This window comes from Ipomoea nil, unplaced genomic scaffold (genome assembly GCF_001879475.1).
Source record: "Ipomoea nil cultivar Tokyo-kokei standard unplaced genomic scaffold, Asagao_1.1 scaffold2926, whole genome shotgun sequence".
Classification (NCBI taxonomy): Eukaryota; Viridiplantae; Streptophyta; class Magnoliopsida; order Solanales; family Convolvulaceae; genus Ipomoea; species Ipomoea nil.
This window is the reverse complement of record NW_017619354.1, coordinates 3,928,237-4,072,025: the sequence shown is the minus strand read 5'-3', so window position 1 is coordinate 4,072,025 and position 143,789 is coordinate 3,928,237. Positions and strand designations below refer to the sequence as shown.

General features: G+C 32.7%; 17 protein-coding genes and 1 long non-coding RNA gene across 25 annotated transcripts in view; 10 read left to right on the top strand and 8 right to left on the bottom strand.

Moving 5' to 3' along the window:
- The first annotated feature begins 2,763 nt into the window (after positions 1-2,763).
- LOC109162078 (putative pentatricopeptide repeat-containing protein At1g26500) lies at positions 2,764-6,051 on the top strand. Its single transcript, XM_019310747.1, has 2 exons — positions 2,764-2,915; positions 4,357-6,051. Exon 2 carries the CDS (start codon positions 4,370-4,372, stop codon positions 5,921-5,923), a length of 1,554 nt encoding a protein of 517 aa, XP_019166292.1. The 5' UTR covers positions 2,764-2,915; positions 4,357-4,369; the 3' UTR covers positions 5,924-6,051.
- Positions 6,011-12,114, bottom strand: LOC109162077 (probable methyltransferase PMT5). The gene is made up of 9 exons (XM_019310745.1): positions 11,887-12,114; positions 10,680-11,643; positions 10,341-10,476; positions 9,926-10,166; positions 8,886-9,105; positions 8,450-8,601; positions 8,062-8,365; positions 7,229-7,361; positions 6,011-7,090 (listed from the first exon to the last, which is right to left on the bottom strand). The coding sequence occupies exons 2-9, from the start codon at positions 11,186-11,188 to the stop codon at positions 6,941-6,943; spliced, it is 1,845 nt and encodes a 614-aa protein (XP_019166290.1). The 5' UTR covers positions 11,189-11,643; positions 11,887-12,114; the 3' UTR covers positions 6,011-6,940.
- A 7,990-nt stretch (positions 12,115-20,104) lies between these two features.
- Positions 20,105-24,972, top strand: LOC109161702 (beta-glucosidase 6-like). Its single transcript, XM_019310190.1, has 15 exons — positions 20,105-20,260; positions 20,498-20,564; positions 20,756-20,814; positions 21,034-21,109; positions 21,275-21,346; positions 21,545-21,632; positions 21,719-21,962; positions 22,148-22,263; positions 22,707-22,918; positions 23,291-23,322; positions 23,430-23,532; positions 23,660-23,750; positions 24,395-24,577; positions 24,609-24,655; positions 24,692-24,972. Exons 1-13 carry the CDS (start codon positions 20,105-20,107, stop codon positions 24,564-24,566), a joined length of 1,488 nt encoding a protein of 495 aa, XP_019165735.1. The 3' UTR covers positions 24,567-24,577; positions 24,609-24,655; positions 24,692-24,972.
- A 4,308-nt stretch (positions 24,973-29,280) lies between these two features.
- LOC109162115 (beta-glucosidase 40-like) lies at positions 29,281-34,112 on the top strand. Its single transcript, XM_019310810.1, has 13 exons — positions 29,281-29,858; positions 31,388-31,454; positions 31,548-31,606; positions 31,795-31,870; positions 32,101-32,172; positions 32,250-32,337; positions 32,432-32,687; positions 32,760-32,875; positions 32,967-33,190; positions 33,283-33,314; positions 33,417-33,519; positions 33,647-33,737; positions 33,870-34,112. Exons 1-13 carry the CDS (start codon positions 29,700-29,702, stop codon positions 34,051-34,053), a joined length of 1,527 nt encoding a protein of 508 aa, XP_019166355.1. The 5' UTR covers positions 29,281-29,699; the 3' UTR covers positions 34,054-34,112.
- Positions 34,113-35,218: 1,106 nt separating this feature from the next.
- On the top strand, positions 35,219-39,172 carry LOC109162116 (beta-glucosidase 40-like). The gene is made up of 12 exons (XM_019310811.1): positions 35,219-35,538; positions 36,400-36,466; positions 36,548-36,606; positions 36,751-36,826; positions 37,081-37,152; positions 37,274-37,361; positions 37,449-37,820; positions 37,897-38,120; positions 38,209-38,240; positions 38,371-38,473; positions 38,729-38,819; positions 38,906-39,172. The coding sequence occupies exons 1-12, from the start codon at positions 35,374-35,376 to the stop codon at positions 39,075-39,077; spliced, it is 1,521 nt and encodes a 506-aa protein (XP_019166356.1). The 5' UTR covers positions 35,219-35,373; the 3' UTR covers positions 39,078-39,172.
- A 2,900-nt stretch (positions 39,173-42,072) lies between these two features.
- On the top strand, positions 42,073-45,891 carry LOC109162117 (beta-glucosidase 40-like). The gene is made up of 13 exons (XM_019310812.1): positions 42,073-42,251; positions 42,929-42,995; positions 43,184-43,242; positions 43,353-43,428; positions 43,513-43,584; positions 43,678-43,765; positions 43,978-44,233; positions 44,359-44,474; positions 44,586-44,803; positions 44,992-45,023; positions 45,174-45,276; positions 45,460-45,550; positions 45,634-45,891. The coding sequence occupies exons 1-13, from the start codon at positions 42,096-42,098 to the stop codon at positions 45,803-45,805; spliced, it is 1,506 nt and encodes a 501-aa protein (XP_019166357.1). The 5' UTR covers positions 42,073-42,095; the 3' UTR covers positions 45,806-45,891.
- Positions 45,892-49,803: 3,912 nt separating this feature from the next.
- On the top strand, positions 49,804-52,109 carry LOC109162114. Its single transcript, XM_019310809.1, has 2 exons — positions 49,804-51,776; positions 51,807-52,109. The coding sequence occupies exon 1, from the start codon at positions 50,208-50,210 to the stop codon at positions 51,762-51,764; it is 1,557 nt and encodes a 518-aa protein (XP_019166354.1). The 5' UTR covers positions 49,804-50,207; the 3' UTR covers positions 51,765-51,776; positions 51,807-52,109.
- Positions 52,110-54,775: 2,666 nt separating this feature from the next.
- On the bottom strand, positions 54,776-61,444 carry LOC109162128 (probable WRKY transcription factor 57). 5 transcript variants are annotated; one of them, XM_019310833.1, is made up of 4 exons: positions 60,610-61,444; positions 58,173-58,316; positions 57,557-57,917; positions 54,776-55,261 (listed from the first exon to the last, which is right to left on the bottom strand). In XM_019310833.1, exons 1-3 carry the CDS (start codon positions 61,017-61,019, stop codon positions 57,557-57,559), a joined length of 915 nt encoding a protein of 304 aa, XP_019166378.1. In that variant the 5' UTR covers positions 61,020-61,444; the 3' UTR covers positions 54,776-55,261. The 5 variants fall into 5 exon arrangements, with proteins under 5 accessions (XP_019166378.1, XP_019166376.1, XP_019166375.1 ...); XM_019310831.1 differs by having other exon boundaries at positions 54,776-55,259; positions 57,546-57,917; positions 60,635-61,443; XM_019310830.1 differs by having other exon boundaries at positions 54,776-55,251; positions 57,546-57,917; positions 60,635-61,443.
- A 15,795-nt stretch (positions 61,445-77,239) lies between these two features.
- LOC109162142 (probable inactive purple acid phosphatase 2) lies at positions 77,240-80,391 on the bottom strand. Its single transcript, XM_019310852.1, has 2 exons — positions 79,587-80,391; positions 77,240-78,756 (listed from the first exon to the last, which is right to left on the bottom strand). Exons 1-2 carry the CDS (start codon positions 80,283-80,285, stop codon positions 77,449-77,451), a joined length of 2,007 nt encoding a protein of 668 aa, XP_019166397.1. The 5' UTR covers positions 80,286-80,391; the 3' UTR covers positions 77,240-77,448.
- An 8,574-nt stretch (positions 80,392-88,965) lies between these two features.
- On the top strand, positions 88,966-93,035 carry LOC109162153 (probable leucine-rich repeat receptor-like protein kinase At1g35710). The gene is made up of 11 exons (XM_019310871.1): positions 88,966-89,234; positions 89,949-90,096; positions 90,186-90,257; positions 90,444-90,515; positions 91,112-91,183; positions 91,558-91,701; positions 91,812-91,892; positions 91,999-92,070; positions 92,158-92,229; positions 92,491-92,562; positions 92,676-93,035. Exons 1-11 carry the CDS (start codon positions 89,141-89,143, stop codon positions 92,767-92,769), a joined length of 993 nt encoding a protein of 330 aa, XP_019166416.1. The 5' UTR covers positions 88,966-89,140; the 3' UTR covers positions 92,770-93,035.
- Positions 91,867-101,449, bottom strand: LOC109162156. The gene is made up of 4 exons (XR_002051035.1): positions 101,431-101,449; positions 97,567-97,570; positions 93,527-93,530; positions 91,867-91,942 (listed from the first exon to the last, which is right to left on the bottom strand). It is a non-coding gene; the product is annotated as an uncharacterized LOC109162156 (long non-coding RNA).
- LOC109162154 lies at positions 94,443-96,179 on the top strand. 2 transcript variants are annotated; one of them, XM_019310872.1, is made up of 5 exons: positions 94,443-94,706; positions 94,788-94,867; positions 94,982-95,525; positions 95,656-95,737; positions 95,826-96,179. In XM_019310872.1, exons 1-5 carry the CDS (start codon positions 94,681-94,683, stop codon positions 96,015-96,017), a joined length of 924 nt encoding a protein of 307 aa, XP_019166417.1. In that variant the 5' UTR covers positions 94,443-94,680; the 3' UTR covers positions 96,018-96,179. The 2 variants fall into 2 exon arrangements, with proteins under 2 accessions (XP_019166417.1, XP_019166418.1); XM_019310873.1 differs by having other exon boundaries at positions 94,696-94,711.
- LOC109162155 lies at positions 96,408-97,377 on the bottom strand. Its single transcript, XM_019310875.1, has one exon. It carries the CDS (start codon positions 97,355-97,357, stop codon positions 96,560-96,562), a length of 798 nt encoding a protein of 265 aa, XP_019166420.1. The 5' UTR covers positions 97,358-97,377; the 3' UTR covers positions 96,408-96,559.
- Positions 101,450-106,394: 4,945 nt separating the features above from the next.
- Positions 106,395-107,132, bottom strand: LOC109161700. Its single transcript, XM_019310189.1, has 2 exons — positions 106,596-107,132; positions 106,395-106,526 (listed from the first exon to the last, which is right to left on the bottom strand). Exons 1-2 carry the CDS (start codon positions 107,130-107,132, stop codon positions 106,395-106,397), a joined length of 669 nt encoding a protein of 222 aa, XP_019165734.1.
- A 698-nt stretch (positions 107,133-107,830) lies between these two features.
- LOC109161568 (nodulin-related protein 1-like) lies at positions 107,831-108,585 on the bottom strand. The gene has a single exon (XM_019310018.1). The coding sequence runs from the start codon at positions 108,498-108,500 to the stop codon at positions 107,958-107,960; it is 543 nt and encodes a 180-aa protein (XP_019165563.1). The 5' UTR covers positions 108,501-108,585; the 3' UTR covers positions 107,831-107,957.
- Positions 108,586-111,776: 3,191 nt separating this feature from the next.
- On the bottom strand, positions 111,777-112,460 carry LOC109162201 (nodulin-related protein 1-like). Its single transcript, XM_019310947.1, has one exon. The coding sequence runs from the start codon at positions 112,386-112,388 to the stop codon at positions 111,960-111,962; it is 429 nt and encodes a 142-aa protein (XP_019166492.1). The 5' UTR covers positions 112,389-112,460; the 3' UTR covers positions 111,777-111,959.
- Positions 112,461-136,831: 24,371 nt separating this feature from the next.
- On the top strand, positions 136,832-139,376 carry LOC109161604 (26S proteasome non-ATPase regulatory subunit 10). The gene is made up of 5 exons (XM_019310077.1): positions 136,832-137,104; positions 137,647-137,779; positions 138,334-138,458; positions 138,548-138,694; positions 139,003-139,376. Exons 1-5 carry the CDS (start codon positions 136,916-136,918, stop codon positions 139,135-139,137), a joined length of 729 nt encoding a protein of 242 aa, XP_019165622.1. The 5' UTR covers positions 136,832-136,915; the 3' UTR covers positions 139,138-139,376.
- A 2,767-nt stretch (positions 139,377-142,143) lies between these two features.
- LOC109161616 (protein GDAP2 homolog) overlaps positions 142,144-143,789 on the top strand; it is a 6,196-nt gene continuing 4,550 nt past the window's right edge. The window contains exons 1-2 of one of the 3 annotated variants that reach the window (XM_019310096.1): positions 142,144-142,294; positions 142,755-143,284. In XM_019310096.1, coding sequence (XP_019165641.1) covers positions 142,970-143,284 — 315 coding nt within the window. In that variant the 5' untranslated portion in view covers positions 142,144-142,294; positions 142,755-142,969. Of the gene's footprint in view, positions 142,295-142,754; positions 143,285-143,789 lie in introns of those variants that run through there. The other 2 variants (XM_019310095.1, XM_019310097.1) reach the window with 2 other exon arrangements.

The following is a 143,789-nucleotide window of genomic DNA, read 5'->3' as shown; positions in this document are numbered from 1 at the left end:
ACTGGAACATTGAACATACAAACAGAGTAATAGAACAATGTATATATTCACCCCTAATAGAACAAGTGGAAACAGTCAATACTCAATACTCAATAGAGCTTAGAACACATACACTGGAAAAGTGGAAAGTATTAAACTATTAACCGTCAAAAGAGCTTAGAACACATACACTGGAACACATACAGTGAAAAAATAAAATTTTATTATTAGCAACAAAAAAAAAATTCACACAACAAAACTTGTTAACATTTTTAACAATCAAGTATTAAACTATTAATAGTCTAGAAAATATTTATTTAAAAAAAAGAAAAGCATACCTTGTATAGTACTCTGGAGGACTCTGCCGTGAAGTGGTGGGCGGTGGACGAGCAGACGGAGCAGACGGAGGACTCTGCCGGTGGACGAGCAGACGGAGCAGGCGATTGGCGAAGACGGACGGAGAAGAACGCTGCCCTGACTCGCTGACGCCGGAGTGACGCCTGGTGGTGGTTGGCCGCCGGACGCTGGTGGAGCGCTGAGCCGCTGATCGATCAGACGATGGGGGTCGGGGGAAGGAGATGTGGTCTGTGGTCTGTGGGAGTCGGAGTCTCGGAGATGATTTAGGGCTTAGGGTTAGTGGGTTACTGACTTACTGCGTAGTATACTAGTATTCAATATTAACTAAGAGTTTAGTTAGGGTATTAGTCTAAGTTAGTTTAGTTAGGGTATTAGTATAATAGTATTAGTTTATTATAAAATTAGTATTTAAGTGTTTATATTTATTTATTTATATATATTTTAAAAACTTCGGTTAACCGTTCGGTTAATTCGGTTAACCGACACTTTCGAACCGAATTAACCGTTAACCGAAGTTTTGACATTCCTTTAACCATTAACCGAACCGAAAAAGTTCGGTTCGAAAACGGTTAACCGAACTTCATCGGTTCGGTCGGTTAACCGAACTTTCACCGAAGTTTGCCCACCCCTAGCGTGGAGGATTCTGTGGTCATTGCCAGTTCCACCCAGAGTGAGAAACCTGCTGTGGCGCTGTGCCCGTGGTATTTTACCGGTTCGTGAAAATCTGAAGCTTAAACAAGTATGGATTGTGGGTGGATGTCCGTTCCGTGAGGGTATGTCGGAAACCATTGAACATATTTTCTGTGATTGTGTCTGGGCTAGAAGATTATGGGGCGAAGACGACGTACTTCAAGGAGGTTGTACGCAGAGTTTGATGGAGTCTGTGTTGAACAGCTCAAACAGGGAGAGGGCTGTCAAATTGGCTGCCATAATCTGGACCATATGGACCGCACGAAACGAGATTATTTGGAGGCAAGCATTGCTGTCAGTAGAGAGTCTTCGTGGCCAAGTTGAGAGGCTGCAAATAATGTGGAAGGATGCATTCATCACCGTTAGGCAGCGAGAGGTCGATCAGGCATGCGTGACTCGTTGGATACCACCACCGCACAATACATTGAAGTGCAATGTGGATGCAGCTCTTTTTGAAGATGGGGCAGGTTTCGGAGCGGTAGTACGGGATCACGCCGACCGCTTTGTCGCAGCAAGAAACGGTAGAATTGTATGCGACCAGGATCCTTTCATGGCGGAAGTTTTAGCAGCTAAAGAAACGTTAGTCTGGCTGACAAGGTTACAAAGGTGTCGTATTATCCTAGAACCAGATTGTTTAAATTTTTGTAATGCTTTCAATTATAGTTTGGTAGATTATTCGTACATAGGATTGATCATTAAGCAATGTGTGTCGATTGCTAGAGACATAGGGAACGTCCAAGTCCAACATGTCAAGAGAACAGCGAATCGAGTGGCTCATGAACTTACTCGGACAACTGGTTCTACGTCTGTCTCAAAGTCGTGAACTGTTATCCCACCTGCGTGTATCTCTGGTTTATTGTGTTCTTAATGGAAATGTCGTTTGTTTTGTTAAAAAAAATATATGTTACTAATCGACCCGCTATACAAACATGTTTAGAATGTTTTAGCCCGCATGAGTAGCTCAACTGGTCATAGAGGTGAAACTTTGGAATAATGACCAGGGATCAAGTCTCACCAGCGGCAGTGTGGAACAACCTCTCAAAGTGAGGGGGGCTCCTTGTGCGCAGTGAGCACCGGTCTAGCCTCTATGGTTCATGTTCAGTTGAGTCACCATGATTTATATCCTTCCAAAATGTTCTGTTGGGCCGGGCCGGGGTATAGGGGACCCTTAAGGTTGGGGTTCAGCTTTTTGGAATAATGTTTTAATATAAGAAATTTATTATGACATTTTATACCGTCAATTTGTTCAACATAATATATTTGTAGTTACGGAGTAATATATTATTTATATGCACATACATAAACTGTTTTTTTTTTTTTTACAAAGGAAGGGGGATACTCATACAAATTACGCCTACAACGAGGCTCAAAACCTAGACCTCCCACATAGGGGAGCAATCCAATACCAATGGACCACAAGCCACTTGGTATAAACTATTGTTCATCATATCATATATCTGCAGATAACATATTATGTGTCTGTAGTTATCATATTATAGTTAACATGTACGTGTCTTCAATTTATTTACAGATACATAAACTATTAACTGAGTACCTACAAAATATGTGACACATAACTTTTTAACAAAAATCTATAATGTAAATTAGACCATGATCCATGGTATAAGAAGTGCACACTTTCTTTTCGAGTAAAAGACATTTTTGGTCCTAGACTTATAATGACTTGGACAATTTTAATCTAGGACCAAAAATGTCTTTTACTCCTTTCTTTCCCCTCTAACAAAAATCCGAACTTGACAAACAAATTCAACCATTCTCTCTTTCCTCCAACATGACCATGCTTTCTTTCTTCCAAGTAAACCAAAAGCTTCCCCAAAATCACCAACTTCCTCTTAATACAAAAACAAATATGGAACATAATTATTCACCATACACACTACTCAGTTATCAAACTCGAGTCTTCTGGACGTGGTAGTATCATTTGAAAGGCATTGGCCCTGTTTGGTAAAATGGCTGTTAGCTGATAGCTGTTAGCTGTTAGCTGATTCTGTTAATTAGAGTGTATAAATAGTTAATAATATTAGCTAATTGTAGAAAAGTGTTTGGTAAATTAGCTGTTAGCTGATAGCTGTTTGGTGTAATTTCTTTTTTTCAAAAAGCTAATTGAAAAGTTGCTTGGAGTAGCCTTTTGAATTTTAGCCTTTTGAAGTTGCAAAAAATTAATTAACCAAACATTTATATTGATATGTTAACTAAATCAAACAATTAATAGTGGTCAAATAAGTCAAAATTGGCCTATAAGCCAATTTTTTACCAAACAGGGCCATTGTAAATCTAGTCTTCTGAATTGAAGCGTCATAGGCTCATAGCTAACTTTAGTGCGAGACAAAGTCCATGGACATAAACCCATCTCCATAGACTGTCATAAGTTGGTTGACCTCATAATTAAAATTAGTTATTTATATCTTTTAACCATAAAATTAAAATAGTTTTTTTTTTTTTTTTCAGATCACGAGATGCCTGAGCAGACCCTAAGTGTAGGAGACACTTTTAAATCAGTAAGAACAACATTATTAGCCCATAATGGAGAGTTATTTCATGCCTTTTGAAGTCACAATGTCATGTTGGCGGAGAGAGATGCCAGAGAGAGAGAGAGAGAGGGTGGGAAGCTTTGCAAAGGGTGGGTTATTAATTTCTTCCCAAGGGAAGATAAATAAATGAGGAGAGAGGAGTTGTGCGAGTTTCGGCAATTGTCACGTGCCCGGTGGCGCGTCAGGCACGCTTGACAAGTTTGTTAAATATTATTATTATTTTTTTAAAAATTAATTTTGATTTTTTTTCTTTTTTCTCTCCCCTCTCATCTTCTCTTTCCTAATCACAGTTACAAAAACTCTTCAAAAACCGTAAAATAACTCCACCATTGTGGATGCTCTAACATACTTAGACTAATTCCCGTTTACATTGGGCCGACCAGTGTTACCCCCTAACAGTATGAGACACCTTTAAGTCCGTACCATACTCAGACTAATTTCCGTTCACACCGAGCCGGCCCAATTAAAAGACAAAGTGCTAGCCTGATTGATTTTTTTTTTTCATACGAGAGGAGGTTTGAATTCCCGACCTCTCTTAAGGAATAAGAGTGCACGGCCACTCACGCCAACCAACTTGGTTAATTAATTAAAATAGTTTGATTGATCACCACAATTTTTATTATTTTATCAAAACAATGATTATATATACATATAATCTAATTAGATGTTGAAAGATGATCATTTGTTTGAAGCATTGGACTAACCATTCCTGGGTCAGTTTAACGTTTACGTTTTTTTATTTTTATTTTTAAGTTAAATAAGTTTCATATCCATCCACCATTCCCACCAAAATGACGAGACAAACCGTAAATATAACTTTCAAATCTCTGTTCGTCCTCCACCACCGCCAACTCCTCTGCCGAACATTAACCGCCGCCTCCATAGCCCAATCACAGCCTCCCAGCCCCACCGCACCGGTCAACGAAGCGCACCTCCTCCGTATCTGCACCATTCTCTACCAGCAACAGCATTCCTCCGTGGAGAAGCTGCACAACAGCCTCCACAAAACGCCCTTCCACCTCTCCCACGAGTTCTTCCTCCGCGTTTGCAATAACTTCCCCTACTCATGGAGACCCGTTTACAAGTTCCACGAGTTCGCCGTGACCCGACCCGGGTTCGCCCACACGCCCACCACCCTCAACAAGATGCTCGATGTCATCGGGAAGTCGAGAAACATCGACCTCTTCTGGGAATTCCTTCAGGAGATCGGCAGACGTCGTTCGATCACCCCGAAGACCTACGTAATCGCCTTGAAAACACTAGCTTCGGCTAGAGAGCTGAAGAAATGCGTTGAAACTTTTCACGTAATGAACGGATTTGGTTATGAGTACAGCGTGGAGACTTTGAACAAGGTGGTGGAGGCTCTGTGCAGAGACAAGCTAGTTGAAGAAGCTAAGCATGTGGTTATGAAGTTGAAAGATTCAATAAACCCTAGTGTGGTTACTTACAGGTACCTGATATATGGTTTCTGTGACGTGGGCGATACAATTGAGGCCTGCAAGATCTGGAATTTAATGATTGATGCAGGTTTTGAGGCCGATATCGAGTCGATTGAGACTATGATGGAGAGGCTATTCAAGAACAATGACTACGGCCAGGCGTTGAAGCTTTTACAGTCCATGAGAGTGAGTAGAATGGATGATTTGGGGCTGTCAACATACCGGCTGGCGATCAATTGGCTGTGCAAGAAAGGGAAGATTGGGGAGAGCTATGCAGTGTTCGACGAAATGTCCAAGAGAGGGATTAACCCCGATAATTCAACATCAGCATCAATAATCTACGGGCTTCTTTGCAGAAGAAGGGTGAGGGAGGCATACGGGGTGTTGGATGGGATTGAGAACCCAGATATAACTGTGTATCATGGGATGATCAAAGGGCTCCTGAGGTTGAAAAGGCCAAGGGAAGCAACACAAGTTTTCAGGGAGATGATTGCCAGAGGTTGCGAGCCGATAATGCATACATATATAATGGTTTTGCAGGGGCATTTGGGGAGGAGAGGAAGGAAAGGGTGGGATCCGCTGGTGAACTTTGACACCATTTTTGTGGGAGGTTTGGTTAAGGCAGGGAAGACATTGGAAGCAACGAAATACGCAGAGAGATTGAGGTTCAGAAACGTTAAGGTGCCAAGATTTGATTATAACAAGTTCTTGCATTACTATTCGAACGAGGAAGGTGTGGTTATGTTTGAGGTGATGGCCAAGAAGCTGAGAGAAGTTGGTTCCTTTGATTTGGCAGATATATTTCAGAGGTACGGTGAGAAAATGGCAACCAGGGCCAGGAGAAGAAACAGATCTGTAATAGAGCCAGAAGATGAACAGAATGAAGAAATCAAATTGAGCCATTGAAAACAGAAGAAACAGAACTGTTGAAGCATATAACACAATATGGAGACGTTAAAATATTCTCACTATATGTACATACTGGAACAGAACTAGAGAGTTCAGGCATTATATTTATAACTTGTTTTTTCCTATATTAATGATTGATTCTAGCTTTTTGTACTAAATATTTGTTTTTAAAATGTTGTGTAAATTCCAACTACAAAATCAATGAAGATATATGAAAACCAAAAACAAAGACAAAAATGGGATGAATGAAGCACTACAGAATTTTTGTAACCACTATCCAAGACTCTGTGCGGGGGTCGTTTCTGCAGCAAAGGTTCTTATCATCAACACTTTTTGGAAAGAAATGTCTCCATCTTGTTCCTCAACCTACAGAAACACTGCACCAAAATTTGAAGCCTTTATTGTGCATTTGTGCAGTTCTCTCCCTGTAGGACATTATTATAATCAATTCACATCCATCATCATGTGCCATGGAAGGTGATGATGAGATAATGGATGGAAAAGAAAGAAATGAACCAACCCCCAGCTCCCACCAATGCATAAGTGTACAGACTGAAGTACAGAAAAATCTTGATAAAGTTGTGGTCCACTCATCCACCAGTCCACCACAGATATAACTGAAATGACAATCATTGTGATCTACCAACTGTTTCAGTAGGGAACAGATGAAACTAGGGTTCGTGGCTCTTGTGGTTTTGCCTTGTTCACATCTGTAATACCTTCATAGTTTTGGAAGCAGCTTTGAAGAGAATGTTAAAAAGTGGAACATTTCATATCAGACCAGACCTCCGACAAATAGAGTTGTTTCTTTTATTATATTGGTCTGAGGCAGGGGGAGGAGGTTGGTCTGGAAATATCGTGTTAGTAAAGAATGGTTTTTTTGGGTCTACATTTTTGGATGGGCAGAAGCATTGTGGGTGTCATGAGATACAAGACAGTTAATCATGTGGAATATTACCAGCTTCAGAAAACACTGGAGAACCATCAGCTTGGTAGATTTTCATCTCTTGATAATTATTTTTTCACAAATGGTTTTTGACATACAAGTAGACGCTGATCACTTCCATTCTGGAGGTCAATCACCCTGGCTTCCCAGCGGATCTGTGTGGCAAACATACGAGCCTTTTCTATATGGCCCAATTTATCCGATAGAATAACCCATCCCTGTAAGAGAACAATTGTTTAACACAAAATGTTAGTGTGCTAACATATTAAGCACTGAAGCTAGCTCAAATGTGTAAAGTATATACATTAAAAAAAAATGTTTAATTACACAGCAAGTCTGGGAAAGAAAAGACAAACCTCGGGCCTTAAAATACGATCCATCTCGAAAAGTAGATCAATCATACTGCATCTTTGTGAACTAAGGTGTGAAAGGAGCCCATTGGCATGAAGCATGTCAAATGTTCTAGGGTATGTAGGAAATGATTCACACCTGCCACAATTTTAACATTGAAGTAAATACCAGAGAATTATTGAAAAACTCTGGGGTTAGGCTATCCCTAAAACCTACATTACTTGATGAAACATTTTAAAGTGACATCAAATTCAAGAATATGAATGCATTGTGACAAATCTTTTATTCAGTAGAATACTTCAATATCTAGGCTGTTTCCATGAAATATAGTAGAAATCACACCCAAAAATGAGGTCTGTGTTATGACTCATCTACTTCTAAATTCTTTCTTTTTCAAATCTCATTATATTCTCTCCTAAAAACTAAACTAACTGCAGAAAGAAAATGCACCTTAGTTCTCACTCTATGTCAATCTACAAACTAAATAATAGATAGAAATATACATATCTTGAGAGAGAATCACAACAAACCAAAAGCATCGTTTCTCTGCCGTCTAGCATAGATCTTTGTGTTATTTCAAGTGATAGCTTGACCACTCAAAATAATTACACAATGCAGCAAGCCAAGGTGGTGGGCCTGTTAGCAAGAATGCATACATGGGTGTATCAAGTAAATGAATTCGCATTGTTTGGTGCCAATGATGTCAGATGCCCCAAAGGTCCCCAAGTGTATAGCACAGCAAAGGTGTTTTTATCATCTCACATAGAATTTCTTCAGTTAACTCTATAAACAAATTGGTATGTGTATGCTTTTTTATAAGGCTAAACTAACATATTACCAGTTATGCAGAATGCCTGCAAATCCTCGATCAAGTATGAGAGGAAGTGTATTGTGCACCCCAAGAGGCACAACATTCATCACCCACACTGATTTTCCTGCCTCAGATAATGCAGCATTTAATCCCCCATAATATGCATTCATATCCATAACATTCCGAACCATATTATATGGAGGCAATGGATCCTCGTCCCCAGGCCTCTTTGGATGGTCAGAGAAAATTAAGGGTGACAGCAAAGACCAATAGTTTCTCAATGAAGATCTCCAGAACTCTAAGTCCTCATAGAAATCTTCAGGATGAATACCTGCTTAACAAGAAATTATTAGTTCTTTGAAGATGGACATATATAGAGTATCACATATCAGTCTTATAGAACTAGTATCCTTTCCATGAATTTCGAGTTCAGTTGAGTTCAGAGAGCCAGTTCTGGCATGAATGGGAATCCATCTATTGTTGGCTGTCCCTGAAATACAATGTGCAAGTGGTTGGTAATAAGTTTGAATATCCTCTCCATTACAAATAGGTACAGCTCCCTGCTTCCTACAACACAGAACCAACAGTATATTACAAGTAAAATGGCAAAATTAGGGTAAAGAATAGAATCTAGAGAGTGTCAGGAAGAAAGAGGTGGCAATACAGGCAGAAAGTGTAAACAAATGTGATCAGGTCCAATGTTACCCATATCTATATATATAAAGCATCTAATAGATATCAGAAGTGGTGAACAAAAATGTTTTCCCATATGTGAAGCAACAAGAATCAGAAACCATTTTTTATAGTGTAGCTTCTATACAAAAGCTATCCCATTAGTCTCACACTCTCACCTAGCACACTGAGAATCGACTGTCTTCTGCCAGATGAAAGTTTCTTCTTGTTGGGCCAAAAGGTTCCAACAAATTTCCCTGGAGAACTTTTCAAATGGAGTTGATAGTCTTCCCTTCTTTGAACTTATAAAATCTCTATTTTGCTGGCTTGTAGGTGAGGTTAACACAAAGTAGCCTCCAGGCTTCAATATACGGTCAGCTTCAATAAGAAATAGTCCATCTGGAATGCAAAATCACTATTAGGTTTCATGGTAATAAAATTCACCATCTATAATTGGAATAGAAGAAATTTTATACACAAATTGTTCACAGGCATGCTTTACGTTACTAGTACAGCACTATGTAACAACTACTCCACTATCTCTGATTAGTAAGAATCTATTCTTTTAATTGAATTTTAGAGTACTACTATTGTTATTTTGCTTGTCCCCATTCCAAAATAAAATTACCCTTTCTTTTCTGGTAAGCCACATGGGGCATCCTAACTTCATAAAAGAAGCACTTAAAATAGATTAAGAGCATGATATACGAGAATATAATGTAATAATATAAGGTTTGTCACAGAGAAAACCTAATAGCTACAAAGACCTATAATATACAAGCAGCTAATGGTTAATCTCCTTTAATGAGATAGAGTAAAATGTAGAAATATCTCAATGTTATAATTGAGCCATTGATAACACTAACAGCTATGAAGAGAAAGTACAAAATATCTGACAAAATGGAAAGAACCTATAACCAACAAATATCATATGTTCTTTATTTTTTTAGATGGTGCCTTTAAATGGCTGGGGTAGGCTGTAGAGAATATAGGCAGTTCTCGAAAAGCAGCATATAATTGTGTTACATGAAGTAAATACATTATACATTTGCAGAAAAAGCACAGTTCAAGTTACAAAAGAAAAAAAAAAAAAAAGAATTTAAAAAAGCAAACAAATTTATTATGGTAATCAAACTCACTGAGGCATAGATCAACAAATAAGGATAACGACTAAGAAGTTTCATAAGAAATGTCATCTTCGATGCAATGAAGGCAATACCTTTCTTATCCCATATGATCCCACACTGTGCACAATGAACCATGTCATATGACAGTGATGGGAATGGAAGCTGATTAGCAATGAAGTTGCCAATCACTGCTGGAAGTCCTCTCTCAAGTGCTAACTGGACTTGGCTACTTGAAGATTCATATGATGCCACACAAAGAGGCATCAGCTTTAGAGAGAGTAAGTGAGCCCCAAAGCTACCAAATCCACAGCCAATATCTAGTACATTGTGCACCTGTTATTACCAGAAGATAAATTATCTTAGCCTCAGTAAAAACTGGTTTGAAATCATGGTTTCAGTATCAAAAGTGGAGCACAGTATAGCAACTAAACAAGAAATGCTGGTCCTCAAAACAGCAAGTGGGAGATAGAGTAAGTGTTAAATGAGTATAAAGTAACCAAGGCTTACACCAGCTTGAAGAAGTTCAGTGTCACTTCCTAACCCAATCAACTCTGCAATTAGGTGAGAGTAGTCTTTGACGTCATCAACACCTGCTCCATCATCTGAACGGAAAGCAATTTGATTCTCTTCTAGTAACATTAGCCTGGTACATTTGATCACTAATTAGAAGAAAACAGTTGTCACTCACAAAGAAACTTTACTATTCTGCAATCTGCATAATAATAAATCATAGATAGTAAAAAACTCAATCCACTGCTTTTATGATCTTTGCAGACTATATATTGAATTCAATATTTTTAGCATCTCTAATTTAATCATAGAAGGTGAATAATTGAATATAATTACCTTTTCGTCATGCTTCCAGATGAAAGGAAATGGCCTTTGGTTAACTTCACATTTCCGCTCCAGATGACATCCCTTCCTGCAGGCCAAGTCAAAGGAATCTTATAGTCCTTAGGTGGACGCACTAAACAATCCTGCAGATCTTGTGATACTTCACAATGCCGATCAAACTCCTCCCCATCCTTAAACCCAGAAAGCAAATTTGCAGACACATTGTAGCAAGGGACATAGTTCTCTCTACCCTTGCTACAAATACCAACATGCTTTATCCGGTTAGATCCATGGGAAATGCTCCTTAGTTCCAGGTAATCTCCTGCTGCTTGCTCCTTCAACCTTCTATAATTTGTATAAATGTTAGGTTTTGAAGAAGTAACAGAGTCAAAAGCACTCGAGGAAGATGATCCCAACAATGATATTAGCCCAAATATGCTGACAAGAAGCAAGAGCAGCCAATTGAGTGGTGGTCTAGGGCCGAATATTATGGATAGCTTGTTGAACAAAGGGCTTCTCATGACCAGATTTTGCAGACCCCTTTAATTTGAGCTGATGCACTCCACACGTACTAGCTATTGTTTTGACTTGAACCTCCAAAGTCCACATAAGCTACAACCTATTGTAAGGCACAATCCCTCGTAAATATCATTCAAGTCCCAAGCAACTTCAACTGGCATTGGTAGAATCTAATAGCCAAGCTTTCATCAATTGCAATAAATTCAGCAGCTACACCCTATGAATTAAATAGTTGAACTATAAACCAGCTTAATTGATCCTTTCAACCACCCATTCTAACCACAACAACAGAATTCAGAAAAGAAAATCACTCCTCAGAAAACTAACGCACCAACTACCACACCTTCCAATTCAAATACTTCAGGCCTTTTCAAAAACTCCGCGAGTACTGCCAAATTCACTCTTTTCCAAAATAAGTCTTACTCCTAAGAAATCCAACAAGTAATCTTGCATCAACCTGCAAAAACATCACCAATTTTTTCAAACAAATAACCAAGTGGATATAAACAAATCCTAACTAACTTTGAGACAAAGTTAGATAGCATTACACCGATGAAGATCTCAAACTCAGATCGGCTCCACACAATTCCCCAAGCGTAAAGTTAAAAATAGAAATGACACCAATAATCAATAATCATAACGATCATCATTACAAAGCAAACGACTATTAATTACAGGACATTAGGGTTTTTGAGCGTACCAGCTAGCTTCAGAACAATGCATCTGTATGTATAGCTTTTCCTGTGTATGCATACACTGAACCGACTATGCAGAGCACAGATTCACCATTAACGTCTGACGAAAGAGAAAGAAGCAAACAGCTTTTTGGTTGGATGCAGAATCCTACTCCGAGTTCTAGTTCTCTAAAATGGAGAAATTATATATTATTGAATCTTAATTTATACAGTAATATTTTATGATAGATCTGCCGTATATACACAACACTCACTGTTATAGTGGAATAATAATTGTGCTTGCATTATTCTCCCTTTTGCCGGTATTAATACGGAGTAACATCGAAACTTGAGATTTTTGGTCCTTAAATTATTTTACTTTTAAAATTTTAGTGCTTATAATGACATAATAACACATAACACTCATGTTATGTTATGTTATGTTATGAGTACTCAAAAAAAAAAAAAAATTAAATAAATTTAGTTCCTATCGACTTTGTGATCTAATGCCATATAGTGACTTTTTCAAATGAGAGGTCATGAGTTTAAGCTCCAGTAGTGGTGGTATTAACTCTTTGTGTTTAAGATAGAGTCAATACTACCCAATGACATTCACGGTTAAAAATTGTATTAAACAAAAATTGCTAATAAAGTTTGATAATCATAGATTAAAAGTTCAAAATAATGAAGAATTAAGGAACTAAATTTGTTTAAATTAATTAGCATGAATCAAAATTTTAAAAGTGAAACAATTTATGAATAAACGTGTTGAATTTCATAATAACATTAATAAGAAAAATTCCTTTAAAATTAAAAGGACTTTTTTTCCCAAAAGAAATGTGTCTCATATATTACTAGAAGGGTGTAGGGCCAATGCCCCTAGTATATGAATATTTTTATAAATGTAGAGTTAGAATTATTTATAAATATGATGTTTGTAGCATTAAATGTATTATCATTATAATTAATAAAATAACTCTTTCCTTCTCATGTAAGCAAACAGTCCAACCATGTAAGTATTGTTCTTCTTGACTTTTATGTCTTTGTTCTTAATCTCTCTCTCTCTTTTTTTTTTTTTTTTTGTAAGCATAAACTACAAAAGTCACTATAAAATTATATCAATAGTCATTCGAAATGGACACAAACACATGCAAGCCAATTGGAGGATCACCAATAATGTGTGTAGACGGTATAGTCAACTAATTTATACAATTATTAATTTTTTTATAATATGTTTTAACCTGCAATTTCAATCTCTAAATAAAGTTGAGTGTGCTTTTCTCTCTTTTTTAAAAAAATGAATATTCGTTAATATTATAATGTAAATATCAAAAATAAAAAATAAAAAATTGATTGTAAGGGCATCCTCAATAGTGGTAGAATTTTGAGGAGATTTTGCAAGTGTTAGGAAAGAGAAATGGGTAAAAAACGAAAAAATAAAAATAAAAATCAAAAATAAAATCAAAAACTGAAAAAAATTCTCAAAAACCCCCCAAAATCCCAAAAATCTCCAAAATTCCTTAAATAACTTAACAACCCCAACCATCTCTCTCCTCCAACACATCAATTTTTTCTTAAAATATGTGCAAACTCCTCCTAATAGGGATGTCCTAGTTTGGTTGGGAGGGAGGAATTAGGTAGGAAAAGAATTGCAATTCGGTGGGAAAAGAATAAGGTGAGAATAATGTAGGAATTCAAATTACATTGTTTAGTACGGAAGAATAGAATTACAGGGAATGATAATGCATAAAAGAAGTGGTAAAAAGACTAAAATGTCATTGTGTAATAATAAAAAATAATAATAATAACTAAGAGTAATATTGTCATTTGCTTACTTTTTTCCTTCCTTAAAAGCATTGAATTGCAATTCATGAGGTACCCCCATGAATTGCAATTCAACAAAAGGAGGGAATTACAATTGGCCAACCAAACATTTGTAATTTTCATTGCCATTGAATAAGGTAGGAAAGGAATTACAATTACATCCAACCAAACACCCCAAAGTGTTGTAAAAGTTTTATTTACTTGTGAATGTAATAGTATAACAAGTTAGAAAGTGAACAAACAGAAACAAACGTAAGGTAAGGTTAGTTGATGATTGTTGTGAGTAATGATAATTGTGGCTTATATGAAGAGCAATGTAGTTAAGACTTGGCCTAAACAAAATTAGAAAAGTGCAATGATGCCAAATGGAGCCGGGTAGGTAATTTCCTCCGTGCTTCCGGCAAGAATATATATACTCCGTATGTGTTTCTATCTGCAATAATTAAAAGATCATAAAATAAGATTTATAGATGTGACACATTATGCTTCTAGTTAACTAATGACTTAGCAATAATATAACCATTAAAAAAAGAAAAAGGAGAAGGTGATTGCATGTCCACATGGAATAGAATTGGGTTACTTGACTTGCTAAGCTAGACTTTATACTAACACGGTAACATGATAGAAGACTTCAGGTAGGTGTTTAGACATGACATTCCTCTCTTCCTTCCAAACATTTTTATACAAGATTATTTTGGCTTGCCTTGAATATTTTCTAAAAGCATTAGTGAAGTTTTTCTCTTCCTTCCAAACATTTTTATACGAGATTATTTTGGCTTGGCTTGAATATTTTCTAAAAGCATTAGTGAAGTTTCATCTCAAACGAAGTTTCTAGGAAGTTCTCCACCTCTTAGATTTGGGAGACGTGTACTTCGTTTCCGACCGTCATTTTTTTTTTTTTTTTAACATTATTTGGAGTCGAATGTTGCTTTCGTCACCCAACAATCTATAATTAAAGACGGGTGATCGATCTTTGAGTGAGACCATTGATCTTTGATGGGACCTTTGATTTTTTTAAAAAAATGATATCAATTTTTTGTCCATATAATATGTATGTAACATGCATGAAGCTAGAAACTTGTCATTTGGATATATTTGTACGATTTTAATTCGGATGCGTGACGATTTATCGACCTAAATATATATTATGTGTATAATTCAGTGATATATATATTTGGCCTTTATTCTATTTAATTTAAATGTGGTTTAAAATAATTAATTCCAACTAAATTGAGCTTTATTTTGTAAAAAGAAGTTTGTACTTTCATTTACTATTATTATTATTATTTTTTTTTTTTTTTTTTTTTTTTGAAGAGAGTACTTTTGTTTATTTAGAATTAACTTTTAATATTTGAGCCGAATTATTTGAATTTGCATGTTTAAAAGTTTAGTGAAGGAACTGAATTTGAGATGGATTGAAGTAATAAGCATTAGGAATAAGGTTCAAGTTGGCCACTGAACGTAACATGAAAATGCAATTAGGCCACTGAACGAAAAAAAAGTGCAATTAGGCCACCGGACACTTCAAATGTATGCAATTTCACCTGATAGCAGGTTACCATCAATTTTAGCAGGTTACCTACTTACGTGGCAGCTGAGTTAGGCATTTTAAATAATTTTTAATAAAGTTTAATAATAATATTTAAAAAAAAAACTTATTTAAAACAATTTTAATTTTTTTAAAATTTATTTATTTATTTTCAATTTTTTTTTTAAAAAAAAATTGTTATTAAAAATTATTTTAAATTATTAAAAAATGCCAACTCAACCGCCACGTAAGCAGGTAACCTGCTAAAATTGATGGTAATCTGCTATCCGGTGAAATTGCATACATTTGGAGTGTTCAGTGACCTAATTGCACATTTTTGGGTGTTCAGTGGTCTAATTGCATCTTTTTTTCGTTCAGTGGCCTAATTACATTTTCAGGTTACGTTCAGTGGCCAATTTGAACCTTATTCCTAAGCATTATAAATGACCTTGCACTCAAAACCATTACATTTGCATAGTGTTGAAACTCGCAAAAAACTTGACGCTGTAGACACCAATACCACAAAATGATTAACCTAGCTTTCTGAAAAACGAATTTCCGTTAGCATCCTAAATAGAAATAAGTGTTTTTTTTTTATGTGTCAATTATGAAAGAGAGGAGGAAAAGATAAGAAGGAAATCGAGAAAAAAAAAATTAAAAAGTTTGATGCGAAAAAAAAAAAAAAAAGCGGGCGCGTGCAGCGCTAGGCATTCAAAAAGTGTGAAAAACCACATATGGAAATGCTCTTACTCCTAGAACTCCCACATTCCAAAGTAAATCACATAATTTAGTAGTCTATTAGAGCGTCCCAAGTATAACTAGTTTTTTTTATGGTTTTTATCCGTCCATGTAAGGAGAGTGAGGAGAAGAGAGGAAGCAAAGAAAAAAAATTCACAAAAAAAAAAAAAAAAAAAAACGCTGACAAGTGCTCAGAATTTTTTTTTTTTTTTAAACATATGTACGCAATACACGCGCGCAGCATGCAGCAGGTGCACGAAACCTACAATGTTGTAAAAACCTACAATGTTGTACGTAATCTCCTCATTTCTCTGTCTTTTAGCATCAACAAGAAGGCCACAAAAATGCATTATATTGTAAAAGTGAAAAATCAAAAAAAAAAAAAAAAAAATCCCTTCCCAGGCTAGTTAAAACCCCAGCCTTGATTTTTTGGTCGGCAAAAACCAAATAAAATCCACAAATGTGAATACTCTTACAGGGCGTTTGGTTGAAGGGAATTTAAATTCCCTTCCCACTTAATTCTCACATAATTTCACAGACCACAAAATTCCCTTATTTGGTTGAAAGGAGTTGTAATTCCATTGAATTACAATTTCCCCATTTTCATGGAATTAAAATTCAAGGTCCCCCCTGCGATTTTAATTCCTGAGATATTAGGAAGAAAAAAAGATAGTGATGAGTCAAAATTATCCATTCTTTTTTTAACCTAAAATTAATCTCTAACAACAACAATGGATATTTTTGACTTTATACTACTTATTCCCTTTCAATTTCTATGTATACCAAACATTGGAATTGAAATTCTCAGTAATTCTATTCCTGTAAACCAAACACTAGATTTAAATTCCCACTTTATTTCAGTAATTCATCTCCCATGAAATTGCAATTCTTTTCCTATATAATTCCCCCTCTCCAACCAAACGCCCTGTTAGATGAGAAGATCAGTGCCTAACATTAACGAGTAGCCCACAAAATGATTAACCTCTTTATTACTTAATTATGGTATCTCTAAAGTTAACATTATTTATTATTTTTTTTTTCAGTTTTTCATCTTTCCAATTTTTCATTTCTCTTTAAAAAAAAAAAAAAAAGAAAAAAGAAAAAAAAAAAGAAAAAAGAAAAAAAAAAACTAGAAATGTTGTTGCAAGGAACCAAAGGGTGGATGTACTATAGTGTTCATTCGTGTATGTCTATTTTTTCAAATTTGGAGAATTAGTTCAATATATTCTCCAAATTCTTTTACTAAACAAGTTTTTAGATTTTTCATTTCTCCAATTCTCTAGTTTTCTCTAGTTACTAAAAGCACTTCAGAATTATCTAGTTTAAACTGGTTAACTATGATCTATAAATAATCTAAATTGATTTACCTTCTTTAAGTCCTTTATCAATTAGGGTTTCAAACGAATTTGACTTGGGCAATGATTATAGGTATTTCTATTTAATCAAAGTTAAATTTATGTAAACAAATTATCAATACTATAAATAAATAATTAATTAACTATTTAAAAATAAGTAGTTAAGTGAATAAAACATGAATCTCGTACCCATTAAACGTTGGAATTTGACAAATAAAAGTTTGGTGCCCTCTTGCATACGGATGCAAAAATGACGTCGTTTTGCATCGAAACGCGCGTCTTACTTTAAAAAAAAATCAGTTTCGATTCCCAGCAACAATATTATGTTATTCATTTTTTAGTTCATTCATTCTGGATTTTTAGTTATGAAATTCTGGATGTATAGTTATGCAATTCTGAATGTATAGTTATGCAATTCTGGATGTGTAATTATGAAGTTATGGATGTGTAGTTATGCAATTTTGGATTTATAGTTATGAAGTTATGGATGTGTAATTATGCAATTCTGGATGTATAGTTTTGAAGTTATGGATGTGTAATTATGCAATTCTAGATTTATAGTTATGAAATTATGGGTGTGTAGTTATGTAACTGGATGTATAATTATGAAATTATAGATATGTAGTTATGCAATTCTGATTTTTTTTTAAAGTTAAACGTCAAAACAACATCGTTTTTACATCTGAATGCACCATTCATGGTGCATACGGATGCATAGCATAACGATCCACTTGCAGCCGCATTCCATAACTCTCTTTCTCCAGCTAGCCATGCTGCGTGCTTCTTTTCTCCTGCCGATAATGGCGCACTGCACGTCTGCACGCGCAGCACCTCCATCGCCACTGAATGCGGAAAAAACATTTATTTCAAATACAATCCAAATGCCCAAATTATGAGGTAATTAACTACTCGCACTTAGACAATGATGGGTGCAGCATGCATGGTGGTGTAAGTTTGTAACTTGTCACGATTTGATTAATTTAAATTATTTTTTATTTTTTCGTACTAAATTTATATGTGAGAGTCTACTTTTATTTTTTCAAATTATTCTCTTTGGTGTTAGTATTATTGTAACATGATCATTTTTTGTCATCCGTTAACAAAATCATTTAAATGGAGTTAAATACGTGAACATTTAAAATGTGTTGGGCTAACTCAACTAAATTATGTGTCGAGTTGGGTTGGGTCAAACAATAAAATATTGACCCGACTCGTCTCATACATGCACTAAAATATTTATAAAAAACAATGTTTGTTTGTTTTTTTTATTTTTTTATTTATTTATTTAGAGTTATTACATTTATCAATACATGATTGTATATCAGTCGTTATATCGTGTACCGCGGTGCATAATCAAAATGGCGCCGTTTCTGCAGTTATAATGGAGTGACACTACAGTGCGTCTAAATCGATATTGTCTCACATATTATTTTTATATTATCAAATGAAACTGTAGTTATAGCAAAATGATACTGTAGTTATGGTGAAATGAAACTACAGTATATATAAAATGAAACTGAATAACATTTCACATATTTGAGTGTATATTGTACAATGAAGCTGTAATTATATTGAAATGATCATGTAGTTGTGTTTTAATGAAACTATAATGTATATAAAATAAAATTAAATAACATTTTCACATATTTGAGTGTATAAATATTGAATGAAACTGTAGTTATATCGAAATGAAACTGTAGTTGTGTTGAACTGAAACTACGTACAGTGTATACAAAATGAAACTGAAGAACAGAGTTATTTTTTGCGAAAATTATGTTTCTTTTCATTAAACAAAACGACGTTGTTTTGATGCATGGTGCATGATCAATCATGCACCGCGATGCACGATATAATTTGTGATTGTATATGAGTTTGGTTGGGCTAAACCAAAAAAAAAAAAAAAAAAAAGAATTAACTCGACCCACGCAACCCAAAATGTTTTTAAACAATCAAGTTTGTTTTTCTTCAATTATTTTGAAAAATGAATCAATTTCACAATCAATCACTTTTGAGCTATTATAATGTCATCGTCAACAAGAATGCAAATATCCCTTTCGAGATTTGCATACATAGAAACCTACGAAATATTGTTTTTTTTTTTAAAAAAAAATATCGGACAATACAATGTAGCTAACCTGTCCAACAAACAACTTACCTATATGTTAAACACATTGTACATAGTTTTTTCCATATAAATATTTTTTTTACAAGTGAAATTTAAAGTTGAAATCAAATCTTTCATATAAGATTTGATTTAACCAATAAATAATAAATTGAGACAAGAAAAAAAAAAAAAAATTAACATACAAGTAGGTAGGGGTGTCAATGCGGCCCGCCCCGCCTCACCGCGGACTTTTTTTTATTTCGCGGGTCTTTGTGGCCCAGTCCGCGAATCCCGCGGGCTAGGATTATCTAACCCTAACCCGCCTCATGCAGGCTCACGGGTCTAACTTCAAAAAAAATTATTACATTATTATTTTATATTCAAATAATTTAACCTAAATAATATTAAAAAATTTTGTGTTTAAAATTTATAAAAGTTTACATTTTTAAAAATTATTAAATAATATATATTTCTTTTATTTATTTATTTATGAAAAAGCCTGGGGACTAGCCCGCCAAATCTGCAAAGCCCGCATTTTCACGGGCCAAGAATTCTAGGCACATATATACATATGCACAGTACACTCAAACATCCTAAGTTCAATGAAGTGATATATGCTTTAAACATAACCACGTACCTTAGCATCACCTCCTCTGTTCAATTGGCCTCAAAAACTTGTTCCAAAAATTTAAGGTATGTCGGTGAGGAAGGGCGGCGGAGCAGCAGTTGCAACCTTAACCGCCGCCGCCGTCTTTGTTCTGGTTACCAGCAGGTTAAGTGTAGCTGAGAACATTAGTAGAGGAAGCTTTCCAAATGGTTTTGTGTTTGGGACTGCCACTTCTGCATATCAGGTTTATTTCATTGTGTTTATCAATCTTATCTTATACATACTTTATATACTTTTAATTAGAAACTACTGAACACCATCCACCAAAAAGCATTCATATATAAGGACATGAAAGATTTTTATGTTAGAGTTGGGGTTCAACCTTTTAGAAGAATGAAAGATTTTTATGTAAAAATTTGTAAATATCTAAAAAAAAATCGAATTTTTAATTTTCAAAATAACTGCCAATCTGTTTCTTTAGTGTGAAGGAGCTGTGCAGGAAGATGGAAGAGGCCAAACAATTTGGGACACCTATGCACATAATTCTGGTAAATTATATTTTGTGTGTAATACTTAAAACCACATATATTGTTTAATATATATATATATAAATTTTGTATTTTCTAAACAAAATTAATGTGAATTGTTTTTCCCTTACTTAATTGGAATCATGGTGATGTAATAAAATATGTAATATTGATATTTAAGACTAATTAAAATGGAGTTTACGTTGTCGCAGGTAAAGTGATTGATAATAGCACTGCTGATGTAGCTGTGGATCATTATCACCGTTATCCAGTAAGGTTTCTCCAAATAATTTCGACAATTAATTAGCATGATTTAAGAAAAAAATTATTAAATGGTTATTATTATTATTATTATTATTATTATTATTAATTTATTATTATTATTATTATTATTATTATTATTATTATTATTATTATTATTATTATTATTATTATTATCATTATTATGTCTTTTATTTTATTTTTCATTGGTTGTCACATCTTATAACAGGAAGATATACAGTTGATGAAGGCTATGGGGATGGATGCCTACAGATTCTCCATTGCTTGGTCAAGAATATTACCAAGTATATATGATCCTCAGCATTTACAAATATATGAAAAATACAATTGTTTAAAAATAAGGCTAGATATATTATTATTATTATTATTATTATTATTATTATTATTATTATTATTATTATTATTATTATTATTATTATTGTTATTATTATGTGCTTTTGTAATCTCAGATGGAACTGGGGACATCAACCAGGTTGGAATTGATCATTACAATAAGGTCATCAACATGTTATTATCCCATGGTAATGTTATTTTAATTTTCAATTGTTTGTCAAAAATTATAAAATTTCTCAAAATAATTTAATTAGCTCTGATTGAAAACATCTGTGCAAGTTTTTTCTTTAGAAAAAACATTACTTTTTGTCATATATATTCATATATAAAATAATTAACAATTTCATACTCTAATTTCATTGACATAAACGTTATTAATTATCTAGGAATTGAACCATATGTTACCCTCTACCATTGGGACCTTCCTCAAGCTCTTGAGAACAAATACAGTGGATGGCTGGATCGACAGATCATGTCAAATATAATAACTAAATTTTTATTATTTTGTACGTACTTTGGTTGTCGTACTATAATTATTGACAGCACCCATTGATTTACAGAAACGATTTTGCGATATATGCGGAGACGTGTTTCCAAGAATTTGGCGACAGAGTGAAGCATTGGATAACTATCAATGAGCCCCACACCATCGCCGTCCATGGCTACGGTTCCGGACTCTTGGCTCCGGGGAGATGCACCGGCGGCTGCCCCGCCGGAAACTCTTCCACCGAGCCCTACATCGTCGCCCACAACCTGCTCCTAGCTCACGCCGCTGCTGTCAACATTTACAGAAATAAGTACAAGGTAATTATAATTAAATACAATTCAATTAACTAGGCATAATATCTTTTCAAAAAAAATAATAAATTAGGCATAATATAATATAATATTGATAATAATTTCTTTATAATTAAAAATTAAGAGGCAATATGATGCTACGTAGCATATTAATTTTTTCATATTTTGTGACGGCTATATTATTATTATAGGCTAAGCAAGGAGGTACAATTGGGATATCTTTAGATAGTTTTTGGTATGAACCTTTGTCCAACTCCACAGCTGACCTTGAAGCCAGACAACGAGCACTAGACTTCAACTTGGGATGGTGCGTAATTTTTAAAAAGAATTTATAGTGCCCATAAATATCATATCTACTACCATAAATAAAATAGTAATTCTATTTTTTTAAAATAAATTAAAATAGTAATTAATTTTGAAAATATCATCACTTCTTTCTATTTATAATAGTAGACATGATATATATATATTTTTAACCTAGTTAAATTTTAAACTTTTTTTATAATACAGATAATATCGATTACAATCACATATATTCAATTGTATGAGGCACTATTTTGCATCAATATCGAGGGTTAGTACAGCAAAAACAAAAGTAGCATACATGATTGTACCTAATATTATTGAGACAATATTAAAAATTTCTAATTAATTTTTTGACATGTACAAGATGGTGTGTGAAAATTCAGAATCTTAGATAATAATTTTTTATTTTTTTTTGTTGGTTGAATATGATTGAATTTAATCTAGGTTTCTTGAACCCGTGACAAGAGGGAATTATCCGGGGTCAATGAGAAGTAGAGTTGGAGAGCGATTGCCAAGATTTTCCAGAGTGGAGTATAATCTTCTCAGAGGTTCCTACGATTTCATCGGCATAAATCACTATACTACTTGGTATACAAGCAACGGCACTTCTAATTCTGCCTTCATTGATACTCCAGATGCTGGCACCATTTCTCAACGTATATCCTAATCTCCCTTCTTACAAAAATGTAAAAAAACACAAAGTATATATCTTTAAAAAAAAACAACAAATTCAATCTTGTTAACCCAGTACTTTAGTGCATATAGTAACTATATAGGTTGTTAATATAATGCAAGATCGGGTATCGAATCATAGTTTGTAGGTGTGACTTGAACAAAATTTAAATTAGCCTCACCATGATGAAAATATTGAATAGCATCCGCATGCTTTTAATAAGAAAAAAAAAAAAAAGACAATCAATCTTCTAAAACTAGAAATAATTAATCAGAAATGAATTGACTCTATTTTGAAAGATTGTATTATAGTCAAAACCTTATTAAATACAGAGTAATATAATCTTTATTTGCAGCAATAAACGGTACCACGCCAATAGGAGACAAGGTATGTAACAGTTTGATCTTACAAACAACACCTTTATGTAATACTATGATTCTTACATAGATTACTATGACTACCTACCTTGTTTATTTGATAAAATGATCATGTAGGCTAATTCAATATGGTTGTACATAGTACCTGGAGGGATGAAAAATTTGATGAATTATATCAAGCAGAAGTATGAAAGTCCCCTTGTTATAATCACCGAAAATGGTAATTGACATTCATTTTTTCTTCAACATCAGTGCTCATTGAAGTGGATAACGATTCTTAAAAAAAAAAAAAAAAAAAAAAAAAAAAAAAAAAAAAAAAAACCCTAAGGTAGTGTAACTATTGACAGGAATGGATGATGCCAAAGACGATGGTCCAAGAGATGCGAAGAGAATCAGATATCTGAATGACTATCTAACAAACTTGTTGGCTGCAATCAAGTATATGTCTTCACCTTATCTAAATATAATTCTTTTGTATTACTACTGACTCTTTTAATCACTTTCCATTTGAAAGAGTCATTTCGTGACACTACAAGATCATTAGAAACACACACACACACACACACACACACACACACACCACACACACACACACACACACACACATATATATATATATATATATATATATATATATATATATATATATATATATATATATAAAATGTTGTTAATGTATGTTTACCTGGCATATAGAATATACATATATCATACATCCTACTTTAAATTGTAAGTTATAATATACACTATTAGAAATCCCTTGATTTTTATCCATCTAAAGTGTACAAAAATCAACCAAGTTAAAAAAAAAATAATTAGTTAATAATTTCTAACCATCTATGGTGATTTTGAAAAATAAATTGAAATTTTTAATCACTTTAAAGTGAAAGGAATAGAGAGTAATTAGTGTTTCGCAATTTTAATAAAAAAATTAAAATTAGTTAAGTAAAATCAATAATCACAGTCATATATAACTGTATTTATAATCATAAGTTTTAGGGGATGAAACCATATATGAATTAACAGATTTTTCCCAAAAAAAAAAAATAACAGATTTATATTGGATATTGTTGAATATGCAGAGATGGGTGCAATGTGAAAGGGTATTTTGTTTGGTCACTTTTGGATAACTGGGAATGGACAGCTGGATACACTTCAAGGTTTGGTTTATACTATGTGGACTATGATGACAACCTTAACAGAATTCCCAAGAATTCTGTCAAATGGTTCAGGGACTTTTTGGCATCTACTTAATTAATTACTACTTTTTTTTTTTTTTTAGAAATAAATTACTACTTCAATTCAGATCAAAATGGGAAATGTATGTAGGTGCTCTAAAGAATTGCCCTTAATAATTTTTTTTTTATTTTGGTGAGGAGAATGGCCCTTAATTAGCTTGTGTAAAAATCACAATCATATATAAATGGAGAAAAGATAACAGAAATTAAATACTCAAAATATAATTAAATTAACAAGTTTGCCCATATCCACATGCTTCCTACCCCATTAAAAGATAACAGAAAGAAAATGTCATCATATCCATATCCACATAAGGAAAAAATTAAAGCAGTTAGGAAGCATGTCTGATCTGCGTATGCTGACTCATGTAAATTTGTATTTTTATAATTTCAAACATTTCAATATATATTTTAAGTTCTTTTAAAAATGGTTATATTCTTTTCATTCTAGCTTGTCCATACCGGCACGTAATAGTATAATACAAACAAGAAAATGTTGTTACATTACATTCCCTTTGTGACTTAACTCAATGGTTTAAGTATCACTCAGAAAATATTGCTCCAGCGGTAAGGTTGTAGGATTTGAGGTGATTAAGTCTCCTTGTGCGCATAATGTATAGACATCAAGACACGGATGAAAACTAATGATGGATTGAAGATTAGTCTAGCGTAATTTGAAAAACCTAATATATTAAAGAAATATCGAGATGCTACAGTCAAACAGGAAAAAGAATTATTATTATTTTTTTAAAAGTAAAAACAAATGTGGATTTTTCTGAGAATCCTAGGTTAATGCAGAGAATGAGGTCATCCAAGAGTCTAAAATATTTAAGAAAAAAGTGAGCTAGAAGAGTATCTCAATTACAAATGATTTTCATTCTCTAATAAGAATATCAATATATATATATATATATATATATATATATATATATATATATTATAAGTATCGTTGAAATATCGTTAAATGCTAACATGAGATTAATAGAATATTTCTTAATTAATTTTAACATGAGATTAATAGAGTTATAACAAAATGAAGACATTTTGTAAAGTTAAAATATAATATACAACATTTTCAACTTGATGTATAAATTTATTGGGTATCTCCCTCTTTTTGGAAGAAAAAAAAAATGGATTATATAATATATATATAGACAAACGTACGAAGTGCAGGCTTTAGAGACACGCTAGTGAGTTATTACGTTGCTTCCAAGCTTTGCATATCAGTGGTTTGTGAAGCAATGAACTTACATAAACTTACTTAGTAAAATACTCCGTACTATTCTATTCATTTAATAATGTTATTCTTTTAATTTTAATTTGCTACTGGTCGTGTCTTATATATATATATATATATATATATATATATATATATATATATATATATATATATATATATATATATATTGGAAGTATGAATAGCTAAGATTTATATATTATCTCGAGAAAATTTGTTATATGATTAAAAATTACAAGTTATGCCATGACTTTCATAAAAGAATAGAACAATTTAATATAATAATGCATGCTTGTCAAATTTCTTTTTAGTTTATTTTGTTTAGTAATTTTTTTTTTTGATTTAATAGTACTTTTAATGTAGTTCGCTCTTAAATATATAAATTTTATGTTCTAATACTAAACTTAATATTATGAAAAGTTAAATTAAAAATAACTTCAGTCAAGTCTTTTTAACTTGATCAACACATATAATAATGGAACAGAGGAAGTATTGCCCTTTTTCTTTTATTCTTTTATTATTATTATTATTATTATTATTATTATTATTATTTGCATACAACATAAACTCATTTGTTTTTATCTTGGTCATTTCAGAAAACTCATAAATTCTAAAATAAAAATACTAAGGCAAATGAATAATTGCGAAAACAAATTAAGTCTTCTTATATATATATATATATATATATATATATATATATATATATATATATATATATATATATATATATATATATGAGTTCAGGTGCGACAGTGTCTTACGGTGCGGCGGTGCAGCAACACCAATAGTTCAACAAATATGCGCCATCAACGTTAGGAAAATACACCACAAAAAACAGAGTAAACAGAGCCCCGCATCACCAAACACACACCATTAAGTGTGAGTAAAAACACCATATAGTGTTCGAAAATACACCATTGGAGATGGTGAGTTATATGGTGTATTTTTTTGGGTCTGTTGTGTATTTTGTGATGTTTTATTGCATTTCATTGTGGTGTGTTTTTCTTACACTGTTGGTGCATATTATTAACACTGTTGGTGTATTCTGAAATTTCGCCGCACCGCCACACGGGAAGACCCGCCGCATTTGAACTTTATTCTATATATATATATATATATATATATATATATATATATATATACACACACACAAAAGGAAATGAACTAACTGCACAACTTCTCATTTTGCCATAATGGCCTTAAAGTCGTCATCATGCATGTTCTCTTGAATATTCCTTATTATCAATTAAGTGATATAAATTTTGAAATTTTTTAACCTAAGGTATAGTGGTACCAAGTTGCATTCTCATATGGGATGTTGTGAGTTTGAGCTCCAATAGAGACTGTATTGACTCTTTGTGTTTCAGTAGGTTGAGAAAGTAGTTATGAACAGATACTATATTGTAACAAAGCCGCTAGCATTAAAAAAAAAAAAAAAAAAAACTCTTAAAAGTTTTCAAAATTTTAGCACAATGAAAGATGGAAATTAAATGGTATTTTTGGAACTCTAAAGACCAACAATATAAGTTTAATATAATTTGTATTAGACTCTCAAATAGTATTTTCAGTATGTAACAGAAAATTACTATTTATATTTTTAAATTATACTTCTAAGTTTTATTTTATCTCATAAAATTATAATATTGACATTTTTATTGAGACTCATAAAGATAAAAATAATTAATTATCAATCATTACATCAGGAAATAAAAGTAAGAAAACTACGTAAACAATGAATTGGAAAAGGGAAAAGTTGATAACAGTCCAAATGAGCAGGGCGGCATGCAAACAGATACTCCGTATATTTTATATATAGGAGGTAGGGACTAGGGAGTAGAATGGACAAAGCACTAGTGAAGAATGGGAATGATTTCCCATGAAACTCAGGTGGGAAATGGCGAAAAGGGGATTGACTATTGGGCACAATCCACTAGACATACGCAATTACAAGATTGCAATCATTCCCAACATCAATATCTGCCAATCACATGATTATTGTTTACTTATTTAGCAGTTACATATGACTATGAGAGCCAAGATATTGACCCACCACCTCCAATCAAGTGATTAACCACCCAAAAAAAAGATAAAGAACGAAAGAAGCCCAAAGCACCTCACTCATCCACTATCCCGGAAGAGACAAATTAATTAAAGCCCCATGCTAAAGAGTATGTAAGAGATGAAGTTGAAAAATAAGTTTTGAATTATTGCTTTGAAATAGAGATCGAGGGGTTTTTTTTTTTTTTTTTTTTTTTCAATCAACAAATTCTTAACTCTTAATATTCAAATGAGTTAATTTCTTTTTAATTAGTTGTTGGTGCCTTCATAGTTAGTCTTTTATGTGCATATTCTATACTATCCTATTTAAGATCATAACATTATTGGTTATGATAATATGATATAATGATATTTTTATATTTAATCTCTAACTAATAATTTGGTCATATATAAGAGATAGGGTAATAGACAAAATTTTGTCATATACGGAGAATATGTTACTGATTAAAATACATACTCACATGTTGCACATTTATATTTATATATTTTATGTTTAACATACCTCTTACGTGTGTGAGTTAGTTACTTTTTGATGAATTTCAAGTAATATGTGAACCATAATCTCTTTTTATTGGATGATGGGGGAGATTCAAACCCATTAATCTATTACCCTTTCTCTTTTTATTGAATGATGGGGAGATTCAAACTCATTAGTCTATTACCCTTCGCTTGAGTTATACTGAGTACATGGTCGGAGATATATATTGCAAAGAATACAATTACTCTTTCACCTTTCTCTTATATATATATATATATATATATATATATATATATATATATATATATATATATATATAGCAAAGAATACACAACTGTAAGGAAACTATTCTACAATTGAAAATAGAGAAAATGTATGAATACAGGGCACATAGTAGACATATTCTTATCAAACAAGATAGTAATTTAATTTTCAATTATCATTTTTTTTAAATGGTAATGAATTAAATGACATAAATATCATGTTAAGAATAAAATATGATCACAATATTAATTATTAATTAGTTAATAACTAAATTTAAAATGTTATCATTACAAAAACTAAATTACAAATTAACTTTTTTTTTATTGGTGTCAAGAAAATTTATAGTCATTACCCAAATGTATATTAAAATATGCATTAAGAGATATCCATCGAGAGAATGTTGAGCAGAATCAAACTCATAACTTTTAATAAAAAATACTTGACCCTTTCAATCATTTCTTTGAGGACAATTGCGAATTAAAACATGTTTCCTACAAATGTGAGTTATTAATTGGTTGAAGAAGATCGATGAGATAAAAGTGGGAAAAGATCCTCATTAAATTGTGTAATTTTGTTCGATTTGCACCTTTCGCGGCAAATTAAAAGCCATAGTACTATATATACAGCTGATTCATACTTACAAATTAGATAGATTGGGCAAACCAACAACAAACAAAAATATAAGGAGTAGTTTTTTCAAAAAAAAAATTAAAATGAAATGCATATTGGATTTTTCTACATAGTTGTATGCAACCATTTGCATATTAATTAAGTAGTATTATATATATAGTATAAACACCCTACGTTCATCGCCCTAACGCTTCCTGGCCTGCTCATTCCACACTGCATATATATATTTTGCTTCAATTCACTCAACAACCAATTCGATCGATCTCATCATCTTTTCTTTCTTCACCCCAAAACTTATCCATCTCCCATTATATTATATTATATATATAAACCCCTTTTGGTGGTTATAGATTCAACAGATCTTAATTGTGTATATGTATGTATGTTTTGATGATGAGAGGTTGACAGAGTCCATACCCAACAAACTCCATCAGATAATCATTCTTGGATTAGCCATTCTTGATCAATCTTAAAATTAAAGTATGTTGCTGAGGAAAGGCATTATTGTTTCCTCTCCTCCATCATTAAAAGCTGTGGTGTTTGTTGTTGTTGTCGGGTTCCAAATCTGTGTGGCTCAGAATCTCAGCAGAGCTAGTTTCCCCAAAGGCTTTGTTTTTGGAACTGCTTCTTCTGCATATCAGGTTTGCCCGCCCCTTTAATTTTCAATTCTTTCTCTCCACTCAATCCTCATCCACATCTTTCTTTCTTTCCATCTATCACTCGTCCATTTTTCGTGTTTCTCCTCTTTTCCTGTGTGTTTTTTTGTGCTTGAGTTGAGTTTTTATACATATTTTGATTTACGGAGAAACTCATAGCACTTATGAGAATATGTTATGAGTGAATTTGGCCACCCTAATTAACCAATGACCAAATAATCTAGCCTATATTACTTATAGCTTATCTTCTCAAGTTAAGAATACTAATATTTTGATTACTAGGTATGATACATACTAAAATGTATGTATATGAAAAGTTAAAAGTTACTCCCTGTCTCATATGAGGATTGAAGTTATTTTTAATTCAATTTTTTATAATAATAAGTTTAGTATTAGTATATAAATTAAAATTTATATACTTAGAAACTACATTCAAAATAAAATTAAATATGAAAAAAAATTAAATTTAAAAATTACTAAAAAAATAATTTAGAAAAAGTTGATTTGATTGATAAATAGTAAAATGAGACAAAAGGAGTAAGATTTGCATTAAAAATTAAGGTATGATATGAGGAAATTAGGCCAACAATAAAGCATCCTAAAAAAAACAAAGGCAACAAGATTAAGGATGATTCGATACCTTGCGGCAGTACTTGGGTTTCCCATAAACGTCATTTTCTCACTCCCAATACCATCTTTTTCCCTCAAAAAATTGAATCGCTAACCTTGATCGTGATGATCCCTCACACACTTCGGGCTTCCCACGCTACCACTGCTAAGATTCAAACTTTAATCTCTTCTCTCAAATTCTACTTATTGAACCAGTGAGTTAAGCTCATGCCAGCAATATCATCTTCTTCTAAACACATCATTAAGTTATGCACAGAGACAGAGTCACAGAATCCCTATTCTTATGCAGTGACCTAAGCCCTTTGACCTGTCCGCAACTGTGACCCTACGGACTCGCTTTAGAGCGTCGCGTTGGTTGAAGATGAGATCGATTCACAATCATCTCGTAATCAAGACAATGGTCATTGGTCATGACTTCATTAATTTAAATTTGTAAATATATATAGACCATGGAATATACTACTCCTAGCTTAGTGTCTCATTTTATGTCTTCTAATGTTTTAGTCAACTTAGCGTATTGAGATTAGTACATAAAAAGTCACAGGTAAAATAAAGATTAGCACACACTATTAACTTGAGTGCTTAGTCAAATTTTAAGTACTGTTATTAATAATAATAATAAAATAGCAAAATAACAATACTAATGCAAGAAACTACATCTGAATAAAATGTGAAAACTTGTTATTTATACTCAAATTTTCGTAGAATATTACCTAAACGCTGATTGTCAAACAAGACCTATAACTTTTTCTAATGCCTTTGTCTTCATCCAATTAATAAATAATAATATCTTGACAAGGTAATCAATCGAATTAATCTGGTGGTCACGGGATAATCCTAACTATTTCTGATGTGATATAATAATAATAATATTATATGTGCAGTTTGAAGGAGCTGTGAAGGAAGATGGGAGGGGGGCAACTATATGGGACACTTTTGCGCATACTCCTGGTACCCTTTCAACTCAATTATTGTAATTCAACCTTATCTTCATATATACTATGTTAGTTACACCATTTCTAAATTACCTAATTAATGTTGCAGGGAAAGTAATTGATTTTAGTACTGGTGATGTAGCAGTAGATCAATATCATCGTTATGTAGTAAGTTTAGACAATTTCTAACATTATTTGCTTATGCTCACCTTTTATTCTTTATTTATCTTTGAATAATTATAACATTTTCCATATTTCATGAAATAACTTTTGACCTGCAAAGCTGCAAAGAATAAACCCTTTAATTAATTGTTTGTTTTTTGTTTGTCTTTAAATTTGTTCTAACTCACAAACAGGAAGATGTTCAACTGATGAAGGACATGGGAATGGACGCCTATAGATTTTCTATTGCATGGTCAAGAATATTCCCCAGTATGTTCTCTTTCAAAAATATGTATACTTGAAGAATATTTTTATATGATATTTATTTTATTGTAACGGTCAATTATATCTATTTTATTTAAATAATTATACTTTACAATGAACTAACCCAACAGTCTAGTTAAATTCCAACCATGATTAGAGATTTGAATTTCAATTTGATCACATAAGTATTGACATCTGTAATATGTTACTTAGAAAGTTTTGATTTGTGATGTTAGATGGAAGTGGAGAAATCAATCAAGCTGGAATTGATCACTACAACAAACTCATTAATGCTTTACTAGCAAAGGGTGATTCTTTCGTCTTCAATTTGTATAAATTCTCAAGTGTTTTAATTTCCCTCATGAATATTTTTTTGTGTATGCAGGTATTGAACCGTATGTGACACTTTACCATTGGGATCTTCCTCAGGCACTGCAAGATAGATACAATGGTTGGCTGGACCGACAAATCATGTAAAATTTCCCATCTATAGTTAATCTAGAATTATAGTCAGAGACTTTTAGTTGAAACGAAACATAACTGATTAGATAAAATTGAAATTTTCAGCAAGAATTTTGCAGCATACGCAGAGATTTGTTTCCAGAAATTTGGTGACAGAGTGAAGAATTGGATCACCATCAACGAGCCACAAACGGTTTCAATCCAGGGCTATGACGTGGGGCTTCAGGCGCCAGGGCGGTGCACCATCCTCCTCCGTACGTTTTGCCGGGCAGGGAACTCTGCAACCGAGCCCTACATTGTGGCTCACAACTTACTCCTTTCTCACGCCACCGCCGTGGATATCTACAAAAGGAAATACCAGGTAGGTAAAATTAAAAACACCATTCTTAATTATTCTCAGAAACCATTATTTGTGAACTGTTGTAATTTGCAGCCAAAACAACGTGGGAGAATCGCGATAGTAATAGATAGTTTCTGGTTTGAGCCCCTGTCAAACTCCAGAGCAGACATTGAAGCAAAACAGCGAGCGCTTGACTTCCGCTTCGGCTGGTAATTCTCACATAATACATACATTCCTAGTTTTCTGCAAATATGTATTATTGTTTGATCATAACCGATTGAATGTAATGTAATGATGCAGGTTTATTGAGCCTGTGATAACTGGGGATTATCCTATGTCGATGAGAAGCAGGGTAGGTGATCGATTACCTAAATTTTCTGCAGCGGAGTCTGCTCTTATGAAGGGATCTTATGATTTCGTGGGTATAAATCACTATACAACATGGTATGTTACCGACAACAAGACCAACCTTATCGGTATATTCCTCAATGACACGGTTGCAGACTCCGGCGCTGTTACTCTCCGTATGTCCTTAAACCAATCCAACTAGCTAGGATAGATCCAATCACTTTTAGTTATGGGTGGTTTTTAATGTTATTTCATTCTTTTTTCCCAGCATTCAAAGGTCTGATGCCAATTGCAAATAGGGTAAGTATAATAATGTGAACAACGTTAGTTACGTGGATGGTTTAGTACCCATTATATTATATTCCATTGTTGAACTGATTCTGATGGTGGACTACTTTGCAGGCTAATTCGGTATGGTTGTACATAGTTCCTCGTGGGATAAGAAGCCTAATGAATTACATCAAGGATAAGTATGGGAACCCTCCTGTCATGATTACTGAAAACGGTAATTCTCTTTTAGTTGAGACGAGACGAAACGCATCTTTTGATTTAGAATCTCTGCACTACCTGATATATGAAGGTGTAAACTTTTATAAGTATTCAAGAATGAAGCATATATGATTATTTTGCAGGAATGGATGATGCTAAAGGGGACGGCTTACATGACGTGAAAAGAATGAAGTATCATAATGACTATTTGACAAACTTGCTAGCTGCAATTAAGTAAGTAATTTCAGCCATAGATTTGCATTTTCTGGAAAAGGAGCGAGATATTATTATTATTATTATTATTATTATTATTATTATTATTATTATTATATAACAATGGTTTTTGGTTTGGGGTTTAAAATGCAGAGAGGATGGGTGTAATGTGAAAGGGTATTTTGTATGGTCATTTTTGGATAACTGGGAATGGATAGCTGGATTCACCTCAAGATATGGTCTATACTATGTTGACTATAGTGACAAACTCAAGAGAATTCCCAAGGATTCTGTCAGGTGGTTCAAGAATTTCTTGGCTGGTGCTTCAAATCCTTGAATTATGATGACAACACTTGGACCATAATTTCTTTTATCAAGTGACAGAGAGATTCATATCCAAGACTGTACTCTTCATATGTAATTGGCTTTGATATCAAAGTATTAGACGTGTTTTATCTCAACTAAAAGCTCAAGCTGATAGTTGTATTGCACATTATTAATATATTTTGTGCTCAATATTACTATATATCATCTCTTATGAATTTCTTGTTTCATCTTATTGAAACCCTTTTCAATCCATTTAAACAATAAAATGAGGATTTAGATATTGAGTACAGTGTTGTGCCTAAATCTGCCTATCAAAGCAAAATAAAATTAGTGATGGGCACGTAAACATCAATTTTCTGCCATTAACAATGTTAAAGGTAATAAGAGGAGTGTATGACATAGAGAATGAACGATTAAAATTCATTGAGTCATATTAAATACATATTAGTATGAACATATATATGCTGTAACTCGTGATCTTTTAGTACAAAAGTTATATATATTCGATTCACTTAACCACTCATTTCAAGCATTTGCAAATTAACTTTATAACAGGAAACATGTATCCTGCAAATGTGACTTATTAATTCGTTGAAGAAGATGGATGAGCTAAAAGAGGTAGAAGATGCTCATTAAATTGTGCACCTTTCACGCCAACAATACAGCTAGCTGATTCATACGTGCAAATTAGATATATTGGACAAACCAACAACAAAAAATAGTTTTTAAACAAAAGAAAAATGAAATGCATGCATATTGGATTTGTCTACATATTTCAATATATGCAACCAGATCACTAATTAGGTGAAAATCAACCTTTACTTGCGAACTGTGAACTTATAAAAGATTGTACCGCAATTACTGATTACATTGCTGCTACAGTACAATCATATCCGGGCGCGGTGCAATCGTATTCAGGTACATTGTAATCATGTAGTGGGCGATGTACAATCCTTCACAAGTTCGCAGGTTAAGATTGGTTCTCACTATTGGGACCTATGCAACCATTTGCATATGTATTATAAAGTATAAACCCCCTACGTATATACTAAGTATGCATCACCCCCAACGCCTGCATGCTAATTCCACACTGCATAGTTTGTTTCACTCAACAACCAATTCAATTCCACATTTTCCTTCTTCACCCCAAAACTTATCCATCTCCCATTATATTGTGTTATAGATTTAACAGATCTTGATTATGTATATGTATGTGTTACGTTAGTTGATGATCAGAGGTTAGGTTGACAGAGTCCATACCCAACAAACTCCATCAGATAATCATTCTTCGATTCTCTCGATCAGCCTTTGTTGATCTTAAAATTAAAGTATGTTGCTGAGGAAAGGCATTATTGTTTCCTCTCCTCCATCATTAAAAGTTGTGGTGTTTGTGTTTGTTGTTGTTGTCGGGCTACAAATTTGTGGGGCTCAGAATATCAGCAGAGCAAGTTTCCCCGAAGGCTTTGTTTTCGGAACTGCCTCTGCTGCATATCAGGTTTGCAAACTAAAATGCCAATAGACAGTTCTTACAAACAGTCGAGCTTGAAACCTTACTATTACTGTGTTACTTGTTTTTTATATATACTGAAAGCAAAATCAAAGGCTAAGATGTACCGGAGTATTATATATTTACATTAAAAAATTAAGTTTTGATATGAGGAAATTAGGCAAATAATAGAGCTAAGATATCAGTAGAGATGATCACGGTTTTGTTTCGATTCCGGGTTTTGGTTTGAACATCCGGTTCGAATTGGATTTTTTAATTATGGTTTCTATTTTTAAAATAGAGTTATTGTCATATGGGATCCTCCGATTATAGTGATTTTGACACGTTTAGTCATATACTTTCAAATTGAATACCGTGCCCCTTAGACTTTTAAATTGTTACTATCCGTGTTTCAAGTTAACTAGACATGGTCCTTCAACTTTCAAAATTTAACTAATCTCAAAAACCATTCTCTCCATTAGTTTTAGATTTTTTTTCCAAGTTTTTTATAGATCCACAATTCTACTCCATTATATTTTAATTATTTATTTAATTACTATCATTCTAAAAAATATTATTGTACTTATAATTATAAATTTGATAATAATATTATTGATAACTAAGAAGTCATAGAGATACTCAGATACCATTGAGTTACAAGCTATTTGACATTTAATTATGGTATTATAACTTTTTCTAATGCACTGTGATCTTCTTCCAATTAATAGTATTCATAGTAAATCTTGGCATGTCTGTTTCTACTATCATCACGACAAGGCAATCAATTCAATCTAATTAATCTGGCTGGTCTCTACTGGATAATCCTAATTATTTCTGATGTGTGATATAATAATAATATTATATGTGCAGTTTGAAGGAGCTGTGAAGGAAGATGGGAGGGGGGCAACTATATGGGACACTTTTGCTCATACTCCTGGTACCCTTTCAACTCAATTATTGTAATTCAACCTTATCTCCATTTCTAAATTTACCTAATTCGTATATATTGATATTCCAGGGAAAGTAACTGATTTTAGTAACGCTGATGTAGCAGTAGATCAGTATCATCGATATTTAGTAAGTTTGAATAACCTCTAACATTATTTGTTTATGTTCATTTCTTTATTCTTTATTTTTTTTCTTGAATAACTGTTGGTCTGCAAGGCTGGAAACCCTTTAATTTATTTATTATTATTTTTAATTGTTCAAAATCACAAACAGGAAGATATTGAACTGATGAAGGACATGGGAATGGATGCCTATAGATTTTCTATTGCATGGTCAAGAATTTTCCCCAGTATGTTCTCTTTCAAAATATGTATACATATAGAAAATTGGAGAATATTATTATATATATGATATTTATTTTATTGTAATAGTCAACTATAAGTCTATAACTACTTTACAGTTCCACGTACACCTTAATATATATGTCAATTTAGACAATAGTTAGAGATTTGAATATGAGTTCGACCAGACCACATAAGTATTGGCGTCTGTACCGTGTTACTTAGCAAGTATTGATTTAATTTGTGGGGTTTGTGATGGTAGATGGAACTGGAAAACTCAATCAAGCTGGGGTTGATCACTACAACAATCTCATTGATGCTTTACTGGCAAATGGTGATTCTTTAATTTAATTTTGTCCTCAAACTGATGAATTAAAGTGGTTTGAATATATATAATTCCCTGATGAATATATATATATATATATATATTGTGTTGGTGATGAATGTGTGTGCAGGTATTGAACCGTATGTGACACTTTACCATTATGACCTTCCTCAGGCACTGGAAAATAGATACAATGGGTGGCTGAACCGACAAGTGATGTAAATTAAATTAAATTAAAATTAATTAAGTTTGTTTGATGGAATTGAGATAAAACAAAAATGAAATGAAATTAATTTTGATTTCAGCAAGGATTTTGCAGCATACGCGGAGACATGTTTCTTAATATTCGGTGACAGAGTGAAGCAGTGGGTGACGATCAACGAGCCACGTAGCATTACAGTGCTGGGGTATGACCTTGGGGTTCATGCTCCAGGTCACTGCAGTATCTTCTTTCATTTACTTTGCCCCACTGGCAACTCCGCAACCGAGCCTTACTTTGTGGCTCACCACCTACTCCTTGCTCACGCCGCCGCCGTCGATATCTACAGAAGGAAATATCAGGCAAAACAGGGTGGGAAAATCACGATAGTGGTGGAGAGTTTCTGGTATGAGCCCCTCACAAACTCCCCAGCAGACATTGATGCAAAACAGCGAGCCATTGACTTTTACTTAGGCTGGTTCGTTCGTTCCTACAACATATATATTACATTAATTTAAGGATCAAATAGACTATCTAACTATAATATGATCCAGGTTTCTTGAGCCTGTGATGACTGGGGAATATCCACGGTCGGTAATAAGCAGGGTAGGCGATCGATTACCAAAATTTTCTGCAGCGGAATCTGCTCTTCTAAAGGGATCTTATGATTACTTGGGTGTAAATCACTATACAACATGGTATGCTTCCAGCACCGACACCAACATCATGGGATTATTCCTCCATGACACCCTTACAGACTCCGGCACTTTTACTCTCCGTATGTCCCTCCTACCTTAATTATATCCTATATCCAATCACTTCAATTATGCTTTTTAATATTGTTTCATTCTTTTTTCATTTCCCAGCATTTAAAGGTCTGATGCCAATAGGAGAAAGGGTAAGTATATATAACCCCAACAACGTAACGTTACTTAGCTAGGTGGATGGCCTACTCGATATACTCCATTATATTGTTGAACCCATTCTGATATGATCTGATCAATCTGATGGTGTACTTTAATTTGCAGGCTAATGCAGTATGGTTGTACATAGTTCCTCGTGGGATGAGAAATTTAATGAATTACATCAAGGACAAGTATGGGAACCCTCTTGTCTTCATTACTGAAAATGGTACGTACAGTAATTAATTAATTCTCTCCATCTCACATCACGTTTTGATTTTAGTTGAGACGACAACGATGAAAAACATCTTTCCTTTCAAAATCTCCGCACTACCCGATAAAAAAACTATATATGTTCACTAGTCACGTCACTTATACAAAAAGTATTCAGCTAGCTAGCATATTTGTGAAGCTAAGGTTTAAAGTTTTAAAAGTTGCTAGTATTCAAGAATGAAGCATTGCATGCATGCATGATTATTTGCAGGAATGGATGATGCTAAAACGGACGGCTTAAATGACATTAAAAGGATCAGGTATCACCGTGACTATCTCAAAAGCCTGCTAGCTGCAATCAAGTAAGTAATTTCAGCCTTATCTTCTACTGTACTGTCAAAGATTTAATTACATTTTCTGGAAATTAATATAATGGTTGAAAATGCAGAGAGGATGGGTGCAATGTGAAAGGGTATTTTGCATGGTCATTGATGGATAACTGGGAATGGACAGTTGGATTCTCCTCAAGATTTGGTCTATACTATGTTGACTATGATGACAACCTCAGGAGAATTCCCAAGGAGTCTGCCAAGTGGTTCAAGAATTTCTTGGCTTCTTGAATTATGAATTATGATATCATTTAAGCTGGTAATTGCAACTACATGCTTCAAAGTGAATTGTAAAAAAATTAAATAAACAAAATTTTTAATTTAAGGGTGTCAATCTTAGTCCAAAATTGATGGGCAACCTCAGTAAGCTTGAAATATTTTAGAGTTACATATAATCTAAAGAGTTTAACCCAATAAAAAAATTAGTCTAATAAGCTTAACCGTCCAAACGGACTAGCCTGATAGCCTAAACCACTTAAGTCTATTATTTGTTTCACAAGTACTGTGGAACACAAATATATAGGGAATTTAATTTATATATAAGTTCAAATTTAATAATTTTTATTAACTTTGTAAATAAAACTTGAAAATTTTATTATAAAATAAAATATTTTTTTATAAAAAAAATAATGGAAAAAAAAAACTTATTGTAGTGTATATATATTAATTATTTTTAGTTAGAATTTGAAAATGAAAGTTTAGATTGATTGGATTAATATAAGTTTATATTTATTAATGTAAATGTGCTAGTTTATTAAATTGAAAGTTTAGAATGTTAATTTTAAAATGTCAAAAGTTTTAGTTAAGTCCACTCGATAAGCCTAACAATCTGAGAATTTAGGGTTAGGATCAATAATTTTAAATCTGACTAGAAAAAAAAATTGATTAGCTTGGACTGATAGGCTTGACAGCTTCGATTAGGCTAGCTTGAAACCGAACATGCTGGTACAAAATAATGTATTTTCACTATTCAAATAATGTACCTTTAGTTAATTCAGTATACAAATAATATACATTTAGTATATTAAAAATGTACAATTTATTCATAGTCAGCACAGCTATGTGGACCATGGTCAATGGAATAGTGATTTTAAAAGGAATCAAAGGCTCCACTTTTGTTGCACATTTAGTGTGGGAACATCAGATGGGCAATGTTTGAAGAGGGGTGATGAGCTTATCTAATAGAGTAGCTCAGTGCCCCTGATGTGGTAAATACACTAGTTTATACAGTGAAGTCTTCATATTAGTTGATATACGAGCTCCGATATGGCGACAGTGTGTCAGAGTTCCAAAAGTCCTCCCTCCCCCCGTTAATAAATGCGCTATTTATAGAGGCCATGAGGGAGCGCATGACACACCCCTCGCATACTTGTCACATGCCTCACATGCATTCAACGGGGTCGGATCGGAGGCCATGCCGATTGATCCAGGTGTCTCGATAGTCAATATGCCTAACGAATCCTAAGTGGTGTGATTGGTCATAGCATTATCCCATGACTCTTGTCCACAAATGTAAAGGATGTTCGGCTTGAGATGTCAGTTCTGAGGCCCTAGGTCAGGATCGAGCTTAGGATGTGCTGGGTTGTGTTCCACATAAACGGTTGCGAGTTCACCTCTGCATTTGGGTCAGGTCGATATATGAAATAGGGCCAGTTTAGATCAGAAATTGTTCCCCACGCCTTAATAAGTACATACCAAGCTGGTGTTGGGTCATACGCCGAATGTATATTCACTATCAGCCTCTAAAACACAAAGATTTCAATGTGGGATCAAATGATCACACATTAGTTTGAAAATGGGCATCGAAGAGCTTGACTACCCCTTATTCCCCAATATTTTGATGCGGGATTAAATGATCCCACATCACAAAGGGGAACCACGTTATACACCAGGAACATCATTTTTGTGTAATAGCTCGCAAATCACACAAGAGATGTAAATCATACTAGGAAGACTTTGGAACGAGTTCGACTAAAAAAGTGTTGACAATAATATAATCAAATTTGTAAACGTAACCCTAGTATGAGAATCATGATCCACTAACTTGGTTACTCCTTTCAAGGCATATTATTATTATTATTATTATTATTATTATTATTATTATTATTATTTTGAAAACATATTATTATTATTTTGTTACGCATATAAATGCGTGTTAATCAAATGAGGGAAATATTAAAGTTGACTGGATATTGACATTACTATTCACATTAAGACATGGTTTGGAAATTTTTAGAACATATTTTTTGGAAAATGATTTTCAGAAAATGACTAATTTTTAAAAAAATAATAATTTAATTTTCTAATGTTTGGTTGAAGGTCAAAAAATTATCTTTTTATGTTTGGCTGAAAGTTAAAAAATTGAATTTTTCTGTTTTGTATTTTCTTCCTCCTAAAAATGAACATATAATAATAATAATAATAATAATAATAATAATAATAATAATAAGTGGTGGGTGTGTGATGGTGGTGGTAATAATATTCAGAGCGCTAGCTTGAAAAGAGATGAGTGAAAAGATAAATACGAGAAAATAAAGAATATAATCGGAAAATGTCTTTCTAATAGAAGTTTAAGAAAATATTTTTTGTCAAATTGAACATTTTTTCGTTGATTAGAATGAATATTTTCATTTGACTTTATTTTTCTTGAATACTTAAACATGAGAATGATTTTAAAAATGACTTGCGAAAATCATTTTCCAATTTTCAAACGGACACCAAATATAAATGTGTAATCTCTCGTTTGAAGTAAACTCTAATCAACCTAAATCAAATATAAATTTCATTACAAGTGAACAGATACTACATTGTAATAGAGCGAGTAGCATTCAAAAAAAAGAACAGATATCATATTCATTTCTTTAGTTAAATGAACATGAAGTGCAATCTAAATGAATATATAACGATTATTTGAATAAACTTAGAAATTTATATAATTTGGTACGATTATGGTGCATAATTAATTTCACCAACCACCTAATTAGAAACTTTAATAAATTCCAAATTAAGCCAGACTTTTATCTTTCTTTAATTATCTAAATTTCCTATTTAATAGTCCATTATATTAGTCCTTAAAATTTATATATGATAGAAATATAGAATGACTTAGAATCAACGTAAGGAAACAGCTAGTGGCATTCCAATCCTGAAAAGCAAATTAAAGGGGGGACGGGACTGCATAAAAAACGTTAAAGAAGAATTTAAAAGGAATTTCTATATTATATTCTTCTGTCTCAAGTGATCAAAGCTATGTCGTTGAAGAAAGGCATTATTGCGTTTTCTCCACCATTGCTAAGTACTTTGGTGTTTCTTCTTCTTGGAGTCCAGATCTGTGTGGCTCAGAATATTAGCAGAGCTAGCTTTCCAAATGGATTTGTTTTCGGAACAGCCTCTTCTGCTTATCAGGTTAAATTACTTTAATTTCAGGTTTTTTTTTCTCCATTTCCCTATAATCTATCATTGTTTTGCTCTCTTTTATTAGATTTCATAAATAAATTAATCGAATCCATAACCTCCATCTTCATAAATAAATAAATAAAATCTTCTTTAGTCAACTTGGTTGAAATCTTATCAACATAATATATATGTTGATTTATTGGGATATATTTGTAAATATATACATTTTTTTTTTAAAAAAATCATGTTAATTAAATAAATAAATAAATACGTTACGCTTCATTGCATAATTCACTCAAAAGTTAATCGTATTAGAGAATATTAGATGACGAGGACGTTAAAAAATATAGTGTAAGTAATATTCAATTAAGAATATAATTAATAAATATCCTTAGGACATTGATCAAGTGAATAATAAGTCTTACATAAGACTTTCTTCTCACCGGCAGAGTGGGAGTGGGGGTTCGATCTTTTCTTCAAACATTGGAGGTTTAGGCTGGTTTGTGGTGAACTCTATTTACCTCTTTATGGGCTTGGGGCGGATCAGGAGAAAAATGGGCTATCAAAATAAAAAAAGAATATTTAATAACTTAAATTATTTTTGGTTAAATATTACTTATTAGTAAGTTTCATCATGAGAAACAAATGGTGGACGGTCCTAATTTTTGTTTATGCGATATTTCCAGTATGAAGGAGCAGTGAAGGAGGATGGAAGGGGGTCAACTATATGGGACAAATTTGCACAATCATTTGGTAAATGCATCCATGCATACCAAATAATTACCAATACTATCATCAATTCATTATATATAATATAATAATTGACCTGTTATAGTTAAGTGAAAACTTTTATTAGTATGTAAAGAACATAATAAGAGTAGATTGTACATCACTAATAATAATATATAGTATACAATCTGAATGAATTAATATTATTGCAGGTAAAATTATTGATTTTAGTAATGCTAATGTAACCGAAGACCAGTATCATCGCTATCAAGTAAGTTTTTAATAAAACATTATTGGTATTTTTTTCATGTTTCTTTTCTCAGCTCCTTGTATGGCATGCATTATACTAATGCAGTATGATTGATGGGTGGTCTATAACAGGAAGATGTTGAACTGATGAAGGATATGGGAGTGGATGCCTATAGATTTTCAATAGCTTGGTCAAGAATTTTCCCCAGTATGTTCTTAACATAAAGAAAAAATATAATATTAATAATAAAAAGCGTTTTTTAAATCAATATTGTGATATTTACCATGATAGATGGAACGGGAGAAATAAACCAGGCTGGAATTGATCACTACAACAATCTCATTGATGCTTTACTAGCCAAAGGTACTTGTATTATATTGATTCGTAATTTAATTTGATCAGAAGTTTGAACCTTATTATTTTATCATACTTTTATTATTTTATGTATACATACAGGAGTTACACCATATGTGACCCTTTATCATTGGGACCTTCCTCAAGCTCTTGATGATAGATACGGAGGGTGGCTTGATCCACAGATCATGTATGTATAACTTCTTAACTAAAACCTAATTAATTAATGTTCATTTGGTAAATTTTACCATCTAAATACACTTATCACTATGGATTATGTTGGAGTAGGTTGACCACTACACGTTTTATCTAATTTATTTTTGTTCTGATTCTTTGTGATGTATGATATAATCTAAAATTATGTTATAAGAAGTTGATCTGATATAATAAATTAATTGGCAGAAAGGATTTTGCAACATACGCAGAGACGTGTTTTAAGAAATTCGGTGACAAGGTGAAGCATTGGATCACTGTGAATGAGCCTCACTCCGTTGCTCTCCGGGGCTATGGCACCGGTATCCACGCACCGGGGCGGTGCTCCATCCGTTTCGCCGGATTTTGCAAGGCCGGAAATTCTTCAACTGAGCCTTATATAGTGGGTCACAACTTGCTCCTTGCTCATGCCACTATAGTTGATATCTACAGAAAGTCATACCAGGTAAAATATATATTTAATGAATAAAAATGATAAAATTATCTTAACATTAATATGTTTATTCAATTCTCAGTATATAAAAAATAATATTGGTTGCACGTAATATAATATAATATAATATAATGCAGCAAAAGCAGCAAGGAAGCGTTGCGATAACAATAGATAGTTTCTGGTATGAACCCATGTCAAACTCCACAGCAGACATTGAAGCAACACAACGAGCGATTGACTTTTACTTAGGCTGGTACGTATGTAATTGTCACGTTATCGATCGATTAAGGGTTTTTTTTTTTTTTTTAATTGCATGAAATGAAATTAAATGTGATGTTTAATTTGATTGAATTAATTAATTAAGGTTTCTTGAGCCTGTGATTACTGGGGATTATCCAAAGTCAATGAGAAGGCGAGTGGGCGAGCGGTTGCCGGTATTTTCAGCGGCGGAGTCGGCTCTGGTGAAAGGGTCCTATGATTTCATCGGAATAAATCACTATACTACATGGTACGCCACCAACGATACCGGTTTAATTGGTCAAATCAGTAGCGAGGTTAAAGACTCCGGCGCTCTCACTCTCCGTAAGTCATAAGTCCATACCGGCCGCCGGCCGGCCTACTATACTATTTTTATTTCTTTAATTTCATTCATAATCACATCATTATATTATTATATTTATAATAACATCGATCTCAAGCCTAGCTACTTCAATTCATATTGGCTTTAATTTAATATAATCTATCTTCATCTGTACTGTTGTGATTTACAGCATTCAAAGGTCTACAACCAATAGGAGATAAGGTATATATATTTCTAATCTCAAAAATCAATCGAGTTATTATATATGTTCATAATTATATTCTAGTATATAAATGTCACGAATTCAATTCTTGTTAATATATTAGGTTTCAAAATATAATATCTGAATTTAATTATTGTGTTAATTTACAGGCTCACTCAATATGGTTGTACATAGTTCCTCGTGGGATACGAAGCTTAGTGAATCACATCAAGCAAAAATATGGAAACCCTATTGTCTTGATCACTGAAAACGGTAATTATATTATATTCTCTCTATAAGTACGTTAATCACATCATCATCAATATAATCATATCATCCATTATATATATTGCATCTAAAATAATTAATTATACCTGTCCTTAATTTACGCTAAAATATATATATATCTTAGTTGGCGAATGAATATAACGAGTGAAATTTGTACATTACATGCAGGAATGGATAATGCTAAAGATGCGAGTCTAGACGACACAAAAAGAATCAATTACCACAATGACTATCTCACAAATTTACTGGCTGCAATCAAGTAAATAATTCCTATATTTTCAATTGTAATTAGTAGTTTTAATTTAGTAGTGTAATTAAGCAAAGTGGTTGAAAATAATGCAGGGAGGATGGATGCAATGTGAAAGGGTATTTTGCATGGTCATTGTTGGACAATTGGGAATGGAATGCTGGATTCAGTTCAAGGTTTGGTATAATCAAAGTAGACTACAACGACAAACTCAAAAGAATTCCTAAAGACTCCTTCAAGTGGTTTAAGAATTTCTTGACTACTTAATTAACAATATATATATACTGCATGTATATGTAGTAGCCCCAATTTAATGTATTTTTCCCAAAAACAACAATAATAATGCATTTAAAAGATCCAACTTCTGGCAACCTTTCATATATTGCTTTTTAGGATTTTTTTTTTTTTTTTTTTATATACATATTGCTTTTTAGAAAGAAGCTAGAATCTTGGCTTCATCATATCAACGGGAATTGAAGTGTGGGTGGTGAAACAGTACAGTACAGTTTGAATTTAGTCAACATTAATTATGTTTGGAATGTCTTATATATGTCTGCAACTTGTAGGGACACCATACCATTCAAGTTTTTGTCACATTTTTGTGCAGCTGCGTCTCCTTGGAACAACATTAAACCTAATTAATTTTGTCATTTTCCATATATACCAATCAAACTTCCACCCAACCACACATACCTTTACTTTCAAATCAATCAAAATAACTGGCGCGGACCCTCCAAGTTCTTCTGCCTCCATGATTATTTGAGTGTTACATTGGTCAAGTTAATTAACGTGTGATACGGTGCTTGATATCTAGATCTGAGTTTTTTTATTTTTTTTTTTCTCGAGTATTCCCTTACCCTCCAATTCAAAAATAACTCGATTCTTTTGCTATTTTCTAAATTAACATTGCCCATTAAGGATGCTTACCGTATAATAAGTGAGTATATCAATCAAAACTAAAATTTATCAAGAATTGAAGATCATATCATAGGTTGAATTGATATATAAAAATTAAGATTTTTTACACGGAAATTTTAAAAAAGACTTGTACGGACGAGTAAACATTAACATAACAGAATTACTTTTTTTTTTTTTTTTTTTTTTGAATGCACATAACAGAATTACTTAATTCACAATGATTAGAAGAAAAAAAAAATGCAAACCCTGCTAGCTTTTCCCAAAAATAAATGAGAAAAAGGACAAAATGGTACCCCAAATATTCTGTTAATTGTCATTCGATTTGGGCCACTCCTAGTTTGAGAAGAGCGAAGTTTACTAGGTTGGGTATGACTGATCCACCCCATAATGGCCTGCTTTGACTTGGTCAATCAAAACAACTAAACCCAATTAATTCAAGGAAAAAAATTTCGGAGTTGTAATTAATGGCAAATTATGCCCTGGACCCGTGTACACAATGGACACGGGCCCAAAACGACGTCGTTTTTCAAAAAAAACGCGTCATTTAGTTTAAAAAAAAAAAAATTGCGCGCGTTTTGCCGTTAACGGCGTTATTTTTTTTTGGATTATGAATGTACAGTTATGCCGTTATGAATGTATAGTTATGCAATTATGAAATTATGAACACAGAGCTCTAACATTATGAACTTACAATTATGAACATATATAATGATAAAATTATGATCATGGAGCTTTAAAATTGTGAATATAGAGCTTCGAAGATTATGAATGTACAGTTATGGAGTTATGAATCTACAGTTATGGAGTTATGAATCTACAGTTATGAGATTATGAATCTACAGTATGGAATTATGAATGTACAGTTATTGATCGAATTATGAACAAAGAGTTCTAACATTATGAACTTACAATTATGAGCATATAGTGATAAAATTATGAACATAGAGCTCTAAAATTGTGAACATAAAACTTCGAAAATTATGAATGTACAGTTATGGAGTTATGAATGTACAGTTATAGAGTTATGAATGTACAGTTATGGAGTTATGAATGTACAATTATTAACATATAGTAATAAAATTATGAACATATACTCCTATAACAAAGTAGTCTGAAATTAAAAAAAAAAAAAAAAAAAAAAAAAAAAAAAAAAAAAAAAAAGATAACAGTGCCTAACGGCACTGTTACCCGTGTCCAGCAAGCATGCTGGACACGGGTCCAACGCATAACGATTGGTAATTAATACCATGGACTCTGATTCTAAATGATGTATAAATTGTGTATATTAGTATTGTAATTGTGAACTTCCAGAATATAAATTGTGTTTCTAACATAACAACTATAGAAGAGAATTTGTTAATACAATACAAGGTCATCAAATCTTAATACGTTAATAAAGTGTGACTGCATTATTTAAAAAAGGAACTTGTGAATACAAAACAATGTAATCAATTACATATATATTAACATTGTGTGTTCACAGTATACAAATTATAAATTTTTAAAAGATAAATTTTAAATATTTAAACTTGGATCCACCTTATCCACCTTGCAAAGGTGAACCCAGGTTCACAAAATAATTTGCGAACTTTGGTGTTTCCTAGTACATGGTAAATTCAAGAAGCTTATGGCAGGTTTATCTTTCCAACTAACAAGCCATAATGACACCACATTTGCACACACTCATATTGCACCACTTACATTGGACTACACCCCATCGTAAAATTTAAGGAAATGCCCCTACGTTATTCTTTGCACTACAACTTTTTCCAAATCATCTATATTATGTTTTATATTTATTGCTTACTACTTTGTTATAAATTAATCTAAAATTTGTTAACTACTAAGCAATGTAATGACACACATATTATCATTTTAAATAGGTGATCACAGGATCGAACCCGATGATGGTGTGGTATTAATTCTTTTGCCTAATATTCTTTTTGCATAAAATTAAGGTTGTTAGAGTGCCAAGTTTGTGTACACTATATCAATGTGCTAAGCCAAACTCTTATGTCTTGTCAATGGATAAAGGGAGTGGGACTGGGCATTTACCTCTTGGTTTTTTCTTTTGTAAGTATCAGTGCATTATCTCCTCGTAAGCACTATTTGGTTCCAATTCTTTTTCTTTTTCTTTTAATTTGGAAAGAACATAATTAAATTACTATAGTAAAATCATACACTTGTTCCAGTAATAACTATGGAATAATGCATGCATCCGAAGACTGACAATGAATTATTTCAATTGTACTCCTTAATCTCAGTGTTTAATTATTTCACTTGTTGCCACTCAACTAAAATAGTATGTTCTAAAATTTTCATATTCATTTTGTTTTATAGGTGATGTGGAAAATCGACATATAGTACTCGAGATTGTACACTATATCTTGTGTGAGGGGCTCAATTGAGAAGGTATTGAAAAGAATCGAAATTGTAACTTTTCAAGTACGAGAATTATTATCTACCCCCTCGGTCACTAATTCAATGGCTCTCATCTCCATTTTTAATCATTATTTAAAAAATGAAAAATGGTCAAATAGGCTCTCCAACTTTACACAAGAATGCAATTAGACTCTTGAACTTTTGAAAGTTACAATTAAGCTCATGAACATGCTATTTTCGTGCATTGGAGCTCCAAAATTGATTAATGACATGTAATAACAAGTCACTTGATTCCAACGATACTCCCGCAACAATCACTGATTGCCTCTGAAGAAGGCGACCACAAGGTCGCCACCTTCTTCATTGAGAAGGCCGGCAACCAAACTGGTTTCCTTCTTCGTCGATCAGAAGAAGCCGACCAATCCGGTTGAGCGGTGGTCAACTTTTTGAGACAATCAATGGCATCCAACAATTGTCGATGGTAACTTGAATACCGGTAACAAAACCCGTTGGTTACCGGTAAATTATACTTATTTGACAAATTTCAATATATTGGAGTGTTTAATTGTAACTTTCAAATTAATGTCCAGAGGCGTAATTGTCTTCCTGTGTAAAGTTAGATGAACTATTTAACCATTTTCCTTTAAAAAAAAATCTACTTTTAAGAGAAGAAATGTTACACACATTGAAAATTATAAGAGTTGTTTAAATTTTACACTCACTAACATTTATAATTAAATATAATTATATTTCTCAGCCCTATCAAGAAGGTCCAAGAGAGACATAAATCTAAAAAGATAATTTGATTCTTCTTTTAAATGTAACGTAGTACAGCATACATACAACATTATAAAAAATCTTAAAGAAGTAATTAATTAGGGGGTTGACCATGTAAATTCAGTTAGGGAGGAAAATTCCAAGCAAGCCACATATAAGCATAAAGCTAGAAAAGTGCGTACAAAGGGAGAGAGAAAACAGGGAGGGGGAAAGAGACTCGGGGTTTTTCGTTAAGTCTTGGGTTTTCTGTTATTACTTTGTTCATGGCCATCTTTATGCACATCTTAATAAATTTCTGATTTTTACTCTGTAAGTTTCCTGAAAATTCTCCCCAAAAAAAAAATTGAAGAAAAGGGCATCTGTGTTTTTTTTTTTTTTTTGTTTATTATTTTCTGAAAAAAGATTAGAAATAAAAAGGTTAACATAGATACGGAATTCAGAGAGTCTGTCTGGGACTGATCTCTTACATCCCAACCCAAAATGCTACTTATTATTATCTGATTTCTTTGTGGAAAAGATTAGTACATGCCAGATTTGAGCTGTTTTTTGTTCCCAAGTTTGCTTTGATCTGGAGTTGTGTTGTAGGTGTGTGATGGATGATCAAGATTTGAAGTTCATGTGCAAGCTGTGTAAGAAGAAGTATCCATGTGGGAAGTCACTGGGGGGTCACATGAGGTCTCATGTGAATGTGATTCCAACTTCTTCATCATCTGAGTTAGATGAGATGAAAAAGATGGCATCTTTGAAGATGCAGGCAAGATTTGAGCTTGGTGGGAATTCTGGGTATGGCTTAAGAGAGAACCCTAGGAAGACATGGAGGGCAACAGGCTCCAACCTCTCTGTGCCCCAAGAAAAGGTGTGTAAGCAATGTGGGAAAGTTTTCCAGTCCATCAAAGCACTGTGTGGCCACATGGCTTGCCACTCAGAGAAAGAGAAGGGTGGTGGGTTGAAGGATGAGCATTCTTGGACTAGTGAGAGCAAGAAGGTTATGGTGATGGATAGCAATTCTGACACAGAGGCAGAGGACCTGAGGAACAAATCATCTTCTGCAAGGCCTAAGAGGTACAAGAAAATTGTCCACACTTGTTCATTTACTTTGCCTAATCATGTTGTTAATACTGGGTCTGAGATGTTTGAGCAAGATCAACAGGAAGTAGCCAAGTGTCTGATGATGTTGTCTAGGGATTCTGGGAACTGGGATGGTGTTAGTTCATTTATGGAGTCTTCTGATAATAACTCTGTGGTTTTAGAGACTAAATCATCTTCTATTGACATGAAAACTCCTAAAATGGATGCCTCCAATAGAAATGAATCACCCAAAACCAGGAAAATCAAAGGTATTGCAGATGCTGAGGTTATAGAGTCTGAGAATTCTGATTCCATGTACTTCTTAGGTGAAAATAAGACAGCCGAATCAGATGTTTCTGTTGATGGATTCCACAGATTCGAGTCTAGGATTAGTGTTGAAACTAGACGTGACGGTTCTATTGCTGAAAAGGACCATTTGAAGGTCATGAATAGAATCAAAGGGTATATAAAGTCAAGATCAGGATCAAAGGACTACGATTATCGTGATTTTGGAGTGGCTTCAAATGCAGGGAAGCATGATTCAAGAAAGAAAAGCAAAGATAGCTCTTATGATCCTGAATACAAAACGGGTTCCTATAAGAAGATAAGGCTCAGTTTCTCTGATACTAAGAAGAAGAAGAAGTATGAGTGTTTGAACTGTAAGAAGATCTTTAGCTCTTATCAGGCTCTTGGTGGACATAGACCGTGCCATAAAAGAACTCTCGAGTCAAGATACGAGACTGGTGAGAACCGTCTGGATGTTGATACTACCTATAATAATAACATAAATGGTGGCAACCATAGGGAGTCTCTTGGTAGCAGAAAAGCAACTGGTGAAGGTTCAGCTTGCTACTTGGGGACAAAGATTAAGGCCAAGAACGCAAAGGGCCACGAATGCCCGTTTTGCCACAGGGTTTTCAAGTCTGGTCAAGCTTTAGGTGGTCATAAACGGTCACATTTTATGGATGGGGCTGAAGAAAATAGGCACCGGACTCAAGTTATCAAAGCAGCAATACCCGGTTTACTTGATCTTAATGTTGTTCCCGTTGAGACTGCAAATGATGTGCAGTTCATGTGGTAAGCAGACAGGTATTTGGCAAAGGATTCTTCACCGGATGCCTCGTTCTTTAGGAAGCTGCTGGCATGTACAAACAAGTTGGAGGGCAGAGTTTTCACACCCTGCTGATTCTTGTTAACACCAATGATGTTTGTAAGATCGAGCCTCTCAATTTCTCATACCATCCCATTTACATATTCTCATAGAATATGCCTAAACTTTTTGCTAATTAAGTTCATACATTTGTTCGGCTCCAAATGATAACATTATGTCCAAATTTTCTATTCCTCCTATGATCTATATATAATCTATTCTTCTGTTACAGACCCTTAAAGAAAACTTAACTGCTTCTTTTGCCATTTTTCGCATATATATCTTCTTATCTTCTCATTGTTTGAGCAAAATTTTGTTCACTGCACAGTCATGTGGCATTCATTATCTTCCTCCAATTAGCATCTTAGTGTAAATATTGGTGTGGAAACAAAACAAGTCAGGGTGTTGACTTGGTCATCCCTATATTTCTTCATGAATTGACATCTTCTTGGGCTCTCCTGCTGTGATGACTATGTCTGCCCTTTTCTTGCAGAAAAAAATGCAGCCATTGACTAAGATAAGGAATTTAGACATAGTCTTCTGGAAAAAAAAAGTTTTTTTTTTTGCATTTGAAAAGAAGTTAGCAGGATGGTCATGGATATTGGTTTCTAGAATGATGATGGACCCTAATAAGTTGGTATGTAGTGGCCATCTTATGTGTTGGTGTCATGTGAAGTTTACCTCTTTGTTGAGCATTGACTTTGACAGAAAAGGGTTTGTTAGCCTTTTGTAGTCTTGTTTGGCAGCCCCCAAATCCCAAGCTTGGGCAATGGACCAAACATAAGTTGAACTAATTAAAACATATATATTTCAATACCAACTTCTATAGTGTGGACCAGCATCAGTGCCATTTGTAGTAGGCAGTGGTAATCAGCATTGAAGAAATTTGCATACTCCAATGTTATATATCAAATTTAGCCAACATTTGGCTTGGTGCATTAGGTGGACACGCATGGTAGGATAGTTATAACTAAACTCGTTACACAATAATAAGTGTAGTTAGTTACTAGTTATTGCATTGACATCAAACATTTCATCTTACCAGCGACAGTGTGGGAGTAACCTCTCAAAGTGAGGAGAGCTTCTTATACGTAGTAAGCAAAGGTCTAGCCTCTATAGTTCAATTGAATTACCACAATTTACATCCTCCCAGATACTCTTGTCAGGCAGGGGTGTGGAGCCCTTGGAGTTGGTGATTCAACCTTGGGAAGAATGAAACATTCCAACTACCTTGATTGTGCAACTGTTGTGCAGTATTTATTCTTACACAGTTACACTAAATCTACAATTAGTGGCCTACTTAAGAATGATCTATATTGTATGGGATGATTTTAACTTTTTCTACTATATTTTTTTTTGGCTTAGAGTGGACTAGTATAGGGGTCCATAATAAACATAAACATAATGATAATAGTTGCAAAATTAGTTGGGCCGTTATACTTGAAAAGTATAGATGGGCCCACTCGAACTTATGGTCAGGTTGTGGGCCAAACCAATTAAGATCCCACAAGCTCAGTCCATGATCTATCTTATCATTCTCCAATCTGAACTTACAGTACATATTCATTATGCTCTTGGGCCCAATGGCCATTAATTTCTATTACTTGGAAGAGGAAATTAAGGGAGAAATGAATTGTAATTTCGTGAGAATTTAAATTACATTATTTGGTAAAAATGAATAAAAAAATTCAGTAAAAATAAATAAAGACTAAAATATTCTTGTATAATAATAATAAAGGTAAAATAGTAATTTAACATAAAATTACAATTCCACAAAGTATGTAATTGCAATTCCCCGGGGGAACCAAGGAAGTGTAATTCTATGGTTGGAGAGAATTACAATTCTGTGGAACTGCAATTCCCTCCAAGTAAACCATGGAATTGCAATTCCATGGAGTTTGGTATGAATGAAATTACAATTCTATCCTACCAAACACCCCTTGTTAAATTAATCCTTCCAATTTTATACTACTCAGTATATGATTATCCAAACATACATACCCTATTCACCATAATACAAATTATTCTCCATTAAAATCTATTAAAAAATCCTTCAAAATTTCAGTTTAATTTCTCTCAATCTATTAAGATAAGAAACAATGCCTATAAATTCTGATTTTTGTTTTTCCTTTTTTCCTTTTCATGCTAAAATGATAGTTTTTGCATGCAAGCAAAAAAGAATATTGCGGTTATGATGCATTATTCTCAACTTCTCTTTTTTGGAGAAGTCTATGTACTTCAGCCAAACAAGCCCTACCAAAGAGCAATAAATTTTCTTCTTTTTTTTTTAAATTTTCCAAACAGAAAATTTTAAAAATAAATAAATAAAAGCAGGCTTGAAAGTTGAAACTTTGGGTGAAAAAAATGGAACTTTTTGTGAAATTAAAATATTTGGTGTGTGAGATTTACGGCAAATGGTGGAGCGAGTGGGAGTGGGATGCTAAATGTTGATGCTACCATGGGGAAACAAAATCGCAGCATAAAAGGCAAAAAAAAGTGAAAAAAGTTAAAAGATGAAAAGGAACATGGTAAAAAGTAATGTCCGTACTCCGATGACACAACGAAGCATTATGGAAGTCCACGCTCGCCTGCCTCACACTTTTTTTTCTTCTTCTTTCTTCTTTTACCACATAATAATTGATGGCCGAATAAAATTTCTTATTAAAACTCAAGTATTTCAAAAAGTGTAATTTAAATTGAACAACAACAATTATCAAACCTAATTTTAAGTTAATCTACACATAAACTACCTATAATATGCAATACCTTCAAAAAGACAGCAACTACCTTCACGCATAAATGGACAAAAAAAATATTGAAAAATAAAAATAAAGATGCAGAAAACATATATACCTAGCTACTATTTTGTTAAATATATATGTAGTTTGTGTTTTCTCAGCAAACTCATCATTGTTCTGATAAATTGATTTGATTGATCACAATTAGGAACCAAATCCAGGAGTAATATAATTAACAAATGCTCATGGTTAAAGAGCTAAGTAAGTACATTATATATGATTTCTATATACATGAACCATTGATTGGCATTAATCAAAACCACCTTTTTATAATAATATATTATGGCATCCATGCTAGAACCTGGAAGCTATATCTGATCTGCACAATCCTCTTCTTCAGTTATGGTAGATTGGGCTTGGTAATAGCTAGGGGCCAATACCCAATTTTCAGATTTAACTTTACCACCAAGTTAAATCCGTCGACCCTGGGTTGGGGTTCAATCGAATTAGAAATGGACATATGCTAGCTATATATATATATATGCTGCTATATATACCGTATATGCCTGCCTTCATGGGTGCTGCTTCAATTCGTTCTTAGCATTAGTTTATACTGGAAATAAGTACAATAACCTAGCTTCGATCTTCATCATCTACGCACATTCATTGAACTCTCTGATCTGCATTGCTAAAAGATTATGCATTATCAGAAAATTTAATTTGCAATCAGGACAGCATAAGAATATGCATATATGGCAATTGGCAAACTAATATTCACCGACAATATTTCAAAGCATATATATGATGGTTTGGATACTCAGACGAGACTGAAGATATGCTTTAGTTTATTTATGCCGAAAGCCATGTGACTGACTAGCTTATTCTATTCGATCTGCAGTTGTGCATGCATTTATTCCGTGAATAAGTAATATCCAGAAAAAAGTGAACTAAACAAGGCAATAACATTTGCCTTTTTCGTTCTCTTTCTTAAATTGCTTTCCATTAACGTACAATATCTACAGATAGGGTGTACTGCAGCCTGCATGGGCAGCTCAGTTGGTCACAGGAGTGAAGTTTGGTAAAAATGACCCGCACAGTAGTCTGAGATCGAGCTAACCTTTCAAAGTGAGGGGGCTCTTTGTGCGCAGTAAACAAAACTTTAGCCTCTATGTTCAGTTAAGTTACCATGATTTATATCCTTCTAGATGCTCTGTCAGGTCGGGCATGGGGAGTCTTTGGGGTTGGGCACCACTGTAATCCAACTTACTAAAAAGTAGTGAATTTTCAAGAAAATTCTTGGTAAAATGTTTTCAAGCAACTAAAAGCTAGGGGACTAAAGCCCCGAAGCACAAAGTCAAACTCAATTGCACTGGAGGATATGTCCTATTTAACAGCTGGGTAGTGGAAACTACATATATTTTGATAAAGTGGAAAGTCACAGAGATACGATTATGATAGAAGATCATATCTATTAAAGTTAACCCCACTTTATGCATATTCTGTACACAAGAGAAAGTTCAAGATGTCATATAGCAACTGTTACATTAGCTCTTGGCCTTTTTGGTTTTCTACTAGTCATGAATTCTTAATATTTGATTAATTTAAAGTTAAATTATTGTCAAAATTCAATCTCTTAATACTTGTTATTCCATTGACAATTTACTTCTAATTCACTATAACCTTTAAATTAAAAGCCACAATTCAAAAATATAAACTTTAATTAAAGTAGATAGGAAGGCATATGAGGACCAGAAAATTCTCAGTTTCATATTGCGTCATGGGAATTTATAAATAAGAACATAAAAATATTGAAAATAAATACTTTTACTAACTATTACCTATAAAAAGAGCCAATTGCATTATATTATACATGAATATTTTTAAGGATCGGAGTTGCACAACATCATCCTATTCTATTAGAAATAAAATTATTTCTTCAGTATTACCTAGATTTGTTGCACACCTTTTTTCTTTTATAAAATAAGAGGGGTACAAATATATAATTATATCTGACACTTCAAAATAATAATAATAATAATAATAATACTAGGAAACTTCATGTTTATACATAGGCGCTAGGAAACTAACTTTACTAATTACTAGTTGCTTCAATGTAAGATGGTTTGTACAAGAAACAAAGGGCAATAGGAAAATGATACATGTATTTTTAGGGAGTAAAATTCTTGTCACGAGTTATGATTTTATTGATGAGATAGAAAGAAAGTAATAAAAATTATGTTTAATTATTTTTTTTGGATAAATTAAAATATAATAGGTAAGCAAGGAATAAAAAATAGAATAGAAAATAAGAGTCAGTGTAGTATTATTCGGAAAAATAAACTGTTATCAATGAAAGCTACGCTTCCGGGCGGCCTAGGGATTGAGGTATCCTACGACTCCTACAGCAGTTAATTAGCAGTATGGGGCCATGGACCTCAGAGCATTCATGATATGGGTGTACTATACACGAATACACTTGTGAGTTGATATTAATCTATAAATTAAATTATTATAATTTTTTTTTAAGTATCACTTGACACTAATATTTTTTTGTATCAAATACAATTATATGTGATTAATTAAACTAAATACTGTCAAATAAGTGTTTACAATATCTAGTATAACTTAAATACTTCCTTTGTCCCATTTTATCCATATCATATTCAGATTAATTCTCATTCTTTTTTTAAGGGATGAGAGTGCACCTGAGCCAACCAAGCTGGTTATGTAATACAAAAAGTATTTTGTATAGTTGTATAACCAGTTCCAAAATTGATATTTAGTACCTGATCTCTTATGATATTACAGCTTGTCTTGAGTCTTTTCAATAGATGACTCCTTTAATTTAATGCTTCTTTTCACACATGGTGTATTGATAAGTAATTAATGTGCAGACTGAAAAATACTGACATGTGAAATATTGCAGCATGCATTTATAATATGATACGATATGACGTGAAAGGGATAGGCATACCTCATATGGTATTACTTGTTTCGTATCCCAGGGGGCACAATATCCCCAAGCAATCCCTCATCTGGTGGAAGTTGTGGGGCTGCCATTGCTGCATTGGGGTCTCTATTATTACCCTGCTGGCTCTGATGCGTCTGAGGAATACCCAGAGACCCTTCTTGGGGAAACTGGAGGGCTGGAAGATAGAATTGTGAGGTTAATGGGTAGGAGTGGCTCATATATGCAGCCTCACCAAGAAATCCACCTCTAGGGAAACCAACAGTATGGTGACAGTGTTGCCCCTCATATGTTGTGATCACAATTGTCGGGTCTTCAGAGGATCGCTCAACTCTTTTCTTCACTGTGCATTTAGTATTAGTACACCGGTAGTAACTTCTGCAAATTAAACCATTCAATACCCTTATGTACATTAAATAAATTCATTTTCATTTTCATTTTGCCATCTTTATATGCAGCAGCAATTAGTTTTCACCAGGCCATCTTTAATTTGGAGAAATAATCCAACACAAATTAATAGATTGATCTTGATGTGAGGCAATTCAAGAAAACACTGTACTGATGATGGCAAATTGAGGGCACTTACAGGTGAAAATTTTGATTATCAAATACTTCTGGGAGGGAAAACCAGACCTGGGAAAGGGGCTGTTTTTAACAGCTTTCTGTCCATACTTCCTCCACCTATAACCGTCTTCCAGGTGATCAACTTCACTTTTAGTCATGAATGCAAACCGAGGTTGTCTGATTCGCTTCTGGGCCTTCTTTTTAACCTTGCTTCTGTGGAATATTCAGCCTAAAGTATCATTATAAATGTGATTGTTTCATCATATCATAAGAGCAAGACAACATAAAGGCATTTTATTTTTTAAGTACAAAAACATGGAAATATTAAATAAAATTCCAATTGATAGTGGTGTATATATAACTACATCATATCGATCTCATAGCTAGGACCATATATATGTTTATTCATTAAAGAATGCCAACCAACAATAGCAAGGGGAATGGATTTTTGTTGGCAAGATAGTACCACAGATTCATGTTGAAATGAATTTATCCTCATCAACATCAAAGGGAAACAATCAATCATTTGAAAATTGAAAGCATTCACAACTTTCAACTTTTATAGTGGGGCATATATATAATGCTTGAAAAAATACTAATTATTATCTCGAAAGTATATACTTCAGCCCCCTACCTCATATTAATTGGCAGAAAGAAGAAAAAAAAAAAAGAGAATAAAAACATATAATCCTTTATAAATTATAATTAATGATTAACATGTCAAAGAATTAAAAAAAAATAAAAATATAGCATGTGTAATACTCCTAATGATTACTATAGAGTATTTGTGTGCTAGAGTTTCCTCTAATTTAGTATATAAAAGGAAGTTCAGCCTCAGTCAATGCTTAATTAGAATTGAGATTTAACTTTCTTCCCAAAAGGCGAAATCCCCAACCCCGACTCGACAAAGTATTTGGGATGATGTAAATTATAATAACTTAGCTGAACCACAGAGGCTAGCGCCCCCTCACTTTGAGAGGTTACTTCCACACTGCCGCTGGTGAGACTCGATCTCTGGTCATTCTTCTCAAATTTCACCCCTATGACTAACTGAGCTGCCCATGCCGGCAATTGAGATTTAACTTGAGGTTCTCTTAGTAGGAGTGAGATTACTAACCAACTAATAAAGAATACAATGACATCTTTACACGCACAAAGTCTGCTAGTATTATAAAAGCTCTAATAAATGGGTACAATGAATGAGCTTAGACAGACGCAAACAATGACCTGGAACTGGATTCACTGCAAAAGTCTCCTAGCTACTTTCCTTTCAAACAAAACCATTTGCCCATCCCATCGTGCAAACTAAAAGGCTAAGCCGTGCCACTGCACATGCCTCGTAGGGGTATTTCGTTCGCAAATTAAAGTGAAGCATTTATAGCCCTCCATTTCCCACCTAAGAAGACAAACTAGAAATACTAGTTTTCACTATATATATCTAGGACTAGTATGCCAACCTTCATGTGCCACGCCTAGGTAAGGTTGCTCCACAAGCAACATGCACCTACAACATAGAGTTTAGATTACTATACAAAGCTAAATCTAACACGGCCACCATTCATCAATCTTAAAGGCCTTTTCATACAAAGAGAATACAATAATTTAATAAAACAATGTCAGGTTTACTCCGTGCGCACTTTCAAGTAGTCGCAACAGGTTTCTCTTGTCATTAAAAAAAAAAGATTATTCATTGCAAAAATACTTAAATGAAGAACATGTTGAGAGCTATTTCTGCGAGATTCCTATTCCTCCCACCAAACATATTCAGAGAAGTATTATATATAGCAAACAAGTTACGTGCACACCAATAGTAGATGCCATAATTCATCATTTAAAACTTTAGAAATGCACTCTTAATTGCATAATAATAAGCCGTTTCAGAAAGTAGAAATGACTTAAACAATAAGTTAATTATAAGTCATACATACATCAAAATAAATACCGACAAAATTTTTAAACATGCGTGTGAATGCGTCCTTTAACAACACTACCTCTCCGTGAAATGTTAATGGGAAGACGATGAGCATGGGAGAAAAGCAATAAATTATTAAAAAAAAAAAAAAGGAAAAAAAAAGAAGACAAAAGTGTATCTTTATAAATTAGCATGCTCTCGATCACTTTCGGCAGTTCACACACAAATTTGTTGATTTTTTAGATCCAATTTTCATTTTAAAGGATTTGTGAACTCCATAAAATTTGCACAAAGAAAGAGAGGTAAACCGTACGTAGCACGCCATTCCCGCCGCAATAACGGCTGTGCTGAAACCACGCAACACCTGAAATACCGAAAAAGCCCAAACTTTTCGGGTAAATCGCGAAAACCCTCTTTCCCCCCCAACTTACGTGACAAATTTTGATACTTACGAAGGAGTGTATGAACGCGGAATGCATCATTCCGCCTCTATTCCCGGAGATTTTAGCTTACACGGAAAGTTTTATCAGTTTTTTTTCTCATATAATAATTAAATATATATATTCATATAATTACGACTCCTAGTAGACTCACAGTTGATGCGAGAACACACACTCACGCTGTATCAGCAGGCTGCCGCGAGGTGGAGCCACCGGATGCGGTAGACTTCTCCGGCGCATCATCGGAGGAGCTGGAACACGTCTGCTCCGCCTGAACCGCAACCGGTTCCGTAGCATCACTCGGCGTGGCAGCCGCGGTGGTAGCACTCTCCAGGACGGAAAACCGGTCATTACTACTATTTCCCGCCAAATCGGAGTCGATCCTACTACTGAAGCCGCCGCCGCCTCCGCCTCCGCCATGCTCCTCCTCCTCCTGGAAACTCCAGCCGAAGTCGCCGAGTATGTTGCTCTCGTCCTTCTCAACGCCTCCGCCGCCGAAGAAGTAAACGCCGACAGAATCCCCCCCGCCTCCCAGTGCCCAGCTAGAATCGGTGGCGAAATCATCGACTCCCCGATCGACCTTGCCCTTGTCTTCGTCCATGCGAAGCGTGGATGGTCGATCGAGGTCGATGATGAGAAAGCTAGGGTTTAGAGCAGAAAAAGAAAGTAGAGATAGAGATAGAGAGAGAGAGTGTGTGAGAGGGAGAGAAAGCCGCGTATTCCTGAGTGAGCTTTTTTGGGGAGTGTTTGAAAGCTTTGTCGCGTCAAGACATGAGCTGAGAAGACTGGAGTGAGAAAGAGAGAGAAATTTTATTATTATTTTTTAAAGTAAAAAAAGTCACCGTCAACATCTAAATTGGTACGGGAGAGAGGAGGGGCTGATATTTATGCATTCATAGGACTAGATTGTGTTCCACGCGCTTAATTTTATATTATTTAATCTTTATATCTTTCTAGAATGATAATTTTAGGTTCCACATCTGCGTGCGCATATTTCAGTTAAAATTGATTAACTGATGGAATCGAATTTATTCAATTAATTTATATGATCAATTAATTAGAATATGTAATTAGCTTGATTGGTGTGAGTGATCGTGTGCACTTTCATTTTTTTAATCAGGCTAACACTTTTAAATGAGAATTAGTTTAAGTATGGTACAAGTTGAAAAGTCTAACAAAAAAATTAATTAGGTTCGGTGATTGATTTTAATGTTTAGAATTTTTTTTATCAACAAAGCTTGAAACTTCGGTTGTACAGTTGTACATAGCTCAAAACGTGAGTCCGTACGTACATGAAACCCAAAGCATGAGTTCATACATGATATTACCGAGTTTGGGTTAATCGAATTAAGGAAAAGAAAATATATTTTTTCGGTAAAGTCAAAGTTATTATTACAAAATTTGTTTTTTTTTTTTTTTAATGTATTATGGACTCTCGAACCCATGTCCTTATAATGGGAGAGTTATTTCGTGTCATTAGATCACAAGGTTATTGGTCAAATTTTGGTTTTGTTAGTGGCTAGGTGAAATTGACAAATTAGTTAATTTGATTTATTATTAATAAAATTAATCAAAATGATTGTATAAGAACTTTGAGTGGATGATATTTATAGAAAATAGAGTAAATACCCAAAATGGTTCCTCGACTATAGCTAAATTCACAAATTGGTCCTCGACTTTCAATTTCAACCAATTAAGTCCTTAACTTTGTAATTTTAACACAATTTGATCCTCTGTTTATTTGACCGTTTGTTGACTGTGATTTTTGAGGATATATATGTAATTGCATGGTCCATCGTCGGTTTTTTAAGGTTCTGGTTGCATTTCCAGACCGCACGGTTACATTTGAATCCGCTGTCAAAAGCAATCTACCAAATCTGGTCGCCTTTCTTCATCCTCCCTTCGGATTCAATGTAGTTGAGTTCGTACCATAGCGAAGAAGACGACGTGTTTTCGAACCAGTGCAACGTTATTCTGGAGGCCTCCACGTGCTTCGACGAGAGCTGAAGGTTCTTCTGGAGATCGTCGATCACAGTTAACAAACGGTCAAATAGATGAAGGACCAAATCATGTCAAAATTACAAAGCTAAGGACTTAATTGGTTGAAATTAAAAGTCGATGATCAATTTGTGAATTTAGCTATAGTCGAGGGACCATTTTGAGTATTTACTCTAGAAAATATAGTGTTTTAACTTTATCATTCATCATGGTTGAGGGATGTCAATTAATTCTTACGGTTTTTCTGTTTCGCTATGGTGAATTCTAGATGATGATAGTATTGGTGTTCCTTCGACTATGAGGTTTGTTGTTTTTTAGTAATTAAATGTTCAATCTAGATGTCTCTCACTTTGTTTGATAAAAAAAAAAAAAAAATTAAAAAAAAAAAAACAAAAACAGCCCTAGTTGGTTTTTATTTTTATTTTTATTTTTATTTTTAAACACCCCTAGTTTTAAAAATATCAAAGAAAGAATGGGGATTTGAGATTTTTTTTTTTCTCCAGCCAATTCAAAGAAAAATAGTACACAGTTTTTTGAAACATTGTGATCTATTTAAAATTAGAAGGTTATACCTCTCAATCTCATAATTAATATAACTGCACTTGGTCCATGGGTATTGATGGGGAATATTCCCTAAATACCCCAACTACACACCTGCTCAGCACCTGGCTTAGTCATTATGAGGAACCGGTCTCGACCTTGACCGACATTATTCTAGACCAATCCTACCTTAATGTGAAGACCGAGCGAGTAACTTATCAGCATATACCTTTCACTTTACCTAGAGATAAGAACTGACCCCGCAGACGGAACAGGGACGTCAGGAACCTTTCCACACATGGGAGAATTAGCAACGCCTCCCACCCCACCCCCTTGTGCATGAGTCACACATGTCGACCCCCGACATGTGCTCCCTTCGCACTTCTATAAATAGTGCATTTAATACCTTGAGAAGAGACTTTTGACATTTCCACCTAACCTTACTCAGTTCGGGACGCTCTGACCCACTGTCACTTCTTCCCTATCTCAACTACGTACTTAAACCAACAAGTAGGCTTGTACCATCGTACGGTCTAAATCTGTATACATACACTTAATTATCTACATACTCCCCCAGTGTATTTACGACATCAGGTGTGTTTAAGGCATATTATATCATGCAGTTGCGAGTCTATCCCTTTTTTTTTTGTGAGACTGCCCTCGCTCAAGACGAACATTAACTTACCCTTTTGAACCTAGCACAAGTGACATTGGCAAAAAGGAGCCCCAAAATGTCGGGACCTCTAAGACTGTTGTACCGAATCCTTCACCTGATTAAGACTTGCAAGAAAATCAGCATATTTATTGCCTTCCTTCATCAAAGTGAATGTCACCTCTTCAAAACCTGAGGCGAAATACCTGCAATCAATAATGAGTGTAATGGTAAAATCATTAACCTCGTAGTTTTCACCCATCACCTTAACCACCATTTTCGAGTCAAGGTCAACAATCAATCTCTGGTACCCCATCTCCTTACCAACTCGGCAATGGAACTATCCGTAATACCAATATTAACTACAAATACCACAATCCAACTTCCTTTGAAATCGTGGAACATCCCACCCGCACTGGCTCGGTCCGTCATGCCTTTCTTAGCCACATCTGTATTGAGCTTCACCCACCCTACATTAGGAGGACCACCCAATCCACATGGCCCTGCCTCCATGCCTCGTATTTCTTTTAATTAATTAACAAGGAGCCTTATAGCTTCCTTAGCAAGCACGACCGCCATATCAATCTCCTCCTTTTGTGTTTTTAACTGTCCCATTAAACACCCTACTATTCCGAGCTTTTCATAACCTCATATATAGGGTATAGGAGAACTTAATGCCCCATATCGTCTCGTCATTGATCCATTCATTATTAAAAATGGAACGGTATCAAGGATTCATTTTGTTGCATGGACATTTGTCTATGATATAAGTATTGTATGTTTGAATTTGTTGATTTTTTTTTTTATTAATCAACTTGTCTAGTTTTATTCAATTCGTTTTGTTGAATTATGTTTGAAATTAATCACACAAATTTGATTTACATTTAAAATTAAATATTTATGATGTAGGCCGTAAAGGTCTATGCAATAAAACTATATATATAATTAATATGTATTGTAAGAGTTATTTAATAATTCAATAGTAATTTGAATTCAAATTAGTTTAAATTCAATATCATTATAGAACATATACTACTTTGTAATAGAATTAATAATATTTCAAAAAAAATAAATTAATATCACAACGAACATTGAAAAATCTCTCATTAAAGAATTGCTATAAATAAATAAGTAGTATTATGTACTATGATGATACATTTGTTACCACTCCAAATGTATGGTTACAGGATTGAACCCTGGTGTAGTACATAAACCACAAGCCTTAAGTAGATTAATTTGAATATGAAAAATGTTATTTTCTCATTTAGAATTTTAAAGTGTTTACCTATTTGGAAAACATTTCTTTTTTCAAAACTCATTCAAACAAGTTTTTGGGTCACTCGCATTCAAAAAAAAAGTTTTTGGGTCACTCCCTACCTAATAAAATAAATTTTCCAAAAAGTTTCATATTGTTTCATAATTAACTAGAAAAAAAAAAAAAAAACTAGAAATGTGTTGCAGTTCCAACTTTTTTCAAAAATAAATCTTGAGTCAAAATAGAAAATAAAAAATAAAATGTTTATAAATATACCCTATATTGTTATATATACACATTTCTCTCTCACGTTTCATTTTCTAACATTTTTAAAAATGGTTACTATCTCATTTTTCACATTTCCTGTTTCTCATTTGCATGCTACATAACTCTCAAAAAATTCTCGAGGCTCAAAAAGTTTGCAATTTAATTGTCAATAATTGCAATTTAATTTGATGTACACCCCTCCCCCCACCACACACAAACAAACATATATATATATATATATATATATATATATATATATATATATATATATATATATATATATATATCCAACCTCGATCTTATCTTGGCTACGTCCTTGATGAGTGCAGACGATTAATTGCTACTTTTAATTTTGTTTCAGTTATATTTATTCCTAGATTGCAGAATGCTATGGCTCATGATTTAGCATCAGATGCCTTTAATTATTCTATAGCTATGTACTGGGATGGAATCCCGCCTAACTCTATTTCGATTCATATATAAATGCAACCACATTGGTTTTTAAAAAAATATATATATATATATATATATATATATATATATATATATATATATATATATAAGTAACCTAAGTATCTGTATATGTAACAACCACCATTTCAGCCATTTATGAGCTAGGGTGGCATCTAGCATGGCCCTCTTTCAATAAACATCCATGTCAACAAACGTTTAATTTGTTGAATCCCCTTTTCCTAAAAGAGAGAATTTAGAATACCTAAAACACTGTCTGTTTAGTTTTAAATTCTATGCTTTCTTTATAATTATTTTCATTTTTATAACCTTTGGATAGATCTATACTGTATTTTTATTGGGTATTTGCACTAAGCTTTTATTTTTTAAAAAAAATATTAAATCTTGTGCAGTCTAATGTTCCTTTATTTAATTAGTTTATTGGAAAATTAACTAATTCAAAAAATATCTAATATGAGAAGTTATGACACTTGTTACCAAAGATATGCTTAAGATAATATTTAATATAAATAATATTTTTTAAATACACAAAATAATGATGACACAGCAAATTAAACTTTTTTTAATTCCATTAAATTATGATTAATTAGAGATGGCCCACTGAAATGGAAGTGCAAGCTCTTCTCCCCTAAACATCTATTGGCTATGGATGCTGCTATATGGAGACTGGCTAGCTAGTACTTTAGTGAGTATAATATAATTAGTTATGACTTTAATTATTTAACAATAGGAGTTATTCAGTTTGGTTTCTGAAATTTGACCAGCCAATGGCAATTAATTTTGATTTTATTAATTATAATTTTTTAAATTTTTTATAGAAAAAAAAAAAAAGAATTTTTACTTGTGTATTTCTCAAATTATGTTTGATCTTATTATCACGATTCACGATCCAATGTTAAAGTTGAACTATTGTTAGATTCTATTTAAATGAGTCATCTAATATCCATTATTCATTCCATTTATAAAGTTTAAATTCCAAATCTTATTTAAAGATAATCAACCTCTTTTTATCTTAACCACAATTGTAATTAAGTTAATTATACTTTCAATATTCATTCATATATTAGGCTAGACATATTTTGACAGCTCTAATTTTTTTTTTCAAAAATAAAAATTATTTCAAAAAAAAAAAGAGCTGTCAAAATATGTCTAACCTACTGCCTACCTAGCCACATAATAAGGCATGGGGTGGGCTAGGGATTTAATTAGAAGCTAGCCAAGAGTTGTAAAATTTAAATTTCTATTTGAATTTTAGCATTTAAAGTTTTAAAATTTTGTATTTAGTTTCTTTTTGAATTATCTAGGTTCATTATTGATTTATTAACTTTAAAACTTTATATTTGTATTTAGTTAAATTATCTAGGTTATTTTATTGGCATGCCAACCTTAGTGGGCTAGCATTTTCTAGGTCCGCCTAACCAAATGTTGAGATTGGCGTCATCATACTTTGACAGTACTAATCATGAAAGTTTATAATGGCGTATGTAATATTGTCAATATTGTATTTTGTGCATAGCGAGTTGAATCTATTAGAAGGTTATGTTGTATATAATATTTATTTGTATGGTGGTTAGTCCTCAAAAATTAGTTCATGTAATTTGTTGTAATGCCTTCTTGATGATGGTAATATTCATTGTTTTGAGTGTGGGAAAAAAAAAAGAGTTAGTGGTATAAGTAACATTAATTAACAGTCCTACAACACCATTATGCTATGTAAATGTTGCGTCCATGAATATTGTATTTGTAATTACTGATCAATCAAATTGAAGAATAAACAAAATTACATGAGATGTATATATCATAATCCTAAAAAGGAAATTATTGTTCCAATAATTTAGGTTCTTTATTTCCAAGTGGAAATTAAATTGTATTATTGATTTTATTCCTTCCAAATTAAAGATGAAATGCATATATACAATGTGTAATAAATAGCTATAAAAAAAAAAAAAAAAAAAAAAAAAAAAAAAACAAGTTCAGATGCTCGATCCTACCACATAAAAGTTAAAAGGAGTGGTTCTCCATACTTAAACAACCTTTTTGGTGGGAATATTTTGTTTACATATTCTCCAAAATAAATAAATAAATAAAAAATCAACTTATTAAATGTGCCACCATTGCATAGTCATCAACAACGTGGGAGTTTCATATCCATCCAAACAAAAATAAAGTTCTCCAAAAATCATAGTACATTTTTTTTTTCTTTTAAATGGATACGATATATAAGTAATATTAGGTTATACCACAATCTCTTTTTGCACAAATAATACCTACTTACGTACATACATACAATTATAATATTTTTGAACTAACATATACGAACTAAATATCCTTAATAAATTTTTTTTTTTTTAGAAAATACACCATCCCAGAAAAATGTTCCTGATAAGATTGAACCGAACCTGAATCGGAGGAGAACCTTCCATTTGTCATTGGATCATAAGTTTATTTGCTCTAGGGGGAATTCTAACCAAGTTTGTTGGTAGTTGGCTCTCAGTAGAATTGAAGCAGCTTATTGGCTAGCATTCTTGGTTTGGGTCGATTTGATCTTATGCTAAGGTCACAATGTGAGATTTACCAAGTGCATACACTTAGATAGGATTGTGGACTTCTCTCGTCACCTGAAAAGAAAAAAAAAAAAAAAAAACGTTTATCTGCACTCGTTTTAACCCGTACTTGAGTATAGTAAGAAGAAACATAAGAAATTGGATATGTTATGAAAGTAATAAGGGTGTTTTAACTTGTTTCCAAATTTAATAGTAAATACAAGTGAGGCTGTTAAAACTCCCAAAACTAAAAAAAAATAAAAAGAAGCTAAATAAAGAAGTAGGGTAGTATGTAGTACTAATTAATTAGGTTTGGGTGGGTGGTAATGTAGTGTCTCAAGCAATATAATGTACCAACAAGATAAGAGCCTGCACACAATACAATTAATTTGGGCACCACAAGCTTATCCTTGTGGTCCATTTTGTACTATACGTATTTACAAGTGAAAATTTTTTCCTTTAAAAGGAATACGTTAGGATCGATCAAAACGTTTCTTTTCATTCCATTATTTGCTTGGAAAAACATATTTTAGAGGTTCATTGTTTAATATTGTTTATTACTTTTTTGGTATATATAGGCTTGCCATTAAAAAAAAAAAAAAAATTGAAAAGAAATCATCCAATGGAAGAATGGTTTGGTCTAAAATTCTAGGAGTATATTATTTTGAATTATATAATGGGTACTGATTTGTATGTGCGTTGATTACCTTCTTAATTTAAGGTTGTCTTATATTTTATGGTTATCCGATCAGATCCACCAAGCAAGAGTCTATTGTTTTTTATTGTCTCTAAAATAAGACTCAAATATAAGACTTTAGTTTAATTTACTTTGAAATTCTTAAATCCCTCTATCATGGGTGCCAACTTGATTTGATTAATTTCTTCATTTTGCCTCTCCAAGTTCTTCACCATCTCCTTATGACTAAACTAGCGGGCATTGCCAACTCTCAATTTATTATGTATGTAAAATCATCTCTTATCTTTTTTATTTTTTCATTGCATAAAAAATTAAAACCGAATTTCAATTAATGGTAAGGAAATAATAATTAAAAGCCAATAGAAATCTACTACTTAGAAAAATATCAACTAATAGTAGAGTTTTGGTCCAACCCCATCCTAAATTTAAGGTAAATCTCTTTAAGGTGTTGCATATATATACACATATATAGATCTGAATTTAACCAATGTATTAAAAGTATAGTCTAACGCGCTATTTCACTAATATTATAAATTATACTCCGTAAGATTAAATATATTAACTCTGCAAGCTAAAAAGTACAGAAATATAAACTAAAGAATGCTAAAATTAATATTAAAAAAAAAAAAAAAAAAGCAAGCTAAGCATTCAAGAGAAGAGGAGAGTTTATATATATTGGGAGGTCACAATGCAATGCAAAAATGGTGTTAGGTTTGGTAGGCTGACATGAGACAGTGTGTGGGGGACTGATCGGAATGAAGCTATGAAAAGTGGGATTCAGAATTCAATTTGGGGTGCTAACTTAGGTCCCAAGCAAGCCTTGTCCTTTTCAGCCCTCCTCTTCATTATTATTCTAATACCACTTTATCATGTGTAGTGCATGCACTTTGTGAGCACATACATATATATAGATTATAGAGGATTACAATACAATTATTTATAATTTAAAAACAATTCTAAAGTGTTAATTGGTATCCATGTCGATGTAATGATTTGTTCTCATGTTGTTCAATATCATAAAAGTTTTATATAATTCAAGTGAAAGAAAACATATTTCTCATTTCTCTTTGTATTATTTGTCAACTTTGACTATATATATATATATATATATATATATATATATATATATATATATAATGAACATCAAGCCCTAAATTTGTGTTAAAAAGAATATTGGAGGTTCAATAATTCTTACCCTTAACATTGAGATTTCAGTTTGAATTAGTTTTTTTTTTTGTGTGTGTAAAAATGCACCATTTGATACGGTGTTGAGTCTCAAACTAAATTGACTCAATTAACCTCATCATCGGTTTGGAGCAGGTTCATAAGGTTTAGGATATAGTTAAGCGAATTCAAAATCTGGATTATATATTAAAAAAAAATGTTAGATTTTGGTATTAAGTATAAAGTATAATAAATTGCGAAAAAATAATGGGAAGGTATAAAAAGTGAAGAAGAAGGGGATTTAGATGGATGGAGAGTGACTTTCAAAAAAAAGATGGATGGAGAGTGATTGGCGGATTAAGATTAAAGTTGCGGTTTCGTCCTTAGCATAACCGGTTGGGCCCACTGTTATTCCCCTAATTTTAGCCTCAAAGATTCTTTCTTGTGAATGCAATATACAGTAAATTTTAATGATAAGTTATTTATTTTTTAAATGTTTCCATGTCATTATCAGTATTATTTTTAATCATAATATATAGTACAAACTGAAAATAACATCACGGGGCCGACTTTACGTGTACAAACTCTTTGGGCCTTGGTGACACAGTTGTGTCCTGTGGCTTGTGGATGGGTGCATGCACTGATGCCCCCACAAATACTACTAGAAAAATAACATACTTCCCACATATTATAACGATGTATCAATAAAACGTCACGAATGATCGACAATGGACGGCGTGCTGTCATTTTTTACATCTTAAAAAATACATATAGGTAATTTTATTTTTTTAAAAAAAAAACCCTAGCATCTTAAAATGTCAAGAGAAAAATACAAAAAAAAAAAAAAAAAAAAAAGACTTTCAATAGACTTCCTTTTAGTCATATGAAGTTTCTAATGGTGGAATGCATTTGGAAATTTTAGTTTTCTTTGCTCATTTTTCCTCCATCTTTTAAAAAATAAATAAATAAATAGTAAGGTTGGGGATATGGGTAGCATGACACATACCCCGTGCCGGGTGAATGTGCTAAGTAATAAGAGAAGTCAATGGTGGATAGGCTCGACAAAGAAGGTGTTGGTACCGTTGGTAGAAAAACACAAATTAATAATCAAAAATAAGATTATTATTTTCTGGAAAGAAGGGAAGAAAAAGTTGAAGAAATTTGGCTAGTGTTTGGTGTTGGGTTTTTGCAAGAGTCGAGTGAGCACTCTTTCCTTAAAACCTTATTTGCCACCTCCTAAAGATGCTAGGAGCGTTGTGGCCTAGGCTTCCCAGGATAAAACTTGCTATGATTCAGTGTTTGAGCATTCAAACAAAGAATCCGGCGAGCAAGACGTGGTTATGAACACAGTAGGCCAAGAAAGAGTAGAAGCAGAGAGGTTTTGAAGCTGAAAAAACGAACTTTCGTGTTCTATGTTTCTGTGTGTAAAACTCTACTGCCTCTACCCTCTCTTATATAGGATTGAAGGAGCCAATAGCCTTTATTATGGCAATTAAAAATGACATTAAAGCTGCCTTCCAACAGCAGGCCACTACCTGGGAATTGAATTCATAGACAATTAATTCCGTAACAGATGAATTCAATCCCCTCAACTGGGTTCCTGACCGTTAGCGTCCAGTTTCGGCTCTTGCACCTTTCGTGGACTCTGTTGCACGAGAGTTGGAATTTGATTTGCACCCCCCCCCCCCCCCCCCGCGCGAGAGAGCCTCTATGCTATACAATTCTACAAGCTTCAAAAGAGCTCTTGTATATAAGGGGGGAAAATCTTCATTCCAAAGCAATGTGGGACAAAAGCTCACTTTTTCCCTTCATTTTCCAACTCAAATGGGTCTACTTTGAGAATCAATATCTCATTCACCCATTATCTGTTTTGAGCGTACAATATATCGATCTCTTCGTCTCACTACGAAGAATCCGAATCCACTTTAACCCGACCCAAATAGGAAGTGGACCACACTGATAATTGTACCACAAAATAGCCACTTAACATGCCATTTTAAGCTATTTTTTCCAACAGAAGGCTCGTTGAATAAGGTGCCTCAAACATATTTAAGGACCTAATCATGGCCCAAGATATAGTATAATTGACATAGTATAAAAGGTCGCACTAAGTATCTAAACATCTCCAAGCAGGAAAAGGACAAGCAAGCAATGAGAAAGAGGTAGCAAGACTTGGGTTGTGTCTAAGGATGGCAATGGGACGAATTGGGGATAGGGAGTATACCCACATGACCATGCCCTGCTCTCCGTCCCTATCCTTGTTGGGGAATAGATATTTTTTTACCTCCCTGTTCCTATGAAAAATTTTTGAGAACAAGGAATTCTAACCCCTGATCAATCCTATAGTCAAACTAGTAGTTTAGTGCAATTTTTAGTAAGTAAAAACAATAAATATTAAATTCTTAATTTAAACTACCAAATGCAAACACTAGTCAAGTATTAAGTCTTTTTTTTTTTTTTTTTTTTAAACCAAGTATTAAGTTTTTAATTCTTCATAATTTCTTCAATATAATATGTGTGTGTGTACTAGGGACGGTAAGGGGCGAGAAAGGGTATCTTTGTTCCGGTCCCCATTCGAACACGGATTACGTAGGGTCGAAGAGAAATTATCATCCCTAATTGTGTTCACTATCCCTAACAATTCACCCTCAGAGAAAGTGGAGTATAAAAGGAGAAATAGAGGTTACGAATCACTTTAATGGTTGAATAAATGGTGCCAAGTCCTGGTGGATAAGAGTGTTGGCAACGGATATTATTCTTTTTCTTATGGCCTCCATTATTTCTAGCAAGAAGCATAGTTGTTTTAATGATAGCTTAAAGCTGGTGTCGTTAAATAAAATTTACTCTTCTTTATAATCTTGAGTAATTAACATTCCATTTTCTTGGTTTGGACCTAGCAACAATTTTTTATGGTACCAACCATGCATAGCATTAAATTTTTAAAATTAAAAAAAGATTTTCATTATTCAATGTATTTTAAGTTTGAAGAATTTTAAAGTCATTAAATTTTCTTCGTTATGAATTCAAAAAACTCATATAAGAACTCTTTTATGAGTTCCTCAAATTCAAAGTAGTCATGATTGTCCCAAAAAAAATGTATGAATAAACTCAAATTAAATTAGAATTGCTTTAAATGAAGATCAAATCTTTAGTCATCAATCACCTCAAACATGCTAAAGCGCAAATTAACTCAACTAGTATATATCATTGAATAGTTAGTTAATATTAATGCAGATCAGAAAAATTGTAATATATAATTATACGGTATTGACATCATGAAGAGTCTCAATAATTTAAATCTATTTTTAAAATTAGGGAAAAAAAGAAAGAAGGGAAGAAAGTTGCTGTGGACATTAATTATGAATTATGATCCATATACAGTATACACATTACCATATAAAGTTGGCATTAAAATGAGTGAGTTTGATTAAGACATGAATGATAATAATTAGAGTGGATAGATGATTAGATGAAGAATGAATCGAATGGATGATATAGTTCAGCCGACAACAAAAATTAGATGAGGTTTCCAGATTAAGGAAAGGTAGGAGAATGGAATAATGTTGAAGCATTGAATCTTGATAGTAAGAAGTAATAATCAAGAATTAATTAAGCACCAATTATATAATTATCTCATCTTTAATTTCAACCTAATCTTAGCTTGTAGTGAGTAATATTTCATGATTTTAGTATGTGGTGCTAATGTCATGATTCCTTGCACTACCATCTCTTGCACCCCCTAAGAGGAGAATCTTGAAAATGACACCATCACCAACACATTTCATAATACCCCTATCCCTACCCACCCACCACCCTCACAAAATTTTATTAATAAAATAAATCATTACCGATCACTAGCATATACATAAAACTTTTTCGATACAAAAAGTAAAGTTTAACACATTAAGAAAACAATTACAAAAATCATGGTTATATATACTACGTTATCACAATTTGCTGTCAAGAATGGAGGAATGTCTAGTGTAGCATATATAAACATTTTAGATAAGCCTACAAGGAATTACTTAAATTGGGTCTTTTCAATTTTTTTTTTTTTTTTTTTTTTTTTTACTTAAATTGGGTCCTTTTAATTTGTTTAATTTATGCTAATCACACTTAGTTCCCCTCTTATTTTAAAAGTTATAGTTAACATCCTAAGTAATTGTGTTGGATTACATTTTAGTTCATAATTAATTTCAACTTTATTAATTTATTCTCATATATAATACCCCTTATTACCTCGTTCCTATATCTCATTATGGCAAAACAAAGAAAAATATATTTTAACATTGACATTAGGTCTAATTATAAAGAACTAAGAAGAGTGTGACACGAAAACTGTACTTAATAATATTTTAATATTATAAAAAAATATATCCAAAAAAATGATTTAAAATTAATTGCTAATTAAAGCTCCATTATTACAAAGTTTATAACGGTTTCACTTTTAAAAAATATCAAAAGTTGATATCCATAATAGCATTGTACGTCTTTATTTTAAAACATTATATAGAAAAATATATTGACTTTATTCTAAGATTAACAATTATTGGATACTAAATTAATTAGCGGTTAACAAATTATATTAACAATTTTGACTGATAGATTGTGGTAGATAGTTGTAAAGATGTAAGAAGACCTATAAAGATATATTATATTTTATTATTTTATAATAATACATTAATTATTAATTATTTAATAATTAAATTTAATAAACAATACGTTAATAAATTATTTTTATGTATATGTTTAAACAAATAAATTAGCAATTTTAATGTTCATTTATTTGATTATTTTATAAACTAAATTTATTATCAATATTAATAAATTTATTAATATAATATAACTTTAAAATTTTAAAAATTAAAAAAAAAATGAATGATTTGGGCGTTTCACATCTCCCAAATTTGTTCAGAACGATAGAGCATGAGGCTCCCTTATAAAAGCCAGGGAGCTTCATGCACTGATGCACCTAATTTAAATTTGTGCCCAACCGGCATTCTAACATCTTTATTCCATATTGAAAATAAATAATAAAAAATAATCCTCTTTGTGATTTGAGATGAGCAGTAATTTTTAAAAAAAGTATGTTTAGGGGGGTTTCCAATTTTATTTATTTTTTAAGAATTTTTACAAAACAATAACATGAAACCTTATTAAAAGTGGTCAAAATGTTGATTATCAAACTTTAATATTAGCTTTTTGACTAAGTCAAAAATCACTAAAGTGGTACAATTCTCAAAATTCTTGTCAAAGCATTGCTACCAAACAAGCCCAATTGTCTCAAATACTGCTTTCAATTGTCTAAATAAATAATGATTGAAAATTTAAAGAGTTAATAATCAAAATGTCTCTCGACTATGCCGTAATTATTAATTTAGTTATTAATTATTATTTTTACCCAATTAAATCTTTAACTATGTAATCTTTGCCCAATTTAGTCCTTCGTTAACTTGTCTGTTAGTTGATGGCTAAAATTAGGGGCAAAAATGTAATTTCATAAGCTTTCTCCTTCATCTCTCATCTAACTATGCAAAATAAAGACACAGAGCGGAGGTGTTGAAGATCTTGAACTTCTCCTTCAACACCGGCTTGTGCTGGGACTCAAAACAAGGCCTTCGAGATTGCAAGGTGGAGGAGGAGGAACGGCGGCGGTGAAATAGAACCTTATTTACTAGTAACCAATAACTTACCTCTTTCTAGATTAAGAGGAGGTGATGTCCTGCCTCCTTCCATATTAGAAGCAGGCGACATCTTGCCTCCTTCCAAATCGGAAAGAGGTTAAACGAATCGGAAGGAGGCGACGACAGTCAACTTCTTCATAAGGTCACGATAGCGATGACATGTTATATTCATTTGGAAGATAACATGCTAATAGGGTGGATTGTTACGCGCAATTGAAGATTCAATTAAAGCTTTTTATAGATTGAGAGGCTAATTGCACAATTAAGGTATATTTTAAAAACTTGTTTGACCTTTATTCCACATTATTATAACATTTAAACGTTAATCGTATAACATTTTAACTTGTTCAATCTCATGACCTCGCATATGAGAAAGTCACTACATGTCATCTGAGCATAGGGTGCTTACACATTTTTTGTTTAATAATATTTAAAAGTACATTGTTATAATGATAGTATGATACGAATCAGATTATCATACAAAGCGCACGATCAACGATTACACTTTCTATGCGTGTCTGGTGGGAACTAAAATATTAAGGGTCGTTATATTATGCACCGCGGTGCATAATCGATTATACACCGCGCGCCAGACACTACAGTGTGTTTAAACCGACACTGTCAAAACGACGTCGTTTTATTTAAGTATTGAAACGGCCCGTCGTTAGAGTTAACGGAGTCCGCTTGTTTGGTGTATTAAACACCAACTGACACTACAGTATATCTAAACCGACACTGCAGTTATATCAAAATGATACTGTAGTTATAGTGAAATGAAACTGCAATGTATATAAAATGAAACTGAATAACATTTCACATATTTGAGGGTATATGTACAATGAAGCTGTAATTATATCAAAATGATCATGTAGTTGTGTTTAATGAAAATATAGTGTATATAAAATAAAATTAAATAACATTTTCACATATTTGAGTCTATAAATATCGAATGAAACTATAGTTATATCGAAATGAAACTGTAGTTGTGTTGAACTGAAACTGCAGTGTATACAAAATGACACTGAATAACAGAGTTACTTTTTGCAAAAGGGTACGAAACGGCGAAAACAAACACTGTTTATTTTCATTAAAAAAAAAAGGACGTGCGGTGCATAATATAATTTGCCAAATATTAATGGGCCAAATAAAAGGTGATTAGGAACACAAAAGTTAGATTGTCTGTCTTACACTGGAAAAAGGGCACTCAAACATCCACAGATCCAATGTACCATATGCCAATTGCCAAACCAAAAGGTCTTTACCTTCACATCTCTCTTACACATCCCTAAGAAAAAGTATTCATCCAACTTATGATATCTTATTACAATTTTTTTTTGTTAAGACGGAAATTCACAACTACGGAGTATTACTCAAAAGTGTATATTGAGTAAATATTATCTTATAACTTTAGTCAGTAAAGGATCACAATGAGATAAACTATTCTAAATTGTCCATAATTGACCAGAGGCTAAATGTCGCTTTCACTGAGAGTCAAACTTAGAACATCGTGTTGTATATTTAATTACTTTGCACCAAGAATCTATAGTATAAGAAAGTAATGGTTTGGTACACATGATGAGCTTCAGCTTTCACCTCAACTGCTACAAGAAAATTACAATGTGATGTGTATATTTACAACTCTACATAGCAATATAGTACTGCGCTGAGTGAACACAATTGCCAGATTTGTCCCATGCCAGAACAGAATCCAAAACTCATAAATCACAAATCCTCATTCTTTATAGGAGTCCAATTATTACCCAGTGTGGCATCTTTCCTAGCATGCGATTTGTACCCGATAACATAACCAATCACAATTCCAAGCACTAGTAAACCGGCATCTTTTGCAAGCCATGTTAATGTCGGATCAGTCTGTTTTCTCGCCTCAGGCTCAGGCTCGGGCTCACCTCTTGCCTTAAGCTCCTCTTGTTCTTTGACTTTGTTATTTTCTCCGCCACCCTCACCATTAAGAACTTGACCTGAAGCCAGGATTTCTACTACATCATGCACCTCACCGTCGTGATTTCCAATATAAGAAAATACTAGTTTCTCCTTTGTTGCAACGAGTTTTGTGTAACCGAATTCACCCCCACGGTACAGGGACCGAGCGGGCTGTGGGAAAATGGGGAGGTCGGGGTGGGTTGGTCTAGGTTCCCAGATGGGCTGCCATTCCTGTCCTGCCATCCCAATCACGACGTGTACAGGGAAAGCCTGCCCCCCATTCAACCCTAGGCTTCCACAAGCGAAGTTGTTCATCGGGCAGAACCTCTCGTACCTGTGTACATGACCCCACAATGCAAGAGTTACATTGTTATTGACAAGAAGAGGTTCTAGGTGCTCAACCATTTTCTGCCTAGTAGGGGCATCTCTAACTTCGTTACTCGTAGTATACATCGGTCTATGTCCTTGAAAGACCACATACGGGGTCTTTTTCCTGTCAACTGATTCCAAGTCATTCTTCAAGAAGTTATATTGGCTGCTACCTTTAAGGAAATTGGTTTCTGTTGACATATACACAAAATGCACTAGTCCAAAATCAAACGAGTAGTAAAGATTCCGGGTAGGCGGGGCAAGCATTCCAGTCGGTTCAGATGAATTTCCCGGCATATGGAACCTAAGACCATAGGGCACGCCACATTCACCTCCCCCGTCTTTTCCAAAGCTCGACCAGTCAGGTTTCCAAGGTTGCAACAGCCAATCATACTCATGGTTACCGATGCAAACATGGTAAGGGACTCGGGATGCAACAGGCTCTATCTGGGTGAAAAAGTTGTCCCACAACCAAGAATAGCCCCTAGCATAGCTGATATCTCCAATATGGGAAATAAGAGCAGGTTTATCCCCGAGAGCTTCAATGTCACGGCTAATCCATTTAATTGTTGATAAACTTTCATTCTGGGTACGCACAAAGGTCGTGTAAGGAGTCGCAGTCCCCATGTCTCCAAATAAGAAAGCTACCGTCTCATTTGACTCCCCATCTGGAGTCACAAAAGAGTAAGTTGGGCTCCAACCTCCTCCATCACTGCCAACCTGTATGGTTATACATCAAAAGATAATGATACTTTCTTATCTTGGTAAAATAAAAAATTACTCCAATAACAAATGAAAACGGGTACCCCCAACACTCCCCAAGAATGGAATAGAAAACAAAACGGAAAGAAGAATTCCGGGATAAAAGGGATCACAGAATATTGACTGAATCTATCTATCAATACTTTACAGAACAAATTACTCAAAAGTATGAAGTATCCCATACGTTTGCAACGCTATAGCTCCATCTTCTGTTTCACATTACTACAACTTAAAGACTAACAAAACTAACTTAATTATGCAAACAGACATTACTTGGACCTCTTGGAACCAAGTTGCATCTTTTTCATGTAATTCCTAATTCAAGGCAAAGGGGCATTGAAAACATTTGATGCTGGACTGCAATTGATGCAAATGCATTTTACAATGTAACAACTAAAACCGTAAAAAAAAATCCACTTTTAAGTCTACCAATCAGTCCAAACTCTAACTAGCTAAATACTCATTTTGGTTATGCCACATTTTATGCACATCACCCACATTAATCTGCAGCTATCTGGCATTTATATGACATTAGGAATTACTACTGTCATATAAATGCAAAATAGTAATGGAAGAAAATTAGAAGTGTTTATCTAAAGAACATAACAAAGCTATCTGATGGATTAGATGATGAACTAACCCCAGGCTGAGGCTAAAGATGGAGTCTTTGAGGTCTAATCAATAAACCCATTCATTAAAAACAATCAAAACTAACCATTATAATTATTAATTAAACAGAAAGAATTATGTTTTGTGAAATGTATACAAAGAATCATCCAAATAATTACCTTATAATAATATCTCTTCCCTTTGGTCAAATTGGTCATCACACCATCATGTATATACCCAGGATCTCTCCACCCAACACTGTGATTAGCCGGAGTATCACACATATGCTCTTTCTCGTACCTCCCTACCTCGGTACCCACCACATGATCCAGATTCCCCCGGGTCAACCCGTATCTCACAGAATTCTCCTTCCCATCAGGCGTCACGAACATGACACGCATCTCACCCTCCCGGCCCGTGACCGCGAGATGGACCTGTTCGGGGCCCCGCCCGGGCTCGAACCCGATCTCCTCGGACCGCGCCAGCAGGTGCTTGGTCCCGGGCAGCGGGTTCTGGTCGTGGTCTTGGTGCTTCAGGTTGATCTCGGAGTCGGTCCATCGGAAGATCCGGAACTGGAACTTGGCCCGGAGGTTGATAAGCGGGAATGAAATGGAGCCTGATCCGGATTCCCATTCAGGCGAAGAAGAAAGGAAGAAGTAGCCGATGAAGTATCTGTTTGACGACTCGGGCGGCGAGTAGATCCCAACCCAGTCAAGTTTCGACGGTGAATCAATGGCGGACCATCGGATCGTAATTGAGTCGCCGGATTTTGGTACAGTCTTTGGGGTGACGGAGATAGAAACCTCTCCAAAAGATGTGGAGGCGAAGAAGGAGAAAAGATTTACAAATAAAAGAGAGAAGAAGATTAGAGGGGTCATATTATCATAACTTTTCTTGAATTGGGTAATTAGAAATGTAGGGAGCTCTGATCCAGTATAGATGTGGTGGTGAATGGTGATACAGCCAGAGCCATACAGAATTATATTCTTCATGAAATGAAATAGACTCGTCCACCGACGACTATATAGTATATATGTCTATAAGCCAAGAATCAGACATTTTTTTCTGAAAAGTAAAGAGAATCAGACATTGATTGATTTGATTAATTAATTCCTGGTAGAATTGAAAATAAAAGTAATCTAAATTTTACGTTTGCAATTACAAAAGGAGGTAATTATCGAAATGGACCCTTATCAATTTCATCCTTGACTATTTTTTTTTTGACTAATTAAGTTTTTTAACTTTAAAAATCATAATTAATTTGGTTTTTCGTTTGTTTGACGGTTAATCAACCGTTAATTTAGGACCAAATTGGTAATTCGCTATAGTCAAGGGACCATTTTGGTAATTAACTTTAAGGGTCGGCGATTCGGTTCAGTTTTCTCGAACCGTACCGTACCAAACTAGTTAGATTCGGTAATATATCGAAAATTGAATGGTAATAGATGTTGGAAAAAATAGCTTAAAATGGCATAAAATGACATATTAAGTGGCTATTTTGTGGTACAATTATCAGTGGGGTCCACTTCTGATTTGGGTCGGGTCAAAGTGGATTCGGGTTCTTCGTGGTAAGACGAAGAGATTGATATATTGTACGCTCAAAACGGATAATAGGTGAATGAGATATTGATTCTCAAAGTAGACCCATTTGAGTTGGAAAATGAAGGGAAAAAGTGAGCTTTTATCCCACATTGATTTGGGAAGAGGATTTGCCCCATTATTTATACATGAACTCTTTTTAAGCTTATTGAATTGTATAGTATAGGTGCTTTCTCTCGCGTGCAGGGGTGCAAATCAAATTCCAGAATGAGACTGAAAATTGACAGTCCTTTATGGACTAAGTTATACCAAATTTCGGTGTCATCTTCCAATGTAGCCACGAAATGAAACTATAATTTAATGATGTTTCATGTGCCAGGCCGAAAGTTGGTGAAATGGTTTCATGCCACCTTGGCCGAAAGAAGTTGGTGAAATGGCTTCACCTCACCACGAAATGAATAACAGTATTAATGAAATGGTTTCACCACCACGAAGTGAGACCATATTAATATTGTATAATGTTTCGTGTAGCACCCTGGCCGAATGTAGTGATTTCGGCCTAATGGCCGAAACTACTACTTAGGTTGAAAGTTCGGCCTGAAACTTTTGTTTGTGACTGTTGGGATTTAATTCAGTTGTTATGGGATTAATTCTTTGAATTAATTTAAATTTTAATTTTTGAATTAACACTCATGTTAATGGTTGCCGTTACAGGAGTTGTAGGAGTGCCCCTAAATGCCATAATAAAGGCTATTCACTCCTCAATCCCTATATAAGAATGAGTTGAGTAGTAGCATTTTTTTAACAACACAAGGAAAAATAATTTTTCAGCCTCAAAATACTTTTGCTTCTACTCCATTCTTGAAGCTGTGTTTTGCCCGTGCTCTTGTTCGTCGGGTTTGTTCGTTTGGGTGCTCAAACGTCGAACCGTTGTACGTTTTATCCTGGGAGATCTAGGCCACAACGCTCCTAGCACTTTTGGGAGGTGGCAAATAAGGTTTTAAGGAAAGAAATGCACCTTGCCTAACTCGTACAATTCTTTCTTCTTCTTTCTTGTTTTGGATTATGCTTTTAAGCAAAAATCCGTTCTTTCTTGTTAATTTGGAATTATAATCTAAGGATTATATTTTCTTTTTGGTTGATATATATTGGTATATCTTTTTCGTAGATATACATTTATATATAGCCGTTGGGTCCGTCTTATATATATTTGTGTGTATATATATATATTTCGGATACATATATCCAATAATATTTTATATATATTTCGTGTGTATATATATAAATATTATTTTATGGATATTAAATCGATTGTGGTTCATTATCACCAACAATAGATTCTTGTATACCAAATTGTTCGGTAAAAACTCGAATCGAATTGAATTGTTCGGTAAAAATCGAACCGAATCGAATACCGTTTGAACTTTGGATTGCTATTTTGTGATATATTAGACTTTGAATATGGACTATGTAAACACCATAACACATCATATAGAACTATTATTATTATTATTATTATTATTATTATTATTATTATTATATTGTTTTTAAAAAAATCAAACGGTATTCAGTTCAGTTCAATTTTTTACTGAACAATTCGGATCAGTTCAGATCAGTTTTTTATCGAATTGTTCGGTATACAAGAATCCAATACCGTTCGATTGTTCGATATATTACCAAACCAAACTAGTTTGGTTCGGTACGATTCGATTCGAGAAAACTAAATCGAATTGCTCATCCTTAAAGTTAATTACCAAAATGGTCCCTTGACTATAGCGAAATTACCAATTTGGTCCCAAGTTAACGGTTGACTAACGGTCAAACTAACGGATGACCAAATTGGTTAAAATATTTAAAATTGAGGGACTTAATTGGTTAAAAAAAAATAGTCAATGACCAAATTGGTAATTCCGCTACAGTCAAGGGACCATTTTGGTAATTAACTCTTACAAAAACAACTGATTAGTGACTTTTTTTTTTGGCCAATTGCAAGCAAAAAAATCAAATATGTATTTTCTTGATATAAGGATAATGTTATATTTTGGGGGTGTATTAACTTTTGTAGACTTTTAAAACTTTTAAAATAATGGATTTTCATAGAATTGTTCATAACTTTTTAAAACTTTATAAGACTCAAGTCTATATAAAAAACATTCATAAATTTTTATCAACTTTTTATTTTAAAAAATCTGCAAAAGTTATTGAAATTCTAAATTTTATACATCCTTACAAATTTTCAATTATTTCGATTCTTATCATTTATATTTTTCTTACAAAACATGTTATAATATATCATAAAATTTTTGTTATTATATAGTTCTTCGCCCACATCAATATTCTCAATATTATTATTTTTATCCATAGTATGATGAGATTTATATGCTTATTACTTTTATATTATTAATAAGAATCAATAAAAAAAACTATTTCTTTAGAAATTCATAACAATATTGAACATTAAAATTTATAGTAAAAGAATTGATCAAATAAAATATTTAAAAAATATAATTACAAGTTGCATAGAATAAAAAAAATAATTAATATATATATATATATATATATATATATATATATAAATTATACTTGATATATTGTTAGGAATCAAGCAAAGAACTATTATTTGCGATAATAGCAATTTGAGACTGTAAACAACAACAACAAGGTGTCACCGTTTGCAGTCTCAAATTGTTGTTGCGAACAATAGTTTTCTATTAGTAGTAACGTGTTATTAATATATATATATATATATATATATATATATATATATATATATATATATATATATATATATATATATATATATATATATATATATATATATATATATATATATATATATATAAAGAATAAAATAAAAAAATAAACAAATAATAATAAAGTAAAAATAATATTATTTTAAATTTTTAGAGGAATATTGTAAAGTTTAGGAGAGAGGAAAAATTGGTAGAGTTTAGGTATGAAGAAAATATAGGATAATGAAGAAAAAAATAATTTTTTAAAAACTTAGATAGGTTTATAAAGTTTAAATATGGAGAAAAAAAATAGTGTTTAAATAGAGAGAAAACATTCAGAGTTGGTATAACTAAAATTTTGAAATCTTGGGATTGATGGTTGTATTTCAACTATTTATAGTTGAGAAGAAAAAGTCTACAAAAGTCCTAAAATTAAAAATTATGCAAAAGTTCAAAACTTTTTGAATACCACATGACTTTTAAAGACTCGTTAAAAGTCTTAATCGAATACCACCCGACTTTTAAAGACTCTTTAAAAATTTTGATTGAATAACACATGACTTTTAAAGACTCCCTAAAAGTTTAAATTGAATACCGCAAAACTTTTAAAGTTCATAAAAATTTTTAAAACTCTATGAAAGTCATGATTGAATACACCCCCCCCACCCCCCGCCCTCCACCCTCCACCCTCCACCCTCCACCCTCCACCCTCCAAATAGAATTTTTTAGATTTTTTAGATTATAACGAGCCGTTTGGTTGGAGGGAGAAAATTACGTGGGAAAGGAATTTCAATTCCGTGGGATATGAATTACTGAGAATAAAGCTAAGTGAGAATTTAAATTCAGTGTTTGATTTACATGAATAAAATTATTGGGAATTTCAATTTCAATGTTTGATATACATAACAATTGAAATGAAATAAATAGTATAAAGTCCAAAATGTCCATTGTTGTTGTCATGCATCAATTTTATGTTTAAAAAGTGATGTGTAATTTTGTTTCATCATTATCTTTTTTCTTTCTAAAATTCATGGAATTAAAATTTCAAGGGGGGCATGAGATTTTATTTTCAGGAAAATGAAGGAATTGCGATTCCTTCCAACCAAACTAAGGAATTTAGTGGCGCTTGAAATTAGATGGGAATTAAGTGGAAATTAATTGGGAATGAAATTTAAATTCACTCCAACCAAACGTCCTGAATAGATAGTCTAGTTATTTAAAAAAAAAAAAAAAAAAAAAAAAAAAAGAAGCTAATTTTCTTGCTACGGCTTCATGAATTTTCATTTTGAAAAAATGTTTAATGATTTTGTTGTCTCGTGTAGACTTGTGTTTATGTGAAGTTGTATTACCTCAAGGGAATGTAAACAAGTTGTATGATTGGTAATTAGATTGTAAGCAAGTTATACTACTCAAGAATTACTCGGATTGTTTTTTTTGAATGCTACTAGCTCTATTACATTGTAGTATCTGTTCATATACTTTCTCAACCTACTGAAACACAAAGAGCTAATAACGCCTCCACTGAGGCTCGAACTCACAACCTTCCACATGGAAGTCCAACCCAGATACCATGGAATTACTCGGATTTGATTCAATGAATGTTTGAAATCAATTTAATTATCACTCAATATTCGACCTCAAACTTTAAATAGTTTGAATAACAAATCAAGCTAATTTTTCCACATATATGTATGTGTAGTTATATATATAGACCTGACAATTGTTGAAGTGTTTTTAATGATTCAAATAGAGAACCTTAATTAAGTCTTTAATATAAGACAATAAAATTATAGGTCAAGATATAAAAATTCAACTCCAATATATTTTAAGTGTGTTGCATAACATTAAAGTGCTTGTAAAGAATCCGGCTATATTTAAATTTACGTCAAATTATTTAATTTTAGGTCATATTATTTAAATATCTGGATTAAATTGAGAGAGTTGAACTTTTTTTTTTTTTTTTAAAGTTTATATAAACTATACATGTCATGTATAAGAAATTCAATTGATTTTGAAGAGTTTTTAATAATTCAAATAGCAGACCTTTATTAAGTTCTTGATATGGATTAGTGAAATCACCGGCCAAGATAAAAATTCAACTCCAAATTCAATATTAAGTGTGTAACAGAACATTAAGTCCTTAATACGGGGCACTTAATTAATATGGGTCAGTGAAGTCAACGGTTAAGACAAAAATTTTAACTCCAATTCGATATTTATGTGTATTAGAGAGAGCCGAGAACGTTAAAGTATTGTAACGATTTTAAATTTAAAACTTAAGTCAACCTATTTAACTTTATATAATATTATATTACTCCGAATTAAATGAAAAGAATTGAGAAACTCTTTAAAGTTTATATGAACTAAACATAAGAAATTGAGAGTCTCATACTTCGGTGCATTTAATAAGTCATACAATGGTCTCAAATAAGTAGTTGGCCATTCAAACTATATTACAAGATCATCACCACATTTACACTCATACATTCATACATAAATACATACATGTATGTATGTGTGGTACTTATGGCCCATGCAATCCCCATCCGTATTGATACGATAGTTAGTTTGGCTATCTCAGCAAATACTCAATGATATCCCCCAAAAAAAAAAAAAAAAAATTATTGGTATTTTGAGGACATAAAATCATATCTCAATGTTCATTAATTATGTGTAATTGTACAATAAATACCCTCAATTTTGTTAAAGAGTAATTCTCTTAATAATACTTGATTACTTTCTATGTATAAAAAAAATGTGCTATATTACGATGTTTCAAATTATTGTTCATCTCCACAAATACAATTGATGGTTTTATTGGGACCGGATTCACCATAAATGTATAAATTGAGTATACAGATATATATAGAACGGGGGTAGGAAATTATGACTCGGAGCGATAGACCCAAAAGAGTACTTACAAGTCTGAGGTACTGGCCCAAAATACTAAGTAAATAATTGAAGTTATAGCCTCAAATAGGGAATAGAAATAATAATGCTATTGCTAGGAATTGAACCCTGATGGACGGGTTAAAGGTTAAGGTCATAGACCACTAAATCAGGATGGTAGGGAAGTTGTGCAGCTCAGACAGTGATACCCTAGGAAGAGGCAAGACTCTCCTATTTATAGTAGCACCCCCTACAAGTGCATCGTCCACGTGTACAACTCTTGATCCATCAACAACAAAGAGGACCGGTCACACCAACAACAATATTTGTAGCTCCATTATCTAAAACAATCATTATTGCATGGACTATGGTCCACACAATTGTGTGGACCATAAATAAAAAAAATACATTTTTAATATACTAAGGGTACATTATTTATGTGCGTAAGGTATATTTTTTGAAAGTACGTTTTTAATATATTAAGGGTACATTATTTTATACAATGTACCTTCAATACAAAAATAATGTACCTTTAATTTAATACAAAAATAATGTATTTTTAATATATTAAAAATGTACCTAATATTCATGGTCATATAATAATTTGCTATCTAAAACACCCTTTGAAACATACTAAATTTATTATGAGCAAGAAATATTAAAAATTTTACAATATATTTATTATGATCAAATTAAAAATATATCCATCTATGTATTAAATACATTCTTTTAAATTCGAGTGTCTAGTCAAGGGAGACAATGTTTTTAGAACGTAAAACTTATAATTGATCTAAAATAAAAAATTTACCTCACAATTTATTTAATTAATTAGTATTTTATATGCGTGATGCCCAATAATATATGCCCAATAGTAATACTTAATATTAAATTTTTTTTAAAAAAAATCTAAATATGCCCAGAGATTGCACGCTAAAATGATATTTTGAATTATATTTTTTTTATTGAATATTTAATGCGTTGACTCTTTTTAATTCCGAATCTGCCCTCGTATGCATGTATAAATAGAGGCATTCATCGTTGGAACCCTCCATCATCGCCATTTTCCCCTCCTTCTTCTTCTCTCTGTTTTAACCCACCGTGAAAGCCTCCATTGCAAGAGTTTCAAGAAATGGTGCATGAATACCAGTTTCTTGCTTCGTTTTTCTTTCTCGTACTTGTATTCACTTCACCATCCTCAACCCAGATTCAAGCCCAGAATCTCCATGGTTCTGACAACAATTTCCAGACCACCACCGCCGCCCCTGGGGCTATCTGTTATCAGCTTAAACGGATCCGTCTATGCTCGCCGCTCCTGCAGCCGCCGCCGCCGCCGTCTGCTTCCTCGCCGGAGGAGATTGATCCGAGATATGGGATCGAGAAAAGACTGGTCCCTTCTGGTCCTAACCCTCTTCACAACTGAAAATCCGAGAAGCGGAGTTCATACATAGCGGCAGCTTTTGATCATCAACTTTTCTTTTCTTCTAGATTTTAGGATTTTAGGGTGGCATTTTGTTCAGCTTCTTATGTATATGCCATAGAAAAAATTAATAAATTGGTCTTCAGAGAGTGTTATTTTTGTTAGTTTATGGTACTTTCTAGTATCTCATGTTTTTGTGAGAGACATTCTATTTCCATGGTTGTTTTTGGTGGCAGATAAGAGACACCCAGACAGACACAATGGGAGCAGCAGAAACAACCATGGAAATACTCTGCTAATTTTTTGTTTTTGTTTTATTATTATTATTATTATTTTTTATAAAAGTTTGGATTTGGAGTTGGAGATATGAGGAGAAGTCCATGAGTTTCATTAAATCTGGTGGTGTTCAGTTGGGGTGGTGTGAATTGAATGGATTAGTAAGACATGCATGCATGCATTTTATTTGCTCACAAGTCTCCATTAATATAGTCATGTGTTGATGGACATTTAATATGAATTGATATTACAAATTAATCAAATACAAAATATTATAAAACATTATTTTATATTTAAAGGAAAATAGAATTGAAATTTAATGAAAAAGAAATTACCATAAAGATTGACTTCGATCCACTGTTTGGTTTATGGAAAGAAAATTACTGAAACAAGGAATACTGATTATAAAAATTAAAATGCTCCACACATGACAACAAAAGTAATAAGACGATACATATATTATATTCTATTGGCACAAATTTAGATAATTCAGTAACAGATCAAATTTAGATGCAACGCGTCATATGGCGATGTGATTAATTATACTAAATGTGTGGTCACATAATCAAATCTCGTTACAATAATGCATGGATTCTTTTTGACAACCTATACTATCTTTCAAAAAAAAATTAAATAAATGAAAAGAAAAAAAAATGAATAAAAAAAGGTGTGTAAACTACCGAGTCCAGCGGGCAATTTGCGCAGAATTGAAGATCCCAAGTTTAAGATGGATTCATCTATCGTAGTACACAGCGAGATCTCTCCTGTCTTCCTTGGGACTCTCAAATTCTCTGCCGTCCTGAGTGAAAATGTACGGATACTGAGTTAGCTCGGGAGTACGGACGCGTTGGCTCAGCGGAAGTTGATAGTTGACGCTTCAATGGCCAGTCGCTGTTCGACATTGCTCCTCATCTTCTTCTTCCTCGCTTCTCTCCTCAGCGTCGTGGTTCACTGTAAAACTCTCAAGCGCGATGGTAATTTGACTAATTTCTCACTCTCCATCGCCATCATCTACTTCTAAACTCTGTATCTTGCAGTATTCTCTATTTTCACCTATATTCTGAGAAAATCAGTTGCATTTCAGTGAGGGTTTGCTCAATATTGAAGTTTAGATTCTTATATTTATTTCTTTAGCCAGCAATTTAAACTTAGTATCTAGATGCTTTGGTTACTAATTTTACTTTCATACATTTGTGATCTACCAATAACTGGTGCTATTAACGACTACTACTGTAGGATCACGATAATTATTTCCTGTTAAATTAGGTTAATTATGGATATTATAGCTCAAAATTATAAGAGGCAAATGATTATTGATGCTATTTAACAAATATACTGCATTTAATAAGAATTCAACAATTGGTAATTTGAATTTTGAACTGAGAAATTGAATAATCCATTATAGGAATTACTAACTAGTCTTTTTATATAATCTTTCCTTATTATAATTTCCATGAATGCTTCTTTTTTGTAGTTGGTATAAAATTTTAATCTTTTCATCCAAAGAAAAAAAGGTTAAAAAGTTGATATTTCTGAATTATAATGAATATGTACTCTTTGGTAACCTATGGAGTTTCTGTGTGAGACTGTTGTCTCCCTGGCCAGTGTGTGTTTGGAAAATGTTCATCGAAGAGAAACAGTCAATCATTTGCCATGACATGCTAATTGAATTTGATTGGCGAGTGTAGTGAAAGCTCTGAAAGAGATTAAGGCATCTCTTGGATGGAGGGTGGTGTATGCTTGGGTTGGAGATGATCCTTGTGGAGACAATGACTTACCCCCATGGGCTGGGGTTACATGCTCCACTCAAGGTGATTACCGAGTAGTTACTGAATTGTAAGTAGTCCTTCACCACTTGCAACATCACTCCTTCCCTTTTTCTAAGCTTTATGTTGCTTCTAATCTCCTTGTTTGACCACTTGCAGGGAAGTCTATGCAGTTTCAATTGTTGGTCCTTTTCCAAATGCTGTAACAAACTTGTTGGATCTTACTAGACTGTAAGATTCTTTCTTCCTCTTTTTAGTTAAAATCTATTGCACTCTGAACTATGGATTGATTGGTTATTTTACCTCACTTATCTCACAAAATAACTATTTTTTGTCTTTTACCTATTCTCATTTAATTTTAGAAAGGATGCTTGAATTCTCTCCAGTTTCTAATCTGTATTGTCTTTGATATGGCAGGGATATACATAATAACAAGCTGACTGGTCCAATACCACCTCAAATTGGGCGCTTGAAGCGTCTTAAAATACTGTAAGACTTCTACCTGTAGATTCTTAACACCTCTCTTTAGAGTATATTGACGTGCATCTATGCTTCACATCCTCTCAAGTAGAATGCAAAACATGGTTATCAAAAATGAAAAACAAAGTTGACTGCAGATGAAAATCAATATTTATTATAGAAATGGCTTAAAACTGGTTAACCTCAGTCATGTTAGTACACATGACATCAACAAAATTGTCCTGCTTAGTTCAGTTTTGTTACATCTGCTATAATCATCGATAAATAATGGTTATGCTAATGTAGTTGATATGAGCATTTGTTTGCTTTATTTTGCTAGATTAGGGAAGATTTTTTCTTAAATGCGTTATTATTGTTGTTATTGGGGGCATTTAAAGAAGGACCATAACCTACCTGAACTCAACTAAGCCTTAATAGTTAATACCATTGATTTGGTATAATGCTACTTCAAAATTAACTTCTTTTCTCATTTACTTTTTCTGAAGTCTGAGAACTAAGTTATGTTGATTTGCTGATTGTTTCATTTCTTCCAGATTTTCAATTTTGCACTAGATACTGATTTATTTCTCTTTTCATTTTCCCCTTTGTTTTTGTGTATCTCTCAGTAATATAAGGTGGAATAAGTTGCAAGATGTCATTCCTCCTGAAATAGGGGAACTAAAGCAGTTAACACATCTGTAAGTTATTTCCTCTATTTTATCTGAAGCTATCCTATATTTCTTTCTAGAAAAATTGCACTTTCGTCCCTAAGTTATATGATAATTGTAGAATTCATCCATAATTGTTGATCATGCTCACTTTTTGTCCCTAAGTTATCATTGGCGTTGCACTTTTCGTCCCTTTACTAACAAAACATTAGGGACGAAATTTGCAACTTTAGTATAGCTTAGGGACGAAAAGTGCAATGCCAATGATAGCTTAGGGGCGAAAAGTGAGCACGACCAACACTTAGGGACAAATTCTACAATTATCCTATAACTTAGGGATGAAAAGTGCAATTTTCCCTTTGTTTTATCAATAAATAACTGGATGTTTGGTATATCTTCTTCAGTTACCTGAGTTTCAATAATTTTAAGGGTGAAATCCCTAAGGAGATTGCTTATCTTCCTGAACTCCGTTATCTTCATCTCCACGAAAATCATTTCGTCGGACGAATCCCACCTGAGTTGGGCACTTTACCAAATCTTCGACACTTGTAAGACTTCATTGAACTTTTCTTCTTTATTTTAGAATTTAGAGTACGCAACCTTTGGCTTTCTACCATGTTATTGATTGACCTACTATCATCGTTGAAATTAATTTCAGGGATGTTGGTAACAATCGGCTGGTTGGGACAATTAGGGAGCTCATACATATAGAGGGGTGCTTTCCTGCTCTTCGCAACCTGTAAGTTGATTCAAGTTTCATGTTCCAAATGACCTAACAAGTAATAATATCTTCCAATTTTATTTATTGCGTGATTGTCATGATTTCTCTCTCACAAAACTTTCAGTTATTTGAACAACAATTATCTTACCGGAGGCGTTCCTTCTCAACTTGCAAATTTGACAAAGTTGGAGATTTTGTAAGTGTTTCTTGTTTATCACAAATCATGTATTGGGTGACTATTAGCTTCCTGTATTTGGCGTATGATTGTCATGTTTGATTACAGGCATCTTTCATACAACAGAATGACTGGTGCAATACCAGCCAGCCTTGGCCATATTCGTAAATTAACTTATTTGTAAGTGCCTTCTATCATTTTTTTAAAAAATATATTTAATCAATCCATAATCTGGCTTCAAAACCCTTAGCTTGTGAATAGTTTCAAAAGGAATTTATAGGACATCAGTTATATGTGCACCTAGCTGTGTCCCTTTCATATATATCTCACAAAATTGTTAAATTCCTTCCATACTGCATATAAGATTTGGATGTGCACCTAGCGCAGCAGTGATTATATATATATGTATTTATAATTGGAGTGTCCATTGTTACGTTACAGTTATGTGGACCACAACCAATTTTCTGGTCGGATTCCTTATGCGTTCTACAAACATCCTTTCTTGAAAGAAATGTAAGACGACAGATATGATTATTGTCTTGGTTCTCAAGTCTCAAGTTGATTGATTTTTTAAGATCCCAGCCGGCCGGTTGTCGTCTGAACTAAAATAATGTGCATGGTTGCAGGTACATCCAAGGAAACTCATTCCGGCCTGCAGGTGCAAATCCCATCGGGGTCCACAAAGTCCTAGAACTTTCCGACTCGGACTTCCTAGTTTAATTTAGAACATAAAATATATACACATTATTCATTAGTTGTTTAGCTGCTGATAGTTGGGATACAGTTAAGTTTTGGCAGAAATCAGTGGCCGGGCGGCGGCCAAGTGCTGGATCGGAGCAATCTGAGCTGAGAGTGCCTATTATTCTTTATTACCTGTAGAGGTCAAAGTATTGTATTTGTTATCTTTGCTGTTGATCTGATGAAAACCAGTCTGCACTTTTTGAAATAATTCTCCATCTGTACATGTAATCACACCACGTTTTACTGATCTCAATGATTGAGAAATATTTTTCATTCATACTACTTTGTATATTTTTTTTCTCCACATCATTACATTATATGAAATTTTATATATAAATAAATTTTTAAAAAATGTAAAGTGACGGATACGTTCTAAGCACCTAGCGGGCGTGTTAAAGGCCCTAATTCAAATTGTCAAATAATAATTTGTAGCGAGCTAGTTATTTTTCCTTTGAAATTTGATTAAATGAGAAGATTTTATTCATTCAAATTGCAAATAATATAATGTGTAATTTGTAAAAACTTGTCATTTTTGTGAACATTTCATTTGATAATAATCCCTTTATATTAGGCTACAGTTGTTTTCCAATCCCCCAGCATATTTTAAATTGGATGAACATTTTTGTTATCGTTTGTAAACTCGGCATCCATGATATAAGTCGCAATTGTTTACGCCGACCATAAGTAAACAAAAACATGATAACCATAACGCAAACTATTTTTAGCATCAATAAACATAACTTAACTCTTTTATAAACTTGTAGAGTTGCCCGCATGGGTAGCTCAACTGGTCATAGAGGTGAAACTTTGGAATAATGACCAGGGATCGAGTCTCACCAGCGGCAGTGTGGGAGCAACTTCTCAAAGTGAGGGGGATTCCTTATGCACAGTGAGCACCGATCTAGCCTTGTGGTTCATGTTCAACTTGTAATTTCACAGTGACAATTAAGAAAACTACTTTGGTAAGGACGTAAAGGAATACATACTGCTTTCTCATTAAGGCAATAAAGGTTCTCCAGCATAGAAATTGATTTTTCAATTTGTCATACCCAAATGAAGAGGAATGTGAGTGCATACTTGCTTGCAACCCAATACAATGACCTTCATGTCAAAGTCCATTTTCTCAAATCCTTTCTGGCCATCCTATGCCAACTATCATTTAATGTGATGACCTCTAGTTACCATTCTAAATGAGTGGTCATAGATTCGAACCCTAGTGGTGGAGGCTTAGTTTTTTCTTTTTTTTTTTTTTTTAAAAAAAAAAAGGCTTAGACACTTTATAAACGCTAACCTTATTGGTATTTTGAGACCTTAGTTTATTTGTTTTTTCTCTCTTTTTCTTTCCCCATTTCTCTTGTTTCTTCTTTAGTAGGAAAAGAAAAAGTAATTTGAGGTTAAACATGTTGGAAATATAATTTCAATTTACTTTTGATTATATAAGCTGTGCATAGCTTTCTAGTGATTCCTAAGGCAAAAAGGAAGTCCAAACTTTTGGATTTCCTTCTCTTGTGAGAACCAAAAAGTTCTTTTTGCAGAAAAGGAGCAAGGACAGAAATGCTTCAGCAACAAACACATATTCCCCCCATACAATAAAGCTCTAAAATGTGTAAGAAGATCCCAATGTTGGAAAATACTAACCCATCAAGAAGAAGAAAGGAATGATTTTGCTTGGGTGCTTTTAAGATCCAAAACCAGGCCTTGCAGGCAAAGGCATCCGACTTTACTTGTCTCCTCTCTCAAATCATACCCTATATTAAGTATTAACAACCTAAAACAGTATCTCCCCTTAATTAACTTATCTTTCTCCTTCAAATAAGCACCCCTCCCCCCCTCCATTACACATATCACCTGATCATTGCTGTTCCAGAAAAAAAGGGGCTGTGTTAAAGAATGGCATCATTTATTAAGCAAATGAGGTAAGGTAACCGAGGTCACAAGATTAATTATGCACAATTTTCATATTTGCGTTTTCAATAAGTACTGACTTCTTTCAATAGAATGAAGTTTTCTGGTGCAGAGGAGGATAACAAAGATGGCAGCAGGAGAACTCTAGCTCAAACATCTCAATCGCTTAAAGGTACCCTCGAGAAGTTGAATCTCAATGACATAAATGCTGGTTGAGAAAGAGTGTTTGAAATGATGGTAACTTACCTAGAGATGCAGAAATGATAATCAAAGCTGAGTTTTGCAGATACGAAAAGAGGCCCAAGCTGGTTCGATAGACAGCTCTCGTCAAGAAGAATGAGTCAGGATTATGATTCCAGGGAAGGTAGTATTGATTATGCAGTTGCAGTTGCCGCGGCTGCATATGCCATTAAATCACTGGAAGACTCAATGAGGGATCAGAGGAAAGGTCCTGTACCAGAGAAAAATGTTACAATAAGGACAGCAACAATAGTTGATACTGGAAAGCCAATAGCACCAACCTCATCCATTAAGAAGGCACCAACCTTCATGAATAGCACAAATGGAGTGGCCAGCTCCAAACCTGAAATTGAAGCAGCCGGGAAGATTGACAGACCTGCTGCAACATCCTTCAGAAAGACTCCCACATTTGGAGAGAGGCTGCTGGATCGTCCAGCCACTCGAAAGCCAGAGACTCCGGTGAAGCTTCCATCAAGACAATCCTCATCTCAACCATCCACCCCAAGAGGGCCAAGTCCAAGAAAGGTTGTAAAAGGAGGTACCAGGGCAGATGTTTGGGAACAGGAAGAGATGGAAAAGATCAGAAAACGGTACCTGTTTATTTTCATTGCAACTAGGAGCCTGCACTCAATATTAATCCACAAAAACCATAAATAACAAGAGAAGTAATATGTTTTATCTATTTTTCACCCTTCAATTCACTGAGAAGAGATGTTACAGGTATGAGAAGCTGAATTCCACAATTGATGAATGGGAGACTAAAAAGACAAAAAAAGCCAAACGCCATTTAGAGGAAGTAGAGGTTTGGTTTTCTGTTTTCAATCTAATTCAGCAGATCAGTTGAACCTTTGGATTTTGATCACTAAGAACATGATAAATGAAAACTACAGGCTGACTTGGATACCAGAAGGGCAAAAGCTCTGGCACATTACCGCAATGAGGTTGAGAGGATTGTAAACATTTCGGAAGGAGCCAAAAGACAGGCAGAGCAGAATCAGCAAAACGAAGAGCTTAAGGTGAAAGAAAAGGCAAGCAAGTACAGATATACTGGGAATGCCCCATCAACATGTTGGTGCTTGTAAATCAGACCTGTGAAAAGTATTCTTTCAATAATAAGAAAATTGAAAAAGCTTGTCAGTATATAATCTCCAAAATTTTATGACAAGGACAAGTGAAAATTTATTGTATTGTATTTCTAGATTGTATAGAAGAGAGAGATCATGGATGTGTGTAGATTGACAAAATACAAAACTTGTATTAAACTTCCATAAGGGAACACAACTACAGAATTGAAATAATGAAATAATACTTAAAATGTGCTATATGTGGTCATTGCTAACAAACATGAATAAAATGTCAATGGTGAAATTGCCATGGCTATTGTGCCTAGGAAAAGTGCAATATAAACCCCAACTTCCAATCACAGATTAAGCATTGATTCCATTCAAAGAAATAACTAATTTTTACAGCACTTTTGATATAAAACTAAGATCATATTAAAGCTGGACAGCACTATAAATTGAGAAATAAAGCTATTACAAAGAAATCCTCGATTACACCCTAAAGTTTCCAATGCAAGCAAGAGATGGGAGAAGATATCCTCAAACTAATTGCAAGCAAATCTTCAACTGGCTATCTCTCTTGCCAGCCAATCCAAAGCAGGATATGAAAAGTAGAGCACTAGGAAGGATGGAAGAGCGAAGAGGATTGTGAGCACCAAGTATACCACTATGATAGCAACACTGGAGGGTATTATTGCAAATATAACCAGAAGAAGTAAAACAACCAAAGGAAACTTGGACGTCAAGTGAATGAAGAAATCCAGAGATTTGTGCAGAGAAAATTGTGGCCTCTGGTTAGTATTGGTATTACTGATATGGCTATGAGCACCACTGTTTGACCTTAAATGTCCAAGGCGATGCGGCCTGCGGTTGATCGTGGTGGTATTCCCAATAACTGAAACACCCCCCCTTGGGGACAACAACTGTTGGTGATCCCTGCATGTAGAGGAAGGAGACTTGGCCCTATCACCATTTCTGCTCTCCACCATCCAAAGAAGGAAGAAGTTCTTGCTAGGGAATTTTACATGCCCCTTGTAGACTAGTCGAAGTGTCAACAAATTGCACCAAGGGCATGAAATGAACGACGGAATCTGGATCTGATGCATAGAGAACTTCAAAACAGTCCACTTAAGTCCCAACATGCAATTTTTGCATATTGTGTGTCCACACCATAAGACATAAGGCACATTCTCAACGATATTAAAAGATTCCCAGCATATTGGGCATTCCAGTCCTTCACCCGAGCTGTCATTAGAGCATGTCTCATCATCATCTGAGATTTCATGGCAAACTTGACTCGGTGTAACAGAATCCTTCTTCTGTCCAAAGCTTGAGACAGCATTCGAAATGGACCTCCACATAATGGCGAAGGGCAATCAAATCACTATTCGATGTGAAAGACAGTGTTTGCAAATTGGACACTATCATCAACACAAATTACTTTTTGCAATTCATTTTAAGGGAAGTTCCTGATCACTGGCCTGAGCCTCAAAATGACAAATGGCTTTGTTCTTTTCACACTGGTCTTCCCTATCAAACCTGCTATATTAGTAAGGAATAAGATAGAAACATATCTAATATGTCTTCTTATTGGAAGTAAACAAACAACTCTGATATGCCCACTGCTAAAGTGCTAATTAAATCATGTGAAAACAATTTAAGCAATGGTCTATGAATTACCTAAAATTTCAGGTAAAACTAAAACAAATCCCTTCACGTTACAGTTACCCTCAATAAGTAGCATCTTAAGAATGAAATCCAAGGAGGCAGCAGAAAGCATATAAGCATGTTCTTTAACAATGAATCAGTTTCAAACCCATTCCAGTAACATCTTGCTATTCTCTTATATTCTTCTAATTTTTCCTTTTTGGTTTCTCCTTTCCAGCCTCTACTAATTTTGAACTAAAGAAATGCACGTTACCATACGTCAATGAAGCACCTCTACAGCACTCCAAGATCAGTCCCTTTCATTCATTATAAGCCATATTTTCTGAATTAAAGCTAATAGAAATAAATAAATAAAAAAAGATACAGTCAACAAAATATAAATGACAAAGATCCCCTGATACAAATCAAACCTATGTTTCAAATAATTACGGGCTAATAACCAGGAATCGATCGATCAACTATTATTTTCCCGATTCCCGATGCATCAAAGACAGATGCGACATGCATGCAAGGATAATTGAAATATCAGCATGAAAAGAGCTCAAATCTAAAGGCCAATTTCGAATAAATATGAAAATAAAAATATTGGGAAAAAAAATCAGAAATAATCGTGTATGCATATACAATTATACATTCATAGAAGGCCTTACTTTCATGAATTCATTCTTAGAAGAATCGAGAAGAGAACTCAGACGAGAAGAGAAAGGCACACGGAGTTTCTCTCTCCCTCTATCACCAACAATGATGGAGAGATTGATCTCGAGACAAAACGCCGTACATCTCAACACTTCAACTGGAACTCTAATTGCCATTTATTTATTTATACATAATAAGACCATTAGATTTAGATATGGAAAATAATCACGCTATTTTTGGAAAATAATCACGCTATTTTTGGAAAATGATCTCGAATTATTATTATGGAAATAATAATTAAATTCTTTATTTGACAAATTTCTTAATACAAATCTAAATTTGAAAGAAAACAAATGTTTAAAATAATCACTGAATTATTCACAAAAATTGGATTAGAAATGACAATTGACACCTCAACAAGTTAAAAGTGTGTCAGGGGACCAATTATCCAATCCCCATTCTGTATTTCATTGATGTGACAATATTTAAATGACATAACACCTTACATGGTCATTTGGTTGGAGAAAATTCAAATTTCATTCCTACTTAATTCCTATCTAATTCTAAAAGTCATTAAATTTCTTAGTTTAATCGGAATGAATTGCAATTCTCTAATTTTCATGGAATTAAAATCACATGTCCCCCCCGTGATTTTAATGATTCCATGAATTTAGAAAGAAAAATAATAATCATGAGATAAAATTATCCTTTAAAAAAAAAAAAAAAAAAACTTAAAATTGATGCCCACAACAACAATAAACATTTTGGACTTTATACTACTTATTCCCTTACAATTCTCATTAATACCAAACATTGGAATTGAAATTCTTAGTAATTATATTCTTGTAAATCAATCATTGGAATTTAAATTTTTACTTTATTTACAGTAATTCATCTCTCAGGAAATTACAATTCTTTTCCTACGTAATTCTCTTCCTCCAACCAAACGTCCCGTTAAGTGATAACTTTATAAATGATGTGGGATTCTAATTAAATATAATTTATTTCTTAAAAGAATATTTTCTCCTCTTTCTTTCGTACCAACTCCTTTGCACAAGCACAGACAACTCCATAATGACAAACCTCCTTAAGCGTTCATTACCACATCATATACCTTTATATGAAATAAATAAATTCATAGAAGAAACTGTATAAAAAAAATAAAGGATTCGTCTCTTATCTCATAGACAAAGATTCCTGCTTCATCTCATATCAAGATGAAGACTTTCTCTATATGAGACGATGACTTCATCTTGATATGAAATGAGATTTGATTGACGACAGCCTAATTAATTTTATGATTTTTGCATGAAGAAATGCTGTGATGTATAATAATTTGAGTGAATATAAATTTAAATGATAAAAGATGATACATAGTTAGCTATAATAACAAAATGACCAGTTGGTAACTTGGGAAGCTGGTTATTTGGACCAATTGTACGATTTTAAGTTATTAAGGGAGTTAATTACAAATTTTGAAGTTCAGTAGCCTAATTATAACTTTGGGAATAGTTTATTGTCAATTTGAACATTTTTTTTCAATTCGAAATAAAAGTGAAATGGTTTTTTTTTTTTTTTTTTGAGAAATCGCACTTTTGGTCCTTCAATTATTAACGTATATGCAATGTAGTCCATGGTTTCCAATTTGAACATATTTGATCCCTCAATCTTTCTAACTTTAGGCAATTTAGTCCTTTCGATATTTTTCACGTTAGAATCCATTTAAGGCAGGGATAATTTTCGAATTACACGCGCCACTTAATATTTTCCCCCAATTTCTTCCCTCCTTTCTTTCCCCTTCTGCCATTTACGCACAATAATTTGGTGGGCGAAGGAAAGCTGGAGGCGGTGGTGAAGGAACTATTTCGGAGGATCAAGAAAGGAGAACTGGGTGCTGCCGGTGAAGGCCCTCTCAAGAATGTTGAATTGAATCCAATCGATAAAGATATATTATCCAACAGGAATGAGATTCTCATGAAGATTAAGGAACTTGGCGGCCTAATATGGAGTAGCATAGGGAATGGTATAGGCGTGATTCTTGATTTGGGGAATTTGAAATGGTTGGTGGAACAACATGTGAGTGGTGGGATTTAGCAGCCGCAACTGGTGGTTTCCAATGCCAGCCACACCGCTGTGGCGGAGATAGGGAAGTTGTTGGCCACTTTTGGAAATAGTGACAATGCCAGCGCCGACCATGGTAGCATATGGTTGATAGGCACAACCACTTGCAAGACTTATTTAAGGTGTCAGTTTATCATTCCACCATGAAAAACGATTGGGATTTGCAGGTCGTGCTGACGGCCTCAAAGTCAACTAATCTTGGGATTTCTCCCTGATATGAAATCCCCTCATATTCTCATAATCTTTCTTTCTAAATGATGGATAATTGTATTCTTAGAAATTAAGAAATTAAGTGATTATGATGCCATGGATTCAATTTATTTATGAGAATTTTTTGAATGTCAGTATGGGAAAAAACATTGCATCTTTTAGTGTTCAGATTTATTCTTTATAAAATGCATTCAGTCCTTTTATCCTGGATTGACTGATTTTGAAAAATCGCAACTATTGTTTTTTTTTTTTTTTTTATCAAAGGGGACGGGCCCGAGGGAGATATGGAAGGAAACTAATTTATCTCCCTGACTCTACGAAAAGTAGTAACTCGAGCTTGGTCTTTGGCAAAAGCCTCTGTGCACATGATGGGGCAGGACTTGTAAATCTCCCAGTTTGCATGCTGAAAGACTCCAGCTGTTGCAAGAGAGTCTGCAACCCAGTTATGTTCTCTATAAATAGCGCGAACAGTTATTCTCCATAAATCGCAACTATTATTGATTGTATTGATACATATTTTCTGTGAGTATAACATATATGTTTCGTGCCAGAAGGGAAGAAGAAATAGAGACGAAAAGATTACCCATTTTTTTTAACAATATGCTAAAAGTTCTAGTTATACCTTTCTCAAGTTCTATTGCACAATTTAAGCTTGTTGGAACTCAAATGTTAACTATTGCTTTTTGTAATAGTTCAAGTACCTATCTAAGTGTTATCTTAATAATTTTTATAAGGATGACAATCAAACATGCTTTAGGTTATGAGAACATTAATATTGTTATAATAAATTGTAATGAACATTATTATTTTATTTATTGATCGGTTAATGAATTTTATTTAAATTATTTAGAATTTAATTTTTTCAATAATGTAATATTATTAACTAAAATTTATTATCACTTTTAAAATGTCATATCACTAAATTAACAAATATTTACTATTCACTCTCCATCCATGCAATTTTCTCCCATCTTTCAAAAATGATCTACTATCACATCATCCACACATAAAAAAATTATTTCTTTTATTAACAAAATAACAATAATAATATAAATGCCTCTCTCCTCTTTGCAAATCTGACAAGGCAGTTGCAAAATTTGCAAATTTGTCGTGTCACGTAGACCGACCTTGCATGTATGTAGATGGCCTTATTGCTCAACCATTTTTCCAATTGCAATCTTCAGATATAGTCAACTTTATATATTAAAAAATCAACCACTTGCCTTAAGTCCTCAACAAATTAAACTAACATATGGATCCCAACTAATCACTACTAAAATATTTACTTTGTTGCATTTAATACATACAGATTCATTACATTATGGGTCGGAATACAAACAAGGTGACATAATGAAATGGATTTGTATAATCTTATGTCCAAGTCCTCACGAAGCACAACAGACTCGTGGTGGCTAAGCAGATCTGGGTTCAATGGTCTCCGTCGCCTCCTGGAGTCATGAAAATCAGCTCAGATGGGGCGAAAAAAGCTTCCTCCGGCCTTGCTAGTGCAGGTGGTCTCTTACGAGATCATGCAGATACATAGGTGGCTGGATTTACTACAAAAATTGGTTTTGCCACTAGCTTCGTTGTTGAACTTTGGGGTCTTTGGGAAGGTCTTTAGCTAGCTAAGCAACACGGTTACGACAAGATTGAGGCGGAAAATGATTCTATGGCTGTAATGCAAGTGCTCACTAAGAATTTAGGACCTTGCCGGAGGCGGATACGCTTTTTATGTACTGCAAGCAAGACCCCATGCATGACTTCCCTGTCTTCGAGCTCAAACATGTTCTATCACGAATTAAGGGATGGATTAAGGGAAGAAAGAAGAACACTGTTCTATTGATCTCATTCTCATCATCACTGCTTACAAGACATACACATCGTTTATATGAGAACGAGAAGAAAGACAGTGAAAGAGAAGAAAGACAGTTTAAGCAGCTAACCAACTTAACAGAAATAACTGCCTCTAACTTCCTTTTGACTATCCTTGACCAATAATAGGCTTGACCTCTAATACCCCCCCCCCCCCCCCCCCCCGCAAGCTGGGGTGTACATGGAATGAAGTCCCAGCTTGGAAACAAGCCTTTGAAATGAAAGAGGCTGCAATGGCTTGGTTAGGATGTTAGCAGTCTGGTTGTCAGTGGAAATATGCAAAAGTCTGATGATGCCCTGTTGTATTTTCTCCCTTATAAGATGACAATCAATCTCTATATGCTTTGTTCGTTCGTGAAACACTGGGTTCTCAGCAATTGCTATTGCTGATTTACTATCAGAATATAACACAGCAGGCCCCTCCATTTTTACTTCCAATGTTTCAAGAAGATAGATTAACCACTGGATCTCACAGGTAGCCAGAGCCATGGCCCTGTATTCTGCTTCTGAAGATGATCTGGATATTGTCCCTTGCTTCTTGGATTTCCAGGAGATTAAAGCTTCTCCTAGGAACATACAAAACCCTGTTACTGATCTTCTGGTATCAATGCAGGCAGCCCAGTCTGAGTCTGCAAATCCCCTTAACTTGAAATTTGAGTTGTCTGGAAAGAATAAGCCTTGGCCTGGAGAGTTTTTAACATATCTCAAAATTCTGTGAGCTGCTTGGAGATGATCAGTAGTAGGCTTGTCTAAGAATTGGGATAGTTGTTGAACTGCAAAGCATATATCTGGCCTTGTTATGGTCAGATATAGTAATTTCCCAATCAGCCTTCTATACTGAGAACTCTCTTCTAATGGTGTCCCAGTGTCTTGGCTCAACTTTGCTGTTTGTATCATAGGGGTTCTCACAGGTTTGCTACTCAGAAAGCCTGTTTCTTTAAGGAGGTCTAGGGCATACTTTCTTTGATTAATAGCAATCCCTTTCTGAGTTCTAGCCACTTCAAGTCCAAGGAAGAACCTTAGATTGCCTAGATCTTTGATCTAAAAGGTAGAATGGAGATGATATTTTATCTGTTGAATTTGATCTCTGTCACTGCTTGCCAGTATGACATCATCAACATATACCAATAATGCCACAAAGCTATTACCTGACCCCTTTGTGAATAGAGAATTATCACAAACAGCCTGTTTAAAGCCTAGGGAGATCAACTCACTTGTGAGTCTAGAGTTCCATTGCATACTTGCCTGTTTTAGGCCATAAAGGGACTTAGTTAGTCTGCAAACTTGCCCAGGATACTGAGCAACAAAACCTGGAGGGAGATGCATATATACCTCCTCATGTAAATCACCATGGAGAAATGCATTGTTTACATCCAATTGGTGTAGTTGCCAACCCTTTGCAGCTGCTACAGCAACTAGAGTCCTTATGGATGTAATCTTAGCTACTGGACTAAAAGTATCAATGTAGTCCAGTCCACATGTCTGAGTATATCCTTTGGCTACCAACCTGGCCTTACACCTTTCCACAGTCCCATCTGACTTATGCTTGACCTTGTATACCCATCTACAGCCTATTGCTTGTTTGTGGGGTGGAAGGGTTGTTAGTTCCCAGGTTTTGTTGGCTTGGAGGGCATCTATTTCAGCCTGCATAGCTAGTTTCCAGCAGTCATGTAGAATGGCTTCATTGTAAGATTTTGGTTCTGCTATATTCAATATGTTTAGGGCAAATGCTTTGAAACTGGGTGACAATTTGTCATAGGATAAGACAGCAGACAAGATATGAGGAGATGTTCTTTTGTTAGGCAGTTGATAGTCATAGTCCAGGAGATAGGCTGGTCTGATCACATGCCTAGTGGATCTTCTTACTTGTTGTTGTGAAGGGTCATTGTGGGCTGGCAGTATGGCAATGGAGCTATTGTTTGGGGTTTCATTATGGGCTGGTAGTATGGCAATTGAGTTATTATCTGAAGGTTCATTTTGAGCTGGCAGTATGGTAATGGGGTTATCATCTGAGGGTGTGCTGAGCTGAGGATATCCAGTTGGAATAGGTGAAGTGGGATTATTTCTTGACATCAGATGTGCCAAGGGATCATCATCTAAATGAACATTAGTAGGTAAAACTAGAGGTGATGAGGGTACCTGAGTATCTGATTTGTGATGTAAGGCATAAGGGAAGATCCTTTCATGGAACACCACATCTCTGGAGACAAACACCTCTCTAGTCTGCAAATCATACAGCTTGTAGCCTTTTGTTCCATTAGGATATCCCAGAAATAAACACTTTCTTGCTCTTGGAGCAAATTTGGATTTGTGACCATTAAGGTTGGTAGCATAAGCCAGACATCCAAAGGTCTTGAGGTGACTGAATTGGGGAGGCTTTCCAAACAAAATCTGGTGTGGTATGTTCCCTTCCAAGGCATTAGAGGGTAGCCTATTGATGATATAGACTGCTTGTAAGATACAATCTCCCCAAAAGCACTATGATAAACCTGCCTGAAACCTTAAGGCCCTTGCAACACACAGAATATGTCCATGTTTTCTCTCTACTACACTGTTTTGTTGTGAGTATAGACACATGAGGTTTGATGAATAATCCCTTTCTCTTGGTAGAACTTATCCATCTTGAACTCCTGCCCATTATCAGTTCTAATGCACTTTATTCTTTTCCCAAACTGTGTGAGGATTAGAGCACAGAAACTTTGAATCAGATCTCTAACCTCATGTTTAGCTCTCATTAAGAAGACCCAAGTCAGTCTACTATGGTCATCTACAATGGTTAAAAAGTATTTGTGGCCATAAATGGTGTGTACACGATATGGTCCCCAAATGTTAGCATGAACCATGTCAAAACAAGCAACAGAGATAGTAGAGCTCACTGGGAATGGCAACCTTCTGTGCTTAGCCAAATAACATACATCACAAGCCAATTCTTTATTAGATTTCAAATCAGAATCCAACAACTGTAACATTTTTAACTTTGAAAAAGATGTATGTCCTAATCTAGTATGCCACAAACTACTAGCAACACAGCTATTAACTTCTACATTCTGCATTGTATCACAGGAGACAAAGAATTCAGGCTGCATCAAGTGATATAAACCCCTTTCCAATTTAGCCATTCCAATCATCCTCCCAAGGACTTGATCCTGTATGATGCATGTGTCAGAATATAAGAGTAGTTTGCACTTGGAGTTTTTTTATTAGTTCACTAACAGATACCAGATTATAATGAAAGGCAGGCACACAAAACACATTCTGCAACACAATATCTTCTGACACCACAAGAGTTCCTATGTGTGTGATAGCAGTCCTGTTCCCATTAGGGAGCTCAACATACATACCCTGAGTTTCTTTGACTTTTGTCAACATATAATGGCTACAAACAATGTGGTGAGTGGCACCACTATCCAAGATCCAGGGAATTCTGCTACAGTTAGATGAAAAAGAAGCAGTACCTTCATATTGAGCATTGGGAATGAAGTTTGCAGAGATCATGTTAGCTTGTGGTGTGATTCCTACATCCAAAGGAGAGCTTTGGATGGCAGTTTCCTTTTGCAACAACTGCTTGAACATCATATATTCACTCTGGGATAGTGAAACAGTTTCTTCTGGTGGATTCTGATTTATTATTTGGACTTGATTCGCAGCCCCTACACTTTTGTTCCTTGGCCTCCAACCAGGAGGGTACCCGTGTTTTTTATAACACTTCTCAGCTGTATGCCCTGTGTATCCACAATGAGTGCAAATGGGTTTCTTGTTTCCATTAGGATAGAACTTCTTGAATCCAGAATTGTTCCCTGAGGTTTGACTCAAGAACACACTCCCTGCATTCAAATTATCTGCCATTTGAGGGAGAGAGCCCAACATTCCACTGTTGAACCTTCTTTCTTGCTATTGGACTATTAGAAAGGCTTCATCAACAGAAGGCAAGGGCTTCATCATCATAATTTGTGACTGGACTGATACATAATTGTCATTGAGTCCTCTCAAGAAGACAGACAGGTTATCACTGTCAAGATAAGCCTGCAATTTATCTAATAGACCACAATCACATATTCTAGCACAATTGCAGGTGGGTAAAGGCCTAATTACCTGCAGTTCATCCCACAAGACTTTCAACTTAGCAAAATACGTTCCTATGTTGGGATCCCCTTGTCGAATTTGGTGAATCTCAGCATGCAAATCCGAGACTTGAAATATGTCTGCCTCACCAAACCGCGATTTCAACGTATTCCACACTCTTTCTGCGGTTCCCGCCCAGAGGACAGTCTGAGCAATCTCGGGTGAGAGCGATCGCATTATCCAAGTGCAGACCATGTTATTGCACCTTTTCCAGTAAGGAAACTTGACATCGTTGATCTCTGGCATAGCTATGGTTCCGTCCACAAACCCTAGCTTATTCTTTGAGAGCAGGGCCATCTCCATTCCCCTGGCCCAGGGATGATAATTCCGCCCATCCAAGAGTGCGGAGATGAGAACCAGTGACGGATTCTCGTTAGGGTGCAAGAAGAAAGGACTTGCTACGTCATTCGGATCGAATGGAGTCATCGGATTCATCGCCGGAATTGGTGTCGGCGACGCAGTAGTCTGAGATGCTTGAGGTCTGTTTGTTCCTCCCGTCCATGCCATGATCTTCAGAGCTCTGATACCATATCACGAATTGAGGGATGGATTAAGGGAAGAAAGAAGAACAATGTTTTATTGATCTCATTCTCATCATCACTGCTTACAAGACATACACATCGTTTATATGAGAAAGAGAATAAAGACAGTGAAAGAGAAGAAAGACAGTTTAAGCAGCTAACCAACTTAACAGAAATAACTGCCTCTAACTTCCCTTTGACTATCCTTGACCAATAATAGGCTTGACCTCTAATATGTTCTTCGGAAAGGGAATCAATGTGTCGACTTTCTCGTCAACCTGGGCCAGAACTCGCCGTGGGGCACGAGTATACTCCTGCAACCTCCTGAGGAAATTATTACGATGCGAATAGAGTTGCTGTTTGAAGATTTTATTAAGTTCCCGGGACCCTTGCCCCTTCCCCTACCAAAAGAAATCTTATGTCCATCTAATTTAAGTATTCTCCTACTTGTTATTTGTGTTTTTTTTTTTTTATTCAATTCAAGTTATATTAAATATTTAATTAAGGTTTTTAGTTGTAGGGATTTTCATTGATTTTTGCTGGCTTTTTTTTTTGGGGTCTTCTTTTGGGTTTTCGCCAACTTTTTGATTAAAAAAGAATTTGTTTAAAAAAATAATAAGTTACTTTTTTTTTTTTAAGTGACTTATGGAAGGGTTTAAATGTTTAATTCTTCACTATTGAAAATATAATCAAAATCGAAAGTGATTAAAATTATTTGTTCGAGAGTACAAACATACAAATTAAAGCGGAGCAATTAAAATTAAACATACACATGGCAGAGAAAAATAAATGAATTAAAAACAAGGATAAATCAATGTTTCTTCAAGAAATCTCCGGCCATCTTAGCATATTCTCCATATTTATTTCCAGAATGAGATTGGCTTGTGGTGGTGGTAGAAGATTCATGTTTATTGAAAATCCCTTCTGCCATCTTTATATACTCCCCGTACCCACCGGAGTGATGATTACCCCCGGAATGCCCAGAAGAATGAGCGTGTTGGGCGGCGGCGGTGGAGTGGTGGGTGGATCCGGCGGTGGCGGTGGCAGTTTGGGAATGGGAAGTGTGGTACTTGTGGAGATAATCCTCCGCTTTCCCGACATACTTACCCATCCCCTTCTCCTCTAGCTTCCCGTAATGCGAGGCCGCGTTGAGAAGATCGGCGGCGGCCCCGGCTAACTCCGCCTTGTCTGCCTTGTTCGGCTTGTTGGGATCGTGATGAAGCGTTGACTTGGCCGCTTCCCCCAGCAGCTTGGCGCTGGACATCAGCTCGGCTTTCGTCGGCGCCGGGTGGTTGTGGTGGCTCGATTGGCCCGGCTTGGCATGACTACCTTCATTGTGCCCACGCGAATCCATGTCTGAATATCTGGAGATTTTGGAAGAAATTAAAAATTGAGTGGATCGGAATTATTGAGTGTTGCGATACGATGGAGCAAATGGAAATGGGTATTTATGTGTAGAGTCGTGGGTGAGTGAGGCGCGTACGTGAAAGTGAAGCTTCGTATACGATGAATTGAATTGTCAACGCGTTTAGCAGTTAGTATTGTAGTCGCGTCTTGCCAGTTGCCGAAGAGGCGCGCACACGTCAAGCCCGTGGGTTATCCGTTATCCAAACCGTTAAGCAATCTTCAGAAAGGATCGTTAGAGGTTAGTTGGAATTATTCATGACTTACTGCTTCTATCTATTATTATTTAATATATGTCGTTATATATTTAGTCCGAGTCTCACCTCTAATTCAAGATACATATATAGATTTTATAAGATAGAGAAAAGTGTCAAATTGGTTCCCTATGTCGACCGGATAGTGCAATTGGGTCCCCTAATTAAAAAAAGTTTCATTCAGATCCCCTAAACTCGCAATATTGTTCAATTAAGTCTAAAGTGACTTGTTTAGCAGGTTAAGTATTCAAATGTTTGACATGTGTCTTTTTAAAATATTTTATATTTTTTAATAAAATTTATTTATTTATTATTTATTAAAAATATATATTACGGAGAATTAAAAAAAAAGAAACATATTTCCTAAAAAAAAAAAAAAAAAAAAAAAAAAAAAAAAAAAACATGTCCGGTCCATCAACGAAATAAACTTCTCCTACTTGGTAACGTAGGCCTTCAGCGGCCGCCTCCCCCTGATACTCGACGGATGCCTTTGCGCTTCGCCGCAGGCGTCTCAAACACCGAAGCAGAAAATCCACCCCCACAATCCGGTGAATGAGAAAGCAACGTAATAAGATTTTCAACGCTTTGAGACCGGCGATGGTTGCCTCCTGCACGACGTTCTCCTCCATCTTCACGGCAAATCCATCATTCCAGTAACCTCTCATCAACTCCACATCCATCCCTCTCCGACCCTACAAAGCTCAAACCTTCTAGGAGAAAGAAGAAATTGAAGAAAGCCAAGAAGGCATTACAATCTTTCACCGTCATGGGTTGTCCCCAAATCTGGCATGTTAGTCGTCTAATGATTTCGTGTTGGTTTCGGGTGGGAGATCCTTGTCGGAAAGTGGTAGGCAAACAGCTGATGGCTGTATGTGTGTTTTTTTAATAATATATGTTTTAATAAATAAATAAATAAAATAAATTTTATAAAAGAATAGAAAATATATTTTTTTAAAAATACACGTGTCAAACATGGAAGACTTAACCTGCTAAACAAGTCACTTTGGACTTAATTGAACAATTATGCAGGTTTAAGGGATCTAAACGGAACTTTTTTTAGTTAGGGGACCCAATTACACTATTCGATCGACTTAGGGGGCCAATTTAACACTTTTCCCTATAAGATATAAGATTTCACCTTTACACTACGTACTAAACAAAATTAAACCACATAAATCATTTCAACCAATATAACTAGAGAAAATAGTAATTTTATTTTTTATCCTCATATTTATACAAAATAGTAATTTCATTCCTCAATTGTTAATGTGGGTATTATTGACATTTTAAATTTTCATGAAATTACATATTTAATTCCTATGCTCACAACGTAGCAATTTTGACAACTTTGATTTTATCGACTAGCTAATGAAGATTTTAATTGTTTAAAATTACATATTACAGAGTATAATTTTATTTTATTTTTGTGATAAGGGTAATTGGTCTTCTAAACTTAAAAAAAAAAAAATAAAAAATAAAAGAAAGATAAATTATACATGGACCAACAAGGTCTACATTGCATTGTAGATCCTAGTCCAAAAATAATCTTCAGATTATGTGTGAGTTTTTTTTTTTTTTTTTTTTTTGCCTAGTTAACCGTTTATGCACCTATAAATAAATTGAAAACACATAACATATTAAGTATTAACTATAGACATATAAAATGGTAACTACATACACATAAATTGTTATCTGCAGACACATAATATATTGTAATATATTATTTTTTTACGGTTAATAATTTATGTGTTTGTAATTACCATTTTATGTATATATAATTATAATTCCAAAGTGGACAAAGTTCTATCAAGTACCCAAAGCTAATGGACTGGTTCATTAGAAGAAGCTTTGTTCCAACAGACTAGTCCAACCACTAGATGAAGTATTTCGTCCCGTGAAAGAATCTTATACAAATATACAAGTATACGACATTAATTAAACTTATTAGTGTATCCTGGACTCGTGGTAGTTTTCTTATTTTAGTGAAAAATTATTTATGTTTAATTTCTATTGATAATGCTTTGCATTTATATAATATTATAATAATGATATGAAAGAAAATAATATGGTGAAATTGAACACATGAATTAACAAGTACTCCGTATATGATATGATGCTGAAAATATCCGTATGTATATGAAAATAGTTGTATGATGGATGCTTGTTCATTAGCAATATGATTATTTTTTGAGTGAAAACGACGAAAGTGTCTAATTGATAATCGATTGTTTCCTCTACGCTTTCTTTCTTTTTTTTTTTTTTAATTTTTTTTTTTTTTTTGAAAGAGACAAGTGGTTTGAATTATTGAAATAGTGATTGAATTATTGTGGGGTAGGAGTTATAAAGGAAGGGACAAGTGGAAGTGGATATTTGTATCCACAATTGTGGCTAAGACTTCGCCAAGCAACCAATTTATAATTTAACTATTATTTGCAAAAATTAAATTAATGCAAGATTTTTTAAAAAGGAAAACACTTCTTTCCTAGCTTCTTTAAGCTTCGAAATCTTTCAGCCTGGCATGAATCTCTTTATACTTTATTGTCTTTTCAACTAAATACACTAACATAAGTTTGTAGTCACTACTCAAATGTGCCCTTGTAGTCACTACTCAAATGTACCCTTGTGGTGAAGAGCGTTTACTCTAGCCGACAAAGAATTAAAAAAAAAAACAAAAAAAAACAAAAAAAACAAAAAAAACAAAAAAAAAAACCAATTTAGGTTGTTCAAGACCAATAGTCAACTGGAATTGAACTTAGAATTTTGTGCTTACCAAGTCACAACCAACTAGATCAGGTTCCTCCAAAAACATATCTTCTTAAAATATGGAAAGGATGCTTATGCGGGGTGAATAGCATTTACTCATTTTAAAAGAAATAGCATATGATATTTATACATGGACACATGGTGTATTTTGCATAATCAAACCTTTTAAATCATCAAATTTAGGGTATTAAAGGAAATAATTCTAAATTAAAATTTAAAAACAACCATATTTATTATATATGAAGCAGATTAACATGGACAGTGAATACATATATGCAATATAATCATGCATAAGCACATGCTCCACATTATCAATAATTATTACAACAGACCAGCAAATTAGAAGTAGAAGATGTAAACCATAGTACATAACATGTTAATAATAAAGTTTGTTAATCCCTCTTCAGAAAATCTCCGGCCGCCTTCATGAAATCTCCGGCGCCACCGTGGCTCTCGCCGGAGGGTTCCTTTTTCAGGGAGTCTTCACCCTGCTTAGCATTTTCCTCCACCGCTTCACCGGCGGCGGCGGCGGCAGGCTGGCCGTACCCCCGGAGATAGCCCTCCGCTTTCTCCACGTACTGCCCGACTCCCGTGGTCTCGTCTAGCTTGCCGTATTTTTGGGCGGCGTCGAGGAGGTTAGCTGCGGCGCCGGCCACTTCCCGTTTGTCGATTTCGGAATTCTTGTTCTGTAACTGGGCTTGAGCGGCTTCGGCCACCACCTTAGCACTGGAGAAGAGGTCGGCGTTCGAATGGCCGGAGTGGTCGGAAGGTTTTTGGTCGGACTCGTGGCCACCGTCTAAGGCGTTCTTGAGAAAATCCATGGAGTTATGGAGTTTTGATTTGGTTTTGCTTGGCTTGTGGGGAAGTTAATAGATAGGCTATGGTGTTTATATAGAAATATAGAATGAGGCTTGTTTGGGGAAAATTAATGGTGGGACAATATGCATAACAATGTAACAAATTTTAAAAATAGTTTTTAATAATTTAGGATAACAAAAAATAAAAATCTATCAATTTTTTTAATAAAAATTTCAAAAATTTAAGAGTTAACCCTAGTCAAAATACATTTTCAAAAAAAAAAAAACCCTAGTCAAAATACTTTCTCATCACTTTTATACTCATTTTTCTACAATACTCACATTTCCTTCTAGTGTGGGGCAATATCTCTTTCCAAGTCTCAAATTTATGATACAGTTTGAGAATTATATTTTAATTTGTTTATTAACTTTTTTGAATCTAAATAAATATTTTTTAAAAAAATATTCTAAGAGTATTATTTAAATGGTTTTTAAAATAAAATCAATAAAAAAGAAGTATACCGCGCACTTTCTGTCGGGAAAAATATAAGCAATGTCAGCTAAGGAACGTTATTTGCCCGGTGACACTACAGTTCAGATAAACCGATACGCTTTCAACATGCAATACAGAATAACCACGCTTAACTTACACCAGCTTAAATGTAGACGAACCTGACTATTGCTCAGACTTAGTAAGATAAAAGAATATGAGAGAAAAGCCGCTGTAGTGAATTGCTGCTTTTATTCACTATGTAGGGGTTGCTCATATAGTGAAGAGGGTAACAGAAAGCTCCAATTTCAGTCATGTATTCGCGCAGGATTAGGGATAGTATATTCAAAAAGCTACACGTGTCCATGCCCTCCTTCATATGCTGAACAAATTCCTCCAAATTAGGCGTATGAAGAATGGGAAAGCTAAAACCAATCTTCTGGTTTGAATGTATTTCCAACACTTTCTACCTTGAATGGTTTTATTTGGATAACGAGAAAAGTCTTTAATTATTATCTGATAATGTACACATGATAAACTCTACTCTTAGTTATATAATAATTTGATTTCAAATTAGAGGACCGAGAGGTCAAGTGTATTAAAAAAATCCTATACGATTGGCCGGTTTGATTGAGAAGGTATATATTGACAATTAAGAATTCTGGATGATATTTTTTTTTTGTCTTGGGATATGGCTGACTGGATGATTGGTGGACATGTGTTGCTTTGAGTTTAGGCAAGGCCATAGAAATCTGAAGATATATGCATGGGAACTGAGATAATTCTGGAATACAAGAAGGACGACGTCGGCAAGAAAGGCAGGCCACGTGCACTTTGTTATCTCTCTCAATCCATACACCCAAAACGATCAAGAAATGAAAACGATGGCACAGTGTTACCCATGCCAATTTTCATTTTGTATAGTTATTAGTTGTATTTATGTCCACATTGTCATGGATATACACATGACAAATAAAATAAAATAAGGTTACACTTGTATGAAATCGTCTTATGAATCTTTATCTGTGAGATCAATCGGGGTTAATATAAAAATATAATACTTATAATAGTAAATGTAATACAAATTACTAAATTATATGAGAAAATGTAATACTTTTCTTATATAAAAGTATTACTTTTTTCATCAAAAATATTATATTTTCTCTTATAATACTTATAAGGGTTATAAGAGAAAATATAATACTTTTACATCAAAATGTAAAAGTATTACATTTCTCCTTATAAGTAATAAATATTTTATTTATTATTTAATATTACATTTGCTAGTATAAATATACATTTCATCTCGATCTGACCCGTCTTACGGTCCTAGTCCGTACAAGTATAAAAGAATTAAATAAAACAACCACCTAAGTACCTAACCTTAGTACTATGTTAATAAATGTTAAAAAGGGAAAACAAAAACCAAACAAAAAAAATTAGAAAATTAACCACTTACCGTACTAAATTTATACATTTTATATTGAATGCATACCAAGTGGCTTGTGGTCCACTGGTATTGGATTGCTCCCCTATGTGGGAGGTCTAGGTTTTGAGCCTCATTGTAGGCGTAGTTTGTATGGGTATCTCATTTTTTGTAATATAAAAAAAGAAGTAAATATTGCGTACTGAAAAAACAAATTAATTCAATAATTATTTCGAAATACTAGATTATAATATATTTTCTAAATAAAAAGAAAATTGATCTAATTTTAAAATATTTTATATATAAAAAAAATCACATTTATATGATTATAGATTACACGATTCCGACCATAACATATAGTAGTGTGGGTGCATCTGCTTTGTCATTTTAGTATATCTTGTGACTCTTGTTATTATTGTATATATGTTATCCACGTTGTCTTTCTCTATGGTCTTTTCCAGGATAAAAAGACAAGTTTTTCCACCACTGCTACGTGTTCGATTGATCAATGAGTAATTTGCTGATTTTTTTTTCCCCTTAACTTTTTCAAAGGACTTCGCCATCCAATATCGGTATAGGATGGAAGATTTTGTATTATGGATATATGGTGGGGTACATGCAGATTGCAGATATGTTGTGCGCTAGTTTAATGGACAAGCTAGCCTTAGTTTGGTCATAAAATGGAACCATGGTTTACTGTCGGCAGAAAAGGAATATTCTATTGCGATTCTTCAAGTCTTCTTATATGAAAGAGGGACAACATTATATTTAATCCAAATCAATGTGAGTGTACGTGATTAAATATAATATCACGGATGACACTCAGTCCGGTACCAATTTATTAAATGTAACGTGTGTTGGGAAGAAGACATTCAAAGAGTGTGTTTTAGCAAATAAGCTTGTCCCACATTGATTTCCCAAGAGGATATTTCCCACTATGTCACTACCAACCCAAATGGGTCCTTTGAAGTGTTTTCTAGAGAGAGGAAAGGGGGAGCCTTGCACGCGCTGCTGTCGCTTGCTTGGATCGCGTGGTGGGGTGGGGTCAAAGTTTTATACTTTGTCCGAATTTTTTATTTTTGAATCAGTCTTCTAGTCCTATTTTTGCGCTCAGGAAACGTTCTTGTGGACAGGAGCAATTCGAGCTGCGTAGTGGCTGGTTTGTGCGCGACCTATCCTTTCTTTGCGTTCTTAATTGTGGTAGTAGTGGGAAGGCAGTTATTATAAACTAGTATAAATACCCAGCCTTCCCATACCGCAAATGCATTCAGCAACTGCGCTAATACGTATACTCTGTGCAACCTATACGTGAGTATCCTCTGTGTTTGCTGGTCGAAAGCCCCGGATATAAAAGACTCGCACGGTCTCCGGAATTAGCTTTTAAGGCAGTGTGTCTATACACACGTCACAGAAATTAAACAAATAACCCTCCATTAAACACTATATCCGAAACACTCCCAAAACACAACAACGTGAACTCAAACCTAATTACTATCATTACGGTCTGAATTTGTTACAAATTAAACATGTTTATCATTAATCTCAGTTGCCCATGCTAATTCTCGATACAATTTAGGAGGATGTAAATTACGGTGACTCAAAGACGCAATAGACATAGTTAAATATTAGTGTGCACAAGTGATCGGCCTATTTTAGACCTAATCCCCACACTATCGCCGCCGAAGTTCGAACATTGATCTCTTTTATCAAATACTGTCTGTTGAACTATTAAGCCGGTTGCATATGCTAATATACTAAATTAATAAAGACAATAGACAATTCATTCAAGAAGTCAAACTTAAAACATTGTGATTACCAACTCAGCTACCCTTATAATTTATCTCTCGTATGTAGTTTAGACTTTAGGATCTATTACATATAAAAACGGAGTTAACCAATATACACCCGCCATATAAATCCACACATGAACCCGTTTCAAATAATTACAGAGTAATATCCATACTCGTATAAAATCTACCTGTCATTTCTAATAGAAACCTCTCCTAAAAGGAAAAAATCAATGTCACTACCTAGAATTTTTATTTTATTTTATTTTATTTTGTTTTTGTTTTTTTCCCATAATAATAAACAAAGTAGCTAGATAAATATCAAAAACTATTTCAATTCGTACATCTTGATGTAAGGTAAAAGTAATACGTAGTATCTATTTATACAATTATACGTGCATCGTTATTAAGATCATACTATAATTAAATTCATTTAAATTATATTTAACGTACATTATTATAATAGTCCGTGTTGATTCCATTTCGAACAAACTTGTTACTATAGTACATTTGATTAAAAAATATTAAACTTAATTAAATCTTTTAACTATAATTATCTCAATGCACACATTTATATATTTAGTGTGCAAAAAAAAAAAAAAAAAAAAAAAAAAAAAACAAAACAAAACAAAACAAAATAAATGTAACATCCTTACACCGTGGACTCTGGTCCTGTATAACATCGTTTTTGAACAACGATTTATTTAATTTTGACAGTGATTGTTTGGTTGTCCAATTTACGTTACAATTTTTTTTTTAACTATAAAGCATGTGTATGTGTCTTGTGTTTTGAGTTTTTTGCGTCTTGTGTTATGAAATTTTGTACCTTAAGAGTGAATTTTGTATATAGAACAAACTAGTATTTGCGCCCGTGCGTTGCACGGAATGAATTTGTTATAAAATTTTAAAAATATTTATATCGATATACAATTGTATAAATTATAAAATCGAATATTATATAATATAATTGAAGAATTGAGTTGCACAGATTATGTTTTCTGATGTTATAAATGCTTGAATTCGAATAAATAATTGCCCAATTAATAACTAACGTGTAGATATACGCATTCGGTGTTGCAACTTTAGAGATTTTATATATCAGTGTTTATAATTTGTATTAATTGGGCTAATTAGCTCATTGTCTAGCAACTCAGTTATATAAATTATTTATACGGAAGATATATTTTCTATGTAGATAAGCTATATAGCAATTTTGTCATTTTTGTATATAAAAAAAAAAAAAACATAATATCAATGGCTTAAATTATACATTATTGAAAATCTCTTTATAGCTAGACGACATTAGTAGTAGTAATGGAATTTTATCCATCATCGTCTAAAGTTAAAACTATCAGACTATCAGGATGAGTGACTCGGGAAAAAGTAACATACAATTAACCGTGATTAAAGACTGATTTTTTCAGTAATAACTCAAATATTATATATTGCAATTAAAGATATGGTTTCGCCCGTGAATTTGTTGTAATATATTAAGAATATATGGATTGATATATAATTATTTAAATTAGAACATTAAATATTATATAGTTCAATTGAAGATGTAGTTTGGATCGTTTATATGTTTTGATGTTATCGTTGCTTGAATTTAAACAAATAATTGCTCAAATTAATAGCTAATGTGTAGATATACGCATGCAGTGTTGTAACTTTGAAGCTTTTATTTATCATTGTTTAGTATTTTTATAAATTAGGCAAACGTGCTCATTATTTAGCAACTCAGTTATAGGAATGAATTGCTATCCTAATTCATTTGTATGAAAAATATATATTTTTTTTTTTGTCTAAATTGCTTTAATTTTTTTTTTTTTTTTTTGTGTAGATATATAGCAATTTTGTCATTAAAAAAAAAACATAATATCACCAATTGTATTTATTCATTATTAAAATCTCATATTGTAGACGACATTGGTAGTAGCAACATAATTTTGTCCGTCATCGTCTATAGCTAACATCTTCAGTCCATTAGAATGGGTGACTCGGGTGAAAATATATCATCGTAAAATATCAGTCAATTAGTAATATCATATTCATTTTCAACCAATTATTCTTTTTATTTTCCGTCAATTAATCAATTAGAATATCATATGCAATGGTATTTTTACCTAATTTCAGTTTTATTTTTAATTGGTGATGTAGAATATTATTATTGAAATATTTCCGTTCCATTTTTAATTTACCTTTACTATTGTTTAAAATATTCCTTTACTATTGATGATGTAGAATATTATTATTGAAATATTACCTTTTCATTTTTAATTTACTTTTACTTGATGATGTAGAATATTATTATTGAAATATTTTCGTTCTATTTTTAATTTTCGTTCTTTTGTTTTAAATTTTGAAAGATTTATTGTGATATAATTGGTTCACATATTTCAATTATTTATTTTTTCTTTAATTATTATAAACAGAAATGATATTGTACTAATTAATTTATGATATTTATCAAATTGTATTTTTTTAAAATATAAGATTTACACATGTTATGAGGGGTTAAAAAAAATATTTTAAAATGATTTTTTATTAGTATGAATTTTTTATTTTAAAATATTTTATAGCAATCCAAACACTCCATTAGCCCCCCATAAAAAACTGATAAAAAAAAGTCATTTCATTAAGGAAATTAAAATTAATTAAAGTAAATCAAATCATGCTATATTTATTTGTAACTGTATATTAATTTCATTTTGAAATCATTGGTTCACATATATGAATTTTTTTTAATTATTATAATTTATAAACAGAAATGATATTCTACTAATTAATTTATAATATTTATCAAATTGTAATTTTAAAAAATATAAGATTTACACATGTTATTGGAGGGGGGGGGGTAAAAAATATTTTTTTTTTTATTAGTAAGTATTCAAAAAATAATAATAATTTCCGGCAACTCAAACAGTCTCCCACAAAAAACTGATTAAGAAAAGTCATATCATTAAGGGAATTAAAACTAATTAAAGTAAATCTAATCATGCTATATTTATTTGTAACTGTATATTAGTTTCATTTTGAAATTATTGGTTCATATATTTGAAATTATTTATTTTTTTCTTTAATTGTTATAAATATAAATGATATTGTAGTAATTAATTTATGATATTTATGAAATTGTATTTTTTAAAAAAGGTAGTGTTTTACCCGTGTGTTGCACGGAATTTTTTGTTTTTTTTTTTGTTTTTTTTTTTTGTTTTTATGAATTTAAAATTAAAATAAAAAATAAAAAATGTTAAAATGTACAATATAATAATATAGTTGGACTTTCATATATTTGGTCAAGTATCAATTTTCATAACATACAAAATTTAAATTTAAATTTTGTATGGTTAATATAATCTCTAATCATGTACATATTTAGATAAATTTATAGAAAAAATTCATATAATTAAGTTGATTTATTCCAAATTGTATTATATATATATATATATATATATATATATATATATATATATTATTAATTCTAAAAATATGAATAATAATAACTAAGAGAATTGTATTTAGAAATCAATAAAAATGTAAATTCTAAATTTTGTATGAACAAATATAAACTCTAATCGGACGCATATCCTTATATGATTGTATAATACATTGTATATACACATAATATTTATTAATATGTATATAGGAAAATTATAATATAATTTCATTAATTTTAATTTATATTGATAGATTTATACTTAAAAAATTATATTTAGAAATTTAAAAAGTGTATATATGTATATTTAAAAAAATTATAAATATTCATGTTTTGTTAATTTTATAATTTCATTTCTTTAATTATATTTCATATTTTATTAATTATAATTTAATGAAATTGTCACAAATATTTCTACAGAAGAAATCTTATATTTCTCGAATTTCTTAATTATATTATTTATAATTACCAAATATTGTGGCAATTACAATAATAATTTCATTAATTATTAATTATATTAATTATAACATTTTTGCTCTTCCAATATTTAAATACATTACCATAATAATTACACAAAAGAAGGAAAGAAAAATTATGAGAATAATTACCTTTAATAAATTAGGAAATTATATTAAAAATAATCTATATATATATATAATGGTAAGTATATTTATTTTGTGCCCAATAATATTATACATTAAGTATAAAAATACATGTGTATATAAATTACCATAATAATTACCCCGAAAAAGGTGACAACACATAATTATTTGGCAATAATATTAATAATTAATTATTAAGGCAAGTATAATTGATTTTGTACTAATATAATATTATACATCTATACACTTTTAATTCTATATTGATAAGCATATGTGTTTATATACTTTAAGAAAATATTCATTATTAAAAAGGGAATATAATTTAAAAAGTAAATTATTAATTAGATTACCTAATATAATTGTCCTACTAATTAATTCCATGCTACTATGTATAATAATTCATATATTTATTCATTATGAGTAATATTCATTTCCTTTTTCACTCATAGAAAGAGTTAATATTCATTTCCATTTCTTTTTTCTTCATAATTTTTTCCTAATATTTCATGTGGTGGTTACTAATTTTTTCGTAGGGAAAGCGGTGTTATATTTTCAATAAATTTTTAATATTAAATATTTTTTTCATTTGGCCTGATTCCTGTGTCTATTAGTAACAAAATATTAATAATAGATTCTCGTGTGTAAAATTCATTTTTTCTGTTCATATTCATTTCCTTTTTCCTTTATAAATAATTAATGTAATTATAATAATATAATTACTGATTATATTTTAAGTGAAATATGGATATATTCATTTCCTTTTTCATTCATAGAAAGAGTTAATATTTGTTTCCATTTCTTTTTCCTTCATAATTTTTCCTAATATTTCATTTGGTGGTTACTAATTTTTTTTTTATAGGGAAAATTGTGTTATATTTCCAATAAATTTTTAATATTAAATCATTTTTTCATTTGGCATGATTCCCATGCCTATTAGTAACATAATATTAATAATAGATTTTCGTGTGTAAAATTCATTCCTATTTCTGGTCATAAAAACAATATGGTACGTTTGTAATATTCATTTTCAATCACAAAAACAATTTGGTACGTGTTTAATAATCATTTCCATTTTCCTTTACCCTAATTTTCTGTGTAGAAAATTAGTTATTTACTTATTAAGCACATTTTTTTTAATTCGAGTCCATTTTTAATATTAATTTCTTTTTTCTTTTGGTCTGATTTCTGTGCCAAAAGCTGTGTTATATTTTAAGTGAAATATAAACATATTCATTCGTTTTTCTTCATATTTCATTTCCTTTTGAATATATATATTTCTTTTTTTTTTTCCTTCATAAAAAGAATTAATATTGATTTTTATTCATTTTTCTAATAATTGTCGATTAATTGGCCTGATTTCCATGTCGATTAGTAATATGATATTAATAACAGATTTCTTTGTGAAATATTCATTTCCTTTCTCGTTCATAAAAAGAATTAATATTCATTTCCACATAATTAAAAAGTAATATAATTATAAAAAATATAATTGCTGATTATATTTCCAGTATACTATTAATATATTCATTTCATTTTTCCTTCATAAATAATTAATATAATTATAATAATTATAATCATATAATTGTTGATTATATTTTAAGTGAAATATGAATATATTCATTTCCCTTTTCACTCATAGAAAGAGTTAATATTCATTTCCATTTCTTTTTCCCTCATAATTTTTTCTAATATTTCACGTGGTGGTTACTAATTTTTTTTGTAGGGAAAGCGGTGTTATATTTTCAATAAATTTTTAATATTAAATCTTTTTTTTTTCATTTGGCCTAATTCCCGTGTCTATTAGTATAATAGAATATTAATAATAGATTTTTGTGTCCAAATTTTATTTTTTTCCTTTCATATTCATTTCCTTTTTTCTTCATAAATAATTAATATAATATAATTACTGATTATATTTTAAGTGAAATATGGATACATTCATTTCCTTTTTTCATTCATAGAAAGAGTTAATATTTGTTTCCATTTCTTTTTTCTTCATATTTTTTTCCTAATATTTTATTTGGTGGTTACTAATTCTTTCGTAGGGAAAACTGTGTTATATTTCCAATAAATTTTTAATATTAATAATAGATTCTCGTGTGTAAAATTCATTATTATTTCTGATCATAAAAACAATCTGGTACGTTTGTAATATTCATTTTTAATCATAAAAACAATCTGGTACAATGTTTAATAATCATTTTTTTTCCTTTACCCTAATTTTCTGTCTAGCAAATTAGTTATTTACTTATTAAGCACATTTTTTTTTTTAATTCGAGTCCATTTTTAATATTAATTTCATTTTTCTTTTAGTCTGATTTCTGTGTCAATTAGTAACAGAATATTAATAACAAATTTCATTATTACAATTAATTCTTTAGTTTTTTTTTTGAATTAGAATAATGATAATTGTAATTATATTAATTAATTAATTGTATGGATTTTTTTTGCAATGAGATACAGATCCACCAATGTACCCAGATGTGTTCTCCTGCCTCAAAGCCTAATGAATCATACACATGTTGCATCTTAAATGCACGTAGATATAGACATTCAATTTATTTATTTATTTATTTATTTTTGAGAATGCTAATCGATTCACTGATAGTTGAAGGTAGATAACAATACTTATAATATGAAATTAAACCTTTTGGAAGAATAATATGAAATTAAACTCAAATCCAAGTTACTTTACATCTATTAATCCCTAATTGAGATTATATAAAAACGAAACATAGATTTAAATGATTTCATCTAAGAGCTTGTAAATATGGTGACTGCTTTAGTGTTTGTAGAGAGACAACGTGCTTTACCAATTCGCCAGGAAGAAGTGATTATCGGCTTCTTGTTGTAGTGGGCCAAGCGAGTCACCTCTTGGGCGAGCTTCGGCTATTCATGATGTCCAAACTGCAAAACATATTGAAGTACGTGAGAATATAGTTAGAAAAATGTAGAAAATTCATACAAAAAGAAAGCAGAAAGATAAGTCTGAGATTCTTTGATTGAAGAAGCTCTTGTATTTATAGGTAGAAAATACTAATTCAAAAGGAAAGTATAATAATTTATTTATTTAAGGGAAAGTATAATCATTTATTTATTTAAGGTAATAACATTATTATTATTATTATTATTATTATTATTATAATTATTTATTTAATTTCCATTTGACATTTACTTACCAAATAAGTTTTACTACAAAAGTTTTGGGGGGGAAATTTGTTAGGAGGATTTTACTTTTATATATACTAGTATTTGCGCCCGTGCGATGCACGGAATGAATTTGTTGTAATATATTAAGAATATTTGGATCGATATATAATTATTTAAATTAGAACATCAAAGATTATATAGTGCAATTGAAAGTATGGTTTGGATCATTTATGTATTTTTATGTTATTAATTGCTCAAATTAATAGCTAATATGTAAATGTACACATGCGGTGCTGTAACTTTGGAGATTTTATTTATCATTGTTCAGTACTTTTATAAATTAATCAAATGTGCTCGTTCTCTAGCAACTCAGTTATAAAAATGAATTGATATCCTAATTTATTTGTATGGAAAATATATTTTTTGTCTAGATATATAGCAATTTTGCCATTTAAAAAAACATAATATCACAGATTGTATTTACATACTATTGAAACCTCTTTGTAGACAACATTGATAGTAACAACACAATCTTGTCTATCTTCGTCTAGAGCTAACACATTTAGTCCCAAAGGATGAGTGACTCGGGTAAAAATATATAATGGTAGAATTTCAGTCAATTAGTAATCCTTTTATATTTTCAGTCAATTAGTAATATCAAATTCATTTTCAGCCAATTATTCTTTTTTATTTTTAGTCAATTAGTCAATTAGAATATTAGATGTATTGATATTTTTACCTAATTTCTGTTCCAGTTTTAATTGATGATTGATAAACATTATTTTTAGTGTTATTTTTAATGATATTTCTATAGTTAATTTACAATAATTGATTAATTTATATATAGTTTTATTTATTATTTTGATTAAATAACTTTGTTAATATTATTCATTTTAGGTTGCTTTTATTAAATTTATTTTATTATTTGAATTCTGTTAGTCTAATAATTCATTAATCCTAATTTAATAATACTAATAATAATATTAATTAGTTTTAGTAGTACATGATCAGTAGGAGTTTAATTAGTGTAGATTAGTTATATATGGTCTCTAATAAGCTTATTATTATTATTATTATTACTTTATATTATTATTATTATTACTTTATATCATTCTTCCCAATTATTATTTTATATCATAAGAAAGAGGATCGCAGACTTCTTCTCCGACAATGGTGATGGATGATCCGATTGAAGAGCAGGACATTGAATGGAAGAAAGTTTCCCATGGCTTCCCCTTAATCTTAGGGTAAATTGTGTGGCTTCTTGGCTGGATGATTGAAGAAGAAGGAGAGGTTGTTGGGATTGAAGCAGTATAAATAGAAGAAAATTTACGCAAGAGAGAATCAATTTTCCACTCCGGACCACTTCCGGAGACGATAAACGGAGGAGGCCATTTCCGTGCGAAGTCCGATCGACGAGGAGAATTTCTTGGGCGGCAGAAAATTCTCTTCCGGCGGTGACAGTTTGATAAGCGATGCGTGATTTTCTGGGCGAAGAGTTCTTGTGTCAACAATCTCTGATCCGTTTGCTTATTCTTTCTGGTTGTTTAATTCTTTAATTCCTCAATTCACATTGTTTAATTATTGTTAATTCCGCAATTCAATTTGTTTCATTTTTAATTCCTCAATGTCAATTCCAGTTTTTGCCTTGTGAAAGCAGAGTTACGGTGATGCCTAATTACAGACTTAATGCTAATTATCATGATTAGTGTTGCTAAGCTATTTCGCTTAATTATAATTACTTTAGATTGCTAAGCTTTATTACATTTGTTTTATTCAATTGCTTTAATATTCATTATATTTGCTTTATTAAATTGCTTTTATCTGCTAAGCTTTATTATATTTAATTAAAAACTAATAGTGGTATTGAATCCATGTTCTTAAGATTTGATTGAATTCATGTTTTTAGGATTGTTTTTATCTTTCTGTTAGATATCAAGTTGCATACGATTTCCTTGAGTTCCTTAGTTTTTGATACTATTTTATTCAAGTTCTCTGCGCAATTTAATTATTCTGCAATTCCGACTTCTCGTTAAATTCAAGTTTATTCCCTTCTAATTATTTTCAAGTTAATTAAATTGCATCGTATAATTCCCTGTGGGTACGACCCTTGCCTTTGCACACTACCACTACACTGACTCGTGCACTTGCGAGGATATATAAATTGTCCATCAATGATGTAGAATATTTTTATTGAAATATTTTCTTTGTATTTTTAATTTACTTTTACTATTGTTTAAAATATGCATTTACTATTGATGATGTAGAATATTATTATTGAAATATTTCCGTTCAATTTTTAATTTCTGTTTCATTTTTTAATTAAAATGCAATGATCTGTCAATTTATTTTTTCATTTCAATTATGGATCATTTTTTATTTGTAGTCAATTATTAATATTCATTTCCTTTTATAATTTCAGTCAATTAGTAATATCAGATTCATTTTCAGGCAATTATTCTTTTTATTCTCAGTCAATTGGTCAATTAGAATATCAGATGCAGTGATATTTTTACCTATTCGAACCATTTTTAATTGATGATGTAGAATATTTTTATTGAAATATTTCCGTTCCATTTTTAGTTTACCTTTACTGTTGTTTAAAACATGTCTTTACTATTGATGGTGTAGAATATTATTATTGAAATATTTCCTTTTCATTTTTATTTACTTTTACTTGATGATGTAGAATATTATTATTGAAATATTTTCGTTCCATTTTTAATTTCTGTTCCATTGCTTAAAATTGTGAAAGATTTATGATATAATTGTGTTTTGATTTATTCTACTATGTAATATTATTGTGAAAATTAAAATGCAATAATCTGACAATTTTATTTTCAATTTTAGTCAATTATGGATCATTTTTAATTTTCAGTTAATTATTAATATTCATTTCTTTTCCACTTAACCTAATTTATGTTTCTTTTTTTCATTTTTAATTTTCAGTCAATTATTAATATTTATTTATTTTTCAATTTACCTCATTTTTGTTCCATTTTTAATTGATGATGATGTAGAGAATTATTGTGAAATATTTCTGTTCGTTTTTTAATTTACCTTTACTATTAACTATTGTTTGAGTGGGAAATCAAGTAAATAGAATTTTGTTTTTAATTATATTATAGATTATAGATTTTCCAGCAATCCAAACACTATGGATAAAGAAAAGTCATTTCATTAAGAAAATTAAAACTAATTAAATTAAATCTAATCATGCTATATTTATTTGTAATTGTATATTAATTTCATTTTGAAATCATTGGTTCACATATTTGAATTATTTATTTTTTCGTTAATTATTATAAACAAAAATGATACTATACTAATTAATTTATGATATTTATCAAATTGTATTTTTAAAAAAATATAAGATTTACACATGTTATGAGGGGTTAAAATATATTTTAAAATTATTTTTTATTAGTAAGTATTTTTATTTTTAAAATATTTTCCAGCGGCCCACACACTCCCTTAGTCTACCATAAAAAATTGATAAAGAAAAGTCATTTCATTAAGAAAATTAAAACTAATTAAAGTACATCTAATAATGCTATATTTATTTGTAACTATATATTAATTTTATTTTGAAATCATTGGTTCACATATTTGAATTATTTATTTTTTTCTTTAATTATTATAAACAGAAATGATATTGTACTAATTAATTTATGATATTTATCAAATTATATTTTTAAAAATATATTGTTTTACCGGCAATTTATATCATGCACCAAGGTGCGCATTGCATCGTGCGTCCTAATGTAATACATAACTGTATAAAAAAATACACATAATTGTATAAATAAATACACATAATGATATAAACAAATACACATAATAACGGCAACCCCCTTCCGCGCCTCCCAAAACAACGTCGTTTTGGGAGGCGCGGGACGCACAGTGCTGCGCGCGTCGTGGTGCAGGGTATAACGATTGTGTTTTATCCTTGCGTTGCACGGATTTTTTTTTTTATGAATTTAAAATTAAAAATAGAAAACAATGAAAATATATTATAATGTACAATATAATAATATATTTGGATTTTTATATATTTGGTGTATCTATTTTCATAACATACAAAATTTAAATTTAAATTTTGTATGGTTAATATAATCTCTAATCATGTACATATTTAGATAAATTTATTGAAAAATTCACATAATTAAGTTTATTTATTCCTAATTGTATTTCATATATATTATAATTCTAAAAATATGAATACTAACTAAGAGAATTGTACTTCAAAATCAATAAAAAAAATGTAAATTCTAAATTTTGTATGAATAAATTTAAACTCTAATCGGACGCTATATGATTGTATAATACATTGTATATACACATAATATTTATTAATATGTATATATAAAAATTCTATAATATAATTTCAATAATTATAATTTATATTGATAGATTTATAATTAAAAAATTACATTTAGAAATTTAAAATGTAGCATTTAAATATTGTATGATTATTATAGTGTATAATTGTATGTAAAATTATAAATATTCATGTTTTGTTAATTTTATACTTTCATTTCTTTAATTATATTTCATATTTTATTAATTATAACTTAATGAAATTGTCACAAATATTTTTAGGGAAGAAATTTTATATTTTTTTGTTTCAATAATTATATTAATTATAATTAATAAATATTGTGGCAATTACCAAAATAATTTCATTAATTATATTAATTCTAATATTTGTTCTCTTCCAATATTTAAACACATTACCATAAAATTATCATAATAATTACACGAAAGAAGGAAAGAAAATTATTAGAATAATTACCATTAATATTAAAAATTAATTATATATTAATGTAAGTATAATTTATTTTATGCCAATAATATTATACATTAAGTATATATATATAATTATTGAAAAGAGGATATAATTTTAAAAAGTAAATTATTAATTAGATTACATAATATAACTGTCCTACTAATTGATTTCATACTACTATGTATAATTAATATATTTGAATTTTTTTAAAGCTAAATACCTAGTAATTACCTTAATAATTAAGATAATTTTTAGTCAATCAATATTCAATTGTACTAAATGTATTACTTCAAATTTTTATAAATAAGATATAATATTATTAAATCGAAATAATTAAAAATAATGTGTCCATATTACAAAAGATTTTATAATAGTAATTTTTATTGCCCAATAGAATTTGTCAATTGTTAAACATTGTTTATGGTAATTATTGTATGACATTTAATACTAAGATTATCAGGTATAATTTTTATAATTAAGGTATAATATTATTAAACCAAAATTATTAAAAATAATGTGTCCACAATATAAAATAAATTATACTTGTCTTAAATAATTATTTATTAATATAAATTTATAATTATAAATTTGTATCCGAAAATACATAGCAACTGAAATTTCTGGTTAAAAAAAAAAAAATCTCTCCATTTTTTTGTCACCAATTTATAGGTAGAGAATGTGAGAATTATAAATTAATAATATAAGTTTCATTTTCCATTTCCTTTTCTATTCAGTCAATTAGGGATTTTTATAATTTTCAGTCCATTAATAATATACGTTTCCTTTTTCAATTTGCATAATTTCACTTTCGTTTTCCAAATCCGTGTTTCATCTGTTATTCCCATACATAATATTCACGTTACTATAAATTGATTAGCAATTAATACATTTACAATACCATAATTATGCAATATTACCAATTAATACATTTTAATTAATTTACATTAAACATATGCTTACCAAATAAGATTTATTAATTATTTGACTAAAAATATAAAATATTTAATTAATTTAGTACACGAGTTTGGACGTGAAAATGATGTAGGATGATTTTACTTTATATATGAAATAATATTACCATACATACTTGTTAATATTTTGATTTATTAAATTGGTTACAATTCATATTATGGTATGAATAATTCTTATGCAATATACAATTTGGCAACTCAATTAATATTAAGATTTAGCGCAATGAACATATTTCGTCTTGTGTACTCATTTGACCGGAAATATGAAGGTTGGTTCAATAAATCGTAAATATTACCAATTGTTTGGTTAGAAAATAATCTTTATCAAATAAAAAGTAATTAGAATATGCATATGTAGAAAAGTACCATGAATTTGTAGTGTAAAAAAAAATGTTGTAAAACAACCATATGCATAAACTAAAAGTTTTGAAATACAAACTATTAAAATTACGATCATAGTACCAAAAAAAAAAAAAAAAAAAAAAAAAAAAAAAAAAAAACCTCTTTATCATGGACTACACACTCTATAGAGTTTATTGTTTCAAAACCTCTTGCCTCTGGAAGATGAACAACACGGAGCACTCCAACATTGATTCTATTCCAAATGAGTGTAGGATGAAATTGACTACCAACAATTTCGTTGTGACTTCCTGCTACAACAATTAGACAATTATATTATTTTTAAAATAAATATATAATAAAAAAATAAAAGTGAAATAATTTTAAAAAATAAATGTAGTGTCAACTATTATATAATAATAATGCATATTACATGTAAATTTATAAATTCGTTGTAATTGCCAATGCTTAACATCATTGTAGTTTATCCAGTTATTGTGCGTACCTTCTACAACATGGCCACACGTGGTGTTGGAAGTCATCAACTCTCCTTAATGCATGTAAATAGTTGCTCAGAACCATTTCAATTGTCTCTATATTTGTATCCTGCAATATTTGCAAAAGATGCAGAAAAGAAATAAGAACATAAATTAAGAATTATGCCATTGGAAAATGAAAGACGCAATACATAACTCACCCCAGTACAAAAAGGAAGAGTTATAATTTTTCTAGTCACTAATCCATTGTATTTATAGGTAGAGATAGAGAATGTGAGAATTAATTTCTTTTTATATTTTCAATCAATTTGCCTAATTTCTGTTTCCTTTTTTCATTAGAATCCTTTTATATTTTCAATCAATTAATAATATCAGTTTCCTTTTTTCAATTTATATTGACTGGATTTCACAATGGTATATTGGTATTGCATAATATTACCAATTAATAGCTTTTATAACATTTCCATTTTACATTTGCTTACCAAATAAGTTTTATTAATTTGACCAATAAAATATTTCATTAATTTGACTATAAAAGTTTGAGCGGGAAAATTACATAGGAGGATTTTACTTTTATATATATATATAGATATAGATATATAGATATAGATTAGTAGTTGTGTAGCACACAACATATTGTGTGTCTTATGTTATGAATTTATGTCTTGTGTTGTCAAATTTTGTGCCTATAGAAGATAACTTATCTACCTAATTGCCTAAAATGTATGGGCCGGGTGACTCCACTAAACACCAATTATCTGTGTGGACCACACTATCAAATAATGTACATTCAGTACACAAATAAGGTACTTTTAATATATTAAAAATGTACATTGAATTTAGGAATAATATATTATTTGAGTACTAAAAGTACATTATTATGTATAATGTAGATTCAGTATACACAAATAATGTACTTTTAGTATAATAAAAATGTACTTTTTATTATGGTTCACATATCACTGTGTGGACCATGGTCCACAGTAATTTGCTACTAAACACTCTGGTCGGGCCACACAGTAATGCCAATATCTCTAAGCTTCCTTGCACGGGCAAATTATACCATGGACCTTATATAGTCTACCTTGCATTGCAAACTCTGATCCAAAATAACCTTCAGATTATGTGTCTACAGTTGGTATATTCTGTATTTGAAGTTGATCATTTATGTGCAAATAAGTAAATTAAAGACACATAACATGTTAACTACAGAGACATAAAATATTAACTAGAAACATATAAAATGTTAACTATAGGTACAAAATATGTTAATTGCATACATAAATAGGTTAGCTGCAGATACATAATATGTCAACTATAGACACATAATTTATGAATCGGGGTCTACACTACAATATGAACCTTGGTCCATGATATAACAATTGACTTGCATCACTTTGGGCCACCTAGCCTTATTTGGCAAATTATTGTGTGGACTATGAATGCAATATACATTTTTAATATAGTAAAAGTACATTATTTATGTATTGGATGTACATTATTTGATAATATATAAAAATCATGTATTTTTAAATAATGTACCTTTAGTATATTAAAAATGTGCTTTTTTATTTATGGTTCACACAAATGTGTGACAGCAATTATAATGTGGACCGCGGTCCATAAAACTCTGTGGACCATCCAAAACAACAGACACTATAGTGTATCTAAACTGACACTGTCTCACATATTATTTTTATTATATTATCAAATGAAATTGCAATTGAATTGAAATGAAACTGTAATTGTGTTGAAATCAAACTGCAGTGTATACAAAATGAAATTGAATAACAATTTCACATATTTGAGTGTATATTGTCCAGCGAAATTGTAGTTATATCAAAATGATGCTGTAATTGTGTTAAAATAAATAAAAGTGAAGTGTATATTTAATGTCTGAACCATAGTGCATTGTGGACCGCGGTCCACAGTATAACTTGCCAATGTGTGGACCATAGTCCATGGAATAATGATTGGCCTTATTTTATGTAGGCCAACTGGACCGGCCCATTCAACACTAACAAGGGCCAGGTCCACAAGTGGATAAAATACCATAGTTAAATAATATCCAAAATCGTCCTCGATTATAGTGGTTTTTCTCAATTTCGTCCTAAACGACTTTGGTGACCTAATATCGTCCCAGACTTTTGTGTTTCGCTCAATTTAGTCCCAGACTTTTATATTTTAGCTCAATTTAGTCCCTCATTTGTTATTATGTCCATTTGGTGTTAAATAAATAGACAATTCAGTAATTTTAATATTGGCATCTCTTTACTCATAGACATGTGAACTGCGAAATCTTTTTTTTTTTTACGAATTACTCCTAAAATTGCGAATATAAAATTTGATTTGCAGGTCCGGGAGTAATTCTGGGTGTAATTCGTACAAGAAAGAGGAATTTTGCACTTCACAAGTTGAAAGTAAAGAGAGATCAATATTGACATTACTGAATTGTGCCTTAATTTAACACCAATTTGACGAATAACAAATGGAGGACTAAATTGAGCGAAACACAAAAGTCTGGGACGATATTAGGTCACCAAAGTCGTTTAGGACGAAATTGAGAAAAACCACTATAGTCGAGGACGATTTTGGGTATTAACTCAATGTTTTTTTTTTTTTTTGAATAAGGTTGCCACTGAACGTAATCTGAAAATGTAATTAGGCCAACGAAAAAAAAAATGCAATTAGACAACTGAACACTCCAAAAAGTGCAATGACCAATTTTAACCTTATTCTTTTTCTTTTCTTTTTTTTTTTTCCACAAAGAAGAAGATAAAGAACTATACATAGTAATTAAATTTAGGGGAAAAATTGCTCTTTAAATGATTGATAAATTCTTATTTTCATGCCGAATTATTTCACATGTTATTCTTTAATTCTTATTTTCATGCCGAATTATTTCACATGTTATTCTTTAATTCTTATTTTCATGCCTAATTATTTCACATGTTATTCTTTTAGTCATATGGTTTTTTTTTTTAATGCTAGGTCATAACGATGACGCTTCACACTGAGATTTGAACATGAGACCTTTCATTTGAGAGTTCACAACTATGACGCTCAATCATAAGGCCTTTAGCAGTCATATCTTATATCTAAGATTTTAAATTATTAAGGTTAAAAGTAAATATTCATTTTAACATTATATATGAAACATATTACTTCAAAAGTAAAAAATCAATATACTAGGTGCATGTAATATTTTTATTTTTGAGAAAATTTTGTAATTCATTATGCTTTACCATAGTGGAAGTCGAACCCACAACCTTCTGATCCGAAGTCAGACGCGCTAATCCACTGCATTATGCAGTCAAATATGTAATATGTATATTTGCCCAATTTGATACAAAATGTGAGTATAAATCTATAACTCAAGATCGGTTAAAATACCTATGAGGTCCCTGTATTATAACGTTTTGTTCAATTTAGTCCTTATACATTTATTTTGTTTAATTTAGTCCATGTACTTTCAAAAGTGGTGCAATTGAGGACAATAGTTAACAGTGTTAATATTACCTTTAACTTATGTTACGTGGCGGTGACGATATTTATATTACTACTCATCTATTACTTTATAAATATTTAAAATTAATTATTTTTACCACCAATATATTAAATTAATATGTCTAAATTAAATAATTACAACCATGTTCCTAATGAGATTTAGACAATTGTCCTTAGTTTCACCACTTTTTAAAATAAAGGGACTAAATTGAACAGAATAAAGGTACAATAACTAAATTGAACAAATTAAAACACTATAGTACATGGACTTCATAGGTACTTTGAGCCTCAAAATCTTTTTTTTTTTTTTTTTTTTTTGAGAATCTCAAAATCTTATTTAATTTTTAAGTATCAAACTTGGGATAATACAAAATTATTTTAAGTTGCAAAAATGTGCATGACATTAAACCTCGATAGATCATCAAAGGTTGAGATTGGACATTATTTTTTTATTTTTTTGAGTAATATGTTACTATATAATGTTATTAATGTCTATATAAGATATTGAAGTGATGTTTCATTTTTAATATTAACATATAATGTTTAGTAGATGATTCTTAGATATAACATCTAACTTTGAGTTGAAGGACTAAAAGAGTAAGGTCTCAAATAACTCGAGGATTAAAATTGAACACATAAAATAATTAAGGATCGAAATAACAATTCACCAATAACTTAAGGATCAAAATTATATTTTTTTATCTCTTAATTTTAAATAAGTTAACTATGCGTCAATTATTATGTAGTGAGAATGTAGTATGAGTAATGACACATCTGTCACGATTTCAAATGGGTGGTCACCGGATCTAACCCCGATGGTAGGAACATTGATTATTTGGACTAAAAATGATTGAGAAGGTAGAAAACAGATATTACCTTATACAGCATCACGAGTGTTTAAAAAAAAAAAATTAACTATGCATTTGAGAATTTTACATGAAATAAATATTGTGACAAAATACAATTTAAATTAGAGAGTCAATTATACTATTCTGACTTAGAGGCTTATTTGATTTACTAGTATTTTTTATGTGCGATGCGCAAAAATCGATGTCCAATATTAGTACTGTATATTAAAATCTTAGATTTATTTAGATTTTAAATATTTATATTATTGTACAATAATAAAAATAATAATAATGTAAACCATTTTTAAAAATTTTATATTTATATTTTAGGAAATAACTTATTTCGTACTCTAATATATAATGTCTATATATTATTATCATTGAAGAAGGACAAGCACCTTGTGCTAAGATGGCATGTAGTGACATTTTCCACGTGGGAGGTCGTGAGATCAAAGTATGTTTGAACAGATATTACAATAGAATAGAGTCAGTAGTATTCAAAAAAAAAAAACATACACACACACACACACAAAAGTTATAATGGTAGGGGTATTTTTGACCAAATTGTATGTTACAACTCTTATAGTATAATGTATATAAAAAAAATTAATTGAAAAAACGGTCATGAATGAAGGATATACCTTTCATTCACACTTATTCATTTTTAAATTTTAGATTATACATATACATATATATATATATATATATATATATATATATATATATATATATATATATATATATATATAATTTTACACTTTAGTTCTAACTAGTATCTTCCTCATGTGATGCACAAAACATATTATATACTTATATAAATAGTAAGGAATAAGGGTCAAATAGGCCATCGAACTATACAAGAAAATGCAATTAGGCCATTGAACTCAAAAATAATGCAATTAGGCCCCTGAACAATGCAAAATAATGCAATTAAGCTAAATGTGACCCGCCTGTTAGTTTAGGTTATCATATTAAAATAATTATTTTTTATTTTATTTAATAAATTTAAATTTAAAAAAAAAAAAAAAAAAAAAAAAAAAAAAAAAAAAAAAAAAAAAAAACAGATCTCAGATTCGTCTCCAGCTGCCGTCCGGGAACTGCAATTCGTCTCAGCTTCTAGTCAACAGCCATGGCAGCTGTCTTAGGCTCTTAGCTAGAATAAATTCCAAATGGGAGGGAGGAAGACGATACAAATAATGTATTAAAGTATGCATGAAGATGGCAGTGTATTTACACAAATTTGACTTTTTTGTTTTTCCGGCGGCAAAATATAGCATAATATGACATAGTTTCCAACCGTAAACCGCCGAGAAATGGGATATGACAACGTGTTTGGTCTTTTGATTTGACAATTTCATAGGAAAATGAAGCATTCCAAGGAAACAAGAGGGTTCTTTAGCGATTCGTCGGTCTCCTCCGAAACGTCGTCATTAGGCTTCTCTACTTTATCTCCGCGATTCTCTGCACTTTCCGCCGGCGACAGGGCACTCTCACTCACGGCGGGGCTTTTGTTTCTTACATTACGGCGTGCATCCACCTCCCGGTGTGTCACCGGAGACCTTGACCGCCGTGTGGGTACGGAGTGTCGTTGGGCCCACACAAAAGGATTTGTCCATGCCAATAATTTCAGCATTCATCCCTGGGGACGAAGAGCGGAAAAGGTCCCTTCGCCGGGGACGAAGAACCTCCTTCGTCTCCAAGCTGCCGGACGGCTGCCTGGAGACGAAGCAAGATATGTTTTTTTTTTTTTTTTTTTTTTTTTATAATTTAAAACTATTAAAATATAATAAGAATAATTTTTTTTAATATAATAACCTCCACATCAGCAATTTACCAAGTAAACAAGTCATATTTGGCTCAATTGCATCTTTTTGTATGGTTGAGGGACCTAATTGCATTATTTTTGAGTTCAATGGTCTAATTGCATTTTCGTGGATAGTTCAATGGCATATTTGGCCCTTATTCCAAATAGTAAAAATATAAATAAAAAGTCAAAATATATACTTTTTACAAACACAAATATATCTATGCACTAAATAAAATTTTAATAGCCAACTTCTATATAGTTTGATAACACCTTTGTTAACTTTTGTAAAGAGTTGAGTGTATATTACAAGTTTGCAATCGGGACTAACACTTTTAAGGAATAAGGGTCAAATAGACCATCGAACTGCACACGATAGTGTAATTATGCCATTGAATCTAAAAAGTCTACAATAAAATCCCTAAACTAATCAATTTCATGTCATTCATCCAATTTACAGGTTTCTAACAGGTCACTCCTAATTTAAAATATTTTTTTAAAAAAAATACAGGATCCCGTCGGAGACGAAGAAACTCTTCGTTTCCGGCTATGAGACGAAGAAACTCGGCCATGGAGATGAAGAATGTTTCTTCATCTCCGGCCGGAGACGAAGTCATGTTTATTTTTAATTTTAAATAATTATTTTTTAAAAAATATTTTAAATTTGAATTGACATGTTAAAAACTTGTAAATTGGAAGTATTTCATGAAATTAGTTATAATGATTTAATTGTAAGTTTTCTATCTTTGCCCCAACTTTTAATAAGGAATCATTGAGAGCTAAAATTACAAAATTTTCCCCATTTTTTTAATATATATTTTAAACTGCCCCACCGTTTGTAGCGGATTCGACACTCTACTTCCCCAGCAAAAACCCTGTAACAAAGCCCTCAGTACCCGGCATCCATGGCTATGGAAATAGATTCAACGAAACCGACTCAAATAAAAGACAAAGACCTCTTCAAGGCCGCTGAATCGGGTAATTCTGAGCTCTTCAAATCCCTCTCTGATGACCAGCTTCTCAAAGCCCTCGCTCTCCGCAACGAGGATGCCCGCTCTCTTCTTCACGTCGCTGTCTCTTCTGCTCACACCGAGGTTCCTTCTTTTATTTCCTAATTTTCCATCTTTCATACTCCGTATTGTATTTTCTAGCTTTGTTGCGGAATTGAAAGGAAAGAAACGTGAATGGGGTTTTCTTTCAGAAATGCAAGCAAGATGCTTGCAATGTATTAGGGAACAAATCCTTAGGATTGTGTGTTCTTATCAAAACTGACATATTATAGGTACACTGTTACCATATTTATAACTGAAGTGGTAGATTTTGTTTGTAATGTTTCAGACCAGAAAGATTAAAGTTTGGAGGAATTGTAAATTGTTCCTCAGAGATACTATTGTACTGTTTCTAATTGTTACACCTGTGTGCTGCAGTGCTATAAATTGGGTATTTTACTATTTTAAGCCGTTTGTTTGTTTAATGCTGATAAGAAGTGGTTGTAATTGAACATTTTCACTTTCAAAAAGCAGATTTCTTCTTTAAGTGAAATTCAGAATGTTCAATTGTTTTATGCCTTCCCTTCTGATTTGTCGGATCAGTTAACCCCAGTAGTTTAAGGCCATTAATTTGATGGATGAATCAGGTGGTAAAGATATTGGCTGCTGCTGACTCTTCAATTAGCGGTATAAACAGTGGAGATGAAGAAGGTTGGGTGCCACTGCATTCTGCAGCAAGTAGTGGGAATATAGAAATTGTGGAGATTTTGCTCAGCAGAGGTGAGAAGAAACAGAATTTCTGACTTTTCTTCCTTCTTCCTAAATTGAATCCACCAGTACTTTGTATAAATGAAAAATATCTCGCAAGTAATCTTCCATTACGTGTGGAATTTTACTTGGAAAAACATCAGGGAGCATACAAATCATTTCCCCAATTAGGAATAGTGTTTGGACGACATATTGAACAGATTTACGATGTAGATTGGATTAAAAAAAAAAAAAAAAATCTTTAGAGAAGATATGAGAATCAAGTGAAAGCATAAATGATATCTAATGAAAGGATTGATTTCTGAAGCTAGCTTGGGTACTAGGTTATGAGCTTTGGTTATGGTGATATATACATTTAGCTTACCCCTTCTGATTGCCATCCTTAAATATTCGTTCTGGCAAAATCTAAATGTGGGTTATCCTCTAATATTAAAACCAAATTTTGTTCAAGGAAGCAATATTCACTTATGGAAGTATATACATGTGTGTATGTAACAATGTGTGTGTGTCATGTTCTTACCAATATATAATCCTTGACATGCAAACTGAAGTACTATTATGAACAGAAGCTAATGTTAATGCTAAAAATGATGGCGGTCGAACTGCTCTGCACTATGCTGCAAGCAAAGGTCACTTCAGAGTAGCTGAAATTCTGATTTCACATGGTGCAAAGATCAATGCAAAAGACAAGGCTTGTAACTTGCAAACTATTACTTCTAGTCTACGTCTTCATTTAGTGTTCATGAGCTCTTTTGATTTATCTATCATTATTGTTTGTAGGTTGGATGCACCCCATTGCACCGGGCAGCTAGCACAGGGAAGTCTGATTTGTGCGAGCTCTTAATTGAGGAGGGTGCAGAAGTAGATGAAGTGGATAGAGCAGGCGAGACTCCTCTCATGACTGCAGTCATATGCCACAATAGAGATGTGAGTTTTATCTTCTACACCAGTTGCAGTCACTTCGAACTTTTAAATTCAGTTTTGTCTATACCCCTTTATATTTGTCTTATTGCATATTGGTGGACTTATTGTTTAGGGGACACAACAAGTAGTTAAAGTAAAATAGTCCCTCTTGACCAACTCGCGATTTACCTCCTCCAGCATGGGTTCTGGAGGCTTAGGATTAGTCTAGCCTAAACTGGGAAACCTAGTGTATTAAAAAAAAAAAAAAAAGTTCCCATTGCAATCTAAGGAAACCGAATATAATGCGTGGCTCTTGAACCTTTGATTGACAGGTGGCTCTGCTTCTCATAAGACATGGAGCAAGTGTTGATGCCGAGGACAAGGAAGGCTACACTGTGCTTGGCCGAGCTTCAGATGATATTCGGCCTGTATTAGTTGATGCTGCTAAAACCATGCTTGAAGGCTGAACTCCAAGAAGTACACAAACTAATACACAGGGGCAAGTCATCTCTTATATGACGATAATCAGCACGCAGTCAAGTGTAACTGTGTAAGAGCTTACTAAGACTCATAACCAGATTGTTGTCTTTAAGCTCAATTGACAACCATCATTTTGATGACCGGTGTTTGATATTGAAACTTGTTCTCACTATTACCATACTACTGTTTTTGCCTAAAATTGAGGGTTTTTTTTTGGCACTTCAAATATATTATACTCTGTAATAAGTACTGCTCAGATTTGCAATCCTTGCAATATAGAGGGGTGTGAAAATGATATGTAATACGTTAGCTTACAATTCACAGTCATTGCTAGTGTGCAGATAATCTAAACAATTATAAAAATAAAATTAGTCTCTTGGGACAAAGGATTCAGCTCGCCGCTCGATTGGAATTGTAATTCAAGGCGGCCGTTGCGATCATTCTGTCACGGCAGCTTAGCCAAGGGGTTGGATGGCTCTAGCCTCTACCCGAGTTTCCTCTGACTTTGCTCTGTTCAGACATAGTTTTGTAACGTTTTATCCGTTACTATTATTATAACATTAGTTGCAACAAATGGATGTGAAAACCGCTTTCCTAAATGGTGATCTAGAAGATGAGGTTTATGAAACAACCTGAAGGTTTCTCTTCTAGGGGTGGTGAGCATTTAGTATGTAAGCTTAAGAAATCCATATACGGTCTAAAACAAGCTTCCCGTCAATGGTACATCAAGTTCGATTGGGTAATTCCTTCATTTGGTTTTGTTGAAAATCCCTCAGATAATTGTATATACCAGAAGGTGAGTGAGAGTAAAATTTGTTTCCTTGTTTTATATGTGGATGACATCTTACTTGCCACCAATGATAAGAGGATGCTTCGTGATGTGAAACAATTTCTTTCTAAGAACTTTGATATGAAGGATATGAGTGATGTCTCTTATGTTATTGACATTAAAATTCATAGAGATAGGTCCTGGGGTATACTGGGTTTATCTCAAGAAACATATATAAACAAAGTTTTAGAGAGATTTCATATGCAAAATTGTTCACCAAACGCTGCTCCCATATCTAAGGGGGATAGATTCAGTTTGGACCAATGTCCGAAAAATGATTTGGAGAAGGAATCCATGGAGAAAATCCCTTATGCTGCAACAGTTGGATGTCTTGGATATATTCAAGTCTGTACGAGGCCGGATATTGCTTTTGCGGTTGGAATGTTAGGGCGTTACCAGCACAATCCGGGGTTAGACAATTGGAGAGCTGTAAAAAAGGTTCTAAGGTATCTCAAAGGAACCAAAAGTTACAAGCTTGGGTTTAAGCAGACGGGCAATTTAGATCTTGTCGGTTATTCAGACGCGGACTTCGCTGGCTGTGTTGATTCTCGAAAATCAACTTCTGAGTGCGTCTTTATTATGACCAGTAGGGCTATCTCATGGAGAAGTGTTAAACAGTCCTTAATAGCTACTTCGAGGCTATTTCACAGGGTGTTTGGCTAAAGAATTTATCTCTAGGCTTAGAATTATGGATTCTATATCTAAGCCATTGAAAGTCTACTGTGACAACTCAGCTACAGTCTTCCTAGCTAAGACCACAAAAGTGGGAGTCCAACTAAGCACATTGACATCAAGTTCTTAGCAATTAGGGAGCATGTCAAAAATAAAGTTGTATTCATTGAACACATTAGTACTGAGTTGATGTTAGCAGATCCCTAGACTAAAGGCATGCCGCCATTTAAATTCAAGGATCTGGTTCAGAAAATGGGACTTTCGCCCAATTTGTAATTTGTATATATACATTCAGTTTTAATAAAATTCTTTGGCATTCAGACATTTTCTCAATTAAGTGTGTACACCTTCATTTGCTTTATATTGATGAGAAAATATACTTCAGGGACTTGGAATAAACATAGGGTTTATTTCGTTGGGTTTTGTTTCCTAATTAAGTGCTCAATGGCAGTTTGCATTTGATAATAATGGATACTACTCGTGCTAATGAGAACATATCATTATGGTTGGTGTTTTTCTGTTATTGAGTGGTAGTGCTGGCACCAAGTGGGAGAATGTAACGTTTTATCTGTTACTATTATTATAACATTAGGATAAGTTATGATAATATTCAGTATTGCCCGCATGGGTAGCTCAACTGGTCATAGAGGTGAAACTTTAGAAGAATGACCTGCCAATGGTTATATAAGGTCACTAGTCCTCTACCATTATGATTGGTAAGCCATTTAAATCCATAAACTTTAGTGGAGTAACTTAATGATCTTTTTCTAAATGATCACTCCCACTGATTAAGATATTCTTCAGCGACATTAATAAAGTGAATTTAATAATATACATACTCGTAATTGATTTATTGACCAACTAACAAATGAAGACATAATTCTCCACCATTAGTTGGACATACTAAATAATCAATTTTTGGTTCCAATTAAAGTCCAACTAAATAATGAAGATATATTTCCCCACCATAGTTGGACATACTAAAAGAAACAAAATACATCTTTCAAAACCAAGTTAGAATTTGGCTCAAAAGATACATTTTATTATTAATGGAATCCAAAAAATGTATGTCGAATCACGTAACTTACTACATTTAGTCCGAAGAACCGAGCAAGATTCATGGATCAATTAATAAAAGTTGCTAAATTTTAGAAAGTGACTGAATGGTTATATAAGATCACTAGTCCTCTCACTGCTCACACTACATACCTACCTACCTACCTCAATCTCTGCAGCAGTCCGAATCAATAGGTATGCTCGCGGAGGATGGTCTGGGCCTCCACCAGAGTTTCCTCCGACTCTGGCCCGCTCACACATAATTCACTATCTTTCGGTCCGGACAGGTATGCTGGGGAACGTGTTAGATTTTAAATAGTGGTTACGGCAAATCAAAGAGAGACGAAATAAAACAAAAAGTTAAGGGAAATATTTAATAAAATTGCACCGTTACAAAGGTGTTGTAGTAGTATGACTACGTGTCTACGTCCACAGAATTTTCGAAAAATTATAGTATTCCCCAGTACCCTCCCATTTAATTTCCGAGAGAAGTTTTGATCATATTCATGGAGAGCTAACCAATTCCATCTTTCGTCTTCTCCTCGGCTCAATTTTCTTCTCCCTTCCTCTGCCGAATCTACTTTCAGGTACGTAGACGTATTCGCGTTTGCATGCGTATAACATCTCTTCTACGCGCAGCGATTGTGTGTTTATCTTTTTGAGTTTTGACAGAATCTCTGATTCCAAATTCGTTATGCATATTTCTAATCACTCTTTTTATCATTCATTTTATTAGGCATGTGTATGTGTTTCTTCCTTCGTAATTCTACGAATGTGAAATTGATATACATGTTATAGATATCTGGTGTTCATTCCTTGGTTGCGAATTTCTTGATAAAATTGGAAATTTGAGCTTGATTCGCCTACATTTCCTGGGATTCCTTACTATTCCTGCACAAAGATATTGTATTTTTATCCTACTTTTAAGAAAAATGCTAGATTTTTTATTGCCAAAATCTTATGATCACCCTCTGTTGTTGAATTGCGCAGTCGTGGCATGAAGCGACGAAGCCTTTCGGTTATTAATTAATTAATTTTTTTTTTCAGGGGATGTGGGGAAGTTTAATTGGCTAAAAATTTGAGTGGAGTACTTGAGTTTCGTTTCCAATACATCTTTGAGTTTTACTATACCAAAAGAGAAAGGTTTTCAAAAAAAAAAGAAGAAAGAATTGTAAGAGTTATTATTATTGTTATTATCAACTTTTTTTTTTTTTTTGGGAAGAGAGGATCAGAGGTCAATATTGAATTAGGAATTGTGAAAAATGTATCGGCCTGGTGCAGCAACCTCTAACAGAGGCGGGGTAGGTACTGAGAACGAAGATTCTGTGGTCACACTTGATCAAATTCCTTGTTGGAGTAGTATTGAGTATCGGTACTCGTATGAGAATGAAGATCCTTCTTCTCTTCCTATTTCATTTAATCCAGATCCTTTAGCATCTACTTCCGGGTTGGAAAATAATGCTAATAGTATGGTTTCCAAGTTTCCTGTGAATCATGAGATAAACTCAAAGATATATTTGTGGCAAGGGGACCCTTGGAATCTTGAGGTGGATGCTGTAGTTAACTCAACCAATGAGGTATTAACCAACTTTTAAATACCTATCGACCTTTCACAATTTATTATTTACATCCAGTGTGACTTTTCCAGTCTGGGATGGAATGTATACAATTGATATATGCATATGTGAACATCATTTTCTTGATCTGTATATTTATATTGTGAAGCAGTAGAGTAAATTTTACACAGAGAATGGGTTTAGTGGAGTAGGAAAAATGAAGTTTAAGTCTTTTGACCACTGATTTTAAAATACTTCAACTTTTTTCATTCTTCTTTTTTACTCAATCTGCAAATTTTGCAACCCAAAGGGATGGCTCAGTGGTGTAAGGGCCTGCTAAGTTCCTGTGTTTGTTTCCTACTTGTCAGATTTCCTTGGGCCAGCATTAGCCACTTGGTGCAAGTGTGGACTAGTCCTGTACCCAAAGTAGTGTAGGGATACCTCATAGGCATTACCAAAAAATCTGTGAATTTTGCAGTCTGTAATGTTGCAAGCTTAGAACTTTGGAGATCATCATGGCTACGAA

Excerpts from the sequence above, each read along its gene's own strand:
- LOC109162078 (XM_019310747.1), top strand. The coding sequence starts at position 4,370 with ATGACGAGACAAACCGTAAATATAACTTTCAAATCTCTGTTCGTCCTC.
- LOC109162077 (XM_019310745.1), bottom strand. The coding sequence starts at position 11,188 with ATGAGAAGCCCTTTGTTCAACAAGCTATCCATAATATTCGGCCCTAGA. Across the intron at positions 10,167-10,340 it reads CTGAACTTCTTCAAGCTGGT|GTGCACAATGTACTAGATAT; the intron begins GTAAGCCTTGGT and ends TGGTAATAACAG. Across the intron at positions 9,106-9,925 it reads GATCATATGGGATAAGAAAG|ATGGACTATTTCTTATTGAA; the intron begins GTATTGCCTTCA and ends TTTGCATTCCAG.
- LOC109161702 (XM_019310190.1), top strand. The coding sequence starts at position 20,105 with ATGTCGGTGAGGAAGGGCGGCGGAGCAGCAGTTGCAACCTTAACCGCC. Across the intron at positions 20,565-20,755 it reads CACCTATGCACATAATTCTG|GTAAAGTGATTGATAATAGC; the intron begins GTAAATTATATT and ends ACGTTGTCGCAG. Across the intron at positions 23,751-24,394 it reads AACTTGTTGGCTGCAATCAA|AGATGGGTGCAATGTGAAAG; the intron begins GTATATGTCTTC and ends TTGAATATGCAG.
- LOC109162115 (XM_019310810.1), top strand. The coding sequence starts at position 29,700 with ATGTTGCTGAGGAAAGGCATTATTGTTTCCTCTCCTCCATCATTAAAA. Across the intron at positions 32,338-32,431 it reads TGGCTGGACCGACAAATCAT|CAAGAATTTTGCAGCATACG; the intron begins GTAAAATTTCCC and ends TGAAATTTTCAG. Across the intron at positions 33,520-33,646 it reads TGTCATGATTACTGAAAACG|GAATGGATGATGCTAAAGGG; the intron begins GTAATTCTCTTT and ends ATTATTTTGCAG.
- LOC109162116 (XM_019310811.1), top strand. The coding sequence starts at position 35,374 with ATGTTGCTGAGGAAAGGCATTATTGTTTCCTCTCCTCCATCATTAAAA. Across the intron at positions 38,121-38,208 it reads CTCCGGCACTTTTACTCTCC|CATTTAAAGGTCTGATGCCA; the intron begins GTATGTCCCTCC and ends TTCATTTCCCAG. Across the intron at positions 38,474-38,728 it reads TGTCTTCATTACTGAAAATG|GAATGGATGATGCTAAAACG; the intron begins GTACGTACAGTA and ends GATTATTTGCAG.
- LOC109162117 (XM_019310812.1), top strand. The coding sequence starts at position 42,096 with ATGTCGTTGAAGAAAGGCATTATTGCGTTTTCTCCACCATTGCTAAGT. Across the intron at positions 43,766-43,977 it reads TGGCTTGATCCACAGATCAT|AAAGGATTTTGCAACATACG; the intron begins GTATGTATAACT and ends ATTAATTGGCAG. Across the intron at positions 44,234-44,358 it reads TCTACAGAAAGTCATACCAG|CAAAAGCAGCAAGGAAGCGT; the intron begins GTAAAATATATA and ends AATATAATGCAG.
- LOC109162114 (XM_019310809.1), top strand. The coding sequence starts at position 50,208 with ATGGATGATCAAGATTTGAAGTTCATGTGCAAGCTGTGTAAGAAGAAG.
- LOC109162128 (XM_019310831.1), bottom strand. The coding sequence starts at position 61,056 with ATGGACGAAGACAAGGGCAAGGTCGATCGGGGAGTCGATGATTTCGCC. Across the intron at positions 58,317-60,634 it reads CGGCAGCCTGCTGATACAGC|AAGCAAGGTTAAAAAGAAGG; the intron begins GTGAGTGTGTGT and ends AATATTCCACAG. Across the intron at positions 57,918-58,172 it reads AAAAACAGCCCCTTTCCCAG|AAGTTACTACCGGTGTACTA; the intron begins GTCTGGTTTTCC and ends TTTAATTTGCAG.
- LOC109162142 (XM_019310852.1), bottom strand. The coding sequence starts at position 80,285 with ATGACCCCTCTAATCTTCTTCTCTCTTTTATTTGTAAATCTTTTCTCC. Across the intron at positions 78,757-79,586 it reads GGAAGAGATATTATTATAAG|GTTGGCAGTGATGGAGGAGG; the intron begins GTAATTATTTGG and ends ATAACCATACAG.
- LOC109162153 (XM_019310871.1), top strand. The coding sequence starts at position 89,141 with ATGGCCAGTCGCTGTTCGACATTGCTCCTCATCTTCTTCTTCCTCGCT. Across the intron at positions 89,235-89,948 it reads TAAAACTCTCAAGCGCGATG|TGAAAGCTCTGAAAGAGATT; the intron begins GTAATTTGACTA and ends TGGCGAGTGTAG. Across the intron at positions 90,258-90,443 it reads TTGTTGGATCTTACTAGACT|GGATATACATAATAACAAGC; the intron begins GTAAGATTCTTT and ends TTGATATGGCAG.
- LOC109162154 (XM_019310872.1), top strand. The coding sequence starts at position 94,681 with ATGGCATCATTTATTAAGCAAATGAG. Across the intron at positions 94,868-94,981 it reads AACATCTCAATCGCTTAAAG|ATACGAAAAGAGGCCCAAGC; the intron begins GTACCCTCGAGA and ends TGAGTTTTGCAG. Across the intron at positions 95,526-95,655 it reads ATGGAAAAGATCAGAAAACG|GTATGAGAAGCTGAATTCCA; the intron begins GTACCTGTTTAT and ends GAGATGTTACAG.
- LOC109162155 (XM_019310875.1), bottom strand. The coding sequence starts at position 97,357 with ATGTGGAGGTCCATTTCGAATGCTGTCTCAAGCTTTGGACAGAAGAAG.
- LOC109161700 (XM_019310189.1), bottom strand. The coding sequence starts at position 107,132 with ATGGCATGGACGGGAGGAACAAACAGACCTCAAGCATCTCAGACTACT. Across the intron at positions 106,527-106,595 it reads TCTTGTGGGATGAACTGCAG|GCTTATCTTGACAGTGATAA; the intron begins GTAATTAGGCCT and ends GATAAATTGCAG.
- LOC109161568 (XM_019310018.1), bottom strand. The coding sequence starts at position 108,500 with ATGGATTCGCGTGGGCACAATGAAGGTAGTCATGCCAAGCCGGGCCAA.
- LOC109162201 (XM_019310947.1), bottom strand. The coding sequence starts at position 112,388 with ATGGATTTTCTCAAGAACGCCTTAGACGGTGGCCACGAGTCCGACCAA.
- LOC109161604 (XM_019310077.1), top strand. The coding sequence starts at position 136,916 with ATGGCTATGGAAATAGATTCAACGAAACCGACTCAAATAAAAGACAAA. Across the intron at positions 137,780-138,333 it reads GGAGATTTTGCTCAGCAGAG|AAGCTAATGTTAATGCTAAA; the intron begins GTGAGAAGAAAC and ends TATTATGAACAG. Across the intron at positions 138,695-139,002 it reads TCATATGCCACAATAGAGAT|GTGGCTCTGCTTCTCATAAG; the intron begins GTGAGTTTTATC and ends TTTGATTGACAG.